The following is a 142,825-nucleotide window of genomic DNA, read 5'->3' on the forward strand; positions in this document are numbered from 1 at the left end:
TTATGCCTCTGACAAAGTAACCAAAAAAAAAAAAAAAAAAAAAAAAAAAAGAATCATACTGATCAAAGGACCTCCAGGGTTTAATATTTCAAAAACACAGATAAATAGCTTCCTGCAGATAAATAGCTTCACCTTTTGGGTATTTCCCCAGAAGCATCTGAAAAATTTCCAGGTCTGCAGAAGGGGATGTGTAACCAGTACATTCTGACCCCCTACCCCGCTGGAAAGAAATTCCCAGGGAACGGGCTGCAGGAGAGGGGATAAGGGCCCATCCAAATTTCCTCCCAGGGACAAATCCCTCTTAGTCCTGTGGGATGTCCCTGGCAGGTGGCTGTTGCCTAGGTGGGGGAATGGAGGGAAGGCTGGGGATCAGAAAGATGTATTGGTGGCTTTTGTTAGAAGCCATGCATAGCATATCCTAGGGGATGGAGGCTTCTAGGTGGGAACTGGAACAGTTAAATTTTTGTGGCTTATTAATTTGGCCCTCATTTCAGAAAGCAATGCTGTTTTTATAAATTGGACCTGACTTAAAAAAAAAAAACACAAAAACAAAAAGGAGTAGAAAATTTTATACTAAAAAAAATATCCCCCAATGAAACAATCAGTAGCACATTGCATCTGTGAAGTGTCCCAGCTCCTCGAATTGGTTGTGTCTCCAACGGCCATTTCTTTCCCAGGTCACCACGGTGTAGGCGCTACACCCCAATCTTCATGTCCACATTCTGCAGGTTCCGCGTCTCATCGGCTGTCATATACTGATCGCAGGTCACTGAGGACTCCTTGTTCACCAAGTGCACCATCTCCTGAGACTTGCTGGCCTCTCCGTTGAGTCCACTTGCCTTTCTCTCCTCCACCGCTCCATTACCGTTGTTGATTACCAGCTTTTTCTTCTGCCCACACCTAGTAATTTAAAAAATCACGTGAGAAGGTGCTATGACACACACCACCATCGTTGTTGTCACCACTATCACCATCACGACAATTTTCGACGGTCACAGTAGGTTTCGTCTTACTGACTCTTAACCGTCCCGTGCTTCTCAAAGCAAGTCCCCAAGCCAGCAGCAAAAGGGTCCCCTGGGAGCTTGTTAGGAATGCAAATGCTCATCCCGACCCCGGATGCACTGAATCCGAGAACTCCAGGAGTGGGTTTAACGTCTGTGGTTTAATAAGCCCGCCAGGGAGTCTGATGCACCCCTGAGTTTGAGAATCCACGGTCACAGCTCTGGGAAGCAAGTGCTTGCATTGTTCCCCTATTGCAAGTGAAGAGCTCCTTAGGCTCAGAAAACGCACTAACTTGCCCCAGTTATTCCGCCACAGAAGAATCGCGATTCTGGCCCTTCTGTGTCTGACTCCTCTAATTCTCCTTCCCCCTCCTACGCGATGGCAACATTTGCCTTTTTTTAGGCACTTCAGCAACTTCTGCAGACTTCGATGCACCACAAACATGATGACTACACATCATTCTGATTTGGGTATTCAACCAAGTCCATTACTTCCTCTCCCCGGCGACACTGCTTACCAGGGTTCTTACTGCACGGACTGAGAAAAATGCAACATTTTTCTACAAGGGGAAGGCCGTATTGATTTTCACTGGTTAACACTGGGTAACTTCCCATAACCCTGGACACAGGTTTAACTATATGAGGCAAGCTGTTCACCGTTGCTGTCAGGGTTCTCAGTCACATTACTTAAGATTCGAATGCAAGGAGGTCTTCTATGGAAGAGCATGACCTTGATCGTGTCCCCGGGTCGTGGCGTTGTAGCATTGCCTCCCCCGCCCAGCCTGATGCAATACTTCCTCTTTCCTGTAACAGGATCCCTGCCGCACATCTAGAAGTCAGATTGCTTGACAGAAGCCAAGTTGCAGAGCCTCACAACTACAAGTGGGGCCGGCAAGAGGCGAAATGGGCTAGCATTTATTGGACACCTCCTGAATGCCAGGCGGTTTACATGTAATTTCATGAAATCCTCACCACAATCCCGCAATGCAGCTGTTATTCTAGTCACACAGCAGTGGAAACTGAGGTCCGGGGACGTTTAATAACTAGCCTGAGGTCACATAGCTAGTCAGACAGAGTCAATATTCAAATCTACGCCTTTATGACCAGAAGCCTGGGCTCTGCCCAGCTCTATTCATGCTGCCAACCATCTGGAGATTTGGAAACAGTATGAAGTCGGAATTGTTCACTTTGCCGCTGGATGTTTGGAGTTGTAGAGACAAAGCGTCTATTATTCATGACCATGGGCCATTCCCTCTAGAACTGCCAAGGCCATAAACTTTAATCTCTTATTTGGGGAAATAGAAATTATACCTCCTCAACAGGAGGTAGATCCTGTCTCCTCTGGCACGATGCATGCTTGATGAGGGGCGGAGGGAGGGTTGCTTGGACTTTGGAGCAAATCTGTGGGGCTGCGCCTTGTGCGGTCCACATAGACAAGGGTAGGGACTTGATTTTGAGACCTTATTGCTGTGTGACCTGGGACAGCTCATTTAACCTCTCTGAGCCTCAGTTTTCTTAACAGTAACATCGGGCTATTAAGAGTACCAATCTCATAGGATTGTGGAAGGCCCTTGAAACAAAGCCCAGCACTGACACATGAGTCCATTATTGCTATTATTTGTTGCTCTTACTAAATGGGGTGACAAAGCCAAGGCCTCGGATAAGCACTTAGGACAGAATCTGGAACACAGGAAATTTTTGAGAAGCACTGGCTGTCGCTGTTCATATAACCAGAGCCATGTGAATTTGGGTCTTGCCTGTTTCTTCTGGCTGCCTCCACCTGGTCACTATATTTACTGTGAAGACGGCCCAGAAGGCTGAAGGTGGAACTCTGCTTGCATTATTTTAAATTCTCAAATGGTACCTCAGGTGTTCTTTGGAGGGAAGGTGTCTCATTAAACCAAATCCCATTTGCTGACCTAATGGGTGATTTCCAAGTTGAATGAAATATTGTAGGAAAGTGATTAATAATTGTAAAAAATGGTGCACAGGCAGGAGTTTGGGTTTCATATTATGTAGTCTAAACAAAGCTGATTTTATTTATTTATTTTTTATGTTTATTTGTGTGTGTGTGTGTGTGTGTGTATGAGAGAGAGAGAGAGCGAGAGAGCGAGAACGAACTGGGGAGGGGCAGAGCAGGGGACATAGACTCCAAAGCAGGCTTTCTACTGGCAGCACAGAGCCTGATGTGGGACTCAAACTCATGAACTGTGAGATCATGACTTGAGCTGAAGTTGGATGCTCACCCGACTGAGCCACCCAGGCGCCACTAAACAAAGCTGATTTTAAAAGTGGGTAACACTGGACCTGTAGGGCGCAGAAATATTGTGCTTGGGTCTGTCCTGCCCCCCATGTCCCTTTGGATTTATGTGTCTCTGTTATCTGGGTTCTTCCAGGAGGACAGGATGCTTCTCATAAATAACTAGTCCAATACCCGGGGCTCTAGGCATCAATAAGTCCTTTTTTTAAAACTTACTACATCACCAGTTTATCACAAGAGGATAGAACTCAGAAGCGGCCAATGAGAGAGGTGCACAGGACGAGGTATGGGAAAGGGCGGGAGAGTCTATGCCTCTCTGAGAGCACCACGCTCTCAAAATCTTCACGGTTCACCAACTCAGAAGCATTAATAAGTACTTTAAAAAGACAAGCTCTAATTTTTTCATTCTTCTTCGTTATTTCAGAAAGAACACTAGAGCTGAGGAGACTTCAGAGGTCACCCGGCCCAACCTCTTCATTATGTAAAACCAGAGACGAGTCCAAGAAGTCAAGGGTACCGTCCGAGGCTACACGACTAGTTACGGCAGGAAACAGAGTATCTGCAACTTAGATTTTCTGACTCCAAAGGTCAGAGATCTCTACAGAATCGCATCCCTCTTCATCTTCTTTCTCCTTAAATCTCAGGCATCGATCCGCTGAGCAAACAGTGACCACGAGATACGGAAGGAGCCATACTGGGGCCTTACCAGGAGAGGGTGGACATACTGGGGCCTTACCAGGAGAGGGTGGGGTGGGAAACCAGGTAGCACACATTTAGGGCATGGAGGAATGTATCCTGAAAGATTACAGGGGAGTAGCTTCACCCCTGCTCTTAGGTCTCTTCCACCTGAGAAACCTTAAAGATATTTAGAGATTTGTTTTGCATTGTGTTAGAGCTGTGCCATTCGGTATGGTGGCCACTAGCCACACGCGGCTATTGAAATGCAAAACCAATTAAGAGTAAACAAAGTTAAAAATTCATCTCTTCAGTCAAACTAGCCACACGTCAAGGGCGTAGGAGCCACAAGTGGTTGGTGGTCGTGAGTTAGGGCAGATGTAGAACATTTCCATCACTACTGAAGTTCTAGTGCACAGCTTTGTTACAGAGGACAGGATGAGATTGGATGGACACACACTGCAATGAGCTTGCCCGTAGCTTGAGAGAAGGAAGGCGTTTCTAAACCATGGAGCTTTCTAGAGGGGACCTACTAAGCAGAGGGCAGATGGCTGTTTACACAAAAGATGATTATTCCCCTGACGCAGACAGCTGGTGAAGGCCTTTCCTGCACAGTCAGTAGACAAACATCCTTGAATCATTTCTGTTTTGTGAGACCTTGTCTCATAAGGTCCTCTCATTTTTTTTTCTCCTCTTTATACACGACAAATCAATTCTTTAGGGGAAAGACACCTAACTTCTGTTGGGCCCCATCCGCTATCTACCAACCCAACTGACTCCTAACACAACCGTTTGCTCTTAAGGAAATGGAATGAAGTAGGATTTCCATTGGAAAGCTGAAATTCAAGGAGTCTGGTTACATGAGCAACGGCAAGGAAAGAGGACGTGGAGGTGGGAAAAGCTTGAAATAATAGGACCCCGAAATCGGCATCTTTAGCAGGCGTGACTCACAGATCGCTTCGTCGTGGAGGCCTGCGGTCAACCCTGGCAGGCCAACGTCACGAACTGCTTTTCCGCTTCCGTCTTTTAACCAAAATTCATACACCAGTGCCTGGCACACAGTATGTTCTCAATCAGCTGACTCAGATCCAATAAGTCAACACTGCCGCTAAACCTTAAGGTTCTCTGGGACGAGACGGCACCCTTTCCACTTTTAGTCTTCTCTTCTTCCTCGCCAGCACGGAGTCAGAGGAGCTACTCGAAAGATGTCTGCTAAATACACGGAAGCCTGTCACAGGTCTTTACTTTCCACCGAACTTTCTTTGATGAAAATAGGATTCTGGATCTCTCTCAAACGTAACGTTCAAAGCAGAAAGGCCCCAGCCTTTTAAGAGGATTAGGAATGGGCTTGCGGCTTTACGCAGTGCACATTAAGGGGCCCGTGCAGCCGTTAACCACCCTCTTAGCTGTATGGCAAATCTGGTTTAGATTATCTAATCAGGACATAGTAATTTACGGCGTCCAAGCAGCTACTTTCCCGGTGAGATACTCGCTGTGCCGGATCCCGCGTGTCCCTGTTTGCCTGTTGCTAGGGTGACTACTGGTCTTGGGACAGGGGGAGGGCAGCCGTGAGGCCCCTTTTTGCAGCTGACATGATGGGGAGTGACGTATGAGCTAACCAGCCCCTCTGTACGGGCTCCAGCTGCTCTCAGAGACAGCTGAGATGTTTCTCTGAAGAATTTCCCACATGGACGGCATCTGGGGCCAGCGTTTCTATGGCGACATGAGCAAAGCTGTATATGTGTATATGTGAGCAGAAGGGGTACAGTCTAGGCCCTGGAACAAAAGGACGCATTTTCAACAATGGGAAATTCATCTTTAATTGAGCAAAAGTAATCTAAGAGAAAACAAGAAGGCTGAGGGAGAGTATAAAGACTCTTTGTAAGGGCTCCCTCAAGTCACATTATTCAAATTCAGCAAACAAAATCTCTTTCCATTTAGTCAGGAGAGGCTTCTAGGAGGTCTTTCGGATTTCTTTTCCTAGTGTTTGTTTCTTATACAATTGGCTATCATGAGTAATTTTTTTATTATTCTCTCAAAGGTACAGAGAGCAACAGTTATCGACTTTAATACAGCACTTTTATGAACTTGTACCAGGGTAAAGTGACATTATTTGATTTCCTCAGAGAGAGATACTGCATGGGAATAGAATTAGCTGTTTGTTGCTTTACAAAAGCCAACAAGAAACATTCTAGCATTTTCTCCAGATCTTCTCCCCAAGCTAGGGGCATTTTCTGGCCTGTTAGATGATCTAGTGACACAATAAAGGTAGCCCTACTTGGAAATAAGATTCTTATACCGTATAAGAAGCAAACTCAAGGGACATTTACAGAAGGTTTAATGTTCCTCTACATATGCTCAGGGGAAAATAATGCATCTTTAGAGCATTTTGAGCAGGAAATTTAGACTTATACTTATAGAATACTATGTACCCTGTCAAAATTCATGTCCTCTGTTGCCAGAATGACTATTTTCATTCATTTCACTTTAGGTGGTGTTACCTCTTGAGCCTGGTCACAGCTAAATCAGGTATATGTATTATTTAAATAACTTCCAGCATGATAGGCCTTGGTTGAGGCAGGGAGACAGAGGGATCTTTGAGGCTATACAAACGGCCCAGATGCTGTTTGACAGTCTTTATTCAGACTTTTTTTAAGGAAAATTCTTCATCATTTCATAGACTGTTGGGGAGCTCTTCCTAAGCAATAACCCAAATCCTTTCAACTATAGTTCCCAGAAAAGAGAAAACGGTATCGTTACAAACAACAACGAATGAAGACAGTAAGAAACCCAAAGAAATCCGATGCCTATTTTAGGTAAGGGTTCTAGAAGGTTCTGTGGGCTTTAGACAGACTAAAGAAGATGACCAATTCCTAGATCTTTATATACCAATTTCTGCAATATGGATGCATTTACTAAATATTGTTTAATTAATCAGTGAATGAGTACATACTCCTATGCCTTCCCAGTGAGATATTTTATAACTTTCATCAGATGGAATCTCCAAGGGTTCAACCCTGAAAAATTAAGAACCTCCAAAGATTCCACACTGTTTAAAAGTGATGTTCCAAATAATCACAGTGTCTGTTTTATCTAAAGAATGTGCAAAAGCAGGGCTTCTTGAACTGCACCCAAATCCCTGGAATCTTGTCAAGACACAGATTCTGACACAAGACATCTGGGTGGGGCCCCAGCTTCTGCATTTCTAGCAAGATCCCAGAGTGTCGAGGCCACTGGTTCCAGGGGCTACACTCTGAATAGCAAGCACGCAAAGCCCACATTTAAGTGACGTCCTTTCAAAGCAAAGGCCCCAAGGTGCATCCCCTTACCTTCTTCGACTATTGACAGCAATGCAGACGGCAAGAATCAAAGCCAAGGCCAGGAGGGAGGCCAAGATGATGAGCCATTCTGGTGAGAGTGAACCAAAAGACACCTGTGAGCTTGGGAAAGACACTTTATAAAAACAAAAATGCACTTTATAAATTGACCTGGTCCAAACAAGAACTACACTCAGCACCACAGGTTGAGTCTGGCCAAACGGCCTCGCCAACTGGCAGATAATACTAGAACAATTCTGCTATAGGCGTCTGCCCAACAGGCCTCTTGTTTTAAACTCTTATCACCAGTCAGAATTTTCAAGTTCCTCCAGAAGAGGCGTGTCTCCAGAAAATCAGAGAATCACCTGCAGAAACTTGTAAAAGCTTTTGGTGCAATATTATTAAGCGGACTAAAGGACATTTATGTTTCCCTTGAAAGGAACATTCTTCTCCTATATAAGAACCTTACGTTTTATGAAGAAACACAAAAGGGGACCATGTACTTAGTGGATAGATAAAGGACACTCCTGCAGAGGTCTGAACTTATGCACATTCAACAGGGCGGGGTGGTGGTCATTAGGCAAAACTCATCCTTCCAAATGTGCATACTTTCGAGCCAACAGTTACACTTCCGGGAATTTACAGCACCTCAGAATTAGTTATGAAGATGTTCACTGCTGTGTTATTTATACTAGTGGAAGTTGAAAATGACCTAAAATAATAGTAAGGGATCAGTTACATAAATTAGGGTATACTCACTATAGTATGGGCTCTGATAACAGGAGAAGGATATTTAATGACGTTGGAAACGTAACGAGCAACCAGTTGGGAGTGGTGACTTACTACACAGCATGCATGATGTAATTACATTTTTGTATAGAAATTACATTTTTAAATGATGGGAGGGACGTCTATGAAAATGGTAACCATATTTCTGGGTGGTGAGGTAGATAAGAAATGATTTATATTTTTGTCCTTTGGTGTGAATTTTCTAAAATGTCTCCAGTAACCATGTATTACTTGTGGACCACTAACGTGTTATATACAGGTCTTAAAATCAAGCTTTAATGGGATAAAAACATGACTTGACAACTTGAATCAATTCCCTTGCCAAGTGGGTTGTGTGTCTGTGCAATGAGCTAGAGCTCAAGCACCAAGAAGAGTGCAAAGTCATAGGTCATCCATTCGTCTTTGAGAGTCTTGGTTTTCCTCCCATGTCCAGGGCAGGACTGCCTCTGCTGGACCTCCATCTGGTTAGGTGACTTTGGGGAGGGAGGTGGAGTCAGGAGGTGGGGAGGCCAACAGGAGATACCATTTCTGTTCTTTTCTCTGGTCTTTCCTCTGAGATGCCTCACATTCACCCTCGTTAGAGCAGGGAAGAATATTGCAAATTGCACGTCCGCCACCCCCACATCCCCAGCAGCCCGCCGCGTCTCTCCATTTGCTCCTCTCCCAGCTCAGAGAGAGGGCTCTGGCAAGCCGAGGCAGGGGGATGAAGTGATTCCTACATTCTCCCCTTCCCCCGAGGGAGGCTCAGCTTGGAGGCCTCTGAACAGGGGAAGGTTAAAAAGAGAATTTACAACCCTAGGAAAACCGTTCCTTCTTTGTAATCCCCCCACCCCCACCCCACCAAATGCTCGGTTTTGAGCCCAAGTCAATCAGATCGAGAATTTGCCTCAAGTGCCTTAAATCTTGATGGTCAGGAGAGCCAGGGGTCCCAGCCTCCTCACCCCGCAATGTGACTCATTTAGACACTTTCTTCTGTCTGGATCAGTAAAGGCTGTCCCTCGAGAAAAAGCAGTTTGGGGATCAGAAGAATGTTTTCACTCCACTCCACACACACGGCCTTTACATCTCCTCACCGTCTGCAGTGTGAGAGGAAAGTCGCACGCTTCACCCCAAACCCAGAAATTAAGGGGAAACTGGGCGGGGATAGGAAGGACCTGGATACGGCATAAAGTCCATAGAGTCAGTCATTTGGGAAGGAAGCATTAGTAACTAACGTGTCACTTCTTTGGGATAGGCCAGGAACAGGTCTGAATGTTAGCTCATTCAATCTACGGGTCCCAGAGAAAAGAGAGTTTCATTCTTTCCTACCAAGTGCTCTCGTTCACCCTTGCGAAGAATATGCTTTTCTTTTTTTTTTTTTTTTTAGAGAGACAGAGTGCACATGTGAGTGAGGGAAGGTCAGAGGGAGAGAGAGAAGAGAGAACCTTAGGCTTATGCTAAGCGTGGAGCCCTCGGGGCTCGATCCTACGACCCTGGGATCATGACCTAGCAGAAATCTAGAGCTGGACGCTCGGCTGACTGCGCCACCCAGGTGCCCCAAGAATGTGTTTTAGTCCTTCCCCCCCTTTTTTTTTTGGCTTCACAGATTGAAACTTACCTGGAATTTGAGGTTTCCGCGTAGGACCGGAGGTCGTGTTCGCCCCACCTTCTTGACTTCCACTTGTGTGTCCTGAGAGGAAGAAACAACACCTCTCAACCCAAGTTTGGAATGCGTGACCACGAGCTCCTTACAGAGCAGTACACAGGGCCGACCTCTCTAAGATCTGCTCACTGCGCAGCTATTTATAGATTCAAGCCATAGACATTTATAAAGTGTTACACGAAAGACATCTCCCCAGAAAAGTTGGTTTGGTTAAGGCTGAGGTCTGGAAGCGTTATTTTCATCAAGAACAGGAGAATTCTCACCAGTGGTGCGGCACAGTGTTTCAGAGCTTGGGCTCCAGGGCAGGGCAGTCCTGGGTTCGAGTCCTGCCTCCACCTCTTGCCAGCAACGTCTGCTGAGTCAAGCTACCCTCTCCAAGTCTCAGTTTTCTCATTCGGAGAATGGGGGATGAGAATAAAATCCACTTCACCGTCATTTACAGAGGTTTAAAGAAGGACGCAAAGATGGGAATTGTGTGAAGCAGCTCCGTTCTGATTCAGGACCTTGCTACTCAAAGTGGGGTCCCTGGACCAGCTGTGGAGGTGTCCCATGTGGGAGCTTGCTAGGAATACAGAATCGCAGGCCTCACCCCTACTGAACTAGAATCTTCATCTTAACAAGATCCCTAGAGGATTCATATGCTCCAGAAACTCCGAAGCATATCTAACAATTGCAGTGAGTGTCTTCCTGGACACAAGCATAAATATTAAAAAAATAAGGGTTTAGGGGGTAGTGACCCTTTCTGTCTAGAAAAAAATCACCCTAGTAGAGTCCCCGCTATTATGTTATTGGAACATGCCTTTTCAGAAGAATGAATATTTTCTACCACTACAAAACACGACAAGGAAACAAACAAAACAGCTCAAACTGGAAGGGAGTGTTGCAAGACAAAGCATCCACAAGTCCGAACGGGAGGCTCATCAAAATGAGGGAGTCATCATGTTTTAAAGGAAACTTCTAAGACATCTGTGAAGAGACTCACCTGAGTTAATGCTTTGGTTTTTTTTTTTTTTTTTTTTGCTTGTGGTTTTTATGCCTCCTCCACTGCTTCAGAACAAAATTTGCAAACATCCCACGAAAATGAACTATTTCCCCCTACCAACGGGGAACCCACTGCAAAATTCTAAAAGTCCACCGAGGGAAGACAAAAAAGTAATCAGGGCAGTCTGTTTGGCTAAGCAACGCATGAAGATGGCCAGGCTTGAAGTACATGAAGATTTCCAAGGACAGTCAAACTTTAGACTGTGCAGAGTGGACAGTGAAATCTCGATGTTGGTGGTTATTTTAGAGCAGCCGACTCCTGTTTATACAATCTCCTGTTTTTTTTAACCTTGAAATGGAACAAAACAAATTCTGACTAGACTTCTGGCCATTCAACATACCTCATGTCACTTTGAGAGTGGCCTCTTACTTTACAAACTTGAGAAGGAGTCCAAGGTGCTTTTTCCGGCCGCCTCCCAGAGTCCTTGGTCACTGGCAGGTTTTCACCTGTGCAGGTGACTGGATGTGGGCCATGCACCCTGGAGATCTTTGGGCTTGAAAACCATCTAAGTGGTGCAGATGCTCTCACTGGTCTTTCTCGGACTCACAGCAGCCTTTGATATTTGAAAAGGAGGCCACTAATGGATCTTAATCTCTTGATTTCGGTTTTCAAAAAAAGCGCTCCCAGCAAGGAAAGATCGGGGTGTGTGTGCAACAAGATGAAACCTCCTACTTGAACAATAGACACCGGTGCAGGAATCAAACAAAAGAGACCGCTCCCGCCCACCTGATTCTCACTTCAAGCAAAAGCCAAAGAAGATGGACGAGATGCAGCAGGCCTCACCTTGCACCCTAGAGGTCTGCAAACCCAGCCGGGGTAGGGCTAGCTAGGAAAGCCAGTTCTGCAAAGAGGGACACTTGACACTGTAATTTGGAGATGAGAGCTAACCTGAGACGTGTGCACACAGATCATTCAACTGGCCTCAACTGTGAGAAGAACAGTCCAGGACAGAGCTTCTCAAACTTCAGTGCACACCCAGTATGGGGGGAGGTCTGGTTAAAACGCAGACCATGACGCAGCAGGCCTGGGATGGCTGGGGATTCTGCATTTCCAGCCAGCTCCTAGGTTGATGTCCCAATGGCTGGTCCAAGGACCACACTTGGAGTAACTGGGGCCTCTTAATTTTAGAGTGCATGTGTTTTAATAATAACTCCCTATCATTTCCAAGATTTTGTCACTTTCCTGATACCTCACGTTCTTCACGAGAACTCTGGGAGGTAACTGAGGCAGGTATCCTGGTCCCCTTTTTACTAAGAAGGAAACTTAAAGGAAACGTAAAAAGGCTAATTTGCTAAATGCCCCAACCACGGAACCTAGAGACCTTGCGACTTCTGTCTTTATTTTAGAAACATTTCTAATGAACCCCTATATCCTGTGCTCTTACATAAAAGCTTATTACCAAGGCACCATGTAAATACCCACCTTCATATCTGCTTTAAGTGTGTGAACCTTTAGGCCTGGAGGCAACCGTGGCCCCGACTTAGGCGTGAAGGACAGACCGTGGTTCATATGGATTTACCTGGTTTTCATGGATCACCTGGACTGACGATACCAGGGACACACAACCTCTCAGTGGCCCCACCATTTTCGGTCACAGGTAAACCTGCCTCATGTCAGACTTCTGTTGCCTGGAGTAATGTTTCCATGGGTGGGATCTGAGTCACGGCAAATGTGTATCCACTTAATCATACACGCCTGGCCGTAATTATGGTCATTACGGAGTGCTTTCTCCAGAACGGGCTTATAGAGGCATTATGAGACCCCCAGGGCTTGAAAGCTGGCTCCACCGCTCAACTCACCAGTCATGTCAACCCAGCCATGGTACTTGCCCTCTCTGGGTCTTAGTGTCCTTGTCTGTAACACGGGATGATAACAATACTTACATAAGTCACAGGGTTTGTAGGATGATGAAATATGGTAATATTAGCTGAACCACACGAATCTGTGGCTCTTTGGCTGTTGACCTAAAAAAAGGGCAGTTTCCTATGGTCCAACCTAGCACATGTGAAGTGTTTAGAACAATGTCCCTAGCACACAGTACGTTCTCAGTAAATGCTAGGTACCCTGTTCTGGGGGTTACGCTAACTGCTTTACGCATCCTTAAGGTTCCCGATGCAGCAGGTCTGAGGTAGAGCCTGAGCATTTGTCTTTCTAGTAAGTTCCCTGGTGATGCTGATGCCGCAGGGATGGGGACTGCACTTTGAGAACTATGGCGCCGGAGGAGAGTCTTCTGTGTGGAAGGATCAGGAAGAATACAAGTAGGGTCTCAATTTAACATTGCACTACACCAGATTAATAAGAGTGTGGGTTTTGGAGGAAGAACGGTCTGGGCTTGATCCCAGCTTCTCCATATACTGAGGATGCTGCTTAAGGGATTTGAGACTCAATTTCATAACGATTAAAATTGGGATAACCACAATTGTCGCAGGGCATTGTTTTCAAGACTAAATGATGAAACCCGTGGAAAGCATTCGGCGTAACCCTCCGCACAGGGTACTGTAGCTAACACCATAATATTTTCATCAGCAGTGTGATTTAATAAGCACTCTCTGTGATAGTGATGCATAAGGAAGTCTGAGAACCGCTCTTCTTGAGACACTGACTCATACTTTATTAAGTAGGCTCAAATGATGATAATAGTAAATTACTCAAGCAGCTCAAACTCACCAGCTGATTCTGATCCATGAGTTGTATGGGACCTCCCACTGGGGTGAACTGGCGAGTCTTGGTCTTCTGTAAGGAGCAATTAGAAAAGGGTCGTTACTGGGTGTTCCCGTTACAGGGAATCTGTTCCAGTAACAGGGGATACGTTCCAGGAACCAGGGAATCTGCCCTTCCTCACTTTTGCGTTGTTGGACAGCCCCTCACCAAGTTCAGGCTTTTAAGAGTCACCAAAAAGCAATGGCAAAGGAGCCTTGAATGGCTTCATTGGTACTAATTACTGTTCATCGCTTGACCCCCTGGTGAGAAGGCTAGAGCTTTGATCAACAGTAAAGAAACTGGGACAGCACAGACCATCCAGGATGACCACGGGAAGTGCGGTTTTGATAGAAATCTAATAACCATAATACTCTAGCAAAAATATTATGATGTCTTCTCAGGTCTGAGGTTGGAACCTGATACTGTGTTTTTGAAATGAAGATGATACGCTTTGAATTACACAAACGTGATCACTGGGTGTGGATGTACTCTCTGGCTCAGAACATGAGCCATTTAAAGAGCTTTCTCTGAAGCAGGAAATAGACAATGGTTTTGGTGAGTAAAGGATCCTGGTGTTGAATTATGTAAAGATTCAGAGGGAAAGCTCAACTGCTTATTTAGAGAAAAAAGTCAGAAGACAAATGAAAAAGGAATAAGGAAAGGAGATAGCTAACCTGTGAAAAATATGGACCTGGTTATTAGAGTATGTTTCAAAAAAACCCAATATTTTTCAAAAATGAAATCTGTAGTTTTCAACACCAAGAGTTAATATAATTCTATCCCCTCAATCATCCATCAGCAAAAGGTTTTAGATTGAAACAAGATTTTGAGTTGCTACAATCTGGATCCACAGGTCAAATCTTGGATTCAGCATATGGGAACCCCTGCTCTTCTCCCTCTTCCCCACACATTTCCAACACTACACTGGAATCTTTAAAAAAAAAAAAAAAAAAAGCAAAGCAACAACAAAGCAAAAAGAAGACAAACAGCAATAACAAAAGGGACAATGGTTGCATAAAGTGGCTGTAGTCACCCATTATGAAGATTAAGGTAATCTGATCATCACCATGTCTTTGATTTGAGAAGGCAGAAATAGGTGACCTGTAATCTCTAGTATAATTGTACGGAGAAATCATTATTATTATTATTTCTTGGTTAGAATACCTGAAAATAGCATTCGCTGAAACGCCAATACGAGCAGCCCCAATGCCACCACCATCATCATCTCCGCCATCACCACCGCCACCACTACCACAAGTGCAAATGTTTTAGTTCTTAATATTAAGCATAAAGACTGAGAAAAATGTATGGGAAGAAATAAGCTGTATCTGAGTGGTTTGGAAGAAAACCAAGGATGACAGATCACTTACTAATCATTTAATCCATGGAGAACCATGAAAACTCTGTTTGACCACGGAATACAGAAAGACTCAGCATCTGTGAATATCCATTTTGCAGAAAGAGTTTTATTTACTCACAAATAGGCTATTTAGCCCTTCTAGGATACCATTGCCGTTAAAACTGCCATGTTAAATTTAAATGCATTCAATTGCCCAACAGGCCTTATTTTGCCGGGAGAAACCAGGCAGCGCTCTAAGATTCATTTCTCTGGAAGAAAACCGACAGTGCTGCTTGGATTGTTTTCATAACTGAGCGCAGAACCATGGTGAAAAAAAGAACCAAAGGGTGTAAGGAGCTTTGTCATACCAATATCCCCAAAGTCAGTATTTTTAAAAACTGTTGTGTTTTTTGTTTTTCCAGAACCTCTATGGTGAGCAGCCCAGAGGAAAGAATCCAAGCAGGTGGTATTCTGAGTCTTCTGTCCCCATATCAGTCAGAGCCTCACAGATACCATCTGTTTCCTATATTGGGTTCTCATAAGATTTATTCTTTTTGAGGGGAAGGAGAGAAAGATCTTGCTATAAATAAATAAATTTATATATTTATTTGTGTGTGTATATGTATATATATACATATATATATATGTTTTTTCAATCACAAATATTTAGTATAATTCAATGGTTGAGTGGGAAGGGCACAAGGAGGAACAATTCCAATTCTCGTCTGTTAACCAGAGGTGGTATTTCTAGTTCTCTTTTCTTCAGTGTAAGTTTCTTAATGCAAATGGGGGAACAAAGCGAGGGAGAAGCAGGGGAGACTGTTATTTGAGAAAAGAAGTCTCACGCTCCTTTCGGGTCTGGGTCCAACTTAATTGAATAAGTCATCTTTAGTCCTTTCTTTGCCATTACAACAAGAGAAATCGTGCCTATTCATAATTAGTAGATTAACTCATGAAGTTTGAGGTGTGAATCATAAGTAGGTTTGGCTACAAGCCCGTCACCGAAAGCAAAATTTGCCGATCCATCACCAGTAAAGATAATAATTTCAGAGCAAAGACATTAGCATATGGACATTATTCACATGTTGGGTAAACCCTTACTAAACAGGTAGCATATCTTAGTTGAATCAAATGAAATTGCTAATATTTAACGACTTGGACCTACAACAACATTGATTTTGTATGGTTCAAATTAGTATATCACGAGATTAGGAGGAAAGAAAGAAATTCTACCATAACAACCAAGTCACAAAAATAAATGGAGGTTACTCTGACAAATAAAAGCATTATTTATCTAACCTAAATCTGACTTTATTTGCATTAGAATCATGACCTGTAATAAAAGCCATTCCCATGTCACAAATCAGCCTAATCACAGCCTACACAGAAAATGTCCTCCGCAGTATTCAAGCACGCGTTGTTTCTCTCTGTAGAAAAATCAAACCAGATAACAAATGACCAAGTTACCTGAAAAGAAATGATCAACATTAGAGTCGGAATCTCCAGCAATATTAACTTCAGTAACTTCAGGGACCCCCGTCTTAGCAGGGGTCACTGGGATGAGGGTCCTGGGTTCCTTTGTGGCTGGGGACCGAGAAGTATAACCTTCCACTGAAGTAGCTGAGTCTTCAGGAAAATGTCCACTTCTTCTTCCACCTTTGCCATCAGTCCTATCTGTGTGGAGGCGGAATCAATGGTAAACCCACATTTGTGAGGCCGCCACCCAGCAGATGCCTGTCTTCAGAATGGTCAGATGCTACAAAAGCTTTCCATTCGTTATTCACGAGTACGGAGCAAAAGACCGTGTACTTCCTTATACTATCGAAGGGAAGCAATATTTTGCAGTTGGCATCACCTGGACATCTATGGAAGAGATTTCGGTGATCCCCATACCCAGAAGGGGCATTTGTTGCAACACCTGCCCGGATGATCGAAGTTAGGTTTATGCCACTACAACTAACCGTGGCCCTTCAAGTCAATTCAGGGACTAGATAATCTTGAGTTCTTACTCAATTAGACCCACCACGGGTGAAGTGGAAAAAACACATCACTGAACTGAAAAGTAAAATCATGCTGCCCACAAATGGAGTAGCAAATGCAAGGTTTCAAAGACCCGACGCTTTGATTATTCTTTCCTTTGCCATAAGGGCACTGCTCCTCAGTCGCCAGCACCATGGATTTATGTCCAGATGATGAACGGCAAAATAATGTTATCAACGAAAGGGAAATAGAAAGTGACAGCATTCAGACCTTTACACCGATTGCAAACCATATATAAGCAATATGTTATTTTAAGACCACACCACTAATTCCACAGCTTAAGAAGCCTGACCTTTAAGACTAAGAAAGAAATACGGTTTGCACTCAATGTACAGACAGTAGCTTCTAAGAGGTCTACAAAGCAGAAAAATCAAAGAGCCATCACCAGCCACACCTTCTGATCAGAAGTGACAGCATAGCAGCAGTCAACTGATGTGCCTCCACCAAAGACACTGCAAAGACATCCATAATTTATCGATTTTTATCAAGAGCTGGAGCCAACTGGGCTTTACCATCCTTGCTGCTAGATGTTGGAGTAGAAGTCACTGGATGGTCTTTATCTTCTTCCCAGTCTCCATGTGATGTAGAGAAGCTCTGAGTATTACTCTGTTCTGTTTCAAGGAGGGATGAATCCAGCATTAATTTGGAGCCGTGAAACACATCCTCTGTTATCTGCTGACAGGAGGGGTCTAACTATCGCAGTGTCCGATGGGTAGGTGCATAGGAATACTGTAGTTTGTGCACGCCACTCTCTTCTGATTGACAGGAATGTGTAACGGAATTCTGTTTTGTCTCTTAACTGGCTCCTAAGAACTTCTTTTTCAGTGTCATCAACAAAGGCAAAGTGACAAGGTGAAGCCTGAACCAAGACTTTGTCCACCCTGGAACATCCTGGCCCAAGTCACTCGGGAAAACCAGAGAACATAGAGACAGGGGAAAAGGAATGGTTGAATTCCAGTGCTCCTATAAATGATCAAGAGTACCTAGCTGCGGGTCAAGAAGCACAACTGTAGGGAGATAAATACAACAGCGGCAGGTAGTCTACCCCTAATGACAAAAAAAGGAAGAAGTTCTAGAATCTAGAATAACCTGCTCGAGTAACTCGGATCAAATTTACACAAAGAAATACTTCAGTACCTTCTCAAGAATATTAAATTAAAGTTACCATTTTTCATCTATTATTAGGTTTTTGATCTCGCCCGTGAATGAGGATTCTCATCACTGCACTAAAATGCCAGGAAACGCTTGCCTGGGCAAACACAGGACCTTCACTGACATATATCAATTTGAGGTTGAACCATTGCCCATATCTGAAATCACTTGGGACTGTTTTGAGTTGATTTCTTTTGGGTCCTTCTAGGAAAGGTACTGACCTCTGAGTTACAGGTGCAGGCATTCCATAAACTACATCCATAAGCCACGTCCACCACCAAGCACATATCACAACCAGGAGAAAGACATTCACCCAAATCCCAATCCCAGTATCGGAATACAAGACATAGGGGCCATAAAGTGGAAATACAAGACCCTCCGTTGAAGGGGCCCATTCTTAGGTTTATCTCTATCTCCTCTGATACGTAACACTGTGCTACATACGTTCTTGGTGATCAGCACACGCTTGCTGATGTTTTCCTTTGCCTAAAAGGACTCTCTCCATTATGTGTAGCAAGCAGTGAAATGAGTTTCTTAATTCTGGATTTCTTTCATATTCTGTGAAGAAACTGCGAATGATTTCAGGCTGATCTCTAAGATAGCCTTGTCCATATAGTGGAAATTAAGGCTCCTGAGGAGTTTAGCATTGCTTCTACCGGATGTTTAGCAGTAGGAAGAGGTCCTGGCAAACATTCCTCTTCTGTTCCCAGGCCCTGTCACCTTTGTTAATTGTCAACAACATGCCTTGCCCCTCTTCTGTGGGCTGTGGTGATTTCCCTACTCTCTCTGATTAGCCAGGCCCAAATGATCTTTTCGCAGCTATGAAAGCAACCCTACCCCTCTCCTGCCTTGACTGGAGGAAAGATGGGAACCAAAGGACATGGTTGAAACATAGAGAAACCACCGTCCTAGCCGTGGTCTTGGGTGTCACTGGCATAACCATTTAGAGAAAGAAAATCAACTTGAGTGGAATCCCCCAACCTTTTTATTTTCCTTAAGATAAGGCCGTTGAGTAGGGAAATCACCAAGAATGAAGGAAAAATCAGATTTAAAGAACCCACCAGGAAAATATCGGCAATGGAGACCCTTTTATCGTCTGGGCTGAGCCAAGCCACATAGCACTAACTGCATCATTGTATCACCAAGCTCTGTATCCAGGCCATTGTGGGCCAGAGCTGAAGCAGGATCACAGGCCAATAAAGGGGCTGTTATGTCCTTACGAGTCGTCACGGAAAGAGGTCCTGTCCTGTCCAACTCTTCCACCGAATGTGTGTTTGGATCTGCAGAAGGTTGAAGTGTTGTACTATGGCTGGAGTCCATATCTGAGGGAATTAAATCGGTGTTATTGCCTGATTTACTAACCCACCTCCTGAGGGTGGTTTAGGGTCTACAGACAAACTATTTTTATATTCAAACCTGGACAAGAAGGAAAAAACGTTCATACTGATTGATGCCTGCAGAACTGGGACAAACGATTGCTTCTTCAGAAGAAAATCGTAAGAAGCAGGTGGCTTTCACTTAAAGACTGAGTGTATGAAAGGTACAATTTTTGTTTGCTTTTGCTGGGTCTGGCAGGGCTCTAAATGAGAACACGATGTGCCTCCCAAGCCTCGCAAAAAGGCAGAAACATAACCCACGTGTGACTGGTCCCGTTCCCTACACATTGTCTTCCTTATAGATCCACGTGATCTGGATTGTACAGAAAAGACAAAATGCACTGGTTCCGACACCATTTTATCACATCTCCCTCACTTGGGTCAAAAGCTTGTTGTTGTTGTTTTGTTTTTTTCTTACAGCCCTCTTCCCTCTTTTGGCCCTCTTTTGCACCACAAAGTGAATAGGCATATAACACATAAAATTATCATCCAATACTACCTCCATGAAGGCCACAGGAGGTATTCAGGGGCAAGAAAAAAGAAGCACATGTCAGTGAATCATTCTCCCCATAAACACAAGTATGAGGTGTCCTTGGCACTTAACATGTACAACGTTGAGTGGTACAGAAATGTCACCGACATATTGATATATCCCGTTTCTAGTAATCGTTGCAAAGTGCTGCTGAAATGGTAAGTCCTAAGTGAAAGAGTCACCAATCGACCCACAAGCACCATCACTGTTGCTGGCTCTCCGGCTCAAAGTACCCCCACACCGCTGCATCTGGAGAGATTTGACCAGGTCCAGATGACTCCAGTGGGAAACACTGGAATACTGGGCCTTCACATTCACCCTGCGGCCTTTACTACAAGAAAAGAGAATCAAGATCTTTGTAGGACAAGACGTGGCTAACTGTACTATCCCAGGTCTCCAAAAAGAGGAAAGACAAGCTAACCCAAATTGAAATCCCAAATGGATATTTTCCCAGAAAGAGTCCTGTCTGTTGAAAGTCTCTAGACACACTTGTTCATCGTCTTCCCCTTCTACAGTGGCATTGTTCAAGATGTATCGCACCGTTCTATGGTTGAAGCCAATTGTATTGCCCTTTGCATGTCTAACTCAATGGACTTTCTTTCTATTCATCAGTGGGTAATTGATTCTGAAGCTGCTTTACTGGCTTGGTTCCCACCGTGGATAGACCAGAGCCTCCAGCTGCCACGTGCATAAATATGTGTGCTGGGTTTGCATGTAGCCTTGACCCACTCAACCCAACGGCCACAACCTAGCCATTCAAACTCATCTTCCCTTATGACAAATGGACCCAGTAACTCTGAGAAACTCATTCCTTGGTTTTCCCTTCTTTATGTTTCTCCTTACATGAGTATCCTTCCTAAAAAACAAAACAAAACAAAACAAAACAAAACAAAACAAACAACTTTCCCTGACTTCCTTTCTCTGCCTATCCATGTTTTTCCATCTTTGAAAAACTAAGTCTAATCTACCTTTCTCTGACACTCTCTAGAGGGTCCTCTGGATTTTTGTGTTTATTGTTGGCAACATTCATTTGGCATCTATTTGCTTATTGTCTAGTCTTGTTAGATATATTTTGGTGACAAATGTTTTCCTTCCCTAGCTAAATTTTAAGTTCTTTAAGAGCACGGACCCAGGCATCACTGGGTATCTATATTGCATTGCACATCAGCAGAAATGTAATATAATTATAGCTTAAGGGATATCTGAGTGTTAATATTTGGGTACAGTATAGGATGTTTTAAAGAAATGAAGCCATGGAGACTGTGGAATTCATTTTAGAGATAATTTTGTTCAACTCAATATCAAGAGACATCATCGTCATGTTCTTAGTCCCCATTTCAATAGTTTGTGTTATGTATGCCTTTGGCAGTTTGGATCCAGATAATATATTCCATGCTATGACCAAAAATTCACATTCCTTTATTGAGTCTTCCTGTCTATCTCTCTTTTCGGAATGTTACATCCCTGAGATCAAGATACCTTACTGAATAATTTTTAAAAAATTGAGTAGCTCAACTCATGGGTATGGTAAGGAACATGGAATATTCAGCTTAGTAATGACTGAGAAAAAAGGGATACCACCTGCAGCCAAGTGATTCTCTCAGGAAAGCTGTCATCTGTTCTGATAAAGAAAGAATTCTTTTTGAATATAAAAATTGGTCAAATAAAATCATAGTCTTCCATTCTTGCAGAACTGCAATTCGTATCTTTTTTACTCTCTCTCTCTCTCTCTCATTTCTGTTTTTAACCACTTATAGGTAAATAAAAAATGGTATTTTTTAATTTACCTACAGGATTCCATCCTGTCTAAAAGTTGCCTACTTATTAAATTTGTAAACATTTATTGAGAGCCAAGAGTGGTCTAAAGCCTAAGTCACTGGGTACCGTATTTCTCTCTAAATGTGGCAAGAATGAATAAGAAAGTTTTCTGAACTTTTTAGTTACTTTTTTGAAACGAGTACTCACCAATTTTTGACCTCTAAGATTTCTCTACCAAAGACAAGTTACATCTTTGGGTCTACAAGGAAAATAGTCACTGAATTCAATCACTTCACTCTTTTTAGAACACTGCACTTAAAAGGAAATGGAAAACAAATGTTGAGACTGCTCCTTCTTCAGAGAAAATAACCTCCACTCTCACCCTCTTAGGATCTTTGACCCCCTCTGTCTGAATTCTTCAGTCTCAGCCCAGGAATTCCCATTCAGATGAATGTGCATATCACTCCCACATAGAAACCTAACTTTTGAAGCAACTTCAAGTTCCTTAGGAAGTAGACTGTTTTAAAATCAAGGGCACATTTCTAGTTAAATAGCCATTTGGTGGCTTTCAAAAACATAAAATATATATAAAAAAGCTCAGAGGCTATTACCCATCCATCTTTCTGTTTGATGACCTCGTCCCATTGGATGTGAGATTGGGTCGAAGAAGTAAGTCCAGGAGCTGTCCTCTTGACTCTGCGTTGTCATTCTTTGGTCTGGATGGCTGTCAGGGGCCGGGGCTGTTGTGACCATGTAGTTCAAGCAATTGTCAAAGTGTTAGTTGACATTGGGCCAGGGATACACTGATAATTTTAAAAAGACTTTAGTCTCTAGACAAGACAATGAACTCATCTTCCTGGTATAGAGGGCAAAGAAGTTGTGTAAGCACAGAATGTTTTGGCAGGTATGGGTTTGTTCATGTTCATGTACTCAGCAGTCAGCAGGTGAACTAGACGGCGCAAAATCATTAATGACTCCTGCAGGGAATACAGGATGACTTACAGACATCAAGCAAAGACGAAGAAGTAGTTCTTGAACCACATGCCCTGTTGCCCCCATCCCCTAAAGGAGGAAGTCTAAGCACATGATGTCATTCCAAGACAACCGCATCCCGGTGAAATGCACATTAGGCTGGTAGGGATTTAGAGAAGGAATCAGGTAACAGCCACCCACAAGATAAACATGAAAGTAAATGCCATTCATCTCAAAAGCATGAATGGAACCCGTTAGAAGCGTTACCTTCTAACAATGGGATCCACAGCACAAGCGACACATAAGAATTCAGCACATGCCACTGCTTCATTCTGAGCCAGTGGAGATATATGGGTAGAGAAGAGTACAACAGTGGCCCCTTAGCAACAACCACATGCCATAGCCAGTCACTGAATCCACGGCTCAGCGAGGTATGCACTCAGAGGCTTTCACACACTGGCATTCCATGTTTCTGCCACACGAAGAATCGTGCATAGGAGCCTGTGGAGTCAAGTTATCTGGCATCACTTAGAGATGACGACACGACTCGAGCCCGCTTTCCACGATCCCACAATTCTGGACTAGAGAAGGTGCGTTTTTGGTAAAGCTCAGAAAAAAGCACTGCAAATTCAAAGAGAAAGCTCCAGATAGACATGACAAAAGTGCTAAATGACATCAGACAGGTATTTTCCTCAAACCATCTGGCTCCATTTCTTCCGACACTGGGGTTCAGACCAAGGGCTTTCTGACATGCCCAGTGTTTCAAAAAGCCACGTTGTAGATTCCTTTACAAAACAAAAGGGAGCATTTGATAAGATCAGAGTCTCTGCTCCAATCTCACTCGGGGATGCCCCAAACTGGATCTGAAAGTGATATAAAAAAGGGCATATTCTCTATGTCTCCTTTGTACGCTATATCCACTCCTTCGGTGATTTGTTATGAGCATCTAAGGATTGGCTCTGTGTTGACCACATCATAATTTACTAAAGAATCTTAACATCTTGTGACAATTCCTTCAATGTCTTTCTGTTCCGTGTCCTCAGCGCTCAGCATTTAACCCACAAGGAAACTTCCACCCAAGTTTGCTTATTAAACAAGCCATTACCAGCTGTCCCTGTTGTTGAATGAGAGTCTTCTTTTGGATGATTGGGGATATGCCCCATGCCATCCGCTCTCAACCCACTGCTTTTTCTGGGTAGCTGTTTCTTCCATTGTACGACTAGGGATTTCCTGGGCTGTGAGAAGATGTCAGTTGTGAGCCTTTATTGTTCAGTTTCCTTACCAACACACAGCTTTCTACTTTCAGGCCACATACACATGGGAGAAAAGATAGAAAAGGGAAGCAGCAAGGAGTGAGAGCGCTCATATTCTGGAAGGGGTACTGAATCAATGAGCACTGGGTGTTGTATGGAAGCCAATTTCACGATAAATTATATTAAAAAAAAAAAAGAAATCAACGGTGCAATCCTTCAATTTTTCAGATAGGAAAACTAAGACCCAAAGTAGTCTTGCTCAAAATCCTATAGCCAGATTTGCACCAGGTCAGGACTAGACCACAGTCCATGAATTCCCAGTATGATTCTTAATTTACTGTTGTCCACAGCCTCACATATCCTTGGAGAGAACCGTGTGTTCAAAGAATTAACCTCTTTGCTGCAGTGATTTTGGAGGGAGGAATATATTATATACCAGCTGATGACAAGATCAGCCTAAGGGGAGGACCTCTCAAATGGTGGTCACATAACTCACTATCACATGCCCTGGAAATGCACCAGGAGCAGATTTGCCAGCACAAAAGATGTTAACAATGACTGGGTGCTGCTGCACCGGCACGTTACGACGTTATGTCTACGTGGCATCTAAGATTGCCAAAATTGCTTTTTACCAAAAGTAAGTCAATGAAAGAAAACTATTCTAGCCAGTGTTTGGCATTATATAAACAATGTGTGACAGGGTAAAAATGCCAACCTCTCAGTGTTGTAATTGTTCAGTTTTAAAAAGAATAAAATGAATGGAATAAAACGTATCAGGGTGCCAAAGCCACTGTCATTTTCATGTATAGCAACGAATAGCAAATGTTTCATTCCTCAAGAAAATGAGAGTCTATAAACTCGCCAAGCCAAAGTATATTTGGCAACCGGCAAGACTGGTTGTATTTCATAATTTTAGAAAATGATATGTATGATTTGATAATAAGAAAAACCTTTAAAAAACTAAAGCTTGTGTCCTCATTTTACCTTTGCGTTGGCCAAAACATTCCTGGGGTTAACTCGTTATCCTGAGGGAGGAAAAAAGACGCCCCAAGTGTTCGGTTTTACCTCCCACTGACTAAATCACTACCTCCTGACAAATAATGAAGTTAGGAAAACCATGGAGTGTAATTACAAAAAATGGGAAGGGAACATCAACCCAAACACAAACCGCCCATTCAAAATGCTTTAGAAAAGAAAGAAAAAGCAAAATGTACGCCTGTGTGCACACATACGGACACGCACGCACGCATGCGCGCGCGCACACACACACACTACTCTAGCACTGTCTTTATAAACATAATGATCCTTTAAATACCCAGTAACCCCTGCTGTTTTCAACACACGGATTAGCAGAGCATAGGATTTCCATCATAAAATACAAAGGTTGACTCTCTTCTAGAAGTTGTAACGTTCTTTGATAAAGCCCCGAGGTCACCAACCAGAATCTCTTTATGTTTTGCAAGTACTGATAAGAGAGCTGCTAGCATGGTTACTGCTTTCCCTTTCCCTCTGTTAGGTTCTGTTCCATCTGGTTTTTCAACTACGCGCCAGTCATGATGTCCCCTCTTCCCTTGGCCCCCCATCACCACCTTTCGACAATGGTCTCATTAATTCCAAACCTCTTAAGTAGCTTTCTGCTTTTTAAGTACAAACTGCCTTCAATTCTAAGATATACTCTTCGCTTCCAAAAGGGGATTGGAATGGAATCCCATTCTGAAGAGACGTTCTGCTTCTCATTTCCTTCTTCTATCAGAAGACTCTTGTTAACTCGGCTCGTAATCCTCACACGAAAATAAAATCCGCTGGGAAAAGTAATGAGAGGCAGGCCTGTTGGGCATATTCAGTACAATGGCCAGGACTTAAGACCTATGTCCTAGTGGGTGTCTGAAATGTTTCTTGTGTTGTCTGGAGACATCCCTCAAACTATAGCTTTGCCCTTTGGGTTCTAAGCGGCTGTTTCTTACATTTTTGTGTTCAGAGTATCCAAGGCTAAGAGAATGACACTTGAACCACAGTTTTCAAGATGCTACAAGCTGTTATCCTGAATTAAAGCTTCTTTTGCTCCAAACATGATAGGCATGACTCCAAGACAGAGAGACAAAAGAAGAGGATATACTTCTTACTTTTTTTTTGTCTTATCCTCCCAGACCAGTAGTGGTACTTGAGATTGTTTTGGAAAACCTGAGACGTTTGCACATAAATACAAGTAGCAGCATCAAAGCTTCCCCCCAAGACACTCTGGGCTTAAAAACAGAAAAAGAGCAGTCACAGACATTCAAATACAGCCTGTATGAGCTACTGACCTTCCCTCCAAGGGTACAAGGGATGCCTTTCTACAGTGGAGTGAGGAACAAAATGTAAAAAAGAAAGAAAGAAAGAAAGAAACCAGATTCATCAAAGATCTTCACAGACGATAAGGATTCCAAAGACCGCTGCACTTGTCAAGCTTTCTTTACAGACCCCTCTGCTCAGCACGGAAAGATACACTGTTCATCACACATTTCCATTAACACACACAAATCACCAAACGGAACCTTTAGGAATCTCTAACACACACACACACACACACACACACACACACACACACACGCGCGCGCGCGCACACACACACACACACAACCTATCTCAGGTACGTTACGCACATTTCAAAACCATTTTTTACTTTTTCAACATTTTGGCCTTTTGGGCAACCTGACAAGTCAGCATTTTTCTTCCAGTGTCTAAAACTTGTGTATAGATTTGACGGCTTTTCATGCTCTGTGGCTAAAAGAAATTACTGCATGGAAACAGAAGATGTGGCTAATGTCTAACAAAAGAGTCTTCCCTATTCTGCGAAATGACTTCGCAAACTCATCTAAATCAGGACTGCTGACCACCATCCTCCTTACTTGGGCTCGTAGAATGCTGGGTCTCCTCTTCATCATGACGCTCATGGTGAATGAGAGGAGAGTGTGGTTCACGGGTCCAGCTTTCTCCATTAGCAATGGTGCTGCTTCTGTCCACATCTGCCGTGACGATGGTTACATACACTGTGACTTTTTATCAAGCAACCTTTGATGTTCTGTTCTTCCATTAAAATGCATATCTAATCGCGCCCTGCCTCAACAGTATCTCTGAGCATCTATGCTCAATACCGTCGAGCGGCTCCACCAATCTCTCCCAAGAGAAAATCGATGGGCATGAAATTTCTTAATGATTACCTGTTATTCTACTCTAACCACTTTGTCAAGGGCAGCGTCATAAACCATTTTAATGGGTTCATTTGTATAATAAAGCATCTCGAGCCCAGATGGTATGATTGGTAAGTGGCTCCTAGGTCGAACTGAGTATCCTCGCCAAAGTTAAGAATTTGTGATGAGATATTAACTACATTTCCCACTGTGTCCTGATGATTGACCTTTGCAGCATCACGGACTTTGAGGGAAAAAAAAGTCCTTAATTAAGTATGCATAACCCATTACCAGTCATCCTCGAAGTTGTCTGAAGTAACACTCCTGGATTCGATTCGCCTGGGCTCCATTGGGTCCGATCCTGGTTCTGTTTTGGGTGGTTAAAAAGCCGTGGTGTGGTTGAAACTGTGATAATGATGATTGAAGCAATTAGGAAAATGTTATTTCTCGAGCCTCCACCACTTGTTCTGTACATGTCTCCCTTCTTTAGTCTATGCAGTGAATCATCTATAGCAGGTTGCATAGATGGTTGAGTGGAAACGGAGGGAAAGCAGACAGTCACTTCAGCTTGATTCAGCCACCCTGTTAAGCAGCTCAGCGTCCTCTGCATTCTGTCATAGAATACGCTCGGGTCAGAACATGAGATTTTCTGGAGAAAGCAGCCAAAGAAGCTGCAGCAGAAGAAAGAACAGTTTTGCAAACACCAGCCCTCCACCGAGGAGACCCAAAAACGTCAGAGCTTTGCCCATCCATGCAGTCCGTAACGGCCCTGTGCACTTGAAAGCCCAAGGAATTGGTATCACTGGCAAGTGCATTACATGTAGAGCCTCAGGCTGAAGAGGGAGATACCTGAAAATTATACCACGATGATCACTTTATTTCATTAGTAGTTCTGGTGGGGAAAGGAACACCATAAGCAGCCACGGATTTCCTACAGACGATTCTAAGAAGGAACGTCTCCCTGTAGCAAGCATAGGATTTAGCTACCCATTTCTGAATAGTTACAAACACCTACGGTATTCTCATCACAGGCAAAGCATTTCATGAGCAAGCCATTCCCAGCCAATGAAGGAAAAACGAGATTCGCACATTCAGTACAAAAGCACCGTAAGTAACCAACCACCATCACAGCAGCTCCCCGGAAAAAGAAAAAAAAAAAGACAAACTTCCACCAGCAGCCTCATACTGTCACCCAAGACGATAGAGCTGGGATAGGGGACGGCACCTGACAGAAGGATCATGACAAAATCGGGATCGCTTGCTTTTGTGAAAATACGACTTGCAAATCCACCCGAACTCTTTCAAACTTAATTTCGATACTCCATCGAATTTTCGATACAAAATTCTTTTCAGAACTGTAATGCTATCAGCCCTTACTTCGCAAGTTAAGCACGTCAGGTTTCAAATCATTATCCACATTCCCAAGAAGCATGAAACAAGCGGCAGCTGACACACCCCTACAGTAGAAAGAAGGCAGCCTGCAGAATTGTATGCACAGGTGCCAAGTAGAAAGGGGAACTGAAATTGGAAAATACGCCACAGAGATGAAAAATACCCAGGCAAGTTTTCCCCAGGAGCTTGATCACAAAGTTTATTTTTCTGGTTGATCGGTTTGGGTTACCACCCAAGAAAGCTGAGTTTCTGAAGTATCAAGTCCATATCTTTACTGACGGCCCCACCTGGAAGATGGGCCCACTTCCTGAACCCAGAATACAGTGTAATAGTAAATAAAGTTCTTGTGGTCTTGGTTATTTGCTTTTCTTTCTGAAGTCATTAAAAAGAGTTGCCTTGTTTTATAGACCAAGCTCTGCAGAGGTGTCCGGGCTAAAGAATACACCACTTACAAGCATCTCGTTCTCTTGAGTATTCTCTATTTCTCTTGAGTATTTGTGGCTTTCAATGCCATACATATACTCAGATGCCTCAGGGCCCAAGCCATTGTTTGGGTCCCTCCCTTCCTGGGTGCTATCCACTTGGGGATAGTACTCTCAGGTTTCAATAGGACAGACAGAACTTCAGTGACCTGGGAGAGTTCATGGCAAAGGTACACCTTCTCTAAGGACAGGTTCAGAATTCTCATCTCTGTTCAGCAATATCTTAGATCATTACAGATATGTCGAGGAAACCCCGTCACCTGGTGGAATATTAGACTGATCGTTGCCTGTTTTTTTCTAAGGATGCTTTTCAGCTCAATTGCCATCTCTGGTCTCAAAAAGTTTTACAACTGTCACAAATGTGGATAGTATTATGCAGCGGTTTCACTACTGAAACACAATGGTTTTTAACAGTTGGGCGCCGCTTTGTTAAAGCTCAGCTGACACTTGTCCTTCCCTTCAATGCCTTTCTCTCCTATTGGTGCCCTATTCATTTGTTAAAACCAGATGTGCTCCCTTGATTTCAACCAAGTTTTGATTACCATTCTTGAATGCCGGTTCCCAACGTTTAAGCCTTTCTAGGGCCGTCTAAGTCTTCAATTTAGAATTGAATCAATTCTAATTCTAAATAGATAAACCAAAACAGAAAGAACCCAAGGCATGAGGAATTTTAGAAAAGCTATTTGCCCCATTGCTCTTCCAAATATGTTTGGGCTTCCATTAGAAGAAATCATTTTTCTTCCTTCATAATCTTATCAAGGTATAACTAAAGTGTGATCAGTCACGGGTTTATGCTCATTTTCCACATTAACTATTTTCCAAGATGGACCCTCTTGGGCACCACTCAGGTTAATCAGTAAGCCTCGCATAAATGGTTCTACCGTAATTGATTATCCTTACTGGTACTGGAGATAAAATCTTCATCATCATCAATGCCTGATCCAGAATAACTGGGGTGTTTGTCTCTTTCATCTTCGTTTTCTTCAGTTGGTTCCCAGCCTGCTGAGATGATATTTGAATCCGTACCTGTTGTGGTGACTTATGTTAGTGGCTGGACTGGATGCCAAACAACCCATTTGACAGAGGAAGAAAATCAGGCACAGAATGTATAATGGAATTCCCAACATTGTAAGAGCAGAGTGAGACATCTAACGTGTGTATCCCCAAATTCTTGCATCCTGGTCTCTGAAGCTAATGCATAGGTTTAAAAACAACCAGCTATGACCTTTACAACTGAATGATCTCTTTAAGGAAGTTAAAAGAACACATATGGACATAATCCCACCAAAGACACAAAAGAAAAAAAGGCCAGTAAACACTCCCCCCTCCCTGCTTTCAGATTGTTAACTTATTAATCAAGCATGTGCCATCAAAACTAGGATGTCAAGAATAGAATGGAAAGGTTTCACACATGCCTCTTTCTTCTGTCCAGCCACCTGCAGAAGAATTTTGGAATCTAAACACTTGTCAATCATTTTTACAATCCCATAGTTGTATTCACGATTTGTTAATTCATTTTTGACCTTGTAGAGCATCACATCACCCTAGCTCTGAATGCAAAGGAAAGCTGAACTACCATTCCCAACAACACTGCAGCATACATAAAAAAAGAAAAAAAAGTGAATCAATTAACAGAGAAATCATGCCTGGCAATTATTATAGTCAATCAAAAGGGTTGACTAAAATGGACTGGAGCCAAGATTTTGAGAGATTCTCATGTTTTCCCTTTGGGATGCATCACAGGAAAGAAGATGGAAACCAAACCCTCTGCCTCCCCTTACTGGTTGCTGTAGAAGATGTCTCTTTACTGAAAAAGGGCTTCGTATATTTTGAATGAGATTCATGCTATCTTTTGGAGCGAACATTTGTGTTTTCTTACAATCAGTGTCTACCCCAAGAATAGTTCCACTGATGGATATTTTCTATATTTTTCTAGTTCTAGCTACACTATTTTATTTTCCCATGGAAAATCAAGAAGTTTTAATGACTTTTGTCATTTTAGAATATCTTTCAGGGCCAACATTCAGTTCTGTCATCAAGAGAGACCTGATCCCCTTTCACCGTGCTCTTATTAGCCTCCTCCGGGGCTGTATTAATTCTATAGAGTAGAAAGAAGAAATCTGCTTATGAATGCTATAAAATCAAACACGGATCTCAGAGCTCATGATCCTTCAAAAGTCATCCAAAACATTTGTGAAGCCAGAATGGACTTTAGACTTAGTATCCCTGAGGTCAATGAACTATCAAGAGATAGTTATGAAATGAGATCTGTCTCAGAGAAAGAGATCTGTCTTTCAAGAACTGTCAAGAGATCTTATGAAATGAGATAATAACAACTCATTACCGGCCATTATCGTTGTTGTGTGAAGATGATTCTCGGACTCTGATGGCTGAAACCACCATGAAAGCCAATCCTGGGCTTCTCGCCTCTTGGTTGCTGTTTTGGAAGTTGTGCCACTAGAACTCATCAAAGCTGTTGTAACCATAATTGAATTGATGGTTGAAAGGTTAATTATCAGTTCCTAAGAAGTAGCCCTGAATACACTTTTACTCTTTCACTACTCAAGAGAGTCATCTATACGTAATATACATGGCAGCAAGAAACAGAAAAAGCACAGGATTTCCACTTATTTTAGAGGCCCATACTGCAGGTCATAGAATGTCAGAAATGGAAAGACCTTAAATATCATCCGGTTAATGATCCTCATCTTAAAGAGGAAAAAACTGTGCTGGACAGACCTTGCCTTGTGTGGTGTCAGAAAGGCCAAATGAGAGGTCTCAAAAAGAGCGTGACAGCGGTCTCTGAATTTTGAAAAACTATAACATCACAGAGGGGTTAAATTTTTGTCTGTGGTCCCAAACGGCCAAACGAGGACCTGTGGCAAGAATTGCAGGGGACGACTTTTCTTCCGAATGTTGGATTTAAAAAGGTTACAATCTGAACTATCCAACGATGAACTTCTTCATAAAGTATTGTGTTCCCCACGGTCAGAAAGATCGCTTAGCACGAAAATTGTGCAGATCAAATGATTAGAAGCGTTGATTGAGTGAAACTGTTGAAGATCCTCTCCAAATCTGAGAGTCTATGATTCCGAAACCAAGCTCTCCAGAGTCTGAGCCCATCATCTTCCACACACTCTATCTTGGCCAACCAATATCATTCTCCATGAATTTAGGGTATGATATTTCTACCAGCAATCCTAGACACGTAACCCCAGCAATCCCCAATGCACAGAAGGATACCACATGAAGGGGAAAATGCAAAAAGATGCCTTTCCATCTTTTTCCATTTAGTGCCCAGATCTGCTAGCGATTTTGCCCATGGCCACTTTTTACACCACGATCATATTTTGCGAAGCAGAACGTGACATTTTGAGTCCATTTGTGAAAGGAAGGTAATCAATCAGGAAAGACAGACACAAAGTGAACCAATGGTCTCACTAACAAAATCAGAAATAAGAGTCCTGGTTTGAAACTTCCCAAGACTGCTATTTCTGCCACCATAATGTCCACCGGAAGAATATTTCATATTCTTCAGATAAAAAGCTGAAAAACGGCTCAGGCAGAGAGGCTGAAACCATCATTAAATCCCCAAATACAAAAGCAAGGTGATTAGATATCTTTTTTTTTTCAGCTATTAAGAAAGCCCAGAAATGGCCCAAGATGAAGAACTGACAAGGAAGACCTTTTCCTTCACAATGTTTGTTCTATGAAGATAAACATTGCCAACATTTAAGAACAGCATATGCTTTATTCTGCACACCCCCTCCAGCATTACCTTAACCACTATGACATGTAATCACAACATAACATCAACACTATTTTCCTTACAGAAGTATTTGTCAAGATAAAAAATACGGCTTATTCTATGTGTTATAAGCCAAGCAAGGGTAGAGGACAATTTTTATTGCCCTCCTTCTGCAGAAAGAATGCCCAGTGATTTTGAAATACAGTCATATCATCCATCAGCAAAAGTTAATAAAGGAAGATATGCTTGTAATCTCCCATTGTTATAGACTTGGAATCTCTTCCCACACAGGCTCTCAATTCAGAATACTTTGCAAGGATTTAGACTTAGTCAAACGTCCAGGGAACTGGTTAGAGGCCTAGATTCCGACAGAAAGCAACAGGTTACTTCCTCCACTTTACAGCTGAGGATTTAGATGTGCACCCCAGTGCACAGGGGTGACAGTTTGCACCCATAAATCAGCATTTCCCTCTGTTATCACTGGCCGTGATGATTAGATCGGCAGAAGGTAGGAGTGTGCACTCTGGAATAGACTTCTTTTCAAGAGGATACATTCTGAATGAATCTCCTAACTGAAGCTTCTGAAGGAAAAATAATTCTGATTCGATGTGCATGTGGCCAAAAGGAAAACAAATAGAACATATAAGAGTGTCCACTTGTATCCCCAGATTCACAGGCCCTCTGATCTGCACCAGATCCTGTTCTCCCTAAGGAGGAGATGGAACATCGGTGGGAAATTTCTCCAGGATAATGGGTGTCCTTCTCCTCGACCTGGAAAAACTTGGCATTGAGGGCAACGGAGAAACAGAAGACATAACGGTTTACCTGTTGTCGCAGCTGCTGTGTGATCCTGAGTCTTAGGCTGTGAGTTACCCAACCAGGACCACATCCAATTAGTTTGCTCCTGAACTGCTGCGTGGCTGTTTGAGTGCACAGTTGAAGTAACTGGATCAATTATGAAAATACCATTTAGTGAGATCTTTCCACAAAACCTTTACTCCCAGTTCTACATACATAGAAAGTCGGTATCTATTACAGAGTGGAGATTACCAAAGGAAGATTAAGGCCTGCTTTTATCTCTCCAGTCTTCTAATGTCTCTTAGAATCTTAGAGCAACATCAGAAATACAAGTTCTTTTTCTAAAAAAAATTTTTTAACGTTTATTTAGTTTTGAGAGAGAGAGAGAGAGAGAGAGAGAGAGAGACAAGTGCAAGCAGGGGAGGGGCAGAGAGAGGGGGAGACACAGAATCCGAAGCAGGCTCCAGGCTCCGAGCTGTCAGCACAGAGCCCGACGCGGGGCTCGGACCCACAAACCGTGAGATCATGAGCTGAGCCGAAGTCGGACGCTTAACCGACTGAGCCACCCAGGAGCCCCCAGAAATGCAAATTCTGCATGGGTATCAATTCAGTGGTACTCATTTCTCAAATGGAACCCTCTGAACACAAGCTCAGAGCAAAACCAAGTAGGAACTTAATAACCGGTGAAGGAAAAGAGATGTTATTTTACTTGATGGGGTGACCCAGCCATGAACTGAAGATCTTCGATGCAGCATTTCATAAAGTTGCTTTCGTTCATTTATTTTTGGAGTGTCTTTAGAGATGCTTGTTTGTAATCTCTTGGGTCTATCACTTTATGCAGGTAGCTTCTGATGACAACTGCCATTTCAAAGTTCCGCCCACACTCATTAACTTCAAGTCAAGCTTTATGCTTGAGCAGAAGAAGCTTTGCAAAGGGTGTGTGTTCAAAATGTTGAAATCAGATGAAGCTTTGTTGAGTGCCCATTTATCACTTCCTGTCACTTTTAGTTCTAATTCAGAATGTGTTTCCAGAAAAGAAATGAGACTGCCCAAGTTAGAGAAATTCTGGACTCTATTCAAATTAGAGAAAGGACGATCAGTAATATTGTGCAATTTGAAATCTCCCATTTGACTCTCAAGTGGGGCTTGAGTCTAGAATGTTTCCCTGCAGGGGCACCTGGGTGGCTCAGTTGGTTGAGCATCTCTTAATTTCGGCTCAGGTCATGATCTCATGGTTTGAGTTGGAGCCCCGCGTCGGGCTCTGTGCGGACAGCTCAGAGCCTGGAGCCTGCTTCAGATGCTGTCTCCCTCTCTCTGCCTCTCCCCAGCTCACACTCTGTCTCTCTTTCAAAAATAAATACACATAAAAAAAGAGAATGTTTCCCTGTAGAAGAAGAACAGCAAAGATCATCAGGATAAACAGCTAAACCACTCGAGATCTTTAAAAGCCATTTCAAGTTATATACCCTTTTGAAAATCTGATATAAGTTATGACTCCTGTCCTCAAAAAAGTGATCCAACAGATATACATTCTCAAAATTTTGCGTATTATTTCAGGTAGCTCTTGGACACCTTATGACCCATCACTGAACCTATGGGAAGTCCATTAATTCCAGGTAAAAAACTTTGACTCTGTATTCAGAAAACGTCAACAACCTGTGCAATATGCTCTGTGCTGCAAAAGACACGTTGGCACAGAGTAGAGAGAGTAGGAGCCAATTTCACCAGATAAACCTGAGCATCCCCCTGAAAAATTCTCAGGCACCTCATTCTGCCCTCAGAAACCTTTTTAAATATGGAGACCTTCTGCCACTTTCACCGTATAGAAGACCAAGAAGAGACCAATGGGAAGCAAACATACAAGAGCAAGATAGAAATAGGAATCCTTCTAATTTCCTGAAAGGAGTCAGAAGCATCAGAGTTTCCAATTTTCCCAACCCAAGTAGGCCAAGCCAGACCAAAAAAAAAATTTTTTTTACATATATATGTATGTATGTATTTCTTTGCCACCCAGAAGACAAGGAAATCGAGTGTTCCAAGGTAAGAGGCTGCTTCCTGAGTTGGTTTAGGTTTCTGGATTCCAGAGAATGCCAGACCGCCAATAGAAAAGAGGCTGACAACATGCCTCCAGGAAGGCTCTTCCAAAAATCACATTTGTAATAAAAAGCCTGATGAAAATCAAAACCTCTCCAGATGGTTGTTCTGGTTGGCTTTCCCTACAGCCACCCACTAAGGACCCTTAAGGAAGGAATGAGCCAGACAAGCTAAAGACGTGCTTCTCTGTCCTCAAGCCCAACCTCCTCTGGACATCTGTCCTCCTGTACCCATTACAGAGGACTTGCTGTCCTCCCTCCCACCAAGCTCTACCTTTTTGGTCCAACAGTCATGAAGCTTTGGGAATCTCCTCACTGGCCTCAGATAATGGGGTCTATCCAAGAACTTACCACTGGTAACTTTTTCTAACATGGACTGCTTTCAAGTTTTTACCTGATTGTTTTCTTGGATACCCTTCTTTGCACAGATGGATTTATCTGGAGCTTCCACTGGCCTTTTTGGATGCTGTAGCACTTCAGTGACTCTAACCTGAGAGTCATTCTGTTGGATAAATGAATCTTTCTCTTACTGAACTACTAAGAAAAACTTAGCTAAGTGCTCTGAAAAGAGGGAAGAACACTTCTTTTCTCAACCCAAATCCCATGTTTTCGTTAAGTCTCAAAGCATTCCTTCTCCTTGATTTCTGAACAGTAGCTGGGCTCCAAGAAAGTCAGTCCAGCTCTGGGTTCCGAGTAACTGGAGAAGCATTTGGCACAGAGAAGACCTCAAATATTGCTTAATACTTAGTAAATATTGGTTACTAGCTTACTAATCCTTATCTCCCTTCAGTATCACTTTCTAATGGTATACACCACTGGATCCCAAGCATTAGCACAGACTTGGTACATAGTAGGTCCTCAAAATATGTTTTCTGACTAACTAACCTGAGCAGGAAATGTGCAATCCTTTAAACAGTGTGCGGGCCGCCTGGGTGGCTCTGTCGATTGAGCATCCGACCTCCGCTCAGGTCGTGATCTCCCGGTTTGTGGGTTTGAGCTCCGCATCAGGCTCCACACTGTCAGTGTAGAGCCTGCTTGGGGTCCTCTCTCTCCTTCTCTCTGCCCCTCTCCTGGTTGTGCGCTCCCTCTCTCTCTCTCTCTCAAAAATAAATAAACGGTAAAAAAATAAAAATTTAAAGATGTGCTGTGACTGTCCATAAAATGACCCCATTGCCTTTCCAAAGCACACGTGAAATACTCACTATTTTGCATAGGCTAATAATGGCTTGAGTGTGAATTTCGCCTAGTTCCTAAAAGATACATTTTGTCATGATTTTCTTCCTCGGTGGGAAATAGTACCTTAGAGTAGACTTGATTTGCCTCTTGCTGAGACCACTAATTGTTATGTTCGCCGACGTCTGATAAAATCGTGTGCCCGGATGATAGGCACCTTCAGCGGGGTTACTTTACCAAGGCAGGGCACTCAAGAAGTAGCAAGCAGCCAATAGCACTGCCTGCTTGGTTTGCCGAAGCCCCTCCCAAGAAGGGTCATCCATGGGATGATAGACAACGAGGAGACACAATCCTCAGAGAGCCAGTAATCTGGGAAAGCACGGGCAGGTTGAAAACCTCCGCTTCCTGAAAGGCTGCAAAGGATCTGCAAAGAACAAGCCGACCTCACGCCTATTTGTTACGCACCCTCAGCCAGCTGCTCACAGGAATTTAAAACACTGTTGAGCAAGTAACCTTACATGAAGTCACCGTGCTCTGAAGGTTGCCCTGGCTTCTGGGGGGACGAGGCACCGTAAAGGGCCCTATCTTGAGCATTGGCAAAGCAGTGAACTTCTGGCACACTCTTTGGAGACCGGATTTCCAGCCCTCCAGAGCCATAGACAGGAAGAAAGAAAAATCCACACCATACTGGGAAAGCTGCCCAAGAGGCAGAGACCCTGTTTCAGTTTGAGTAATCCTCCACAGAAGGAACGCGGCCAATCTGAAAACCTGTTTTAAAACAAACCATAGGGAAAAAGCAAAGAAGGAGATGAGAGGGCGATGCAAACACTTTCCAGTGAAAGTGGGCACAAAGGGCAAAAAAAAAAAAAAAAAAAAAAAAAAAAAAAACCCTCAACGAGATCGAACACAATGTTTACATATTTCCACTCTCGCAGTCCTAACGTGATGAATTACCCACATATTCAAGCAAGTATTAACAGCCTTCCTCTACAGGCTGGGATATACAACTTTTAAGCAGATTTAATTTGATCAGATAACTCCTTCAGATATGCTTCCTTAAATCCAAAACAAAGGGACTGTTTAGTAAATCACGGGTGATGAAGGTGACTGAATCTCACGCCATCAATAAAACAGCATAAATCAAGTTAAAACACAAAAATGTAAGGTTCGGTTGAGACAAGCGGATGGACTGGTATGCATGCATTACGATCCCAGCTGTATGAAAACAATCTTATCCAAAGGTGGATAAGAACAAGAAAGAAACATGTAAAAGTAAAAACAGCTTCCGTGTCATGCTTGAGTTGTCACCACGTCCCTGAGACAAGAGAACAAGAAAAACTCTTCTAAAAAGACTTCCAAAATGGCACTACTTCTCCCAAGGTAAGCAAAACAGAGAAGCAGATGGACAAAAATTATAGGCGGTAGCAGCCAATGCATACAGGGCACTGACAACCGTAATAGTCCACCTCCCCACATGAGGTCACCAACTTCTAGAGACAGGAGACAATCGACACACACGTGAGTGCCCGTCACTCAGGAAGACCAGAGACGTTTCTGCAAACAAATTGCCATTGGAAAGCACAGTGATTCATTCTCCTTACTGGTAATGGGGGGATTCTCTGGGTTGTCGGACGCCCCGGGACTGTCTTGGTCCTGGGTCGGGTAGGCAGTTGGAAGGTGGGTGTGGAAAATGCTGTAGCCTCCCGAAGTGCTTCTTTCACTGGACGATCCACTGCTCACGTCATCGTCAGTGGGGTTGCTGGGGTAGATGTCTTCAGGGTTAGTTCTGTATTCACCCGTCTGGGTATAGCGGGTGCCATCACGGTTAACAATGGCTGGGAGAAAGAGAAGGCACTCTCAGAACTTGACAGCCGACATTTTCTGTGTTTAAGCAAGACTGTGGATTATCATGTAAGACAGTGACTTCAAAGCTATTTTTCTTTGTGATGAAGCAAAACAATACTTAACTACCTAGCTAGATGGGTGGGGGGAGTAGGTGATGCACTAAGAAAGTGCACCTTCCTGTGCCTACCCCCGCCTCTTAGAAATGGGGCGGGAGAAAGAGGGTGTGTTTGGACGCGTCCATGTTTGAATCCCAGCTTTGTGTGCCTCTCGACAAAGCTGGTACCGGGCTTCATTTCACTTCTGTCATTTGTAAAATGGGAAAAGTGCTACCTTCTGTTATGAGCACTATATGATGCACTGTATGTAAAGTGCTTAGCATAGTATCCAAAATTTAGCTGGTCTCAAAAAAAATGAAAATTTCCCCACTGGTCCCTATTCTCCCTTCTCAAGGACATGTAAAATTTGTTGCTATTGATTCCAACTGTTTCTAGAAAGGATTGGAAGCAGGAGCAAAGAGGTTAGTAGTCCCAACAGGGAATATATATTTGCAAATCCATGAAGAATCAATGCCCTCTTCTTTCTAAGGGGCGAATGTTGTCAGTCTTCATGAGCCCCTACTCTGGTTAAGACATCAGCATGCCTCAACAGTGACAGAGCCCTTGCCCGTCCTCTGTGACATTCAAACTTGAATTTGAGAAGCACAGAGGCATATAAAGCTCAAAATCTTTGATTTCAACAAGGCAATGCCTAGAATAGACAGGAGGAGAAAATGCAAGAATGATTTCCTTCATTGTTCCCCTGAAAAAGACTGGCTGCCTTTGTCAAGTCTGGCCCACTCACCGCACAAGTGTGCATTTAGCTGAAATTATTTTCTGCTGTATTGCCCTGGACTAAATATTCCTTTTGTCCACCTATCTGGCTTGCCCAAGTGGAACTATCAGTAAAACATAAATTAAAAAATATTCCAAAGTCTCGAACAGCCCGATAATCTCTGCAAATGAAGATTTGATCAGAAAATATGACGCAACTCGGATAGGTCTGGACTTTGAAAGGCATTGGTGAGCACCAAGGAAGTGGGACGTTTATTGAACGTGACTATGGGCCAAGCACACATTAGACATATTACCTTTCTTCACTTTCTTTTCAAATCTCACCTGTTGTTCCATTATCCAGATGAGAAGACTGAGGCTCAGAGACAGTAAGTCCTTCCTTTAAGATCACCCAGGTGGTAAGGAACTAGACCAAGCCTGACTGAGACAGCACATCTCACCGTGCGGGCCTCCCTTTCCTTCCCTGAGGCACAGGTCAGGGACAATTTTCTATATAACAGTGCGGGGCTGGATGGGCGCGGCCAGGAAGAATTCTCAGCCCTCTGCCACTGCCACCACTGTTCCCTTGTACACTGAGGGGTCTGGTCCTTAGGAGGCAGAAACCAGGCCTCCTCAACATTATGACGCTTCCTCCAAAAAATGAGGTTCAGAGGCCAGAAGGTCAGGGTTAATAAGTTGACCGCTCTGAAAATTTTGGTTGAGATTTTCTGTTCTCATACAGTGCCAGACGCCTCCTTCTTGGGGTAATCGAGATGAGTTTAGGTGGTATGGTATAAATAATGTTGAAACCCCTACCAGGAAATCTATGCCCTTTATAATTATCTTTCATACTACCATTAAACAAAATTTAGGGGGCTGGAATGCCTCTCCCCCTGAGACTTACTAATCCTCTTCTATGAGAAAGAACACAGCTCAGACTCAGAACCTTCAGCAGCTAGAATTTAAGAACGCGACCTAATTTGTCCCACATTTTAAGTATATGTTTAAGGATACCTTCTACTTACGATCAAGAATTGGGTTTTCCATTTTCAGGTATTTTTTTTTAAATGAACATAGTTTAAGTAGAAAAGAATGGACCAATTAAACGCAAAATATCAAGGGAATGATTGTTCTGTGTACACAGAGGCGTCAAAAAGAAAGTGGTTTTTGAATGACTGCAGTTTGAGGAACAATGTGTTGGGGTCAACCAAGTTGTAGTTTCAAGCCACTGCAGGAGAAGGGGAAGGGCCAGTGAATCACAGCCAGTGACCCTGGCTGAGGGAAACAACTATTCTGCTCAAATGTGAAACACAGAAAATGCATCTGATCCCTTTCCCAAGAATGGAGAAACTCAATGAAGGTTCGAAGAGGTACGTACTTATGGTAATTGGTCCTTCAAAGGCATTGGGCAGGTGTGTGACCGATGTACAATCTTCTCCAGGCGGAGCTGTGGGGTAGCAAAGAAAAAAGGCATGAGAACAGTAAAAACTATGAGCAGAACTGATTTCTGTTGGTTAGTATGGGGTTTTATTAAACATTTTCTGAAATAATTTTCTTTTTTTATTATTGAAATGTAGATGACATACAATGTCACATTAGTTTTAGGTGTACAACATAGTGATTCAAGAAGTCTACACATTACTCAGCGCTCACCATGACATCTGTCACCTTTCAACGTTACTACAATGTTAGTTGTATTCCCTATACCATACCCTATATCATACTTTCCATCACCAGGACTTACTTATTTTAGAACCAGAAGTTTGTACCTCTTAATTCCCCTTCACCTGTTTCACCCATCCCCACCCATCCCCCACCCTTCTCCCCTCTGGCAACCATCAATTTGTTCTCTGTATTTACGAGTCCGTTTCTGTTTGCGTGTTCCTTTGGTTTTTAGATTTCGCATATAAGTGAACTAAATAATTTTCTTTTTCTGAAACTTGATTAAGTTTCCTAGGAACTTCCCTGACCTTTGTGATGCATTTTCCATTTTTATTTACCTTCATACATTTTGGGAAGCTTACTTGTTCCTCTTTCCACCCTAACGGATTCATTCATTAAACAAACACATATGTATGTTCTCCATCAAGTGTTGCGGAAGGCTGGGGATATTATGGTAGATAAGATAGACATGGTCCTTCTGGAATGAGGCATCGATTAGAAATTACTTCTTAAGTGTGTTATTATAGAAGTAATGTCGGGGGGGGGGGTTGCTGGGGTGGCTCAGTTGGTTAAGCATTGATCTCAGCTCAGGTCATGATCTCACAGTTTGTGAGATGGAGTCCCGTGTCGGGCTCTGCACTGACGCACAGAGCCTGCTTAGGATCCTCTCTCTCCCTCCCTCTCTGCCCTCCCGCACATGCACTTTCTCTCAAAATAAATAAACATATAAATAAATAAAAGTAATATGGGAACAGTGTAAAAACATTTTTTAATAAAGAAGTGTGAACTATGATGAAAAAATCATATGCGATCCCAATACTCTATAGAAATCTGGAAACACAGGACAGACCAATATAATCAAATGTTTATCAACGTGACCAGCATGAGAATATATACATTAAAATAAGCACCAAGAATTTACCTGATAGAATCTACTCCTGAAATCATTGTTGCACTATATGCTAATTTGGATGTAAATTAAAAAAAATTAAAAATAAGTTAAAAAAAAGTTTTAAAACAAAAAAAAAAAAATTCCAAAACAAACGAATCTTCAGTGGCTTCTTTATGCACAGATGTGTTGATTAACTTAGCTGGATCCTTAAGTGCCTACTCTGTCTAGACTTCTTCTCAACATATAGCTAATGAGGTAGGTTGTCCACCATTGGTCTAGGTGCCCAGACTATTTCCTGAGACCAGTGTGCTGCCATATCCCACCCGGGCACCCTGGCTTCTTTTTCTTTGTCCTCTATCTTATCTTCTACTTTCCCCTCTTCTTCAGGAATAAAGATTTCTGACTGTACCTTGGATACTCCTAACCACCTAGAGACATTACTAAGTAGCTCTCTGAGAACACTGTGTAAAGCCCACTGAAAATGCCCTGAAAATTCCACCCTGCATACCTAAGCCCTAAAAAAACAAGATCGAAGAATGCCTTAACCAGCTGTTCCATTTATGCCCAAATGCTCTATTTGGTAACTAGACTTTGTATTGAGCTCTAAAAACTCAGAGAACTTTGAACTGGCTGTGCTATTGTAGGAAGTTTGGATCCATTTGTGAATTATAGTTTTTATACTGTGTAGGTGTGTGTGTGTGTGCGTGCATGCATTTGTACCCAAAATGGCAGCTTATTTGTTAGGTTGGTTTGTCCCTAGAGTTGTTTCTTAGAAAAGACAAAGAAAGAAAGGGATGGGTGGATGGATGGATGGATGGATGGATGGAGGTAGGAAGACTGCTATCGTTAGGAAGGCTGTTATAAATATTTTAAGTGTTCTGCCATAAATTAATGGGTACTCATAACATTGGACAGAAACATAAGTTGAACAAAACAAGGTTTGGTTGCTTCTCAACCCCCAGAAGCATCTTTTCCTACAGGTAAAGGGGATGCCTTTGTATGTTCAACTGGAAAAAAAACAAAACAGGTTTTAGGAAAAGCCATTCTTGTAAAGGCTAAGTAAAAGATTTCTCAGAAGAGAGTCTCAGAGAAAGTCACCTCCTCAGTAAGGCTGTTCCTCACTGTCCAATGTCAGCCAGCCCTTTACCAATCCCCTGCATACACCACCATCACACATTTGCTTGCAGCTCTTCTGGATTCTTCTCTCTCAGATTATCTTGTTCATTTTACCTGATGGTTGTTCAGGGCACATCTCCCAACCCCTAACCCCTGCTCCATAGAAATATGTAAGTTCTACGCGATGTGTAGTGACCTTAGCTATCTTGGGCAGAACATTTATGTGTGATCGGTCAGAAAGGCACTTAATAAATATTTGTTGAATGAACGAAAGAGGAAATACCAAGGTAATTTCTCACAGGCCCATTCTTCCAGGAAACACACCTAAGATGTTAACTCTCCAAATGGACTGCCGTTATAAACAGGTCAAGAAATGTTTAGATAAACCCTGAATGGCAACGCCGTAAGAAATATTTTTTAAAAAGTTTTAGAAATATCAGTTCATTTATTCATTTTAAACATTACTCATGTGACAGGTTTTTTAAAAAGAGCAAAAAGATGAACATGTTCCTGTCTCTGCTTTTGAGGAATTCACAAGGTCATGGGGGACAATAACAATACTTCTTTAGATTTTTACAGCTTTCAAATAATCTTCCCAAGGATTTCCTCATCTGAAAATCAGGACAGATAGCCAACCTGGGAGATCTTGAAGAGTATCTACCCTGTCTGTTTTGGTAACGCCACCAGAAACTGGCTGGACCTGTGAGATGTTTCTTTTTTTTAATTTTCAAAATTTTATTTATTTATTTTATTAGAGAGAGAGAGGGAGGGAGGGAGGGACGGAAGCCAGGAGGGAAGGAGGGAGGGAGGTAGCACTCAAGTGGGGGAGGGGGCAGAAAGAGAGACAGAAAGAGAGAGAGAGAGAAGCTTACGAGGCTCGATCCCACGACTCTGGGATCATGACCAGAGCCGAAAGCAAGAGTCAGGCAGTCCACTGACGGAGCCACCCAGGTGCCCCACGGATGCTTCTGGTACTGTCACTTGCACAAATCTGGAAACAGCCTTGGATTATGACCTCTTAATGACAGGGATGGAACGACGTTCCCCAAATTCAAACACAACAGCACTGCCCTGGGAAGGGACTTCTAGGAGTTGGGTTGTAATAGACCGGGGCACGATGTAAAAAAAACACCAAGACAGTTTTATAAATCATTAGAGCATTTGTTCAAACGGAGCCTCTTCATGCTCCAGTTCACCTTAACTTTTATAAAGAATATCAAATCTGCCGAGCACGCTAGGATGAATGGTGACCCAAATGTGCAATTAATACCTTCACGCTCCCCTGTCAGACAGCAGAGCGTCACTGACAGTTTTTTATTCTGTTTAATGAGCACTGCACTGCTGGGAGAATCAGGCCTGGTGAGCCTTTCCTGAACCCAAGGGGTCGTTAGAAAGACGCTGGGGTGGGTTTCCTGGTGGGCTGCCTCGCTAAACTTTGCCTCCACTGCAGCAAAACAGCCAAGAGAAATGTTAATTATTCCATCCGGCCAATGACTCAGTGCCAGGTAGAAAGACATCTTCCTCAATGCCTGATATACTCTAGATATCCAGTAAGTACTCGTTGAATGGATGAAAGAGCGAAGAGACAGAGGAATGTAGAATCTTCTCCTAAATCCCTCCTTCAAAAAAGAATGGGGTGTTTTACTGGAGGCAAACTTAAAAAATGGACCAACTCGAGTCAGTTCTCTGGGCTGTTAACACAAAAGTCACCATGCTTGTGCTGGGCCTTCCTGAGAGAGAAGGCAATAAAAATAAGAATCATGCAGCCTTCCCAGGGTCTGCCTTATTTTCATTTGTAACCCACAGGCCATCTTTTATAAAACTGCTGCTGAAACTGTAAGCACACGGAAGCGATCTGCTAAGATTGAGCTGGATTTGGTCCCTGTAGACCAAAAGGGTCTTGTGGGGGATCACATCATTGGGTCTTGACTAGCTGCTGGCAACTCTCCAGCTAGGCTGGATTCAAGGACCTTTCCAATGAGATCCCTGCATAGAACAGAAGGTTATCAAGACCCATAGTCCCCTTAGCCCCTCTTTCATCTGACTCTAAACCAAGACATTTAGACTTTCTCCTGAGATAAACAATCTTCTCCAGCTTCTTTTTTTTGTTTTGTTTTGTTTCATCACTTCAACGACATAACCTCCCAAGACAAGAAATATGGCCACTGGTTCTTTCTCACTCGACTTGCCCAGCAGAGTACTGGGTACATATAGTGGATCGATAAATACTCTTTTTAAAATTTAAAGGAAAACTGGGCCACCTGGGTAGCTCATTCGGTGAAGTGTCCCACTCCTGATTTCAGCTCAGGTCATGATCTCGAGGTTTGTGGGATCGAGCCCCACATCGGGCTCTGTGCTGACAGCTTGGAGCTTGCTTGAGATTGTCTGTCTCCCTCTCTCTCTGCCCCTCCCCAACTCGTGCCCTCTCTCTCTCTCTCTCTCTCTCTCTCTCTCTCTCTCAAAATAAATAAACATGTAAAAACAAAACAACAACCAAAAACTTAAGGAAAAACATATAAAAGCAGCCTATCTACATTAAGTAAATTTGGATAAGAGAAGAGGAAATCTTCCCCTTAACCTTGACTACTTTGCTACAACCATCTTCGTGTGCACACACTCCCTGAACTTCTCCAACTTTTCAGCTGGAATACCGCCTCCCCCGCAAAGAAGAGGAAAGTTGATTAGTACTGTTCACTCCCTTCTCTGAGGATAGGCCCATCCTTACAGGCAAAAATAAGGGCAGGGAGAGAAGTCTCCGTAGTAACTTGTCTAGATGGCTGCAATTCCAGGCAATAAAACAGTGCGAGCTTCTAGCCTTTTGAGTTCAGGTTCTTTCCCGCAAGCGATACTAACTCGTCAAACAGGTGAGACAATGTGGATACGCAACAACATAATCTATGGCATACACTCACTTGACAAGATTCGGTGGGAGAGGAAACAGGCAGGACCCAGAGACTCTGGAGTATGCAGTCCCATGCCAGCCCTGTCCCATGTGACCAACCCCTTTGTCTAAAACACAACGTCTTCCCAAAGCCCTGGGGCAATAAAATAAGCTAGCTAGGCCACATGTGGCTTTGTGTCTATTTCTCCTTTATTTGCACGTGGGTTTTCTCACCATCGTGTCATCAGACGGACGGTGTGGGTTTGAGTGTGGGAGCGGGGTATGGGCCATGTACTGTTTAGCCTCATTTGGACTCTCCTCTTTTTGGCTGAACTTCATTCGCACCCTTCGCTCATATACCAGGGAAGAGAAAACACTCTTCGGTCTTCTCCTCTGTGTTTTGAGTGTCCCTCCCACAGGCTTAGGGACCTGCATGTATTTGACATAATTTTACTGGCTTCACACACTCCATTTCAACTATGCAACCCTGAAACTTTCTCTTTCTCCTAAAGTCTAGACTTCTCCTTCGACTTCCCACTCGGATCCCGACTGGTCACGCCACAATGGGTGGCCGGAGAGTGAAAGCTACTGACGTAATCTCACAATTATTTTGATGCTTCCACTTGCACTTAAAAATCCATGCAGATTTGATATTCTACTACCATATATGACATCTGTGTTTGTCTCATGCAAACAACGTCTTCAGTCATCGTATAATAATCTGTATTTGTCTCCGACAGATGCTGTCTTTAACCACTGTCCAGCTAATTTAACTCAGCCCTCCTTCCCATCTTTAAGGAGAACCAATATGCCAGGAAGACGTGTTTATCGGGTTTATCTTGTGGTTCCATCTTCCTTTCACACAATCTAAAACCTTTCTAAGGGACAGAACGCCCAGTCTGAGAAGTAAGTAATCGATCAATGTTTGATTGTCGGCATTCAAAATTTGACATTTACGTTTTTGACCCTTCTCAAAAGATGCTGAAAATACACGATGCATGGAATTTTTGAATTTTGCTGGAGCCTGAATTAGACTTATGAGCATGTTTCTAGGCCAGTGGTTGGAAGGAGGTCCCTTAGACAGGGAGAGGGGCCTGGCCAGCAGCCCAGCTTGCACGTCGTAGCTTGGCGCTCTTATTCTCCAGTTGTCAGGCTCTCAATTGTTAGGAAAGGAAACTCAAGAAGGTCAAAGGCTTACAGTATATCCTCCCAGCTTTCTCTACAGCCCCAACATATAATAAATACCTCTGAGCTAAGCCATTTGGCTCATACACCAACGCTCTCATTAGATTCATGTCACTTCTTTATTCAAAACCCCGCAATGACTTTCCATCACGTGAACCTAGTAAAATCCACATTCTTTATCATGGCCTACAGGGCCCTGTGTGATCTGGCCCCTGTCTACCCCCCTGACTTCATTCCTTGGCATTCTTGCTTCTGCTAGTGGGGCTTTATCCACCCTGGCCACCTTGGCGTCCTCAGAATAAGCCACCATGCTCCCCGACACCTGGCTTTGCACTGGCTGTCCCCCCCTGCCCCTGGCTTTCCTCCCTGACTCCAGCTGGGGCTCCCCCAAATGCACCTCCTCACAGGCACCTTCCCTGGCCACCTTCTCAGACCAAAGGTCCCCTAGCACTCTGAAGCTTCCCGCTCTGCTTTCCTTTTTAGAGCACTCGCCACTCTCTCCCATCACTTAAGGTATTTACTATCTCTCTGTTTCCTGTTGGCCTCCCTGCCTAGAAAGTCAGCACCCTGTAGATAGGCATCTTGTCTCTGCTGTGGAGATACTCAGTGAACATCTGTTATGTGAGGGGAAGCCACATGACCCCCCCCCCCACTTCAGCCAAGACTGAATTACTGTCAGCTACACTGCCGAAGGCCCGCATGCCCGAAGCAACCCCAAGCGCAGAGATGATCCACTCGGAACCAACCTGAAGCATTAAAGCAGTACGTGTCATACTGGGAGGTGTTGGATGTGAGGATGTACACCCCGGTGTTGTTCGCGGCACAGATGGAGTTGGGGTGAATACGGGGGATCACCACGTGACCTTCTATGAACCCGTACCTGCAAGAGACAAGCAAGAGGTCATCCACCTGCAAGGCGGCGACGGGGGTTTCAGAACACACCATCACGTGACATCTCACACGCTGCACCGCCTCGTTCAATTCACCCCTGGGGACAGCAGACGTTTCAACAACTGAGTTGTACGAAATCCAAAAACAACAGCAGAGGGAGAATGGAGGGGATCGACACGGCTGATTTTATTTAGAGCTCTATACAGAGCTTTAAAAAAGAAAGAGGCAGGAAGGAAAAACCTGTTTTCAGATAAAATCTGTGGGCAGCAGCAGCAAGTCCGTTCGGAATAGGCGGAGGGAAGCCTAAGTCGCCGAAGAGGGAAGAACGACCACTTTATATGATGTGAGTTCCACTCCGGCTCTCCATCACCTTCCCATTTTCCAGGAAACACATCAAATCACCAGCCCCCAAAGGATGGGACGAGGTGGCTCTTCGCATCAGCCCGCGAATGTCAAAACTGCCTATTTCCCCCACCCCACCCCTTCCTTCCCCGCCTCACCTTTTCCTGTGATTCCCTTGCTCCAGACTCCATTACTGCAAACACAAAGCCCTGTTTATATGCTAGGAACACAGTACATTTTGCCTCACGAGCATCCCAGGCATAATGTCATTGCCAGTGGAAGTAAATTGACTGTCATTAAAATGGGAGTAATAGTGATTAAGTAAGTAGATAGCGGTGCCTCATTTAGCTCGGGAATTTTCTAGAGGCAGCACAGTCAGAGAAGTGCATAAGGCCCCTCTGCCCCTACCAGGATGTTTCCAGGAGCAGGGGAGCAGGTCAGAGCTGGAGGCCCCTTTGGATACAACAGACAGCACCCGGGCCTCTTGGATCCGCATCGCAGAAGCTGAATACTCACTACACAATCTGTCCGGAAGGGAAAATGCCTCAAAATGAGATGTGGGCTGAGAAGAGGGTGGCGGCGGGGTGGGGGAGGTAGGACAAAGAGGGTGAAGTTAAATCCAGCAAGTTTCTGAAACTGCAATGCTGGCTAAAACGCGCAGCGTAGATCCTTTTAATCTTTCCTGCCAGAGGCAACAGCACATAGCGCATAGCCCTGCAAGACCCACGGAAATGGCCATGAATTTGAAATGTCTAAGCACATAGAGCTCATTAGGTCTATGTTGCAACTGTAGCGCATGACTAATTCCCCATCTGAAAGGACAGACTGGTTTCTCCAAAGACTCCTGAGCTTGGTGGGCAGAGGGAGAGCAATTAAATGTTAACAAGTTTCCATATATCTGGGAAAGGCTACTAATCAGGGCGGGGCACACAGAAGAGAGCGGCTGCTAAGGTTTTATGGGAGCCTATGAGACTTGCCACCTGTCCTGTGGCAGATATCTGATTCATAGCTACCGGAGCGAAATTATGGTAATGTGTTTTGCAACATTTAATACCTGCTCCGGGTGGAAGGATAGGTTTCTTAGGCCCCTTTGGTTCTTCTTTTTCTTTCTTTTTTATTTTTAATTAAAAATTTTTGGGGGGTGTTTATTTATTTTTGAGAGAGAGAGAGAGAGAAAGAGAGAGAGAGAGCACAGGGGAGGGGCAGAGAGAGAGGCAGACAGAGGATCCCAAGCAGGTTCTGTTCTGACAGTGCAGAGCCCTATGTGGGGTTCGAACTCACCAACTGTGAGATCATGACCTGAGCCGAGGTCGGATGCTTCACTGACTGAGCCACCCAGGCATCCCTCTTTCTTTCTTTCTTTCTTTCTTTCTTTCTTTCTTTCTTTCTTTCTTTCTTTCTTTTGTTCTTTCTTTCTTTTCTTTCTTTCCTCTCTCCTTCCTCCCTCCCTCCCTTCTTCCTTCCTTCCTTTCTTTTCTTTCTTTCTTTCTTTCTTTCTTTCTTTCTTTCTTTCTTTCTTTCTTGTTTTAATTTACAATATTCTTTCTTGTTTTAATTTAATTAACAATATCCTTGGTGAGCCTACTCCCCACCCCACCCCCATCACATTCAGGAGATTTGTGTAATACTGACATTCTAGAATCTGCATTCCCTTTGTAAGTTATTCCTGAGTTGTTGCCACATCATTCCAACTGCCACTTTTATGCATCCCACCGTACATGAGCTGGGATGTTAAAATTTAAATGTGTGTATACTGCCCCAGCAGGTTGCTGTTCACAGGGAGGAAAGAAATGCTCAGCAAATCCATGCACCTTGCTTCCACCCCCTTGCAGTCCGCCCTTGGGGAGGGTCATTAAATTCTGGCCCTGGGCTCAGGCGAAGAAGCAGGACTGGGATCTGGACTCCTCCCCACGCACACAATGTGGCCCTGGGGCCACTTCTTGAGCCTCGGCACTTCTTCTAGCCTCAGTGGCTTCATCCAGACACTGGAGTAATAGGATCGACCCAGGGAGCAGTCTGAGCATGGAGGGGACGTGGGCGAGTGGGGAGCAGGGCGCCCAACCCCTAAGTGCGCAACAGTTTGCCAGTGGGAGTGGGAAGAACCTCCCTCTTTTCAGCAGATGGGAACAGTTCTGTGTTTCCTAAGTATGTCTTGCCTGTATTTCACAATCAAAATTCAGCTTCGTAAGTCTTTTTTAGGCTACTGGCCTAGCCAGGGCTGTATTTAAACAATTAGCCTGGGGGAACAGAATAAATGGATCTGCTAATTGGCCTTCCTTCATTGCAGCCTACAGCTGGGGTTTGGGAGTCAGCGAAGCTTCTTCCTTCCTCCGCTTTCCCATTCTCCCAGACCTCGCTCAGAGCACACGCAGATGTCTGCGCACATCTGCCCTTTCTGTCAGAGCAGTACTGCTCCGTAGCACTGTCTGCGATAATGGAAATGTTCTATCATCTGCGTTGCCCAATAGAGCAGGTGCCAGTCATCCGTCCTAGCTGAGCACTTGAATGTCAACAGAGCCGCCGAAGCACCAGGGTTCAATGTTACTGAATTGCAGTGAGCCCCCCACACGTGGTGAGTGGCTACCTTATCGGTGCAGTTTTGGAGTCAAGACTTTCCTTTTCCTTTTCAACAGGAGAGTCTGGGCTCCCACTCCTAATGTGGGCGTTACCCTGTAGCCAAGGATGCGGACAGGCGTACTTAACTCACACCTCATGGCTTGGATAAAGGCGTCAGCAGCTTGACTTTTATTTATTTATTTTTAATTTTTTTTAAACATTTATTTATTTTTGAGACAGAGAGAGACAGAGCATGAACAGGGGAGGGGAAGAGAGAGGGAGACACAGAATCTGAAACAGGCTCCAGGCTCTGAGCGGTCAGCACAGAGCCCGACGCGGGGCTCGAAGTCACAGACTGTCAGATCATGACCTGAGCCGAAGTCGGATGCTTAACCGATCAAGCCACCCAGGCGCCCCTGCAGCTTGACTTTTAAAAAGCAGCCTGTGTTTGTACGTGTGTGTATAATGAGAAAGAGGAAGCGTGTTACCTAATGACATACATTGCAAAAACAGGGGGAAGCTGCCGGCTGGGTGGAGACTTCAGAGCGGTTGTTCGGCTTACCCAGAACTCTTCTAGTGAAAACAAACCAGACCAAACCACTTCACCGTGGTTGTCACCGCTGCTAGCTTTCAATGTGTACCACTCGCCACAGGGCCATTGGAAACTCAGAAGCAGAAGGCCACTGCCTGCTGTGACCGTCCTGCAGCAGAAGGGTCCATGGAGCACGGTGATGTCCCACACAAGGTCTCTCCGGAGGCCTTCTGGGTCCCTCTGACCACTTCCCAATCACGTGTAATAATCTATCTTAATAATTGCCATGCTCTTTCGTTTACAGTCTCAAACCAGAGCAACACAGAAGAGAAACAAACAAATGGGAGACGGAGAGACACAGAGAGAGAAAAAGAGAGAGGGAGGAAGAGAGAGACAGAGAGAGGGAGTTGTTTGGAAAAAAACTCTGCTTTGAGCCACGTCTGCAGAGCCAGGACTCCACCAGGCACGTATTTATTTTAAACACTGTTATTTGGTTTACGTTTTCTTGTGGTTCCGACAATGATATTGCACGCTTCTTCAAAGCCGGGAGAGCGCTGTGGAAGCACTTTAGGCAAGAGGATTCCAACCCTTGACCCTTAATGGCCTCCTCCGGGCAACCCCACTATGATTCACAAAGGTGTCTTTAGCCGGCTTTCAATTCCAGTTGTCCTACAGGTTCCAGGTTGAGTTGCCCAAATTAATGGGTGGGGCCGACCCTTCAGACAACCATCCATCAGCCGTCAGGGAGGAGCCTCCGGGTTCTAAGCCCCGCCCCCTCTCGCCTCTCACCTGCAGGTCTCAAACCCGATGCTCAGGGCTGCCTCCATCTCGGTCATGGTGGGCAGGGTGCTGTTGAAAGCCTTGCAGAGGTCAGCAGCCTCCGTCTTCGAGATGCTGTAGCGACCGTTTTTCTCCACGTGGAACACACCCGCGTATCGGCAGGTTATATTCAAATCTGTGGATGAAACAGAAATGTTAGATACTTCTGCATACATTACTGCGAAGGGTAAGAAGTTTGTTTTAGGGTAGATTCGTTAAAAAGACTCATTTCAGGGGCGCCTGGGTGGCTCAGTCGGTTAAGCATCCGACTCTTGGTTTTGGCTCAGGTCACGATCTCATGGTTCGTGGCTTTGAACCCCACGTCGGGCTCTGCACTGAAGGTGTGGAGCCTGCTTGGGGTTCTCTCTCTCTCTCTCTCTCTCTCTCAAAATAAATAAACTTTAAAAAAAGACTCACTTAAAAAACCTCTACTGGCCAGAGTCTTCCACATTCACATGGCCTTCCGAAGCACCACACGTTCAACTCAACGCTGAGATCGGACACAGGAAAGCAGGGTCACTCTACTTTCTCTCCATCAATTGCTTTACAAGCAAGTTTTTAAAAAGCACCGGATTTATTTCTGATTATGAAAGTCATATAACTTGTAGAAAACCGACAAAATTCAGGGAAGTAAGGAAGGAAAAGCAAGGCCACCAACTATCGCCAACACTTTAAATATTTTGCTGTATCTTCTTTCAGTTTTCTGCGTGTGTGTGTGTGTGTGTGTGTGTGTGTGTGTGTATGTGTGCACTCATGCGGGTGTGTCTACTTATGTACTTACATAGTAAAAATGGTACTAAATACACAGTTTTTGATTTGATGGTCTTTTTTTCCACTTAATCTCATACTATGAGCATTTCCCCCCAATCATGTGGTATTTATTGTTCCCATAACTTAACAACCTCGATGGCTTCTGGTCGTACCCAGAATAAATGTCCTTATCATGGCTGATAAGACCTACACGAGCTGGCTCCTGTCTCCCTCTCTAACCTTTTGTAGCTCACTCTGCTCCAGCCATAAGGCTTGCCTTCAGTTCCTTTGGAACTGAGCCCTTTGCCACCTTAGAATACTTTTATCTGCCACCCCCTCTGTCTGGAATGTTCTGTTCTTAGATCATGGCATTTTTGGTTTGGCTTCACGTCACCCCCTCACTTCCCTCAACACTGTCATCCAGCCCACGGTGTCTCCCTCACTCACCCTGCTTTTGTGCCTCCATAGCAACTTGTTTATTTATTTTTGCATTTAATTATTATCCATCCACCCTTCCTGTGATGGAGGCTCCAAAAAAAGCAAGGCCTTTTCCCTGTTTATAGTGTTTCTCTAATTCTCACAACGGTGTGCCAGAGAGTAGATGTTCAACCAATATTTACTGAATGAATAAATGACTCATTAAAATTTCCTAAGAAACACACTTTCAACATGTTGACAGATAGAGCCAAGATCAGTTGCTGGCTCCCAAGAGTCAGTGGCATTCAAAATAGAGGCCCAATGGCTACCAGCTGCTTAAAGAATTATTTAACCCAAGAGCTTCTGTGCATTTGGCAGACGTGAACCTAAAATCTCAAGAAGGAGTTGAAAAATTACCTGATTCTACCCGATCCTGTGTAACTATCTCAGAAGGCTTCTATCCCCTTAGGAGAAAACTCATTATTTTTCTAGGACTGTTATTATCCCCGGTCTGCACTTCAGTAAACTCCAACGCGGAAAGGTTAAGTCATTGTAGCTGTCCTGGTGAAGCGTACTTCCTTGAGCCTCGAGGGCTGTCCTTTCCTGAGGAAGCTTACCTTCCTCTGGGCCTACTGCATGGTGGCCCCCGTGCCAGGCCAGGCACCACATCGTTAGTCAGGGGCCGGGTGTGGCTTCAGACAACACTGACTTTAACTCAGATGCCATCTCCCACTTGGCCTGCTCCAGAGGTGGTCAGAAGATTCTGCGCGTTCATTCATGAGAAAGTTGAGGCTCAGAGACGTAAGTGGCCCCAGGAAGCAGGCATTTCTGTCTGGAGCCTGTAGCTGACTTCCTGAATCTCAGTTGCTTTGGTCTGCAGTTCTGAGCCAGTAGCCCGGGATCGGGGTGTGGGGGTGGGGGGGAGGCCTGTTCCTGCAGAGTCCCCCCGCACCCCCAGCACCTTTGGGGTTCCGTGTTACATTATCTTCCGCAGACCCTGAGAGGTGAATTGTATGCATGTCTGTAGTGTTTATAGGCGAGGAAACCGAAGCTCAGGAAATGGAAACACCTTCCCAAAGTCGCCCAGCTATTACACGGTAGGGCTGGAGTCCCAGCTCAGGTCTGTGTCACCCAAACCCACCCTCCAAACTGCTTCGCTGTGTGCCCTGGGATTCCTTCGTGTCACTAGAGCGAATCTGCGCTCTAAGGGGGAGAGGCACGCCTAAACGACGACTACGTAAGGACTAAGATAGGATCAGTGTTACAGAGCTGGATGGACAGGAAGCGCTTTCTCCTTTCTGAGCAGGAAGCAGGTGCTAACCACCGGCGAACAGTGTCTGGAACCATAACATTTCTGTATGAGCTCTCCTGAGCCTGAAAATACTAAAAGAAGAAACAAGAAATGGAGCTTTGAAAAGACATCCGCCGATATCAATTGCTTCTCTCTCTCTCTCTCTCCGTATCATTAGCACGTAGGTGCTGCTTAATAGCATCAGAACTAAGTGGACTGGAGAAATGTGTTTTTGCGTGATTAATTCCTTCCTGGGTCGACTGGTGTCCTTCTGGAGCCACTCGCACAACACTTGGCTGATGAGGCAAGACAGAGGAGGGAAATGCACAAGGCCCTTTTGAAATATTGTTTGTTCTCACTGACATTTTCAGCTTTGGCCTTTGTCAGCCAACATTCGCACTGGGGAAGCTGGGGTGACAGCCCTTCCGGCAGCCTACAAAAGTAAAACACAGCCTCCCAACCAACTCCTTGGAGGTGAGGCTCCTGGGGGAGGCTTCAGCAGACGGCAGGAGGGGCGACTGCCTGGCAGCACTTGGCCAGGTGGCCCGTGTCACTCCCGGGTTAAAAATAAACCACCAAGGACGGTGGTTTGGAGCTGAATGGCAGTTTCTGTTGTATTAAAATTAATTCTAGTTTGCCACCTGGCATCCAGAACATGCAAATGCAAAAGGAACTGAGACTTTTGAATAAAATGCCTTGAGTTCCGCGTGCGGCTGCCGACCCAACTTTCCAGACAACACACGCATGCGCTGTGTGTGTCCGCACGGCGGAGCGCAGGGGGTGCAGGTGGTTTTGTGCGTCTGTCCTTCCAGCCAAGACAGGAAGAAACAGGTAAACTCAGCCTTCAGTGGTCCTCGACTGGGAGGCGTCCACGGGCCTGCCACATAGCAGTGATCAGCAAAGGGCTGCCGAGAGAAGAAATTCTGTGCAGACTGGAAGTTCCACGGCTTCCATTTACCTTAATCTAACAGACAAGGTCCAGCTGCTAATCCTGATGGATTTTAGCCACCTAGGGATTGCAGAGACGGTGCCCGAAACTTCACTTCAAGCCAACTATCCCCGTGAGGGCTTATAGTTCTTCCCCTCTGGGTCCCTCTTGCCTTAAAGGGACTAAGCTGTCGGGGCTGTGTATCCTTTAATGATTGATGAAGACTTTCCAACAGGCTTCCTTCACACTTATGCAAACCCAAATTATGACTCCAAAGGATACTGATAATACCGACAGCAAGGACAGTAGCAAACATGCATTGTGCACTTAGACATATGCCAGACGCTCCTCTAAACACTTTACGAGCACGAACTCATTTTGTCCTTAAAACAGCCCTACAAGGGGCGCCTGGGTGGCTCCGTCTGTCGAGCGTCCGACTTCGGCTCAGGTCACGATCTCGTGGTTTGTGGGTTCGAGCCCCCGCGTCGGGCTCTGTGCTGACCGCTTGCTCGGAGCCTGGAGCCCGCTTCAGATTCTGTTGTCTCCCTCTCCCTCTGCCCCTCCCCTGCTCACGCTCTCTCAATAATAAATGAATGTTAAAAATGACTAAAAAAACAAACAAAAAAAAACCCCCCAACCCTACGAGGTAGGTGATATTATTATCCCCACTTTCCAGATACAGAAGCTGAGGTACAGAGAAGGGAGGAAACATGGCCAGGTTCACAGAGCTAGTGATGATGCAGCTGGGATTCAAATCCAACTAGTCTGGTACCGCACACCTATGGACTTAATCACCAGGCTACTACTCCCTACCCTGATTTAGGTAACTTGTTATGACCTCCCAACTATGACTCCCAGTGCATAGCTGAGAATATTTCCAAGGTTTAAGTGAAGTTAAGAGCAAGGCTGAGGTGTGAGTAGCCATGGACCACAGGTCACCCGATGGGGCTCCAGCATCGGCGGCAGTGGCATTTAACCCACACCAGAAACACGAACCCCTGCAGAGAAGCAGGCCTTCCCAGATGTGTGTGCATCTCTCCCGAAAAACAGAGACTTCTGTGATTAGGGATCTGTTGTGACTCAAAAGGCTAACGCTGAGTGGCCAATTTTATCTCTCAAACGTTTCCAACTGAAAATAAGTCAAGAATGTTTTCCGTTGAGGCCTCTGGTCTCCAATAAATTTCCTGTGTCATGTAATAAGTAAACTGTCCCAAGTCCCTCCCTCTGAGAGACCCAACGGGCAACGGTTACTGTTCAAGGCCACTTCCAGATTCAGGGAGGAGTCTCTCTGGAGGGAGAAATGCCACCCGGGCCGTCAGAACCCTCGTTACTATAGGAGGGTCAGAGAGGTCATGGAGTCATGGAGAGGGATCTCGTTGCTACAGGGGAAGAAGTAGGAGTGCCCTTCTTGTCTAATGTACTCCCTGGCACCAGACTCACATGCGGGTTGGTAGTTCAGCTTATTGAGGACCCTCCCACAGCTGGGTTCAAATCCTGACATGGTCACTCATTCCAGGTTATAAGGCTAGGTAGTTCCTTCTCCTCTCTGACATTCAGTCTCCTCCTCGATGGGTTGAAGATCCCAACCCTTCAGGGTTAGATACGGTGTTTGGACTTCATTAGAATCAATGGTATGGCATGCCTATTAAGGGCTTGTCTACTTCAGCCAATTTAATTCTCGCAAAAATGCTACGAAGGAGGCACTATTGCTAACCCCGTTTTAGAGACAAGGAAACTGAGGCACAAATAGGTTCAATAACTTGCCTCGGTCATCCAGGTGAGAAAGGCAGGGATCCGACCTCTGTGCTATACTGCCAATGAGGCAGGGTTCTGGGATACATCCATTCTTGGCATAAATCCTAGCTGACCCCTAACACTATTAACCTTACCTATATTTTCCACTAAGCCACAGATCAAGGAAAATAGGTCTGTCTAGTAAAATCGGCCCAACACATGTCAAAACCTTGCCAAATGAAACGGCAAGGCTGGAGACGAATAGCTTCTTGGTTTGCCCCAGTCTCTCCCCAAGTGGTAGAAACATCACCCCATCTGCTGAGTTGAGCATTGTGTAATGTTTCCCTAGCTTGCTGTCCTCCACACGTCCACTTCCTGAGGGGCGAATTGGGGTGGTCACACAGCTGACCAGCGATAGAGCTGAGTGACAAGAGATTTTCCATCCAGATCCACCAGCTGGTCTTTGGGGGCAGAGGGGAGTGTCTATAAACCTGCAAAATCATGTGCAAGCCTATGTGTGTATATGTATCTGTGTGTGCAAGTATGTGCACGTGCGTGTGTATGTGTGTGTGTGTGTGTGTGTGTATGGTGGGTTTGGGGTGGGACAGCATCCCTAGGTTCCATTAGTTTCTCAGAGAAGTCTATATGACATCAACAGGTAAAGAATAACAAGAAACTATTATCTTCAGGGTCTCTTCAGTAATGAGAGATTCCAAGATGCTGGAATTTTGGAACTTCTTTATGACAGTAGGGACTGTATCTCTCCCTCATCACTGTGGCCCCAGTACCCAGCACAACACTGCACAGAGTAGGCACATGTTGAACAAATGAATGAATGAATGAATGAATGAATGAGTGGATACTCTGTCCTACCCTCAACACCACTCAAGACAAGGAGACTTGTGAGGTGCAAAAACGAAGAGCTCTCAAGTCCATCCCCCACATGACATCTCAAGACTCACCAGCTGGGCCCTGTTGAGAATTCCCTGTCGGACACTTAAAATGTCTTTAACCCGAAGCATCTGCTTCTGAGAACCTTTGCTGTTTTCCCCAGAAGCAAATGTTTCAAGAGACCAACTTTCAGTTTTGGAGCTGGCTTTGTCTAAGTTTTGTCTACAATGGGCATCCTTGTCATAGGGCCAGTTCTGAGGTCAGGTCTCCCGAGAGAGGGTGACAGCCCTTCTGTGTCCCAGGTGAAGGTGACACACAGTCATCCTGTGCCCAGAGACGCTTGGTTCTACAAACCAAAGGCATAATAGGATTTTTTTTCTACTGATTTGGTCCCAGAGTTGGCTATGTGTCTGGGGAAGTTGCTTTCTCTTGAAGTCGGGAATAGGGCCAGTTGCTGGGACCCGATGCCTTGTGCAGTTCCCACGGCCATGCAGAGAATTGCCAGCAGTGGGCCGGCGTGTGAGGTTTTCAGCATTTACACCTCAGAATTCATGTAATTCTCGCCACAATCCTATGTGGTTGGCACCATCATTATCCCCATTTTAGGCAGGAGGTAACTGATTCATAGAGAAGACGCAAGTAACCGGAGCTCATAAGCAGGGGCTTGGTTTCAGACTGGGTTTACAGTGAGGTGTGACTGGCACCCTGTGCAGGAGCCAATGCTCTGACTACGGGAAGCCACCTGTCTTCTGTGTGGTTTTTAAAGTGCGGTGAGCCCTAAAAGAGAGCTCTGGAAAGAGGAATTTGAGCTTATGGAATATTATTATAAGATCAGAGGTCCCTTGATTCAGGGCCCTTGGCTCAAGAACCTGGTAAATTTCCGGGGAAGCCCTCCCTAATGGAATGCCCACACTCTCCCTGGGGAGAAGATTCGGAGGTCTCCATGTTCACTGGATTTCCCCAACAGTGGGCCGGTCACCTCTTTCTGATTCTACCCGTGCTTGCCCCATGAAACCCCTGGGAGCTGAGAATCCAACCCGAGCCATAGCCTCAGGCTTCCCTTGCCTTTTACAGCCTCTGGTCCACCAGGCGGGGCAAATGAAGAGAGGATCTTGGGACTCAGGGTTGGCCCAGGGCTGGGACACCAGACCACAGGCTGTCTTGGTAACATTTTGAGGATGTCTTCTGCCCAGCCCAGAAATCTCAACCGACCAAACGAAAATGCCAGGCCAATCAAGCAGGAGCATGGCCCTGCAGGCCGATGGCGGCCACTTCCACGGAGCTCCTGGGAGTAAGTGGCATGCAAGCCTCCAGGCAGTGGCAGCTGCATTTTCAGAGTGTTTATCGTGAAAGAGCCAGGATTCTGTTTCTGTCCTCTGATTGGCTGAGCTCGTGTCTAAAAAAAAAAGATGACACAACTCACAAACCCAACTGAACTGGCTCTGATAGAAGCAGGGCTAGAAAAGGCCAATTTTTTTGGAAAGCATTATGGCTCATTGGATCATCTATGTTTAAAGCCAGGTGGGGCAACAGACAGCTTCTCACCAAATTCTCTTGAGACACAAGAGCGAACAAAATCCAGAATGGCTGAGCAGGGTCTCCTGCCAGCTGTGAGAAAAGCGGGCCCCCGGGGTCCATAGTTGCTAGATTCCTGACTCCTAGTCCAGTGCTCTTACCCCTGAATTGGTTTTATAAGAGGCCTGAACAAGCTGTTCCCAATGAAGCCACAACCCACTGTCTTAATGGGACACGAAGAAACCATTCTGTTCTTCATTTCTTTGACGGTTTGATGTCTTCAAAGCCCACGAGTTTCCATCCAGGACTCTCGTAGCTGTGAGAGCCCCTGCTGCCACTCAGGCCCGCCAGGCCAGAAAGCTGGCAGGCTTCCTGTTGCCCCCACGTCACTCTCCCCCATCCCCTGACGCCCATGTGATGGGCGCCTGGTGAAAGGATCTATTGTTCAGGATCCATTTCTGAATGAGGCCAAAATCACACTCAGTGGCCGAATCGCCTTTGGCCGCCCAGGGCAGACCATGAGTCTTGGGTGACTCAGTCTCTCCCGGAATTGCCCCGGAGGTGGGTGAGGGTTTAATGAGCAGAGAAAATAGTCATACACCATCATACCCAGAGAATTTCCTCCAGAATGTGTCCTGGGTTGCTTTCAACTGAGCTGTGCACCTCTTGGCACTCAGAAAGGAAACGCACCCCAACTTCTTGGCGCCTGGCTGTACCCCCTGACCTTTCAGCCTCTTGTCCATGGAACATCGAGCTCATCATGGCAGCCAACACTGAACCGACGGGGATCCATTACATCCGCTCTGTCCGAGGAGAGTCCAAAAGGATCTCTCAGCCACCACCCTGACTGACCCAATGGAGCTCTTGGGTTGTTGCCCCAGTCTGAAGAAAGACCCCACCCCTGCCTCCTCGTGGGGTGATGGGAACAGGGGAAGCAGGGGGGTGAGGGTGGGGGGGTGGAGGAAGCCTGTTTAGGTTCCCACCCAACCCTGGATCCAACAGAGTCTTTCCAGCAAAGGACAGTGTGTGCCCCAGAACCGTCATCTCACTATACATCTCTGGAAGGTCAAGTGGTTTTTGGTGAGCGAGTCTCCGGGAAGAGAAAAAGAAAGAAACCACAATGTGTACACCTGCGCGTTGCCATGGCGATCAGGAAACACTCAGGTCTGGCCTTGAAACCTGTGTTTTCTTCTTTTTTGATCGTATCGGTTTAGCAGATTTGACTAGCACAAACCCAGGATGTGGTAAATGAAATGAAAAAGCATCTCAGGGGCCCACATGGGGCTTTTCCTGTTGCCAGTAGGAAAAAAAGGGGGGTCCCGCTTTGGTAACTAGATCGGTTTTTCCTGGTGCAGTGACAATTCCGGCGACATCACCTCATTCTTGTACAGCTTTTGCTCAGGTCTGTCGCCTGTACTTTGAAGAACAGGCTGACCTTATTTAGTCTGAGGGAAGTACTCCAACGAACGCCGAGACAGACGGAGGCTGTCGCTCACGGGTGGCAGCTGCATTTCAGGGTGGTTAGTCGGTCACTGACATGCTGGAGGGGCCCCCATCTGGGAGAAGGAACTGGTTCTAGCCTCAGTCCTGTTAATTATAAGCCGCGTGACCTTGAGCAATTCACTCTAGCCCCCAGCTTCACACCTTGCCTTCTTACCTCCCAGGACGAAATAAACAGTTAGGGAATACTTGGCGCTTGTGGGAGGAGAGGGGGAGGAGTGATACGCACACCTGGGAGAGTATTCAACTCTCAGATAGCTTCTCAAAAATCCGATATTAATTAAGACCACATTTGGGCTGCAAGCCCGGCAGAGCAGACAGATCAAAGCGTAAGCAAGCCCCCGTAATCTGGCCACGTGGGTGGTTTCCTTCTCCCGTTACGAAGCATTTCCACATCCCAAAGCAGCCCTGCGAGGCCCAGCGGGTAGATACCGTGGACCCATTTTACAGATGAATAAACCAAAGAGCAAGAGATCCAGAGACTCAAAGTTCTACAGAGTTTGAATAAAACCCAGACTTCAGCTCAGGTTTCCAAGGTCTCCTCGTCCCCCCCCCCCCCCCCCCCCGTTATCTGTGGAGCTGTCCTTTGCATCTTGGTTTGTCATCCAGCAAAGGGGAAAGGTGAGTACTCGGGGAGTAGAGTGATGGTTTTCAGACCGCCCCCTACCACGCTGTTTGAGGCAGAATCACAATATTTAGGACGGGTGACGGCAGAGGTGTCCCAGTGGGAGCTAGAGTGAAGAGAGGAGGGGCAGACCCTAGGCCCTCGTTCTTGCCCAGCCCCCACCCCACCCCACCAATGGCCCTGACACCCCACACCATGCTTTCTAGGAGGCTCAGTGGAACACTCTGGAAACCAGCGCAGTACAGGCCAGTCATGGCAATGATAACCACTTAGCAGGGCCTGCAACGTGCCAGGGGCTCCAAAGCATTTGGAGCCTTAAGACGGTTAGTCGCTCCTCGTGATAGCTATGGAAACAGAGTCGGGGCGTTAAGTACTTAGCACAGGGCTCACAGCTCACAGGCTGCAGCCCAAGCGAAATGCAAATGTGTAAAAATGCTTTACAAGGGATACAGGCTTAGCGTGATTATTTTTGTATTTCCTCCGTCCGTCTCAAGAACAAAATTACCTTGCAATTTAAAATTCTCCATGAAGACTGTCCCTAGTGCTCCCCTATGGTGAGGAGGCAACAAAGTCTGAATTTCTAATCCTATTCTAGAGGGGCAGGGCTGGGTAACAGTGCACTTGGCAAGATTTATAGAGTCAGACGCTGAGGTGAGACGGTTGTCCTTCAAGATGGAAGCATCTAGATGGAGGGGAACAAGGCCGCCGCTAGGCCCACGGGGTCCAACATTACCACACAAGGCCAGTGTACCTTCAACCTTGATTTTACTTCCTCTGGCCTATCTCTTTTAGCATCTTCTCCAGTGATAAAGGAAAGGCTCTGGAGTTTATAGAGCTGCTACTCTGAGTCAGACACTAGTCCAGGGGCCGTAAGAGATTGTACACACGTGATCCCCCGGAGCGCCTTTGAGAGGTCAAGTTATCACCCCCAGTTTGCAGATGAAATAGTGAGGTTCAGAGCACAAATGACCCAACATCCCACTGTGGAAGTGGCAGGGCAAGAGTCAAGCCCGGGGAATGACACCTGGTCTCTGACGTGAGTAAGTCAAGGCCATTCACCAAAGCCACACCTCTCTTCTTGGGGCACAAAGATCGCCACACCAGGGGCTTGAAATGCCAAGTGCACTTTGGGGTGTGACTGGGACACTCAAGATCCTACAGCTCCCACTGCGGAGCCTCTGGCTCGCCAACCCGGTAATATTAACACTAATTTAGCACCTACCGTGTGCTGGGATCTGTGCTAGAAGCTTCACACTGATTGTCCCATTTAACCCCCGCAATAAATATACGCAACGCATGCTATTATTAGCCTCAAACCATATTGCAGATGAGACTGCTGAGGTTCAGAGGGGTTAAGAAACCTGTCTGCGGCCGTACGGGCAGAGGACCAGGTAGCCGGGTCCCTTCTCTCTTAGCGGCCTCACAAATGCCTCTCTCGCTGCTTAACTTCAGGAAGTTCCAGGCGAGTTTCAGGATAATACCTCTTGCCAGGGGGTTTGAGCGCCCCTGGGTTAATATTTGCTAGCGCCATGCAAATAGAGCTGGTGGATGACGGCTACTGGCTCCTCCAAGAGGGTTACCAATGGACCAAATGGGACGGGGGAAATTCCACAGAAAAATCGGTCCCTCCCTGGGACTTAGGAAGCCTGTGCCCTAGACAGAGCTGACCATCTCCGGGCCACAGGCAGAGGACAAGCTTGATGGACAGATTGGATTCCTTCCCATGACGGAGGGCGTCTGGTCCAGATACCCCTTAGACTGATATGCTTTAACCTCCTTGCCCCACAGCACCCCCACGGCACCACTGCAATCCATAGGAGGGACGATGCCAATCATATTCCGATGGGCACCAGGTGCCTTGCAGTCTCCAGTGGCCTCTTTCCCTGTCACTCGAAAAATCTTACCTGAATGCGACTGAGTAAGCATGCAAGTTTTTCCAGGAATAGCCAGGCGTTTGCTGCAATTTATGAGAAAGGAAAGATATCTGTAGGCCGTGGCACTGGGTTGCCAAAAGCCCTGTTCTTATAATTCACTTACAACCAATCCTGACCGACAGTGGACTGAGACAGAACAAGAATCATGTGTCTCGATCACCCTCATTCTTCAAGCACATCAGCAGGGAAGAGATGTAGCCAGAAAAGTATTTATCTGCAAACACAAGTCTTGCGAGCGGCTAAGGACGGTTATGATTTCCACCGGTTTCGAATTCGGAGGCCTCAGAAATCATCGGTTCACATTTTCATAACTCAAACTCTCTCTTTTCTCATTCTCTCTGTCTCTGTCTCTCAGGTGCTGAAGAGAAGAGGGACATGTAGGTGACTGTGTGCATGTGCGTGCACACAAGAGGGAGACTCTCCTTCCCAGTCCAAGAAGCCTACTACTATTTATTCTTCAGATGGTTTTAAGAGTAACTCAAATGTTCCAAAGCAGAAGCCCTATGACAGGAGAGGCTGGACTGTGGGCATATTTTTTTAAAACCTGGGCCAAAAGATTTCCAGGATCGGTACCGTTGCGATTGCCCTGTGAGTTAATGGCTTGTAATTCACATCCCTTCCTGGGCTTTCAATCTGTGAAATCTCATCTGGGATAACAGATGCCAGCCTTGAATGCCAGGCTCCAGAGAACTTATTTCTGACAAGCTTTTAAATCTGACTCAAGCCAGGGGGTTTGGACCAAAATCTTTACCATTTCATGTTCAGCTGTGATGGGCCAAACACAACTTCCTGCTTTTAAGGAACATGGCCCATGCACGGATCCAGGAGGCTTGAAAGTGGAGGAAGTAACAAATGACCCTTCTGGGAAGTTGCCAAAGGTAATAAGACTTGATTTTCCTGAAAATAAATGGCGATCGGACACGGCAGGAGACCAGACCTGGTGAAGGCCTGAGTTCCTTTCACGGTGGACATTTGAGAAGTGCTCTAAAAACATCAGGGTGAGGACAACTGAGCCTCTTCCTATGAAATCCTGGCCTCCCACATCACCATTAGTATCCCCAGGCCACGGTGCAAGGTGTCCTTTCAAAACACCTTCTAGAAGAGACAAGCGTTATGTACCAGATAGGACGCCTGGAAGCTAGGGAGACATAAAAGGTTCCTCCTATTAAAGAGCTTACCTTCTAGAGTGGGGAGGCAGACACTATACAGGTAAATGATTAATATAGCCACAAGGCAATTTCAGGTACAAAGAGAGGTTCATAGGCAACGAAAAGGGGTTCTATGATAGAGAGTGACGGGGGCTGCTTTGTCAGGAAGTCTGTGCCATCTGATGCTTTTCTGTAAACTTATGGACATATTTTACTCATTTGTTATGGGGCTTTCGGTGTGACCAGATACCCAGCAAAAGGAAATTGTCCCCCCTCGTCACCCAGATGAAATTTGTCTTTGGAATTTGTCTTCGCCTCCAGGATCCCCAGGATTTGGGCTTAGTCAGGTAGACAAGGGAACCTTGGAAGGCAAAGACGTTGGCAACCGAATGGTCTGGTTTCTGGGATAAGAGCTCTGTTGGGGTACAGAGCTGCTGGAAGTGGACTGCACCTGTCCCTCCCGGGGCCTGGCCTCAACTTCATGGAGGCAAATCAAACGAAATGATGGTGCGGCCCGTCCCGGTGCAGCTGTGAGACGCCTACCCACAAGCTGTCTGACGCTGCTGAGACCTCCTGGCCGGCCGGCATCTTGGGCATCCCTCCCTGTACAGTTCCTGGGAACCTGTGCTGGGGCACCTTACCCCGCAGTCCTGTACGATGGCATGGTGGCCATGCTCAAAGCCTTTCACCTCAGAAAGGCCTCGCTCCAAGAGCCAGCGTGGGCTCTTGAGGAATGTTAGGCCCGCCATGTTTTCTTAACCTGTAAACCTCCGTTTCTTCGCTAGTAGAGTGAAGGCAATGCCTACCTCATGGGGGGGCTTTTAAAGATTAAATGAAGAAAAGTCTCTGAGACACTTAGCAAAGAAGCTGGCGCCGAGCCAAGTACCCGGTACTTGGTCAACGTGAGCCAGTCATCACAAAGATTAAAGTGTATTTAAGACAGCGCAAATATGAAGGGCCGTGTACTCTGACTGAATTCTTGATTAACTGGCCAGCCGCCCACCGTGTCCTTGGTAACAGCCACTCAAGCCCTCCACTTAATCAGGAGCCAGAAGCCTAATTATCCAGAGATGTAGCTCTTACTCTACATAATTGCGTGCTGTCTGATAGATCATCTATTTGTAAAACATCATCCGAGGAAGAAGCCTGCCTCAAGTGATACAAAGTGGGTTCCGTTGGGATGACACCTGTTCATCTTCATATCCCCAGTGTCTGACATATAGTATGGTGTCCAATAAACGTTTCTTTGGTTTAAGGGGAGAAGCATTAGTCCAAGAGTCCCGTGACCTGGGGCCTAGAGCCAGGCTTCTTCCCGACAAGCTGTCAGTCTCCTTGGAGAAGTCACTTTATCTCCCTGGGCTTCAGTTTCTGCATCAGACCAGGGAGAAGCTGGGCTTGGTGGCCTCTAGATCCCCAGCTGACCCAAACCCCTGTCTCGAGGAGGAGAAGTCTACGCTTCTTTCTAACTTGCTCCCCCAAGCACCTCCCAGGAACATCAGCGGCTCCCTCTTGCCTGCACAACCGTGGCATCATGCTCTGGAATCCAGGCAGCGGTGGTGTGACAAATACGGCAGGCAGGGTGCACGGCCAGCAGAAAGAGACAATAGACACAACAAGAGAGTGTTGCCGGCATCCCGCTCTCAGATTACGCCAAATAAACGCCTTCCAGCACACAGAGATTAGAACCTGACCCATCGAAGCTGGAGGGAAAGAATGGTTTCAATTAAGGGAAACACGGCAGAATTACTGATTTCCTTAGAGACGCTCCTCCTAAATTACTACAAACAGCCCAGTGCTCCCTACAGTGAATTTCAGCATCACGGGCCAAGTCAAACCATTCTTCAGTTGTGAGACAATCCTCAAGTAAGACACTGCTCTCGGCCGCTTCCACCTGCACTAGTAGGAAGTGAGACGCCCAGCCCGCAACCGACTCCCCCATCTTCTGTGGTCTTGGAGGTCCCCCTGCCCCTACCAAGAGGGAAGGGAGAGCAGTTCCCACCACCTCCTTTCCCGAAGATAACTCCCGGCAATTCTAAACCGTTTCCAGGCCCTTCATTTGCAAGGAGCCAGAAAAATCCAGACTCTCAGGAAAAGGAGATGCTTTGAATTTTCAAGACCTCTGCTTCTGGGGATGGAAGAACAGGATTAACGCCCTATAAAGCTGAATGGAAGCTCGCGGTGTGATGTTAAAAGGGAGAGGGGAGCCCCGAATTGAATTCCAGCCCCACCACATGAGAGCTGAGCCATCTTTTGGCAAGTTCCTTCACTTTTATGAGCCTCAGTTTCTCAGCCTGTAAAATGGCTCTGATGAAATTCAATCATTTATTCGGTGGATACCGGCTGTGTATGTACCTCAAAGAGGAGTTTATGGGAGTTAGATCATAAATATACATGAGGCGGCAGCATTGGGTTTGTTTCCTAGTAGGTGCTTAGTAAATATCAAGCTTTTTCCTTCTCCCACAGGGAGATAAATCTTGAACGACTGGCCTTAGCTCTCCCTGGTACCACGGGCATCCCCAGGTTCTCATTTCTGATGTCTTTACACCATGAAAAACCATTTGTGCTCTGACAGTCTTCTGTTTCAGCCTGGACAACAGTCCACAGCCACACTCTCGTGAAATTAAAAGCAAAAATTAGAATCCAACAAAAGTGCCAACACTCCCGTTAAAAGGTGCAAAATCCTTAGTCACTTCTGACGTGTGGCTGGGAGTGGCCAGATTTTCCCTTCTTTGGAACCTAGCAGAATTAAGCAGGTAAAGGCAATTAATGGTCTTTTTGGAGATGAGAGAATTGAACCCCCCCCAGTGACTGATGGCTGGGCCCTTTATGCACTCAGAAGCTGGCCCCTCATCCACGACCAGGAAATTCCAAGCTTGGGCTTCTGGGGAGAAAGTGGGCTCTGGGAATCTCCAAAATTTCCAGAAAGAGTAGGAAGCTACCGCATTAAACTGTCCCTCAGGGTCCTTCCGTATCGTGAGGCTGGAGAACAGCACTGTAAAGAAACACTTCTACCTGAGAGGGTGGAAAATACCATCTCCTCCGCCGGCCCCACCACCAACTCCCAGGACCAAAGGCAGGAAGAGGCTGGTCCTGCTGAGACAAGCAGCCCAGGAGACCGACCGTCATTTGGCAAGACAAGACAGGACCTGCGGTGCATTTCCCCATTCGCTTTCACCAGCCACCACGCTGGCCAAGGTTCCTGGAACATCCCAGGCTTCTCTACCTGGTTGGCAGCAATCGTTCCAGTAAGCACATGCTGGTGTCAGCACTCTGGGGCGCCCTCCTCACCAAATTCAATCTTAGTCCATTGGCTAATGTTTTGCCCAGAAATGGAATGAAAGGCAGTGGGAAGCATTTCTCAGGTGCAGCAGAAATGAAGTCAGAGCTGAATGGGGGAGAGGTCCCGGGTCTAATAATCACAATGATCACAATGATTACTGATGAATGCTTCCTCCACGCCAGTCATTCTGTCAAGGGCTTCATGCAAATGATCCCATTCGTCCTTAACACCACCGGACAAGTAGGTATTATTACTCTAATTTAGGGATGAGAAACCTGAGGCTTAGGGACGTTATGTAAATTGCTTAAGGCCACATAATTGATGAATGGTAGGATTCCAACCGAGGCCTAACTCTAGCACCCACACTGCCTTCTGAGTTTCTGGACACCAGACTCAAATTCCCCTTGTACATCCCTGACAGCCTGCGCTTGCCCTGGGCACTGAGCCGTATCAAAGCCAGCCCTTTAGAACCAGGTAGGAAACCTGGCTTTAAGAGACACCGTTCCCTACTGGCTTATTGGAAGAGAGGCCGGTTTCTGAAAGCCTTCCAGAGGGTATGGGAAGCTCCTTTGGAGAAGAAACCCAATTAATTCTCCAGTTTCTAACAAAGCAAACAATGCAGAAGTGATTGTTGACTTTTGCCTTCCAAACAACATAAAGAACAGGAAGCCCAAAGAGATAATAGGGTACATTTCCTGTTTCCTGAGAAACAGTCCTAAAGGAACACTGGGGCTTATATGGGGGCACTTGTTTGAAAGAAGAGAGAGCTGCCCCAAATATGTCCCAGAGGGAGCCATGGGAGGTCCCTCCTTGTGCCCCCAGCAAGAAGAGTGTAGAGAACCCAGGGCATGCTTCCCCCAAACCTTGCCTCATTTTTCCTCTACCGAAACAGAAAATGTTTCCTCCTTGTCTTTCACATCCATCTTGAGTGGTCAGACATTGCACCTCTTCAGCTTCCCTTTGGTGCCCTTGCAGAAAGTCATGGGAGACGCTGTTTCTTAGATGATGCCAACTAATAAGGAGGGGAGGTGGGAATTGGGTGGTGTGCACCATGAAGAAGGAGAGAATGAGAAATGTGGCTTGCTTGCTGACCCTCCTTTGCTTTTAAGCGCTTGTCTCTTATTCTGATAGAAAGATGATTCAATAGATGATAGATAGATAGATAGATAGATAGATAGATAGATAAAGTGACAGATACATAAATGGATAGATAGACACACAGATAGGTAGGTAGGTAAATATGTAGATAGATACATAGATACAAAGATAATAGGTAGGTATATAGATGATAGATAGATAGACAGACAGACACAGACAGACAGACAGATAAAGTGCTGTTGGTTGAATTTAGAGACCACAGCCTGAATCCACGATGGTAAACTACGATCCCACAGAACCACCCCAACACTGAAGTGGACACAGGCCTTCAGGAAAGAGAATTCCAGTCTCAGCTTCATTCATTCAACAGGGTTTCATTCAGCGCCTGTGTGCTGAGCCCTTGGACCCAGGCATTGAGTAAGGTAGGCCAGGTCACTGTCCCAGGGGAAGTGATGGCTCATAGAAGAAGACAGATATTAAACACGTCAACAGCACAGCACGAAAAATGTTATAACAGAAGTACAAGGTGCTGAGTAATTAGTCCAATGGGAAGCCTTTCTTCCCCAAGGCCTTTGCTGTCTGTCCCCAAGGGATGTCTCTCTAAGGAAATGCCGTTTCACCTGAGAACTGAAGGTAGGTTGGGAACTAGCCAGCCAGTCAAATGCTCGGCAAGCCTCACGGTCAGAAACTTCACCCTTGGAATAAACCACAAATCATTCTGGTTTAATAGAATCCGTTTCCTCCAACTCTTTCATCATTAGATACCCAAAACAAGCAGACCCCTCCTCGAGGTCTGCATTAAACATCTCTTGGGCTTCTCTTTCCTGGATGCAGTCATCATAAATCCTTTAATGATATTTAGGTGAAAACAGACAAACAAACAAACAAAACAAAATCCCAAAGTTTCTCCCCACATACCACTTACTAGATTCATGAGCTAGCTGCATGGAGGCAGGGTACTGTCCCAGAAAACCCTCCCGTTCATCTTTGGGCTTATTAAAATGTTAAGATGTTAGACCCTTGAACTTCAGACTCAAAGAAATTATCAGGAAGGTGCTTTCCTGCTTATGAAAGAGCGATTATTAATATAAAATTAAAAAGTCAATTCCAGATTCCTCGAAAGGAAGTCAGTCAGGTCCACTGGAAGCCAACACAGTGCGGTGACACGGACATCATCTTCGGGACTGGAAAACTAGGGTTCAAATCCCAAAGCTGCATTAATTAACCGTATGACCTTAAGAAAGTCATTACACTTGTCGTCTATCCAGGAGGGTAATAATGCTAACCATGAAGTTAATGTAAGGGCTGGATTATATAATGGAGCTGAAGACCCTTCACACACATTAAAACACTCTAGTTATAGAAACGAGAAGCTAGCTATCTCCCTTGGGGATGATCATCTCATAATTTACAGGAAGAGATATTCATTCAAGGTCATAGTAATTCTTTCTAAATGGATCACTGCAGATGCGTGGTCCTCATGCATGATGCAGCTCCAGCAGTGATGAGATAGGTTGCAGTAATGAGTTTCTAATAATAAAGGGCTCAAGCGCACAAACGATTGACTGTTTCTCGTAAGTTACGACAGATTTAAGGTTATTCCCTATACGCTTTTTGCGGGGAGAGAAAACAGGATAAAGTCCCAGCTCTTTATGATTGAGTATAAGCCACAAAGTCTCAAAATGCAGTGTGTCCCCCACGTGAACTCTATCCATTAGGCGTGTCTTCTCACGAAAAGATGGAGGGTGTGTCTTAGGAACACAAGAACTTAGCTTTCTTTTTTTTCCTTTACTGTAGATACAGTCTCTGACCACAACTCTACTAGGTGGGTGGACACCCTCCGGGGCCTTACTCATTGTTAACAGACATTGTTATTAATGCAACAAAGTTCTCCTAATCGAATCTTGGTTTTGATCAAAATCCCAAACTCGTGCTTCAGGGGGTGTGAGGCCCCAACTCCCAGCTCCAGTGGGCGAATCATGACTGGTCTAAGCGAAGCAGGGTGGTCAGAGTTCTCCTGGCCAGTGCCTGGTTCTGTCTCAGCATTCCATGGAATGTGACCCCATTCTTCCAATGAAAAGGAAAGGGAAGTGAGGACTTCTGGAAAAGCCATTCCTCCAACTTTGGGGGAGAGACATTCGTGAATAGGCATTCCTCCTCCTGCTGCTAGGTACTGTTATTTTTCTCACAGGATGCTTGGAACTTTGGCAGTCCGTTTCAGACTATGAAGAGGGCTAACTTGCAGGCAGACAATGGGCATGGCAGAGTGGGAAGTTGGAAGAAAACTGGGTCTTTGGTAACATCACCGAGCTCCTAAAATCATCCGGCCTCCATATTTCTGTTGTGCAAGATAACATTTTACGAGGGTTTCTGTTTCATTGTTCTGTTACAGGGCTATTCGGCTGGCTCGCACCGATACGGGTATACCAAGACACGTGTGACAGACAGCAGTTACACGGGGGACACATCATCTCCAAGTAGTTCCCAGCAACAAAGGAGATAAAGGAGTCCGGGGCCTTTCAGCCAGGTGTTGGACATCTGCGCCCAGGGTTTTTGCCTGTTCCCGCTGCCTGGACCCAACAGAGGCACCCGTGTGGCTGCTGGGAGCCATCCTGCAAACGACCTCCTGTGCTCACACGAACCAGACCCCGGGCCCCAGCTCCGATCAACAAGGTGCTCAAAAACAAAGCAGAACAAAACAAAAACAAACAAACAACCCCCCCTCCCCCCCCGCCGAGAAACTTGCAATAATATCAATGAGGTCTGACCCTAAACCAAGGCTTAACATTCAAGATTCCTAAGTAAATTGTGAATTTTTTTCCCGTGGCTTAAAATAACTCCGGCATCATAAGACACTTTTTGGTTCCCAGAGTTTGGGTTACTTTGCTCCCCCAACACATACTTCTAAAGGTCTCATTCACTAAGATAATCATCATCATCATCATCATCATCAAAGTCTCACTCAGCTTGGAGAGTGCCATGGTTCTCTTTTTACCACTGTCCATTTCAGGACAGACATGATAAAATCAGTCGCTTTCAGAATTTTGAAGAGTAGAACTTCCTTTCCTTGCTCTCTTACTCAGTGAGCCAAGTGTGAGACAGCCAGAGGAGGGGCTTCCTTGGCTGGGGTGGCTGAAGGGGTTTTGGACCCAGCCACCAGGCTGCTTCTTGGTCCTGAGAACGGTTGGGGTTGAGAAGCTCAACAAACAGGGCCTCCAAGGAACTGGGGACATCCTGTGAGCATAGTTACTGCTATTCATACTACTGGGCTTCAGATATCACCCTTGATGTTCCAGATCAGAGGAGGCCTCCCTGTTATATGCTCTCAGCGACCCCGTGCTTCTCTAGCACAGCATTCGCCACAACTGCCATTCAATGCGGGAAAACCCACTTGTTTGTTCTCCATCTTCCCAGACAGACTGTAAGTTCCGTGAGAGTAGAAACCGTGTCTCCCTTGTTTAAAACTGTATCCCCAGTGCCTGGTGGAGCGCTTGGCACATAGTATGGTTCAATAAACATGTGTCGAGGGAACAAATGAATCGTTTGAAAACCACTGATTATTGACTCAGCTCACAGAATTGCTCAGAGAGGCTGGGCAAAAGCCAGGCCAGGTTGCACTGGGCTTTCTGGTTTCCAAGTGCTCATTAAGTCAAAAAGGATTAAGATCAACACCAAATATGGGTATACAAGGTATGGAACAGGAAACCAAGTCCAAGAACAATAAAGGCTCCGGTGGAGTCTAAACACCTACACTATGTTCCATTGTGTTAAAAAACCCAATACCCTTTCCGCTTCCTCTCTGTGTCCTGCTAGTCTGCTTGCCCTGGTTAGCCAGTGTCCTCTTGTCTAGTGCCTTTCCTCTATCATCTCAAAGTACGAAATGAAAAGGGTACTAGGCTGAGAATCAGAAGGCCAGGGATTTGATTCTAACTAGGTACATGACCTTGGGCAAGCCACTTGCAGAATCTTTGCGACGTCTCTCCCTCATCTGTCCAGTAAATGAGTGGGCCACATAATGTCCAGCATCCTTTCCCATTTTGATACGCCATCATCCTTGGCTTTTTGTCACTAGCGCAGGATAACGTAGGGTCCTTTCTCCCTTTCTCCTCGTCTCCCTCTTTGGATCCGTATTTTGTTGCTGCTATGGGGGCCCAGGCCAGCTGGCACTTTCTAAGCCCTAGCAAAGCATCTGAAAACCCTCCTACCCCTGCCTCTGGTACTTTTACCGAGTTATCCTAGTAGGAGCATTGTGATTCAGCTTAACAGGACACCGCCCCGTCTCCTGCCAGTTTGACTGCCTCTGCAAGGCCTCAGAAAATGGCACAACCGAGAAGCCTGAGCACATACCACGTCCTCCTAGATAAGCCCTGCCCAGGAGGGGACAGCAGCTCTGAAGAGATTGGTGAACATTCCAAAGAATACAATTTCAATGATTGGGGTCAACCAGCAACGGGAGACAGAGATAGAGGCGAAAGTTACCTCCGGTAATAATAGGACCTTGTAGTTCTATATCACGTGCTCCTGCCTACCAGCACAAAACACTTTCACACCAGCAGGCAAAGGTGGAGAGGGCCAGGGGAGGCAGAGGGATTATTATCCCCCGGTGGTTCACACAGTGTAGTGAAGCATTAGACAGATAAAGCCAGTAGCCCAAGGTCACACAATTAGGCTTTGACATGGTGGGAATTAGAGCAGAGTGTCCTAATCTCACCCAGGGGCTATTTCTAGGTGACTCTTGGTGGAGCCTTTTGTTTATACCTCGGTTCTATCTCATGGTACCTGCCCAGGCAGTAAGCTTGCTTTCTCCCTTGGGCATGAGTAGTGGGAAACTTGAGTGGCCCAGGGTGGGCTTGCCTGCCCGGAGTTCAGAATCCAGCCTTCTTGACTTGGATCTTACAAGCAGGACCCAGAGGGGCCAGTCTGTGGAATGCTGTTGCTGTTTGCATTTGGGAGGCACAGAAGAGGCACAGAAGAGCCCCAAGTGGCAGCTGAGAATGCAGAGGCTCCAGGGCTGATAAAAGTTGTAATTAACGTGTGTCTACAACCCTTTGATCTTCAAAGCCTTTACTCACATTAGCTAGTTATTCCTCCTATCACCCCCATGGGTGAGGCACCATTTTTGTCTTCTCAGTTTGCAGATGGAGAAGCTGATGTGGAGAAGGGGCCTTTTGCCAAGGAGTCTGGCTCTGGTTCAAACAGAGGAGATTCCTGGCTCTCAGCATCTAACTTCACTTGGGGTGACGGGAAAGCAGTGCAAATGAATCTTTAGAGAAGGCGCAAGTCACTCAACTCTTCTGGGTAAGAGACTGCATTTATACTCTTCTGGAAGGAGGTGGAGTCTACAGAAAGACTTGCTGACTAGACTTGAGTGGGTAAAGTCCCAGTTACATGCAACCATCAGAATGGAAAACTAGAAAAGCCTGCTGCTCTACTGTAATGTTATCCCTGTGAGACAGGGGCTGAGCCTTCCATAACGTGCCTGTGGCAGACATCACTAATGGATCACAGTACCCTGTGGCAGACATCACTAATGGATCACAGCACCATCTGAGGCTGAGTCAAGCTTTAGCTCTTGAGCACAGCCCTCCAGGTAGCCTCTAATAACCAATGGGAAATGGTATGTGAGCTGAAATCTATTTGCTGTTGGTACTGTAGGGCTTGCTTAGGATTCTCTTCACTTGCCACTCCCCAACACAGCCAAAGCTGCTGAAGTTTTATCCCAAGTAGCGCTGGGACTGCCCCACTTCTGAACTCTGTCTAGTGGCCTCTGAAGAGGGCATCGTGAGAACTTCCCGGGGGTAGAATTGGATCTTGCAGATGGTGCCACTGACACTTGATCACCTGGAAGCTGTCCAGCGTCATCCCTCGGTGTTCCTCAGCTTGGCCTCTCTTATTCTGTGAGGCTGAGCCCTCTCCTGACCCCGTCAAGCCAGATGCATTTGCCCCCACTTGAAACTTTCAGCTCAAGCTTTGCACTTCAGTGGGTTGCCTATTCCCTCCTCTCTCTCTGTCCATTTGCTTTCACACACTCATCCACTTCCTCATCAAATCCCACTTCTTCCATGAAGCCTACACATTCACCACTCACAGAGAGTCATCTTCTAGCGCTTGAAGATACATCGTCTTGTAGAGTTCTTCCATCTGTTTGGCTTTTCTCCCTCAAAACTGTAATAAGCTCTGTGAGGACAGAAACTAGATCTTCCACCCCCCCCTCACTTCTTTTCATGGCGCCAATGACACCACATGTTTTAGTGGATTGATTTAGCGAGTTTATCACCATTTTACAACTGGGGACACAGGCAAACCGTAAGGCAAGTGGTGCCCACAGTCCTGTGACTAAGAGGGAGCAACGCCAAACCTCCACTGGCTGCGTGCGGTTGTCACTTCTCCTAGAATTGTGTCTATGGGATTGGCTATGGCATCTTGGCCACAGATGACCAAGCAATAATTGAGGGCACTGCATACGACAAGAGATCGGAACCCATCTGGCATTTTATTTCAGCTTCTGGTGGGCGGATTCCAGATGGATGTGAAATGGGCACACCCAGAATGGATGTGATCTCAGTAAGGACTTTAAGTGACTGACAGAAGGTCAGAGCCCTGACAGGGCATTTAGTCTCTGACCCACTTTGGCAAGCTCCTAAGTAGTGCCATCTTTAGGACTTCCTTTTTTCCTTTTCTTCACTACTTCTTCCTTCCTTCCTCCCTTCCCCCCTCCCTCTTTTCTCCTTCCTCCCTTCCTTCCTTCCTTCCTTCCTTTTTTTTCTTTTCCTAAGCAAAAAGGGCTTCTCTGGCTTTATGAAAAAGAAATAAATATCTTAGCAGGAATCTGGAAAGTTATCAGTAGAAGCAGCAACTTGCCATCTCAAAAGTCTGCCTTGCCCCGTGCCTTGTGTGTGTATGTATGTATATGTTTGTGTGGAGATATATATGTGTGTGTGTGTGTGTGTGTGTGTGTGTGTGTGTGTGTATTATGTTGTTTGCTCTTTTTTTTAAGACCCCCATTGCCACCCTAGTTAATTTCCATAGGCTACTATAGCTCACCCTCTACGCATTGCTTTGGCTGAACATTATGGTTTGTTTTGAACCAACACGTTATAGCATTCCCTTGAGGAAGGCTGAGAAATCCAAGTTACTCATGGAACTTAGAGAGTGAAGGACATAATCTTTCCTCTTCTTCATGAGTTAGATTTTCTGGTCACTTGACGCAATGGTTTGTTTTGTTTTGTTTTGTTTTGTTTTTTAACTACAGTTTAAGGTAAAGGGTATTGCATTCAGATCCTGCAGGTAATCCCAGGACTGGCTTCCTGTATCTTTAGCTGTGTGACTAAGACATGTTCCTAACTTCTCTGGCCCAAGCTTCTTCATGTGCCCATTCCCAAGTGACTGAGAGGAACCAGTGGAATCCTCTCGACAAGGCACCTTGTTCCCGAGAGCCACGCTTGCCCCCTGAGGTTCAGAGTGTCACTGGATGAATAGACTTGTTGCTGGCATGGATTAATAATTCACTTCTGACATTTAATACAAACCAGGCATCACTTTTTTTAATTTTTTTTTTTTGGCACTGCATGATAGTCGTGTTATTCTTTCCATTAAGTTTTATGAGGCTTAGGTGTTCGTGGCCCACGGAGAGGTGGATTTATAGATCATGAGGCCTGCAAAGGACTTTATAGATCAACTCGAATCCAGCCCTCTCATTTTAGGCATGGAAAATTAAAGGTAAACAGGGGTGAAATGATTTGTTCAGCAAACTGGAATGTAATAATATAATAGCCATTTTTATCTTCGAGGCACCTCTATGCACCAGACACTTAGCTCTAGAAACCACATGCTAAACATTGTTCTAGACACTTAACACGTGCACTGCCTGAGCTCACGCCACCCTAAAGTGGCAAAGGGGGGAATCAACCTGAGGTCTGTCTCTTTTCACAGCTCTTACTCCTTCTACACGGGACTCCTCCAAAGCCAAACTCCATTTCCATTGCACCACAGTAAACCTCTGGTCTGGCCCAAGTGGTCTTTGGAATGGAAGGCTTTTCAACCACTGAAAGAAACAACTCCCTCTTTTTTCTTTTAACAGAGTGGCCAAAAGCCAACATCTTTTCCCTAAGTGTCACCGAGAACACGATTTTGAGGCTTGGGGTTTTTCATACTTGAGACCAGATTTGGAAGGGAGGGCTGGAGCATAGCAGCAAACAGATGTATAGGAAGTCAAGATCCCTGTCCTACTGTACAAAACCTAATGAGCTGGGAACCTCCCCTGCCTGGCCTGACATATCGGACTTCAAGAAAGATACACTCAAATGAGGGAGAATGCAGAGAAAAACAATTTCAAGGAGGTTTGAGGATCACTACAAGGGACACTAGAAAAAGTCAAACGAAAAGTTTTCTATAGACCAGAAAGAAAAAAAAAAAGGATGAAAAAGAATTAGTTGCAACTTATACAAATCACTGAAGGTAAATGAGAAAGATTACTTTGCCAAATCTAGAAATTTCATTCATTCAGTCAGTCATCGAATATATATATATATATATATATTTTTTTTTTTTTTTTTTGAGAGAGAGAGAGAGAAAGCGTGAGCAGGGGAGGTACACAGTTGGCGACGGGCAGAGGATCCAAAGTGGGCTCCAAGCTGACAGCAGAGAGCTCGATGCGAGGCTCAAAGTAATGAACCACGAGATCACGACCTGAGCCAAAGTCGGACGCTCAACCGACTGAGCCACCCAGGTGCCCCAGCCATTGAACATTTATTGAGCATCTACATTAATTGCAGAACCAACAGCTGGGGACAACAGCAATACAAAAATGTATATAATGTACATAAAGCATGAGCTTTTCCGTAACGAGCTTATATGCTCAGCAGTGAAAGACAACAGATGGCCATACACAGCTCAGAGGCATCCCTCACACTTCTTTCTTTTAGATGGAGATAACGCTTGTGGGGTTTTTGTGAATTATCATGGAGGAACAAGACAACAGAGAAGAGTAAAAGTCACTCTGGGAAGTCTGGAGGGGTGTACCTGCCCTCCAAGGCTGACACTAGGAAGACAACTTGTCCTCGACAGAAGATCCACTCAAAGATGAACTTCTGGACAAAAGACTTCTATGGCAGTGCCGATTCCCTCTTCAAGTCTGGTCTACCTCTGTGCAAACAGCACTCTTGTAGGTACCCGAACCCGTGCCTTCCCTTTGCAGGAAAACGTGACCGTGCGACAAGCCGGTGGCTGTGGGCCTGACTCAGTGACATCCACCGGTCCCCTGCAGGCTGTAAGATAGTGTGCAGCTCTTCTGGACTCTGCTTCTCGAACCTCACGCTCAGCAATGCCAGCATTTGTGACTGGCAGATGGCAATTCCTCGTTTATTACTTTTGGAGTGTGTGAAGACTGGGGGCAGGGGCCTGGGCAGAAACCACCATCTAGATCGGAGGCAGGAGACCAGGTACTGGTCACATGGAAGTGTTGGTTTCTCCCGGGCATCTCAAGTTGCACAATGATGAACACTGGGGAAGACGCTTTACTGTCATCACCCCGATGGCTCGGCAGGTGCTCTCTGAGAGAGGAGGTGGAAAAAGATGCTGCCCAGATCCACGACTGGTGTCATGGAAGGCATTGCAGACCTGCTCAAGTGACATTCAAACAAGTAAGGAATCTGATGAACCTCCGAGCTCAGGCCGAACGCACAGGTCCCTTCTTACAGACCGCGTCGGATGTCCCCAGGGGGCTTTGCCTCCAGCTTTCTTTGGGTGGCTTGTTTCTCAGGTGAAGCACCCAGAGGAAACCCTGCCCCTCTCCCCCACCTCCCCATGCAAGGGTCACCTGCTGGGACACACAGAAGCCAGGCCATTTTTAGGTGTAGGCTAGGGCTGGGAGGGAGGGCTGCGTCTACTTCTAGTTCTCGCTTCTTGCCTTATGCCAGGGTGAGTGCAGCCTGATTCCTGATTCCTCTCTGAGCTGCCTCCCTCCCTCATCAATTCTAGCTGGTAGAGAGAAGGCCCCGGGCCAAGGACCCTTGCACTGAGGGCAAACACGTTCCTGTTATTTGACTGACTCCTTTTCCAGCTTTGTCCCTTCGGGAGCCAAAGTCCTAGATGGTGGAGAAGCACCAAGAAGCAACCTTTGCCTTTCATCCAGGGGACACGTAATGAAGTGATAATGAACAAATAACTCAACCCACCATCCCTGTCAATCCTATCCCCTCCTTAAGTCCCCACCATATAGAGGAGAGAAGAACTTCTATGCAGGAATTGGAATGAACGAGTCGCTCAGAGTATGAATGGGGAGAACTTTCCATGGCCACTTCTTCATATTTGCAATTGCAGCCCCTTCTTCTGATATCATGTATACAAAGGGGAGGGCAAAGCTAGCTGTGTGGACGCTGTGGCCCAACCCACACCTGACGCCCGAATGGAGTTTATGAAAAAAACCAGAGCACTACCAGTTATCGCCATCCGGGTTTCTGGGGGCCCTGACATTTTCATGACTAAGAGAAGTGCAGTAGCACAGTGACTGAGAGCTTGGGCCCAGTAGCCAGACCCCCTACGTTCGAATCTGAGCTCCATCACTTACCAGCTCTGTAGCCTTGGACAAGTTACTCAAATTCCCTATGGCTTAAAAGAGGGATAATACCAGCATTACTTCATAAGGTTGGCGGATGGATTAAACAAGGTGAGTATACAGGAAACAGAAGGTCCTGGTGCGGGCACAACCTAGCGCTCAGTTCGTATTTACTATTGTTACTAATTGTGGTGATCGTTATCTCAGAACTATACAACGCACTGCAAAGTAACCAGTGCAGAAGGTACAAGAGCTCTCTCTAACTGTCAAGAAAGGTTGTGGGGAAGAAAGACGAACTTAGAGGCACCTCCAAAGGACCCTGGCAATGACACCAGAGCAAATGGGAATAGTCTCTCCCGGCTGGAGTTTTGCAGTTAACCTATACTCTCAAAAGCTGCAGATTCGAGGAAGAGTTTTGGGGCCCGAGTTTTGCAAATCGCCTCCTCAGTGACTCAGCCCTCCCCACCCACCTAGGACCTGTCTGCCCACACTTGCACTTAGGAGGGCCACTTGCCTCGGGTGGACACACCCAGGCAGCCAGTGCACAGCACTCGGGAAAGTCTGGCTTCGGGATGTTCTTTTCCCCCACGACACCCTCCCCTCGTTCCTCGCTTGCCTGCCCCGTGTCTGAGTCTCACTGGGCAGACGATCCCTGGGTAGGCAGGAGCTGTCCCAGGTGTGGGCAACTCCAGACTTGGCGAGCTCTATGGCGAGGAGGCACGGTTTGCTATTTCCAGTGTGGCTTTCCCATCAGACATCGGGCTTCCCCATCAGAAGGCTTGCCCCTTCAGGGGCTGCAGGAGACCCACAGAGAAGGCAAGAATCTTCTGTGAAGCTCTTCAGCTTCTCTCCCAGCCGCCACCACCTTCACCTTCCAGAAGCAGGGGGGTCAGGAGGGTGCTCAAGGAATCCAACCTCGGAGCAGCATCTCCAAAATAACCGGACCTCCAAGTGGGCTGCTGCTGGGGAGTGTTTTATTTTGAGGCTTAAATTTAGGGGTTGGAGTCATCATCTGCCTGGCTCCCACTCCCTTCTTGGCCCAAGAAGCTAGTAACCCTGTCCTCAGACAGACGTACCCAGCCACAGCAAGCAGCCACCAAAACCACAAACAGACGGGTGATCTCCCTGTTTGGGGCAGACCAAATAAGAACCCCGTGGTGGGCAGCTGACTGGCCAAGCGCCCTTCTCCGCCCTGCCCTGAGCAAAACAGCCATCTCCACTGTTACCATAAACACACAGATGTATTTGCATCCTATGCATGCTGTCCAGCATGCTTCTGTACACAAGACAAAGTTATTTCTATATCTGGATATTCATTTCAGTTCAACAGTTACCAGTAGCTAGGACCACCCCTCGGATCTGGGACCACCAAAAAAAAAAAGAAAGAAAAGAAAAAGAAAGAAAGAAAGAAAGAAAGAAAGAAAGAAAGAAAGAAAGAGAAAGAAAGAAAGAAAGAAAGAAAGGAAGGAAGGAAGGAAGGAAGGAAGGAAGGAAGGAAGGAAGGAAGGAAGGAAGAAAGAAAGAAAGAAAGAAAGAAAGAAAGAAAGAAAGAAAGAAAGAAAGAAAAAGAATGTTATACAATCCCTAATGTCAGAGGGCTCCCACAGTGCTGAAGAGGACGGATAATAGAAGATATGATGGTTTTGGGTTTTCCCCTTTTCTAGAAGTGTGGCCCCAAAAGATAAAAAGGCCTCCCTGCATGGTTTTACGGTGGGGTTTTAAGGCTAATTAACTGGGGCCCTATGAGGACCAGATACCACATAGTCAGAGGTGAGGTTACTGGAATGGCCGCCATCTCATGATACCAGATTCTCAATGTGGGGTGGCTTTACCCACCACCACCACCAATTTGGCAAAGCCTGGAGGCATTTTTGGTTGTCACAACTCTGGGAGGGCAGGTGCACTACCAGAATCCAGTATGTGGAAGCCAGAGATACATGGTCGCCCGTTAGCTAGGAAACCATATAATACTACATACACCATGAGCTAGCTAGTCAGGGGTGAGGAACTGTGGCCTTCTGACATGGGCCCCCCCAGTGCCCAAACTACCTGGTGCACCAAGGAGGCACGGGGTAAACGTTTGTTGAATACACTGTCTATTTGACTAACATATTAGAGAGCGGGTAAATTAACAGCAGGGTAACAGAAATACACACACCTTTTTCATTCTGTTTTTTTTTCACGTATTCAAATCCTATCTTGTCCCTATTGCCACTTCCTCTCCTCCATGGATTCCTCCAGTCTCCTTTGCTCAGCTCAGCATTTCTGTCTCAGCTCAGAAATGCTGTTAGCCTCACAGTCTAAAATGGCCCGGCTATCGATCAGTGCTACATGCTTTTTCTGCAGCACCCCAAGGTTCTTGGCTCTAAGTACCAACCTCAGACACGCAATTCCTCTGTAGTACCCAGCACAGTGTGGGACCCGCAGAAGACACCTGATAAATTCTTAAGGACTGACCAGCAATATTCACATTACATGTAGACACATGGGCTCCGACACATACATACTTAGAAGCACACCCACAATGGATGCATGCCCACATCTAGCAAGCAAGGGTCAAATACATAGCTCGTCTTGGTACTTCACATATTGGAGAGATCAAGAAGTGGAGAGCAGAGGAATATTAAATATTTCTCTCCAAAGCACACATTTTCGGAAACAGACATCAATGTAATCAGGCACTCGATTAAGGAGTTGTAAGGATGTGAATTCATTTATGTAAGATGCTTGTGAAGTTTTTGACTTCTAATCACACGAAGCTATACATTTATTGGTAGAAAAGTATATAGACACTTCGTCAAAATATATACCATGCGTCAACTGGTAGAACATTTGCACACTGGAAATCCTGACTGTCCTAGAAAATTTGGCATGCACCATCACTTTATCCACGCCAAGCCAGATTCCACAACCACAGACTAGGAAACACCCCTTCCTAACTCTGCCGGATTGGTCTGGCTTCCCAAACCCTTGATGGCCAGCTTTTGGGGAGTACACTTAAAAAAATTTTTTTAACGTTTATTTATTATTGAAAGACAGAGTCAGAGCATGAGCAGGGGAGGGGCAGAGAGAGAGGGAGACACAGAATCCAAAGCAGGCTCCAGGCTCCGAGGTGTCAGCACAGAGCCCGAGGCAGGGCTTGAACCCACAAACCGCGAGATCGTGACCTGAGCCGAAGTCAGACGCTTAACCGATTGAGCCACCCAGGTGCCCCTGGGGGAGCACATTTTTTAAAGAAAATATCTCAACTTGCTCAGCGTGTGAAAAGTGGGGTTTGAATTTAAGGTAGGAGGCACTAGTCTACCCTGATGATTCTAAAGAACACTAGTGTGCTTCCCATTCAAGCAGGGACACAAAGGAAATTGACTCATCTGCTTCTCACTGTGCAATCCCCCAGAATTTCTTTCTGAAGCAAAAAAGATCCCCTTTGAGAAACATGCTTTGTCTGTCAGCATCTGCCACCTGCTTCATCTCTTCTTTCACAAGAGTCACTTCCTTTTTAGACTCTGGGTGGAGTTGGCTGAACAGAGGTGCTGGGGAAACACAGCTCAGACCTAGCTGAGCCCCAGCCCCAGCCCAGCCTCAGCCCCAGCCCAGCCTCAGCCCCAGCCCAGCCCTCAGCCTCAGCACAGCCCCAACCCCAGCCCAGACCCAGCCCAGCCCCAGACTCAGCCCCAGCACAGCCCAGACCCAGCCCTAGCCCCAGCCCCAGCCCAGCCTCAGCCCCAGCCCCAGCCCCAGCCCTCAGCCTCAGCACAGCTCCAACCCCAGCCCAGACCCAGCACAGCCCCAGACTCAGCCCCAGCACAGCCCAGCCCCAGCCCCAGCCCTGCCCCAGCCCCAGACCAGCCTCAGCCCCAGTCCTAGCCCCAGCCTCAGCCCCAGCCCCAGCCCAGCCTCAGCCCCAGCCCAGCCCTCAGCCTCAGCACAGCCCCAACCCCAGCCCAGACCCAGCCCAGCCCCAGCCACAGCCCCAGCCCAGCCCCAGCCACAGCCCCAGCCCAGCCCCAGCCACAGCCCCAGCCCAGCCCAGCCACAGCCCCAGCCCAGCCCCAGCCCCAGCCCAGCCCCAGCCAGGACCTAGTGATGGGGAGATACAGCACCAGCCCACCTCCACTCTGTCAGGGAACCCCAGCTTGGAACTAACAGCCTGGACACTAAGACTGATCTCAAATCCCACCTGGGAGACTGCTCCACTCTGCCTTTCAGTTCAAGATCCTTGACTTTTGTAGAAACCCATGTCAGCCTGCCACCCGGGTCCTCAAGACTTTCCCTCTCTGGGGCACATACAGTCTGCTAAACAAACACTGAAGGTTTCCAGTGAGCATGTGAGGAGGGGCTTTCTGGGTCAACGCATCCAAAATGCTGGCAGAATTGGGGTGAGGGCTTCCGCAGGCAGGCCCTCTTTCTTCATTTTCAGGCAGAGGACATTGCCCTAACTTGTCTCTTAGACAAGGAACAGCCTCTCCCTTTTTTCCAAGCCTGCAAATGAGAGCATGTCTAGAAGGGCAGCTGGACGCTGATAAGGGAATTGACTTATTTTAGTAACAAATAACTAGGTTGGCATCTCTTGACAGCTGTGGCCAAGCCTAGGGAGAGAGAGTCCAGGGTAGGGCAGGGTAGAGCAGCCGGGAGTCCACAGCCTGCCAGGCGGAGCGAGAAAGCCATTCACACCAGGCTTCACGTTAGCTGGTCACAAGGGATGGGGAGGATATGGGAACGACATACGCATGCAATTTCCAAAGCAGTGAATCAAAGGGGCGTTAACATTGGAGTTCAACACGGGGTGGGGGGGTGTTAGACAATGGGGAATCCCAGCTCCACCATTTACTAGCTGTGTGTCCTTGGGCAAGTCATAACACCTCCCTGAGTCTCAGTTTCTTGATCTAGAAAATGGGGTTAACTAAACATATTTAGCACGTCATGAGGCTTCCATAGAATAACCTATTCAAACCCCCTGGCGGAATGCCTAGCACAAAGCCAGTGCTCAGTAAATGCATTTCCTGGGACTTAGAACCCTACTTTGCAATAGGAGCGTCAGGCTTTTACAACAGGGGTGCTCTTACCTCTGAGGGATTTAGCCATCCTCCAAGGAGGCCCTAGAGGCCCTAGGACAGTACAGAGCCTCTTCCTCGAGAAGCACTTTTGTTTTGTGGTAAGAAATATATACCATTATTCTTTATCTTAAGCTCAAACCGTGTATATTATAGAGGAAAATAAAAAATTGTAGTGAATGTGGAAGGTAGCATTTAGGGTGTGAAACCAGTGTTACGCTCACCCCGGGGACAGAGGTGGAGTCCTTGGTGATGGGGGTATTTCAGAGCCCCGTGGATGGAAGATGTCCAGCCCTAAGTCTGCTGCGAGAGAGAAAGTCACTCCTCCCTCCTATTCAGGGTCTGCTTCCTCCATGGGAAAAAGAAGGGTTTTTCTAAATGGTCCTTGGAGTCCCCATTGGTGAGTCTATGACAATGAGTCAAGAAATACTTGTTGAATGAATGGAAGGGGATCTGTCATAACTTAAGAATTTCGTGCTGCCCATGCTGCTTCTGCGTGGGGCAATTTGGAAGAAAATGGAACCATTTCTTACTGGCCGCCAGCCTCACACACACCTACTTGGCACGGCGCCTTGGCAGGAAATGAGATGTCCAATGTGTATCTGGGGAATAACTGAATTAATTGACGCTAACCTCAGTAGTGATGGATTTCTTGCTTCTCCACCTGGGAAAACACAGCCAAAGCCCTAACTCCCAGGAAGAGGGGTCTCTAATACTCCCAGGGAGCAGAAGGGCACTTGTCACCCCCAAGAGCTCTCTGATGTACCCCTCTTTCTCAACACCAGGGGCGCAATTCCCCAGCAGTGACCTCTGGCCCACAGGAGAAAAGAGACACGAGACGTGGGAGGGCTCATCCCACTTGTCCTCCACCCAGGGCCACTTTCTACTTCCTGCATATGACACCTAATTCATAGTGTCCTCCAACTTAATTTTTTGTCCAGTGTTGCTTAACTACATCTGGCCATTTCTCTACTTTTTGCTTCCGGATATGAAGGATGGACCCTTTCTTCCTCCCCAAAGCCTTGCTCCTTTCCAAAGTTTCCTCATTGTCTTCTGGAGGTCCCCCACCCCCAACTGGGATCCTGGGGCAAAAGTACTGCCTCTCCTCCCCCTCCTCTGCCTCCTTCCCCTCTCTGCCTGCCCCGCCAAGCTGCTGTGAAGTCGCATCTCCCTTCCAAGTCTCAGTTCCTTCCAAACAATGTTACAAGCACATGAAAGCCAAGGCCCAGGCACTTACTGCCACTGGCACTTTTTTGTGCTTCCTCCAAAGGACACTTCCCAAAAGGAGCATGAAAACGTGGGGCAGGAGTGAACCCTCTGGTCTCTGGGTCAGGATGGTGTCAAATATTTGGGGATGCGACCCTTAAGAAGAATCAGGGAGGCAGGTTGGAAGGAGTCAAGAGTCAGAATCCTCAGAAACAAAGCAGAAGACATCACCAGAAGGTAATGTACAAATAAAGTTCCCTGGAGGTCTCAGAGAAGGCCAGGGCTCTTCCTGCACTCCAGGTTTTCTCTTCTCTGGCGTCCCAAGTGTTTTTGCCTTTCAGTGACTTGTTGGAGCTCAGGTCGCCTTGGAAGCCTCCGATGGCCTTGGGTCCACCTCAACCCTCCATCCCCAGACTCTTTCCAAGTATGCCCATGCCATACATACAGTCTAACGTACTCCCACTAAACACAGACTAATGGACCTGGGTTCACATGCGCACCAATCCTTCTGGCTGTGTGAGAACTGGCAAGTTACTTAACCTCTCTGAGTCTCGGTTTGTTTCCCTCCTGAAGCCGGGCTAGTAACAGGATGCTTCTCGCTGGGCCACCGTAAGGGCAAAATAAGGCAACACTTGTAAACATTGAGCACAGTGCCCGGCACAGTGAAAGCGTGCGGTAAAATGCTGGCTGGTGCTGTCATTTCTTCTATTATTATCATTATTATCATTATTATTCTTTGTGTTTCAGGAATCTGAATCTTTGATCCCCACTTATTCCCAGTCTGCAGGATCCAGGTAAGACTGTATCTTTACTTTCTTGGTACCCCCCAGAGCTGGGTTTAATAAATACTTGCCGAGCAGAATTAACCATAGGCTGAGCTGTCTTAATGACCCAGCTGGCACTTCTTAAAAGAAGAATTAATTTTGCTAGCAATAAGCAAATCAGCCATGTAATTATCTGTACATATATAGACAAAGGGAAGGAACGCCTGGAGTTCGGTCTCACCAGACTACCTCACATGCCGACACCCACTCCACAGTCACTGAAAGATACAGCCCCTGTTTGGATGGGGGTATGGCAGCCCCAGGTCCAGGGTCCCTAACACGACCCTGATGCCCAGGCTTCCCCCCACCCCCCCACCCCCCTCCCTGCTCTGAGACTGCCAGGCTGGGAATGTGAGCCACCTTACTGTCTGGATTTCCCCTAACTGATTGGCAGGAGCAGGAGGTTTGAGTAGCTGGTTCAGTCATTGCTTTTCCACCTCACACTCCCTGCCCCAGGCTGGCACCTCGTGGAAACCCAGAACCTCACAGAGCTGGTTCAAGTTCCCACAAGCGCTAGTCAGTGACTGGAGCCAACTGTAAGAGCCCAGGCGGGGTGGGGAGCCCAGGCGGGGTGGGGAGCCGCAGGGCGCCGGCACCCCTTTCTGGAAGGCTCATCACCACCAGCTCTCACACCAACACCTCTGTGGCCACCTGGTCAGTAGCCCCGGCCCCTGCCCCGCCTAGCCCTGCCCTGCCCGGGGACAGCCCAGCCAGGCTTCCAGCGCCCTTGGGCACAGGAGCCCGTTGGTCCAGACACCGGCGGCGCGCACCCTGGAGTACAGTTACTTTCTGCCTTGTGCTCCGGCACCCGCGACCTCACCCAAAACTGCGCGCAGGCAGCCGGCCCGGCCAACTTTCTTCGCTCTTTCTCTTTTTCTTTCAACAAAACGGTGCTTCGCACCAACCCACACTCCGAGAGCTTAGCGCAAATCCTCGCCCCGCTCTCCTTCACCAAGTCCACGCCGCTGGCCGCCCGCTGGCCTCCCGTCCCCGGGGGCCCACTCAGCCAGGTGGCTGCAGGGTCCGTCCCGGCGCCCGGGCCACTCCCTCCCACTGCCCCCGAGGCACTCACCGATCTGCGCCAGGCTCAACTGCGAGAGGCACAGTCCCCAGGCTAGGCGCCACCAAAACTTGTCCATGGTGAGAGCGAACTGAGGGGGCGAGCGCGGGGCGCCGGGGGTGGGGTCCGGTGCGCTGGGCGGGGGCCGGCGGAGCACGGGGCGAGCTGGGCGGCCCGAGCCTATCGGGGGCTGGGGTCCGGCTGGGCAATGAGGGCGCCTGGGAAGTTGGGTGCAGTTTTTATTCAAGGGCTGAAAGAGTGACCTAAGAGGGAGGGAGGGAGCGAGGGCAGGACACACCCAAGCGAGGGGGCTGTGACTAAGCAGCCCGCAGAGGTTTAAAGACGCAGCAGCCCTCCCCTGCGCTGGCCCTTCCGCCCCCGCCCCCGCCCCGCGCCCGGAGCCGCGCAGAGACCGTAAACGCGGGCGGCCTTAACGGGCACCGCGGGGGCCCCGGGGGTGCCCGTGAGCCCCGGGACGCACCGGTTTCCTCTCCCGGCCCGCTGGAAGGGCGGCCTCTGGACGGGCCAGGGGATGGCCCGTCCTGAAACCTTAGCCCGGTTGGGTTTGAGCCTCCGACCCCTCCTCTCCGCTAGGTTTCTCTGTGAATGGGGCTGGAGAGTGATCTCGGCGGCTGGATATTCTGGGACAGGAGATGGGATGGGGGCGAGGTCCGGCAGAGTGGCGCTCCCCAGCTCACGGTGGCAAGGAGGGGTGGGGAGCTTGTGATTCTTCCCAGGGGAAAAGGACGAGCGCACTCTTGTTCCCCTGAAAGAGAAGCGAAGTGGAGTTTTCCTTCTTACCAGGGCGGCTCAGAGAAAGCTAAGGATGGCCAGCCAGGGGGCTGCTCTTTCCCTCCTCCAACCCATGTGTCATCTTCCAGTCCCAGGCTGGCACCTGGACCCATCCACTCATTCATCCATCCAGTCACCTGTATTCATTCATCCTCCCAAACATCGTTCCACCTGCCCATTCATCTTCTACCCGTCTTTGCTCACGTCCTACAGGGCTGTTGCATCTTTCCCACCCCCTTCCATCCACTTGTCCAGCGGCACATCCTTTCTTCTAGCCATCCATCTCCCACTTCTTCTTCCAACGACCCTCCCATACAACTTCTCCTCCACCTTCCCATACACTTTTCCACACCTCTTCATAACCCTACATCCATCCATCTGTATACTGTCCTCCTCTCCAGCCAGCCAGCCACATTTGTTCCTCAGTGTATCTATCCAGTGCCCATCATCCACATCTCCATTCGCCATTTTATCCACCCTCTCACCCACCAAATATCCACCCACTCTCTCTTGCTCCTATTTATACTCCTAGCTAAGCAAACATTAATCCACTTGCCCCTATCTGTCCTCCCCAATACATCTCAGAAAGGGGAGGAAGATGGTCCCTGGAGGGATTTCGAGTTAGAAAAATCATACTTTGAGGGGTGCCTGGGTGGCTCAGTTGGTTGAGCGTCCGACTTTGGCTCAGGTCATGATCTCACAGTTCGTGGGTTCGAGCCCCGCGTTGGGCTCTGTGCTGACAGCTCCGAGCCTGGAGCCTGCTTCGGATTCTGTGTCTCCCTCTCTTTCTCTGCCCCTCCCCCACTCATGCGCGCTCTCTCTCTCTCTCTCTCTCTCTCTCTCTCTCTCTCTCTCGGTGTCAAAAATAAATAAAACATTTAAAAAATTTAAAAAAAAGAAAAATCATACTTTGCATTATAATCTCATATCTACCTGTAACATCCAGTGATTTGACATTTGAAAAGCAAAAGCAGTGTTTATTGTTAATGTGGACCACTGAAAGTGTATCTGAATGGGCTTCTCGCCTGGTGGGGTACATAGAAAATGGTAACGTGGGGGACTGTGGGACTGAATTCTCACCAGGCTAGCATTCCCGAGCCAAAGGAATTCCCTTTTGATTTTGTTACTTATTGAAAGAAATTGAAAAATTGAGAGAAAGTGCATGCAGCTTTCCTTATTCATCAAGCATGTAGTGAGTGCTCGCTCAAGAGCATCAAGATGGAAAGGATCTGCCCTATCTATCTTCAGGGGCCTCACACTCTGGCGGGGAATCAGACTCACAAGCCGGCTGTCACCACACAATAAGAAATGTGCTGTGAAATATGTGTGACAATATCCACGGCAGAAGATCACTATGGATAGCCGTCTTACATTGCGTTGTGCAACCTTAAGCAAGTAAATTAGCCTCTAGGCCTCGGTTTTTCTCACATCTAACATGGGGTTAATATCAGTGTCCTTTCTGTAGGATTGGTGAGCAGTAAATGACTCAAAAGTCCTGCATATATTAAGCACTATATGTATATATATATATGCATATAGTAAGCTCCGTAAATGTGTCTGCTATCATGACTAAAAGCAAAATTGTGACTAAGCAGGGAAAAGTGAAAGCACATGACTTGCTCAGGCAATGTCATAGAGCGGCTTGCATGTTCGATTAGATGAAGATATCGAGGGAGGACAGCAAGAAGGGAGGCCAGAGAGGTAAACAGGACCCTCCTCCACCCCCCCCACCCCCCCCCCCCCGCCAGCTCAGGTCATAGACTACGCCAGGAAGTTTGAACTTGACCCCTAGGAAATAGTGAGCCATAGAACTTTCATTATTATTATTGTTCTTGCTGCTGTTATTGTTGTTGTTATTATTATTGTGCTAAAATACACATATCCTAACATTTACCATTGCAGCCATACAGTGGCCCTCAGCACGTTCACAGAATTGTGTGGCTATCACCACCGTCTTGGTCAGCTTGGGCTGCCAGAACTGAGCATCACAGGCTGGATGGCTTACGCAGCAGAGATTTATTTGTCACAGTTCAGGAGGCTGGGAAGTCCCACATCAGGGCGCCAGCATGGCTGGGTTCTGCTGAGAACAGTCTTCTGGGTTTGCAGAGGGCTGGCTGTCTTCTATCCTTACATGAAGGGGGGGAGAGAGACAGAGACAGAGAAGGAGGCAGACAGATAGGGAGGGAGAGAGACAGAGAGAGAGGAAAGGAGAGAGAGGGAGGAAAGGAGAGGGAGAGGGAGGGAGGAGAAGAGAGGGAGAGAGGCAGGGAGAGGGAGAGAGGGAAACAGAGAGGGAGACTGAGATGGGGTGGGGGAGGGGCCAAGCTTGCTGGTGGGTCCTTCTTATAAAGGCACTAATCCCTTTCATAAGGGCTCCACCCTCCTGACCTAATTACCTCCCAAAGTCCCCACCCCCAAATACCATCACACTGGGGGTTAAGAGTCCAAAATATGAATTTGGGGGAGACAAACACGCAGCCAATAACAAAGGCTTTCCAGTTCAGTGTAAGGGTTCAAGTTGGGGAGAGCCTGCTTGAGTGTAGGCTGCTCCTCCTGCATTCTCAGGGACCTGCTCCCCAGCCACCAGTGGCCAGTTTCAAGATTCAGGGGGGAGGGGGGTGGGGGAGGGCGGGGGGGGTGCCAGCTGGAAAGAGAACGGTGCCTCTGACCCCTATCGGAAAAGCAGGCGCTTTGAAAAATGCTGCCCGTAGTGGCAGAGTTGTCTGTCCCCAAGAGGCACCGTCTTCCTGAAACACATGGGGGCAGGCTGCCCCCCCCCCCCCCAAGAAGATCTTCAGACTTTAATCACCTGAGAAGCCAGGCCTAGTGAGTTCCCTGGAAAGGGCACTGGCCCAGGAGTGACCTCGCAGATCTCCCATTACTTCCAGGGCCTTGTTGCAAGAGGGGAGTGAAATGGGATGGTATTCACTGCAACGATGTGTTTACATTGTCTTACCCCGTTTCATAGAACTTGCAGGTTCCTGGAGACCCTCAGAGACAGACACAGAGATCAAAGCAAAGGCTTAAGCGGGGGCTGCGCCTCCCCCCACCCTGACCCCATTCCAAGCGCAAAAGTTCCAAGCTTATCAGTTTGATAACCTTAGAGGACTGTGGGAGGCTTCATTTCCACAAAGGATTTTACTTTGAAAAAGTTATATAAAAACCGCTCAACGAGGCCATCTCCGACGAAGCCTGGTTCCCTGCTGCATATGTGCAAGTTGTAACAATCGGCAGATGAAGCACCGAGTGGGAAGGTGCCTCACAAAGGTTAGGGGGCCATGCAAATTCTTCCAGGAGGAAATATTTTGCCTGCCTGCTTCCCGACAGTTTAGTGAGGGACTGACTGAGGTTGTTTGCCCCATGCCACAAGTGAGTCATTTCAAACTGACCTGACAATTCACTGAGTCAGGACCAACCTTTGGGAATTCCTGGATCACCTCTGTGCGCTAACCCTCTCACCGTCTTTCCACCCCACACTCCACCCCCCCCCCGCCCCCTCCCCCCTACACTGGCCCTACCACGGTCTCACAAAGACATTCCCATGCTCTTTTTTGAGACTGTATAACGCTTAGGTCCTTAAAGTTACTGATTTTGGGTGTTCAGTATCTGTTGTGTGTTGCACCAATTGCCTTTCTAAGTGAAACCAGGGGATGTGGGAAACCAGGGGATGTGGGAAACTGGAAGAGAGAGCTTGAATTGATCTGACTTAACATGAAGTTACACTACTAGGTCAGGGTCCAGGACACGACTGGCAGCCTTGGACCGAGGAAGCCCAGGTCTGAGCAGTGGCTCACCCCCTTATCAGCCCGGTGAGTTCACTTGGGTCACTTAACCTCTGGGAGTTTGGGTTATTTCATCTACCACATGAGGTTCATAAGATCTTTCTCACAGTCTGTTGTGAATAGTAAGTGAAAGAAGGCGTCAGGACTCTACTGGGGGGCCGGCCTCCTGGTAGGGCTCAGCTATCCACCAACCGCTAAGCTGCCTGAGGACAGGGCCATGTCTGTCTTAGACGCTGTCATTACGAGACTCTCAGTTCCTGACTATTCCCTGTCTCTGACATATATACCTTTCCCAATAAAGAATGGCTTGTTCTTTTTCCTCCCGAGACACTTTACAGGGTGACTTTGGGAATTACACGAGCCAATAGATAGCAGCATTTGGACGAGCTGACGCTTTCTAGACAAATGCAAGCCGCGGCGTCCGATCTGGGTGACCGTTTTCAGACCTGGTGGAATTTGAGCGTGGCTCACTCTAGCAGACTAGGATTCGTATGTTTATTTTTCCTGAATTTGGGGGCCTGCTGGCTTCTGACTAGTAAAAAATCTTGTTCTTCCTAAGCAAAGAAAAAGTCAAATCTAAACCAAATGTGAGCAGGAGTGTGTGGAGCAAGGCGGGGAGGTGGGACTGAATCATGGGATTTGAGGATTATAAACACAGCAGGCCACCAGACGCTTTTAAAGGGACAACATTGAATTCCTACATGGGGCTGCTTACCACAGAAGGAGCGATCTGGCAGAGTAAATCGAACACCATTCCAGTTCAACTTTAACTAAAAAAAAAAAAAAACAAACCCATCTTTAGTTCATTCTCAATGAGTAAATTCTACACATGCAAATGAACAGTGGTGAAAAAGCCCTTGTGAAATAATTATTAGTGAAGGCTAAATAAACTGGTAATTTGGAAAGCAATCTTCATGACAAATAAATGGCATCGAATGACTAATTAGTCTGGAGCTAACCAAGTATGATTACAGTGCTGAGCTTTTAGCATTACTAAGGCTTTCAAAGGACGGTAAATAAAATAGCTGATGTGGCCACCGCGCCCTAGAAATGCCAAGGGGACCGGATGCCTCTTGATTCCGGATACATCCATGTCAGTTGCAGCTGTGACGCAGACCTTTGGAAGTTAAAGCAGTATGCCGATAGGTCAAAGCCCACAGTTCAATGGTAGTTAATTTAGAAATGTGAATTTCTGAAGGTGAAATTTGAATTAATGGTGTGTGGCTTTATGCAGAAGGCTAGCTGGGGGGAAGTGAGAGACTGAAGTGAGAGAAGTAAGAGAGTCTCTACTGTATGCGCTATTATTATTTAAGAGAAATGCAGTTGTATTCCTTTTAAGTTCATAGGGTAACTAAAATCTTTATTCATTTTCTTTCCGTTTCATACGAATTGGTAGCTAAACGTCTACTGGAAGGCTGGAAGGGAATGGCATTGATGAACATCTAAGCATGATTCGTGCTGGCCGTATTCATAGTTGGCATATAAACGGTGACTAATGTCCCTGGGTTGCCTGAAAATTGTTCCCTTTATTCCTTCACTATGTGACTACTGTGTGCTGAGCACAATTTAAACATTCTTCGTTCTGTCATAACTCATTCTCATCACTCCTCTGCTGCTGCTATCGCCACCAATGCCATTGTCGCCGCCCCCAATGCCATTGTCACTGCCACCATCACCACCACCGCCAGAACCCTCGCCATCATCACCACAATTACCACCATGGTCACTACCACCAGCACTTAGTACGTATGCCAATGTTATTTAATTACCGCAACAACCCTACGAAAAGTTCACTCCTCCTTTACCGATGAGGTAACTGAGGCTTGGAAAGGTTGGGTGACTTGTCCCAAGCCTCTTTATTTTACTTGAGGGAGATCTTTCTTGCCATTACAAGATGCAGGGACAGAAAATCTCGACCCCTTTCTGATTCTGGATCTAGCAACAATGCTAAGCCAACTGGAGTTTGAACTCGTTTTCACTGAGTTTTATTCCAAGAAATGTCTTTTTAGACGGAAGATGCCTTTAGAAACTGTTGTTAGAGTAGGGGTGGTGGAGGGAAGGTTGCTAAGGTAGAGGGTAGAGACTACTCATTCTTGCTCAGGACTTCTGGATCTAATCTCGGGTCCTGTGATTCTGCATTCCATGTTCTTTTTCACTACCTCAGCTCACCTACAAACCCTCCCCCTTAGCATCCAATTATACCCAAAGAATGCAATGATTTCTCCTGCACTGTTACTGAAGCCAGACATCCCTGATGGTTTGCCCACAGTTGTGTGGCACTCCAAATGAGTGGCAGGCCTTCCCAGGCCTTCTCCAGAACGCTCCTTTCTGCCTGAACATGCCTCATAGACTATTTCAAAAGCAAAACCCTTCAGCCGGCAAATGGTAACAGCTGCTTCTCTTCAAAACACCCAGCGGGTAAAACTTCTGGGCTCCAGTGCACAGGCCTAACACTCTAGCCAAGTCTGGCTGGGTCTCGGTGTTAACTCCTGCAGAAAAGGTTATAGGTAGTGAACTTGGATGTGAGGCCAGGCCAAAACCCGTTTTATTGCTGGGTGCTGTTTCTCAGCCACAGTAGACTGTGACTGTGGAAGACGTTGTGTGGGTGAGAAAGAAACTTGTACTTAATTGGGGGAGGTTGTGGTGAGGGAAGGGGAAGGAGAGTGTGTGAGTGGTAGAGGGAGGACAAAAGGGCACAGACATGAGCCCACCATGATAGGAAGGGAAATGAAAGGCTTCTAACCATCAGCCAGGAATTTAATGGACATGTCCAGTACGTATGACATGGATTCAGCACCAAGGAAAAACCAAAGGGGAACTAGACCCACCCTCTCTCCCCAAAATGATTATGGTCTAGATCAGGGTTGGCCAATCACTTATTTGCATAAAGTACTACTTTAGTTACTGGGAATACAGCAGAAAAACAGAGAGAGACAGACAGAGAGAGAGAGAGAGAGAGAGAGAGAGAGGGACCAGTGTTTTGTTATTACTGAGGACGTTGGGGGAGGGTGCAGGGTAAATTTAGTAAGGTAGAAGGGAAAGTCTGTCTGAAGAGGCAACATTTGAGCCGTATAAAACATTAGAGAAGCACTTCCGAAAAAGAAGGCAGAGCAAACGTAAAGGTTTGAGATGAGAATATTCTTGGTATGTTTGAAGAACAGAAAAGGCCAGTGGGGCTGGAGCTGAGTGAGCGAGCGAGAAAGTGAAGGAGGGTCAGCTTTAGCTCTTAGGTGGCCTTGCAGGCCACAGTAGGAAGTCAGGATTTTGTGCTGATTTCAGAAGGATTTCGGTGGGTTTTCCTTGACTCTCCAGCTCTGGTGAACTAGTAGTGACTGCTTAGGTCACTGTGATGAGAGATTCAGAAGCCTTACAGCTCAGTGGGGAAGAGTTCAGTGATGGCTTAAGAATATATAGAATAGATGAGGCAATGGTAACAGTCGTGATCAATATTTACCATCTCTGAGAAGGATGGAATATTAAGTTGCATTAGTCAGGTTACATCCCAGGTTATGCTGCAGTGGCCACATCACTAAAATCTCAGTGGATTAAGGCGATGGTCCAAGTGACTTCTTGTCATGCTGAGTCTACTGTAGGTCCAGGCAATTCTTCAAAGCGGCTGTCTTCCATGCGGTAGCTCAGTGATTCTGCGTGGTTTGATTTTATGGCACCTGCATTTTAACAGAATGGCTGCATCAGGGAAACAGAACAGTAAAGGATCTCTTACCAGTGACTAAATGCTTTGGCTCAGAAATAATTCATGCCGTTTCTGCTTACACCCCATTGGCTAAAACTAGTCACGTGACCCCATCTAATTGTAAGCGAGCTGAGAGAGGGTGATTCTCCCATGTGCCTAAATGTGGAGGAGAATCTAAGTAAGCAGTAAAAATCTAACATGTAAGTCCACTTTAAAGAAAGTCTAGTCACCCTCCGATGCATTTTTGTAATGAACTGGCTGAGGAGTAGTAAATAAAAAAGGACTTCAGAAAGGAGTGACATTGACCAGGTATATTCCCAAAAAGCTCTATAGATAAGGGTACCTGAGTGATCTTGATAGATGATCTTGTTAGAAAGTCACCCTCCAGCTCCATTGTACCCTCTCCAAACCCGCTAAATCCTTTTCTTTTCCTGGTCCAACCCCATCCACCAGTTTGCAATAGGGTCTTTGCACTTGTCTGGCTCGTTTAACTTATTACTTTGGATGCAATATCATATTTGCTATGTAACCTTGGACAATTTACTCAACCTCTTAGAGCTTAAGTTACTCATTTAATGCTGTATATTATTATTGTGAAAATTAAAGTACACAGTGTACACAATGCATCTATTTAGCTTAACATAGGTTTTGGAATAGAGCAGGTCCAAAAAATTGAAGTTACCGTTATTTTTTTTAAAAGAAAGCCTTTATTATTTTTTTATTAACAAAAAGTACAGAAAAAAGTAGTTCCAGAGTTCGTTCGGTGGCTCAATGATAGTGTGATAGACATAAAATCTGTTCATCTTTCTGTACCACCGTTAACATGCCAGCTTCCATTCTCAATGCGGTTTGCCTCATGTCACAAAATAGTTACCGAAGATCCCGGCATTAAATCCTCATTTGACGGTGTCCAAAGATGAAGAAAGGAGGTAGGCAAGAAGAAAAGGATCTTTCATCATATGGTTCTCTCCTTTCATCAAAGAGAAAAATTATCCTCAAAAGCTCATCATCCCCCAGCCAACCTCCTCATGTCTCAAGTTCTACCAGATGTAGTTACGATTATACCTTTCCTTTAAATTCTGTCCTTTCTTGGCTTTATAGGTACTGCCCTAGCCCATTTTTCATTCTACCTTTCAGATGGCTTTCTCTTTCCGTATTTTGTGGCCTAATTTTAGCTAGTGACAAATTAACTCAGCAACATATATATATATAATGGCTCAAATACATAGAGGTTTATTTTTGAGTCATCTAACACTTACGAGGGTTTTTGGATAGGTAAGATGTTGGGGACGATGGAAGATTCATGTTAACGGAGGCTCTGCACTTCTCAACGCTGCTGGGGCCATTCCCATTCAATCAGTGGAAGGAAAAGGAGCATGTAGGAGCACTGTCTGGTGGTGGTAGTGGTGGGGTGGTTATGAGCCAGGCCTGGTATGGGACCATCACTTCCATCCATGTCTCATTGAATGGGTTCTAGCCATCCCTGGGCAATGGAGTCCAACCGTGAGTCCAGTGGAAAGGGGGTGAAAGTGGAGGTGAATCCATCCCTGGCTCTTCTGCTGAATCCCTTCCTGCATTCCTTCTCCTGATTTAGACCTCCTCAAGGAGATGTCCAGGTTTTTATCTGTTTCTTCACTTTTCCCCTAGGCTTACTTCGCCTACGATACCACAACCACGAGAAAGGAGACTGGCTTCACTCATTGAGCATTCCTACACCTTCCAAGTGTCCTGTTCACTTTTCTTCTTGTTTCCCACTTGAATACTGGGTTCGTCCAATTGAAGACATCGGGAGAAGGTTTGGGGCAAAAAGAAAGAGAATGGACTGCTAGCATGGGTTTGATTCCAAGGCCAGCCATCTGGGAACTTGAACACAGTTTATAGGCGGGAAATGGCCCATGTAGTCCTGGATTATAAACCGGTGGCTTTCTTTGTCAACTCACTGGAACCTTGGGAGCCCAGTTTTAATACTATTTATAACCTGCTCTGAGATCATGTCCCCAAATACTAATTGCAAAGGATTTTAATATAAAGGTGCTCTTCAATCACAGACTTTTCATAAACAAATACATTTGGGAAACACTAGGTTAAAAGAGGTGAACAGGTGTCCCTACTCTAAGCACCCTTCCTTGGTTTGTTTTCACGCATCAACCATTTCTTAAGTGTTTGGTAGCATCAGGCACCATGCGAGGCTCTGTGGGTGGGTTCTCAACACACTCATATGGCCCCTATTCTCCAGCGATATAAAATATGGCACCAAGATGCACTGTAAGTTTCCGAGAGGGGGCCATAGTACGCGGTTTTCCCCAATACTATTTGACCACAGACACCTCCCTATTTTAAAAAAAAGGAGTATGATAAATTCCCACATACCCATCACCCGGTTTCAACAATTACCAGCTCATGGCCCATTCTACCTATCTGCACCTCCTACTTCCTTCCTCACCACCTGATTATTTTGAAACAAATACCAGACATCGTATCTTTTTATCGGTAGATTGCTCATTATGTGTCTCTAAAAGATAAGGGCTCTTTGAAATAACATAAACCGCAATACTGTCATTACATTATTGGTGATTTTGAATTTTCTCCACTAGTGGTCTATATATATTAAAATATATGTCTATATTTTATAATATATTGTATATTATAAAATTTTAATATATATAAACCACTAATGGAGAAAATTCAAAATCAGCAATAATGATATATGTATATAAAACACATACATATATAATATATATATTCACACTTTTGAATCAAATAATCTTATTTTATTTAAAAAAATTTTTTTTTAACGTTTTATTTATTTTTGAGACAGGGAGAGACAGAGCATGTACAGGGGAGGGTCAGAGAGGGGGAGACACAGAATCTGAAACAGGCTCCAGGCTCTGAGCTGTCAGCACAGAGCCCGAGGCGGGGCTCGAACTCACGGACCACGAGATCATGACCTGAGCTGAAGTCAGCCGCTTGACCGACTGAGCCACCCAGGCGCCCCCAAATAATCTTATTTTAAAAATATATTAAGATGCAATAAACATAAATGGGTATTCAGGTGCATGTGCACACACGTGCACGCACACACACACACATGCTGAGTAGCTGTGACATCATCTCCAAGGAAACACCCTGGTCCTGAGGGCAGTCTCCACCACACACTGGGTGGACCCGTTCTGCCTGCAGTAAAATTGGAAAGGAAATCCCGCCCACCCTCACGTACCCCAGTCCTGTGGGAAATGGGACTGAGGGGGATCTGGCCTGGTCTTACAGGTGCTGTAAGTGGCTCTGTCAGGTGGCCTCTGAAAAGTGATGTGGGGGAGGATGACAAAATCTGGGCAGCAGGAGGCAGGGCCACCATACGACATCATCCAGAGAAGTTTCGATCAGTCCCCCCTTCTGCCACGCAGCTGAGGCTCCATGTCTAGCCTCGGAACTGTTGAAGTCTTCTTGGTCACTTTAGCCCCTGGGTCAATATCTAGAAGACCGTTCCTCACCAACGAGTTTGGCCCAGTGACCAAAGATGTAAGCAAAGGCATGGAAACTCTGAGCACTCCGGAAAAGCCAGAGGGAAACCCCAGAACGAGAAGATGTACCTAAGACATATTTGGCTTTCATCCGAATTGTACCTAAGCTGGCCTTCTCAGAAGCAGTCCCCTTTCCCAGCCCAGATGGGGCTACACCAACGATGGCATGTTCAAGCCATGGCTTGCCTTGTTCAAGGATGGAGAACTGTATTTATTCTGGCCCAGGCTTGTGGGGCAGAGGGACCCCCCAAGACGGAGGTCATGTTTCTCCAGAGATAAGTCAACCAACAATGGCACTTCTGTTGCCTCGTCTTGCGGAGAAATAGCCCCATGTCCAGTGGCTGATGGCTGCTCCCCTTAAGGTTGTGTTCAGAGTTACCAGTGCTGTGAGGGGGTGCGGGGGGTGATGTGGGCGGGATGCAGAGGGGTGATGGGAATTCTATCAGTTTCTCAGATGCTTTTGGTCTCTCTCAGCTCCTATTCTCTCTACTTTCCTTTTTTTTTTTTTTTTTTTTTTGAGTTTCTTTATTTTGAGAGTGAGAGAGGGCGCAAGTAAGGGAAGGGCAGAGAGAGCTCTGTTAGCGCAAAGCCGGATGTGGGACTAGATCCCACAAACTGCAAGATCATGACCTGAGCTGAAACCAAGAGTCAGTCGCTCCACCGACTGATCCAGCCAGGCACCCCCTCTACCTTCTTTATGTTTTCCTCCTGATGTGTCTCCTTTCTCTTCCCCCCTGCCCTCCTCACAAGGCTCAGCCCTCATCCCTGTCTCTCGACTGGCTTCCCCTCCCGCCAGCCACAAATATTCTCTTCCTTACAACTTTGCGCTCTCTCCCCTCACGTTGGTCTGCCCATCTGCCACCCCTTCTAGCCGGGGTTTGTCCCTCTTTCGTCCCCACCCACGGAGTGTCAGTCCCTAGTGGCCTGACTTAGACCTCTCATGTTTCCATTCTCATCACACGCAATCTGGAAACTCACCCTCAGAGCAGAAGGAGGGCTCTGGGGTGCAGCCCCCAGGACATCTTTGTTTCACACCCCTTTCTCTTCCTCTAACGAAGCAGTGACAGGCTTCTCTGGTCCCTTATTTGAGAGAAAGACAGAATGACAAGAAGCTATTGCATGGGATGGGCGTGGAGGGCACAGGGAATGTTTTGCTGTCTCAGTGGTTACAGAGCCCCATATCTACAGAGAACGAGGGAAGTACCAGTTATGTTATCAGGAGAAGGGCTTATTCAGGACCTCTCACAGAACTCTGTGTTTTTGGAATGGCTACAGTCACTTACAGATAGAAAATCTGAGGATCAGAGAGGTTAAGTGGGTTGCCCACAGTCACACAGCAGTGGAGCCAGCGATGGAGCCTGGCCTCATGTCAAAGCCCTTGTTCATTCTATTGTACAGAGGGTTGCCATGGACTGCTTTTTCCTGTCTTAACCATCTGAGACGGTCTCTCCCCATCATCTAGCACCTCAGCATTTGTTTCTCTCTCTACTAATTTGCATCTCATTTCCTCTAGAAAAGTTTATGGTGTACTCCTCTTCTCTTCCCTGCCTGTCCCGGCCCGCACACTTCTCTGCCCACGTCTTGGTGACGTCACCAGCACCGCGGGAAAATTCCAGAGAACCTCCCCACTCTGTGGAGCTTCGGGATTCAAGCTGTCTGGAGTCAGGGCCAAAGTTTCCTACCCTTGTGAGATGCTTGTAGAAACCTGCACTCGTGACCTCAGGGTCTGCTTCAAGGTAAAGGGGACCTAGGGCAGGAGAGGAGGAGAATCCAGATACAGTCTTCTCAAGGTCAGAGAGAAATCTGCAGGTTGATGGAGGCCGAGCCACACATTAAGCTCCCGCCAGTATGCCCAGTAACCCCTCTCCCCACCAGCGAGCTAGCTGGTATGCAAACACATGCTTCTACCTACAGTGTCCCATGCAGATCTGTTCTGTGTTTCTTGACATGGTAGGGCCTCTACAGTGTTGAAAATACTAAAAAGAAGAAGAAGAAGAAGGAAGTAGGAAGAAGGAAGAAAGAAGAAAGAAGAAAGAAGAGGGAGAAATCAACCTAGACTCCACTCACTATTAAAAGTTATTTGGCTCTTGCTTATTTTCCTTTCAGTTTTGGATCATGGATGGCCAGGTTGAGTTTTTTTCTAACTATTGCCATGGTGGTGGGTGCAACGTTTTCCCTCCTGCTTTTCCCTCCTGCTTTGCTCCCTTACCGTTTATTCTGTCATGCTCATTTTTCAACGTAAATTCCAGAATTACTATTTTAAAATTATGTCCAGGGACGCCTGGGTGGCTCCGTCGGTTAAGCGTCTGGCTCTTGATTTCGGCTCAGGTCGCAATCTCCCAGTTCATGAGTTTGAGCTCCATGTCGGAGCCTGCTTGGGATTCTCTCTCTCTCCCTCTCTCTCTGCCCCTCTCCTGGTCTCTCTTTCAAAAATAAATAAACTTTAAAAAAAAAAAAAGGCAAATAAAATGATGCCCAGCATTTCATTGACTGGATACAGCGTAATATATTAAAATATTTCCTTGCTGATATGCATTTCAGTTGCTTCCTCTGGTCACAATTGTATAGAACATTTTAGTGGAAATGTTTATGCACGTCATGTTTTGCTTTCCTTGAATTATTGCCTCAAAAAGTCATCAGAAATGAAAATGGTTGGGATAGTTTGATCGCAATATGGAGTTAGTATGAAGCCTGGAGTCCCCGTAGGGTTAAAAACACAGGTTTGGCACTTGCTAGCTGTGTAACCTTGAACCAACTGTCTTTCTAAGTTTCAATTTCCTCCGAAGTAAAAGAAGGCAAATAGAGTCCCTAATCCGTGTGGTCGCAGTGAGGACTGAATTAAATAAAATACCGTAGATTCCGTACATTTGGGCTGTTACTAGGACGCATCCCATGGCTGCTGTTACTATCCTCGCACTCACGCTGTTTCTCTGTTCCTTTAGACTAAGCTGACTCAACCCCATGTGGCTGAAAGTGAAAATGTTTCTTGAGGCAAACTCAAACCGGTTTGCCCCATAACCCGACGGGTCAAATTACTTCAGATCTTCTTGCTTTACTGATACCTCTCAATGTGCCCCTTGCTCCCTTCACAAATGTGTCCATCCTGAGTCTGAGACTTTGGTCAAATCTCAGCCCTAACTTGATCTCTTTCAAGGCTCTTCCAAAGCCTTTTTCGGACCCTGGTCCCAGATGACCGCAGGTATGTTAAAACGACCCCTTCCCCATCTGCAGGACATATAATTATATGGGAGCAGGAGACTAGTAGAGGTGATGTGAGCTTTTGTATTGAGTTAACTACTTGTTAATTTTGTGTTTGGGGTCAGGGTGTAGGGGTCCAATGAATGGTGCCTTTCGCCTTCCTTCCTCAGTTCAGAATCAAAGAGGAAGTACACTCAGGAGTCAGGTAGATGGAGGTGAGGATAACGGCTTTATTCACAGGAGCAGCTGAAGAAAAGAATAAGGTCTCAATAGGCAGCCACATAAATGAACGTGAAGCATTCCCCCCCCTCAAAATAGCCTTCAGGCTTCTGGCACTTGCCAGGGAGCTGATGGGCCTAGAAGGGACCCCCCCGCTGCAGGCAGGTGCATCTGAAAGTGACGGAGGGGGAGGAGTCCCATGGAGAACATTTGGTCTTTTTCCAAACTCACTGTCAGAAAAGAGAGTGTAAAGGATGGTCAGAGAGGCCAGGGGTGTTTTTAGCTGCAGTTTCTCAGCATGGAAATGTCAGGCCAGGGAACAGTAGGTTTCTTTTTGGACCCAATATGTGATCCCATACTGGCTTGCGGCACATGATGATGACAGGTCCAGTCTTACCATTTGGACCTCTCACAGCTACAGTTACACCCACTCTTTCCCTTCTCCTCTCTTCGCCTTCCCCATGACCCCCCAGAATAGTCTTTATCCCTAGGACAGTGTTGACCCACAGCTGGCACCCCCGAGATAGGGGTGGAGCTCTGACCTTGACAGCTCTTTAAATTTTTTTTTAATGTTTATTTATTTGTTTTGAGAGACAGAGAGTGCAAGCAGGGGAGGGGCAGACAGAGAGAGAGACTCCCAAGCAGGCTCCACGCCATTGACACAGAGCCCGACCTGGGGCTCAAACCCACGAACTGTGAGTCTATGACCTGAGCCTATACCAAGAGTCAGACACTTAACCGACTGAGCCATCCACGTGCCCCTGGCATTGACGGCTCTTGGATCATGTTGTCACATTGCTTTTCTGTCAATTTATAATTCCATCCATCACGTAATAGGATTACGTCAGTAACAACAACAGCCGCAACAAAAACTCCCAAACAAAAAGCAAAAATCCCAGTTCAAATTGGCTCAGGCAATAGAGATTTATTATTTCCCATCACAAGGAGGTGGTGTTAGCAATATTACTCAGTGATATCGAATTCAGGTTCTTTCTCTTTTTCTGCTCTGCCTGCTGCCCCTTGACTTCCTCCTAAGACTGGTCCTGCTCGTGGTCCTCTGGTACACGCTGTACCTAGGCATCCCATCCAGGAATTACCTCATCCAGAAAAAGAAAAGGGACCATGCTGTCTTTGTTTTACGTTTTAAATGAGGAGCTCTTCCCTAAAATACTCCTCACCCTGCACCGGCCCTCACTAAACCAATCTCTACGCGAGAGGATGAAGCCCCCATTATTGTCTTAGCCCTGTTCATAGCTAGAGAGGGTGGACACACTGAGAAACCCGGGGCTCTGACACAAGGGAAAGGGGACAACAGATGTCAGGCGGGCAGCCAGCTATGTCTACTGCGCATCACTAGGCATCTGTTTCAGCGGTTGGGATTTTAAAGAACCAGTCTCCTTCTATTTCTGCGTTCTCATGTCTGAACCTCAATTTCCTCCTCTGCCTTCTGCACCTTGCAAGGCTGCTGTGATGATTGAAACGGCGTGTGTGACTTTAGAGAGTGCTGTGTAAACCTGGCATGCGACGAGCATGGTGAGTGGAACATGAGTCTCTCTTACCACCCCTGGGGTGCAACTCCTTCCCGACTTCAACTGTTGTTTGCAAAGCTGGGATCTCGTCCTTGCGAGCCTGGAGAGTGGAAACATCTCATCATGGTGGTAAGAGTTCCTCTTTGACCTCCAAAAATAATGAAAAAAAAAATGTAAATAACAAACTGAAGCGGATTGAACCAACAAACATGAAAAGATGCTCAATGCCACTCATCATCAGGGAAACGCAAATTAAAAACTCCAGTGAAATGTCACCTCACACCCATTAGGATGGTTACTATCTCAAACGCCGGCAAGGGTGTGGAGACGCTCTAATCCTTGTGTCCTGGGGGTGGGAAGGTGAAACGGTGCAGCCATTATGGAAAACAGTATGGTGGTTCCTCCAGAAATTCAAAATGGAATTGCCACCTGAGCTAGCAATCCCACTTGTGCGTGTCTAAGACCTGTCAAAGAACTGAAAGCAGAATTTTGAAGAGAGATTTGCGCACCCGCGTTCATAGCGGCATCATTTACAAGAGCTAAAAGGCGGAAGCAACACACATTTTCATGGACAAATAAATGAAGGCGCACAATGTAGCATCATTCTGTCCTCAAAAGAAAGGAAAGCTGACACATGCTACAACATGAATGAACCTGGAGGACATCATGCTAAGCGAAATAAGCTAGTCACAGGAAGACAAGCACTGTAATATTCCACCTAGGTGAGGTATCTAGACTCATCAAATTCATAGAAACAGAAAATACAATGGTGGTTGGTAGGGTAGGAGAGAAATGGGGGGTTGTTCAGTGGGTAAGAATTTAAGTTTTGCAAGAAAGAAAACTTCTAGAGATCGGTTGCATGCCAACGTGTACGCGTTTAATGCCCCCGTACCACATATACTTGGAAATGGTTGAGTTGGCAAAATTTGTGTTATGCATTTTTTTTACCACAATAAAATTTTTCTATTTAAAAACATTTTTTAAATGTTTATTTATTTTTGAGAGAGAGAGAGAGAGAGAGAGAGATAGAGAAAGAGAGCATGAGCAGGGGAGGGACAGAGACAGGGAGACACAGAATGTGAAGCGGGTTCCAGGCTCCGAGCTGTCAGCACAGAGCTCAATGCGGGGCTCAAACCCATGAACCACAAGAATATGACCTGAACCAAAGTCAGACGCTTAACTGACTGAGCCACCCAGGCGCCCCAATAAAAAATGAAAAAAAATTGTTTTAAATATAATTTATTGTCAAATTGGTTTCCATACAACACCCAGTGCTCATGCCGACAAGTGCCCTCCTCTGGGTTGATAATATGCAGGGCTGGACAGTACATAGAGATATAAGCACTTACCCCCACCTTTTAAACAGTTGATGGGACGTCAAATGGCCTTATTTTTTGTGGATGGCGGTTTGGTAATATCTACCGCAGTTAAAGGCAGAAGAGGGAGGAGAGTGGGAGGGATATTATCAAGGAGGGGGTGCAGGGGCCTGAATGAAGGATCATCATGTAACTGGACCCCAAGAGTAGGAGCTGAGTCTGCCTCCAGAGACTGCCCAGCCTCTGCCCAGCAAGGACCATCTGCAGCCAACCTTAGGAAGCTGGACAAACCACCCCTTGCCAGTTGAGTGAACACTGAACCTTTCTGGTAGTGAGGGCCTCTATTAGCTGTCTTCCTCCTGGCCTCCTTCCGGTTCCTTTCTGGTCATCTTGGTGGAGCTGCCATCTGCCTATGCCCAGAGATTTCACTAAGGCCTCTCTCCGCCATCCGTGTTAGGCAAGGTTGGCGAACCAGCAAAAAAAAAAAAAAACCCAATATTTTAGTGGCTTAACACAGTAGAGCTTTCTTTCTTTCTTTTTTTTTTTATATACAAGGTTCAATGAGGATGTTTTTGGCTGATCAGCAACCCCGTGCAGTCCTCCTCCAAGCTGTGACCCAGGGATCCGGGTTTCTTCCATCTGGTGGCTTTGCCGTGCCCTAAGCCCTCGTCAGAGTCTTCTCCTGCAGCGGGAGCTCTGCGTTCGGCCAGATGGCAAGCTAAGAGAGAGCGGGGAAATTGCATGGGCTGTTTTAGGATCCAGGCTTGGAAGTGGCATCCATCAGTGCCACCCGCGTCCTACTGGCAAGACACGGTCACACTGCAGCACTTGGATGCAACAAGTCCGCAGATGGTCTCTACGGTCTTGTGTGGCCGAAAAGAAAACAAGCTGGTTGGCGCATACATACCAATGTGTCTGTCATAGTACCTTATGAAGACAACCCCTCTTATAACAACCTAGAACACTGAAGCCCACTGAAACAGAGGGAGAGCCTGCACACCCGAAGGAAGGCTGGTGATAGATGAAACATCCCTTCGCTGTTCCCAGCACCCCCCGTACTGGGTTGGGCTAATAAAGAGCCATTTCAAGATACTCGCAGCCCATTCCCAACTGACACTTTTAATCATAAAAAAGTGAAGATGTCATTTCTACTCGAACAAAACCTATTTTCCTCTTCTTCCACCTACAGGAATTTCATTACTGAGACCGCATTTCCCAACAGGTACAGAGAGCCCGTCAAATCATGAGAGACTCTTAAGGACTGAGAACAGACTGAGGGTTGATGGGGGGCATGGGGGAGAGGAGAGAGTGGGTGATGGGCATGGAGGAGGGCACTTGTTGGGATGAGCACTGGGTGTTGTATGGAAACCAATTTGACAGTAAATTATATTAAAAAAAACAACAACAACATACTGCAGTGACTGGAGGAACTGAAAAACAGATCATTTGCACCTGCTTGGCCCTTTCCAAGGAGGAATTCCTGCCAGCCCTGGCTGTTCAAATTCTACCCGTCCGCTGGGGGCACACATATCTCAGGACCTAAGATTCCTTTCCTTACTACTCAGCCCATAGAGATCCTATCCCTTTCTGCCTTACAAAACACTGATTATTTTTGTTACTATCATTTGAGATTTGGTTGTCATTTGTATTGAACTCCACATCTTCGTGCAACAATTATCAACTAAGCATACTGGGTTCCGGACTAAAGGATTCAGAGATAATAAAAGGAAAACAGCCTTCCTGGAATCTGCAGCCCAGTGAAGAAGGCAAATGAACTTTCTGTAAATCTGAGTGTTCTGGAGCTTGCAGGCAAATACAAAACGTCTTGGAGATTCAGATGGAAGAGCCGTCTTCCTGAATGTGAGTGAGGATGAACTGGTGCATTTGAATTCGGACTTTGAAGGGTGCAAAAGACCCTAACAAGTAGAGTCTGGGGAGTGCGTTCCAGGGGAAGGCAAGAATGGGCAAAGTCACCAAGGTGTTGGAAAACTTCACAACAGGCAGGTTATTCTGGATGGCTGGAGATAAAGCTGCAAAGGTGAGAATCAGTTAGGATTCTTTGAGCTGCAAGTAATAAAAGTATGTCTCAAACAGGCGTAGGTAGTAAGAAACTATATTTCATAGCTGGAGGTCCAGAGAGGCAGGGGAACTCCAAGAGCCGTTTGATCAGGGCTCCGTGTCTGTTTCTCTGTTCTCCTCTTGGGTCTGCTTTGCTCTGTGTTCATGCTGCCCTCATGGTGGCCATCCTCATGGTTGCAAGATGGCTGCCAGCAACATCCAGGGCATAGGTTGTTCATGTTGAAAGACAGAAAGAAAAAAAAATTGTTTGACCTGAGCAAACCTCTTCTCAGATCTCATTGATGTAAAATGGCTTAGGACTGCCCATTCCTGAACCAGTCAGTGACAAGAGAACTACCATGAATGGAATAAAAATAATTGCTTGAGCCAAGTGCAAGGTAGGAGGAAGTCAGCCACGATGGTTCCCCTAGTAGGCTTGGGCCAGACTGAAAAGTTGTGAATCTTGGCCTCAAAAATCTGCGTGCCTAATAAAAGGCATGGGAGCTATTGAATGTTTTTCTGCAGGGGAGTAAACAGAACTGAGTTCAAGGTGAAATTATTTAGATGTTTCTATCAGAAATAATAAAACAGAGGAGAGCAGATGTGGAAGAGTAGGTGCTCACTGCCATCATATCTTTTCCTTCTCTACACATCAAAAATGACTCCCAAGAATGAAGCTGCCACAATCATTCACATCAGGTATAAATAACTGATCAGGTATGATGCCAGTGGGAACAGAAAAGAGAATTTTAATGGAAGACACATTCCAGACAAGACAGGATGATTGTAGATGGGGAAAGAAAAATTAAAAATGATTCTGACGTTGTGAATTAATGACTTAAACATGTAGTGCCATGAATAGAAATATGATCATCTAGGAGAGGCAGTGAGATAATTTTGAATCCATAAATCAGATGCATGACTAATAGCAATGATAATAGTAAGAAAATGATGCTCATAGTGACAAAATGATGATAGTTAATAGTAAATTTAGTATATATCGGACAATTAATATATATCAGGCACATAGTAGAGACTTAGTATTTGTTGCTCTGATACATGTGTGTATTCACTTATTCCTTACAATGATCCCCAAATTATCCCCATTTTGCAGAGGAGGAAACTGAGGCTCGGAACGGTAAAACTAAACAACCCAAGGTCACATACATAACTGAGAAGGAGATAAGGTGGGATCAGACCCAGACCATCTAACTCGGGACCGTATGCTTTCAGTCATCAAATCGGTAGCTAACATTTATTAAGCATCATACTTTGTGACAGTACTTTACAAACATTCCCTTTTAATCCTTAAGAGTCAACGTATAAAAGGGATAGTATTATCCCTGTTGTACAGATGAGCAACCCGAAGCACAGAAAGGGTAGGAGACTTGCCCAGAGTCACACAGCTGGTAAATGGCAGAGGCAGCATTCAAACTGCAGTGGGCACATAGCTCAAAAGCATGCACTCTTTCCAGGACTCCATGGGAAAGACACATGCACCCTAGGAGCACAGGATCTATATCCCTTGTCTCATCGAGGAAACGGTACACTTCCGGCCTGGGGACCAAGCCTTACATGTTTGGGGCACACGCCTGGTGGGGACCTGGCATGCGATGCGAGGACCAATAGAATTTGAGGTCTCTGGGAACGTCTGCATGTTGAAGAAGCTGAAATTGCTACGGGAGGGTCCCGACCAACGGGGGCAGGAAATTGGAGGAGGTGGAAGGGTGGAGTATTAACGGAACAAGTTCAAGTGCAGAGCGTCCTGAGCCTGGTTGCAGTCCTGTAACTCATTAGGCCCCTGGGGCGGGGCGGGGCGCGCCTTGGGCAAAGTGCTTAACCTCTGAGCTTCACTGTCCTCATCTGTAAAATGGGGACAATAATAGCTGGACCTCACCCCGGGAGCTGTCTCGTGGGGACTGAAGATGACCCAAGCTCGTGAAACATGGGGCTCAGTGCCTAGCGTATAGCAATACTTATTACCCCGTAGCGGCGTTGCTATGATTGTTGTTAGGATGATGATTTCTGCAGGAGAATGTGGAAGGAAACAAGTCCACGCCTCCGGGAGGAGGGTTCTGCCGCTTATATTTCATAACGTTCTTGCCCCTTTGAAGCCTCCACATAGCAGCTGCCTTGACTTCCAACTTTCACGGCAGGCTCTCTCCAAACCAGATGGACCAAAGCCAGTGGCTGCTCCAGGAGCAGAGGAGGGCCAGAAGAAGGGCCAGTGGGGCGGGGGTGGGTGATAGGACGAGGGGGTGGAGACGGGCTGCCCACCCCAGGAGGCTTCCCCTAGGCTCTTCCCAGATCCCACCAGCTCCAAGGGTGGCTCCAGCTCTGGCCGTGCTTTTTGCCCAGCCACATCGTTTGTGTTTCCAAATGTAACAGACAGCTGGCGGCCACTGGTTCTGGCTTTTCCCACCATGACCTCGGAGCAGTGGGGCTGTGGGGTCAGTGCCGGCCCTGGAGCAGCCGCTGCCCTCTCCACACTGGGGAGGGGGAGGCAGGACGGTGGACAGAGCCCAGCAGCCCCCGGAGACCCTGGCACCCGTAGTCCCTGGCTACTCCACAGGGGGTTTTCAGATCTTCCGGGCCATGACCCTCCACTTGGCTAGCCGAGGGCTAGGGGAGAAGCAACTTCCTCTCAGCAGCTAACCTTTTTCAGAGGCTTCTGGAATCCTGTGAGTCTACAAGTGCTTAGTCATGGAGCATTAGAGCTGGCCAAGCCCTTAATCCAACCGTCCCGTTTTATGGGTAAAGAAACTGAGGCCCAGAGGGGTGAAGTGACTAGTCGAAGACAGTTCTATGAGTCAGGGTGGGGCTGGGGCAGGAGCTCTTGCTGCGAATCGTGAGCCTGGGGCTTTTCCATTACTCAAAACCACAGAGCCCAGCCCCAGCATTCTTCCCTAAAAAGGGCTGGATCTTGTGATCCGGTTGGGACCTGCGACCCCAATCCATGGGCTTATCCACCTTCGAAAGGGGAGTTGCCAAAAACAGACGTCGGGCAAAAATGACGGCAACGAAAAATGTATTTGCTGTGGAAACGTGCTCACCCTACAGTATGAGACGAAGAAGAAACAGAGTCTCCAAGCAGAATTTCTCCTACGACCCCATCTGGATAAGGAGCTCGCACACACATGTGTACGCAGAAAAGACCAGAAGGAGAAGTAAAACAAACTTACTTCTGGGAGGGCATGGTTATGGGTGGTTTGCATTTGTCCCTTCTTTGGTCTTACTCGTATTTTCTAAACTTTCCACTTTGAGAGGGTTTATTTCCGTAACAGCAATTTTAAAAAGACACAAAATAAACAGACAGGCACCGGGGTCCCCGGTCGCCCTCCCTCGGCCGGGCTTAGCAGAGGCTCCCAAACAGCCTGCACCCATCGCACAAGGTGTGGCATTTTCCTTTCCGGTGAATCCTCGACAAGCTCAGACCTGAGGACAGGCGGCCCCAGCTGCGGTTTTGCTGGAGTCTGGGAGCAGCAGTGTGGGTTCGGGGCACTCCTGGGTCTCCGGTGTGCCCCGAGGGGAGGGGGTGACGCCTGACCCCAGCCTCACAGCTGGCTCAGCCGAGCGTGTCTGGAGGTATGAGGCAGAGGCCAGCCTGGGGTCTGCCATGTGGAGAATGGGGAAGAGCAAGACAAAGGCCAGGTGGCCCTCTGGGGACTCTCCCCGTCCCGGGCCACACCCTCCAGGAAACCTCCTGGTTCAGTTTTCACCTTTTAGACACGCACATCTCACTCATGTTCTCTGCCACTTGCCCACTCTGATGTCCCGAAGCCCTAACCACTTTTCTGGATTATTCCATAATGTCTACCCACCGTGTGGACCTCCCGTCTTTCTTGTACAGTGAGAACAGTGAGCCCTGAAACGGTGAGCCTCATCACCAGGGCCACAGAGCTCAGAGAGGGTTTGTTTAAAAAAATTTTTTTAATGTTTATTTATTTTTGAGAGAGGGAGAGAGAGCTCAAGTGGAGGAGGGGCAGAGAGAGAGAGGGGAAGACACAGAATCCGAAGCAGGCTCCAAGCTCTGAGCTGTCAGCACAGAGCCCGACACGGGGCTTGAACTCATGGACCGAGAGATCACGACCTGAGCTGAAGCTGGACACTTAACCGACTGAGCCACCCAAGCACCCAGAGAGAGTTTATTTAGACAGAAGCATTGTCCCATGCCGCATACAAAGTCAGGACTATGGCACCTGCCTGGTGCCCTGGCTAGCACCTGTCTAAACATTGGCTGGTAGATGCTGCTTCTCCAAAGGGCCATCACATTGGCACCTCCATTAGGACAGCTTCTCATGTCCCAGAAGGGTGGGTCTTACAATGTCTTCATACGGTGGTGACAAAATGCAGAGGGAACCCAAGCCACCAGCTCCGAGGGCATCATGGAGCAGAGGGACAGAGCAGAGGACCTGAATCCCAGCTCTGCTCTCCACTCCCCTGTCACCTGGGCCAGTGACCCCCTGCACCCCATCCCCCTCCAGGCTTCAGTTTCCTCGTGTGTAACATGAATCTCGAAGCTGTGGTCAGGGTTGATTGACTCTAACCTCTAGATCTGGGGTCAACAGGCTACTGCCCTCAGGCACCTGGCCTGCCGCTTTTCTTTATACAGCCCTTCAGCTACAAAGGATTTTTAAAAAATATTTCTAAATGGCTGTAAAAAATAAAAGGAGTACTGTTTCACATTACACGGAAATTACACGAAATTCACATTTCAGAGTCCAGAAATAAAGTTTATTGGAACACAGCCATGCCCTTTTATTTATCTATTCCCTGTGGCTGCCCCTGTGGAGGTGAGTAGTCGCGACAGAGACCAGAGGGCCCCCAAGGACTCCACTGTTGCTAGCTGGCTCTTTACAGAAATAAGTTTTCCGAGTCCCAGTCTGACGGTCTGGTGCATGGCAGAGTGTTAACAAGCCTTGATCTCTTTTCGCATCATCTTCTTTTTTCTCCTCTCTTCCATGTACCTGTTTGTCCTGTCCCAAGGGCAAGGAGCATCACTGTTTGGGGAAGATGGGGAAGGAGGAGGGTCCCTCCTCGCTGAGGCTCATCAGGCTCCTCAAAGCTGGAGGATCATGTCACAGAGATCAGATCTTCAATTCTGCCACCAACTGGCTGTGGGGCCTGGGGAAGAGCGCTTCTTCTCTCCAAGCCTCAGTTTCCCTCACCTGTAACACGGGGTCAGCATAACACTTACAGGCCAGGCATGGTTCTAATCACGTTAGTTACTTCTTCAATTGTAATAGTCCTACGAGATGAGTGCTGTCATCACCCCACTTATAAGCAAATAAAGCTGAGGCAACTGGAGGTTGAGTTGCCTAGGGTTTCACAGCTGGTCAGAGGTGGGATTCCAACAGCCTCATCACTCAGGCACTTGAACAACGACTTACAGGGTCCCTCATGCTTCCCAGGCGGACCGGGAGCTCTGACTTGCGATGAGGGACCTCACACGCTTTTAGCCACCTGTCAAGCTCTATGGCTGTGTCAACTCTTTTAATCTTGAAGAAGAGGAAGGGATAACATTTCCAGATCTCTCCCTGATGGTGTCAGAGCACGTGGCAGTGCCGGAATGGAGGGGTGACATTTGTGGGTGACGGCAAGCCCTATGCAGACGGTTCCTGTTTCCTAGCTCTCTTGGAGTAGGAGACAAACGACCGCCCTGCTCCAAAAGGCAAAGCAGTGTCTTATTAAGATCTGATCTCCGTCGACCCTTGATTGATGAACAGGAATCACCTTGCTCCTCCAGGGGTTGGAAGTTGGAGGCCACTCTCCCCCCTTGGCTTTCGGTCTCCACCAGCCGCTGCTCCTTGCCACGTCTTGGAAAGATGGCTCAGGGACCGCCCATGTGCGTCAGCTGGGAGTGCTGGGCCTGCCCTTCTGGGCCCTCCCAGGTTGGAGGAGGACACACCTTTTCTGCGGAAGGCTTTCCAGGCCCTTCCCCTGCTCCACTTCTCAGTGCTTCTTCCCGCCTCTCACCCCCACGTTAGCACTTGGACACGGATTGAGTGTTAAGGGCTGGGGCAGGCTGTGTCTTGCCTTTTTGTCGGATTGATTCACACGAGGATATCTTGCCCATGCTACATCCAGGCTCTTGTGCGGCAGGGAGGGCGCGAGCAGGCGCCTAAAGATGCAGCGTGCGTGGTAAAGGGTCAGTGGCTCGAGCTCCACCGCCAGAAGCCCTCCACCGCCTCCTGGCTGTGGGGCCGTGGGCATGTCGCTTTTCTGCGCCTCTGTTACCTAATGAGCAAACCGGGGCGAGCGCCTATCTCCTAGGGTTATTGTGAACACCCCCTGGGGTAACGCACGCAGAGAAGCCTGGAATAGTGCCTGGCGTATGTTAAGTGCTCAACACACGTGACCTACCCATGGGCCATTTCTCTCCCACCCGGCAGCTACTTTAGCATAAGTGACCTCAAGAGTGTGGCAAAGGCTTTTCCACATGCTTCTATAACCTCTGCCCCATAATGTGTCCTTGATTCACCCAATACCTATTGAGGGCCTGCTGAGTGCCAGGTGCCGTCTGAGACCTGGAGAGCGTAAGGATCTCATGGTCAAGGGGAGAGAGGAAAAAGACATAAAGACAGTTTCTGGCAGCAGAAACACTGGTGGAAAGACACAGCCCAGAACACCCAGTCCACACAGCCACCTTCATGAGCCTCCTTGAGGACCCAGCATGGTACCAAGCCTAGGACCCAGGCGTAGGTCGATGGGGGAAGCATAAAATTTCCTTGTGGCATCTGACATTGAAGCCATGGCTGCCAGGACTGGGCAGGAAGAAGGAAACCTTCTTCCTGGGAGGGAATGAAGGGAAAGCGGAAGTGGGGGTGTGGGGGGTGGGGGGCAAGGCCAGGCCTCGCTTCTCAAAGGGCTCTTCAGAGCGACTCCACCCTAAACCCAGTGGACAGGCTACTGATGGCCAAGGAGGCCCCAGGAGAGCCAGAAGGGACAGTGATAAGGCCAACCAACCTTCCCAGCCATTCACAGAGGGAAAGTAGTAACCAGCAGGGCTTGCCTAAGAAAAAAGAGAACTAGTCCAGGGAGGTGCCACCCCCGCAGGTCTTGCCCTGGGAATTCCTTCCTGAAGCCTCTGATCATGGGGAAAAACACCACTGTTGGCTCTTGTGAGAACGGGAGAGAGTAGGCAGTGAGGCCTAATCGGCTCGCAGGTAGATGACACGTGTTACTGCTCTGACGCCTGCCACCCAGCGTGTCTTCCTCTCTGTTCCTCCCCGCCACCTGAGGGATATGCTTCAGCTCACTGCTGCTCGACCCCTGCGGCTGTGAGGTCGCCACACCCCGGGCAGGGCATGACTCTGGAGGGGACAGAGCGCTCTTCCGGGAAGTGGTCGCCCTGGACCCTAGTCCAATCTTCCTCCTTAACCAGCAGTCTGGCCCTGAGCAAATTTCTACCCTCTCCGGCCTTCTGTTTTCTGTATCCATGTGATGCGACCACACACCTGCTTTACCTTCGAGTTTGCTGGGAGGAATTAACACGATGTGAAAGACCAGTGAAACGTTTTAACTAAGAAGGGTTGTGTTTTCTGACTCCTTCACTAAGTGTGATGTCCCTGCGGGGGAGGGATTTTTCTGGCTCACCATTGCATCCTGACATTGAGCACACCCGGCATGTTTCGAGGTGGTTCTGCCTGAAACGGCAGGACTGAGGGGGATTTCAGGCTTTCCCCCCCACCGTGCTCCAGCCTGTGATCACTATAACCGCAAAAGCTAACACAGGCATCAACCCAGTGCCGAGGAACGTGATGCTCCCTTCGTCCATCTACGCTGCCCCTGGGACAAACGGTTGTAATTGATGCCCCATCGTCATTTTGCCTTCTGCTTGACTGACAGAAGTCCAGGTTAGTCTGAACTGACAAAGCCCAAAGCTACATCTCTTATCACCCCTGTATCTGGAATAGCCGTGGGACACAGCTGTGGCCAAAAAGATACGAAGGTGTTGGATTGAGATTCTGGAAAACACCCAACAGGTTCTTCCGGCATTTTGCCATCTGCCCTCTTCTTAACTGCCTGGCACGTCGAATTGATGCTGGAACTTTAAGAGCCATTTTGGAACAATGAGGACAAGATCCATGTGCTAAGAATGACTGAGCAAAGCCCTGGTGGTATCTTGGAGCTGCCATATAACCCTGGACCACCTACTTCGAGAAATACAACCTTCCCAGTTGTCAAAGCCACTGTTTTTCTTCCCACTGAAGACAGGTTCCGATGGGGGGAGTGGAGTCTCTTATTTGTAGACAAGCACAATTATAACCAATACACCCTTTCTTCCAAAGCCTAGGTCAGTGCCAACTTGGGCATCCTGTAAGACGCCACAAAGGACTTATCATGCTGCTCTGTGAGACCTGGTTACTCATACACTCCCCACCAGACTGCAAGCTCAGGGAAGGCAGGGTCCGCCACTCTTTGTTAATCACTAGCGCATCCCCCAGAGCATGCCAATTTCTGGCAAACATTATCTTCTTTATACGCTTTCCTTGAATCAATGAATGAAAGAACACCGTAATTCTGATTCTAGAAGATGTAGCTAACTTGCCTTAGACCTAGGAACCATTCTCTCTGGCCAATTTTGAAACCTGTGTCGAAACATCTTTGAAAAGTCAGCTCTTAATGTGGTTTGCCTAAAATACTGAAAGCTCTGTAAATAGCGATAGAACCATTGCCTTTCCCTCACCACCCACAGCTCACCACCCACACACAGCCCATCATGGCTGCCCTCAACTTGCCATTACATGACCCAGAAGGCAGTTCATGTAAATGCTCTGGCAGATTCTGATGCCAAGTGATTAGCACAGCTGAGAAACGGCACATCCCACAACATATAGAGAGTTTGACTGAGTGTACGTAAGGGTGTATATGGAAACATTCACAGGCATATTTGTCAGGTTATTTTCCTATCTTAAACATTTCAGTTATTTCTAGACTTGCTCAGTTACTTTCTCCATGACTTCTGGAGGGTTCTGACAGTCTCCTCTCCTCCTCCTCCTCTTTCCTTTATTGTGACTCTCTCCTAAAAACCTGCTATTTTCACTACATCCCAAAAAACATTTGACTTTTTCTGTATCCAAGTTATCCAGCTTAAATATCCAACTATATAACGCCTTCATGTTTCTTCTTTTTGAAAAGCACAGGAAGTCCATATACTAAAAATAAGAATGCAAAGCCCATCTATTTCCCAACTTGGAGTTCAAGGCCTCCTTGGCCGTCAGTAGCCTGTCCCCTGGGTTCGGGGTGGAGTCGCTCTGAAGTGCCCTTGGAGAAGCAAGGCCTGGCCTTGCCCCACTCAGCCCCACTTTCGCTTTTCCTTCACTCCCTCCCAGCTGGAGGAGTTCGCAGTGTTTCCCTCTTTCTGCCCAGTCCTGGCAGCCATGGCTTCATCAATTCAAGCTGTATGTTGACAGTCATTCGAAGAAAATCACAGGTGATACAACAGGCTACCTGCTAATGCCCTCTTGGTTTCTCCTTTCTGGGTTCACACCCACCCATGAAGTTTGGGGGCCACACCAACTGAGATCCTCACTCCCCTTGCTCATCGGCCAGCTGAATGGGAAGAGCTCCAAAGATTAAAAAAAAAATTTTTTTATTAGTTTTCTTTATTTTTGAGAGGCAGAGAGAGACAGAGCACGTGTGGGGGAGGGGCAGAGAGAGAGGGAGACACAGAATCCGAAGCGGGCACCAGGCTCCGAGCGGTCAGCACAGAGCCCGATGCGGGTACCCGAACTCACGAACTGTGAGATCATGACCTGAGCCAAAGTTGGACGCTCAGCCGACTGAGCCACGCAGGCGCCCCTAGCTCCAAAGATTTAGAGGATGGAGCCACAGATGGAAGGAACTTGGGCCTCTTGAGTGGCTACATGACACAGAGACCTGCAGGTCTGCTCTAGGCTGCTACAGGCAAGAAATCAATGTAATGGTACCAAACCGGGACTTTGGAAGTTTATCTGTTATGACAGCCAGCATTATTTGTAGATTACCCTTTACTTATCAGTAGCACTTTTTTGTGCATCGGTGTGCTAAAATGCTGCCATGGTTTACTTTGTATTAGAGGTACCTACAATCCATGACTCTTCTGAATGTGAGCGTTTCCATCAATGGTTCTCAACAGAAGTAACTGGGGAGCTTTTAAAATCTCCCAGTGGTTGGGCCTCACCCCCAGAGGCTGTGATTCAATTTGTTGGTCGAGGCACTCAGACTTTGCTCTTTTTGAAAGAGCAGCCCAGCTGATTCTAAAGGACAGCCAGAGTTAAGAGCCACAGTCGTAGAACAAGAGTTCTCAAACTTGAGTGTGCATCAGAAAACGTGAGATACTTGTTTAGACATGGCCTTCTGGGCTCCACACTCCCCTCCCCAAGTTTCTGATTTGGCAGAGCTGGGGTGCAACCTGGGAATTTTCATTTCTTTCTTTTTTTTTTTTTAACATTTATTTATTATTGAGAGACAGAGAGAGACAGAGCATGAACATGGAAGGGGCAGAGAGAGGGGGAGCACAGAATCTGAAGCAGGCTCCAGGCTCCAAGCTGTCCGCGCAGTGCCTGATGGGGGGCTCGAACTCACTAACCACGAGATCATGACCTGAGCCAAAGTCAGACGCTTCACCTACTGAACCACCCAGGCGCCCCTGGGAATTTTCATTTCTAATGCGTTGTCCCATGAGGCGGATGCTACTGGTTCAGGGATCACACACTCTGAGAACCACTGGTGTAGACTTGTAAATCCGCATCAGTAACAACAACCATCACTGGTATCATACCTAGCAAACATTAGTCAAACTCAAACATTAGTTGAGGGTGTGATTGAATTGAAAACAAAGACATGCAGGCCTTTATACTTGATAAGGTGGCCCTGCTTACTTTGTGTTTCAATAGGTTCAGACTGAGTTTGCTTCATTGTTCAGTCCAACCTAGGTAAGAACAAGAAAAGGAAAGAATGTTTGGACAAGGGAGGATTTAATCCTTGGGTTTGAGCTAGCATGTAGAAGCAAATATTTATTGAGCACCTTGTATAGACAAGGCCCCGTGTAGACCTCTCTTTATTTTTATCCTTTAGTTATAGGACATTTCTAGAAGAGAGAAGACTTCCAGACACCTGTGACTATGAGTAGTAGAACTCAAGAGATGGAGGAAGGAGTGTCTTGGTGGAAGAAATGACCTAAATATCAACACACACACGTATACTCATTGAATTTAGAGGGGAAGTGGGAGAATCAGATTTGGTATCTCAAGGAGGCACAAAATAAATGGTAGCTGAAGTAAAGAAGTCTGATGACACTTTGTGACTCCTCAATCACCTGGAGCTTCTCCTTCTCCCAGAAAAGGAAAACAGAACCCCTTATCAGTGATCTAAGTGGAACACTTTCCTACCATCTTCCACACAGACAGACCTCACTATCCCATAATTTCATATTTGTGGTACATACACATGCCTATATACATACACATACACCCAGGCACGCATATACTGTAAATGATTCTCGTGATAATAAAGCTTTTTAAATTGAGTAGAACGGACAACTTTGACGTAGCATTACTACCACTATTTGTTTTGTGCTTTTTTTAAAAGAAAGGTAAGTTTTGCTTTTTTTTTTTTTTTTAAATAAAGGTACATGTTATCTAGAGCCACAGATGTTTGATTTTTTTAATGGTTTCAGGACTAGAATTTAGTGATTCATATTTGTTTTACTCTCATCAGTTCCACTACTAAACCTAATAATTATTTTCATAAGGCATTACATACCTGCAAAGAGCTATCAATGAAAACTTCCCTCTTACTTCAGGGTACTTATTTGCAAAGTAAAGAAATTGGTTCTGGCCAGGACAGCAAAAAAAAGAAAGAAAGAAAAAGAAAGAGAGCAAGAGAAAGAAAGAGAGAAAAAAGGAAGGAAGGAAGGAAGGAAGGAAGGAAGGAAGGAAGGAAGGAAGGATGAAAGAAAAGCCAGAAGCCAGCCAGTCAGCCTGGAATACATGAGTCTGCTTGGAAGAGCCCAGGTCACATACAATTGCCTTTGCTGCAAAGGAGCCTGGGAAGTAGTCTCTCCCTTCCACCGAGAGTCACAAGATGGGAAATTCTCCAAATACAGCCAAGAGGTTGAGGTGCTGGGCAGTCAAATGGAGCAATAGATGTCCATTTGTCTACTTTTAGGCCGCTAAACATTGTATAATTTTCTTTTCCTTAACAATTCTACTCTTCAGATATTTCAAAGTCATACAGATTTTTTGTTTTTTAAATAATGAATTTGCATGCTAGTTCTGAAAGGAAGCATGTACTTTCTTGTTATGAAAAATCTTTTCCCAGAGTCTCTGGGTTTGGAGGGGTCAGAAAACGGGATTCAGTAGCTCTGAACATTTCAGTGAGGAATGGATATGTGCAGGGGGGGGTGGCTGCAGAAATACTAGACCTTGTCTAGACTAGTTGTCTGCATTTGAGCTCATTATATGTTCGCCTCTGGAGACTCATTCATTCTACCTGCTAGAGTTTTGGCACAAAACAGATGGCCACTCCAAAGGATGATTGAAAGAGAGTTTAAGGAAGGGCTATTTAGGAAGGTGTAGATCTCCTTGGTGGAAACAGACAAGGGATAATGAAGCACCCTAGGGCTATAAGTGCAAGAAGGTGCTAGGTTGATTAGGTCTGAAGGGGGAAAGGGAAGAAGCCAGCCCAGGTCCTATAGCTGTGAGAGCAAGAAGGCTGATGACATACTATACCCACACACACTCAGTCCACCAGGCTTTAGCACTGCATGCTGGGCAGTTCCATGCACTTTACCAGGGTCCCAGATCAAGAGCAGAGGCTATTCAAAGAAGTTTTCTTCTTTGTTGCTTTGGGCTTTCTCCAAGGTGCAAGAAGTCACTTAGCCAACACAGGTACAACACAGAAATTCAAGGAGTTTGTGTTTCCAGGAGCGATTTCAATCCGTAATGAATAGGCTTCAATGGATAAACCACCAAAGTCCTTGGCCTCTGTGGTAGTCATTCTGAGGCACATGCTAACAGTTCCTCAGAAAGTCCTCAAAGTGACTGAGCCCCAGTTGTCCATGGAAGTAACTAGATTATTAATAAAAACTTTATTGGCTTTTCTCCCTCCCTTCTACTGTCTGGGACCAACTCCCAAGTAAACCACTGACACTCCAGTTCTTTTCTCAGGGGCTGCTTTCAAGGGAACTCAAACTAAAACACAGAAAGCCAATCTTGTGTGGAGAACCACAACCACCACCAGTCCGCAACTTGGCATGAAGGGAACTTGGGGAATAAATTACAACATTTGCTTCTTTCCATCCTGCCATGTCCTTCCAGGGCCTCTTGGAAGCCAGAGGTGAGAAAACCCAGTTGATGTGGTCTGTAGCGATCAGTCTTACAGGGCACAGAGACAGATGGAGGATGGTAGAGTGAATTTGGAGAAGCAAATAGAAACTATTCATCTCAGCCCACCCCTGTTGTCCCTCAGCATCTTCAAAGTCCCTCAATGATTGTATTGTTTCAGGGTGATGAATTCTATCACATTGTCACCTGAGATCTAAGACTTTAGCCCCCCACCAGAGCTTTTCTTATGAGGTCATGGAGGAAAGCAGAGGCAAAGAAATAATTGATACAAAATAGGCTTCTACAGATCCCAATTCTATACCCAGCCACTAGGTCTAAGGTAATAACTATAGTTTCCTTCGACCACCCATTCTATGCTTTCTATGCCCTCTGCCAGCACCATGTTTGGATGAAATCCTTTACCTTTTATGACCCAAACCTTCATTGCCACAAGATCTGAGTCCTGAGGGCAGCTCTCTTCATTTGCATGCCACAGTTATCCCATGATCAGGACCAAAAGGCAAAGGGTACCAGGAGATGCCCCTGGTGCCCTATGTTTGGAATCCCCCCAAATTCTAACCATAGTCATTCTTGGCCCCATTGTGTAGCAGCATGCCCATTTTTCCTTACTAATACAGTGATTCTCTTCTCTTTCGGTTCAGGTATATGAGGTTCCCATGATGGCCAGCAGCAAGCTCAGCTGATAATTCTTTAGAACCATAGCTGTGGTCCCTGGGGGAAGCATTCTACCTTCGGGCACTAGGACCTCCAATCTTATTAAGCTCACAGACACAGGGAAAGGAAGCAACATTTTTTTCTAGGAAGGTTATTTCTTGTAACAATGAGAGGGGGCACTTTTACCACCACCCCTGGGGTTCCAAATCTGTGCATTCTCCAGGTGGGGCAATGTTGACCATATGTTGACTATTTGTCATATGCTGCAGATTGTGGGACAGCACCCTAACTTCACGGGGTAGCACCTGACAGATAGATCTGTAACTGAGGCTTCTGCAGGCTGTCTTACTATTACTCCCAGGGTGATAGGCAGTCTCTAAAATGCCTCCCAATGATCCCTGCTTCCAGGTATTCATGTCCCTGTGTATTCTCTTCCCCTTGAATGTATGCTGGACCTGGTGACCTGCTTCCAATGAGTAGAATATAGAAGAAGGGACGGGATGTCACTTCTAAGATTGAGTTACAAAAAGACTCTGGTTTCTGTCTTCCTCACTTCCTCCTGCTTTCTTGTTGGCTTGTTCTGATGGAATCCGGCTGTTCTGTTGTGAGCGGCTCTCTGGGGGAGGTTCACATGGCAAGAAGCTGATTTCTGCAGCCAAGAGCCAGCCAGGACCTGCAGCCTGCCAACAGCCATGTGGGTGAGTGACTCCAACCCCAGTCAAGTCTTGAGATGATTACAGTCTTGGCCAATATCTGGCTTCTAACTTTGTGAGGGGCTCTAAGTACCCAGAGAAACCATGCCCATAGTCCTGACATCTGGAAACTGGGAGTTAATACTTGCTGCTTTAGGATGTGAAGTTGTGAGGTAATTTGTTAAGTAGCAATAGATAACCAATACATCCAGCCAACTTCTTCTGGTTGTTGGGGTATATGGAAACATCAGTAAATTCTGTAGTCATGAACCCCATGCTGTACTATTGTTACAAAATGATTCCCTTACTTGGAGTCAACGTCATATGGAACACCACTCTAGCAAATAAAGCTCTCTATACAACCCCAAAAGATAATGCTACACAGCACTGAGGGTAAGGAAAGAAAATTCTGTAAATGAAATGGGTGTCTTTTCCTATGAGGACAAAAGCCTGCCTTCTCCATAATAAAAGGGACTCATCTTGCTAATCATCTTGCTACCAGGCTGGTCCCCGGGGAATGGAAACACATTACAGGCTTATAGTTGTTTCTTTTTGGGGCAGAGTGGTCTTGGCAATGGTGATACCTATATGAGGCTTGGTAAGGGAACATTTATGTTGTTGGGCCCACATTGCCACCCACTCCTGCTGCCATGACTGTTTCTCACAAGGAGCAAGCACAGGGTCATCTAGAAGAGACTGATATCCTTCAGACAGATCACCTTGTCCATTTGATTAGAGGGAGCCCCGTCCACAGTAAATGCCCTTGGTGAGTATGTATAGAGGACACAGATATCCTCCCACTGTGTGCCTCTTCCCAGAGAGCCATCCCCATACCTCTCCCCAACCTCCTTGTCACTAGTCTTTCAGTTCTTCTCTTTCCAAGTCCCCAGCCCATCAGAAGTTCTACTCAGAGTATTCCCCATCACCGCTGTCTCTTAGGGACACCCCTGAGTGTGTCTGTAATAGTGGCCATCCACTTCTGTTGGTGCCAGGATCCCATGCAGACCCATCCATAAACTTGATCTGTTATTGTCTCTTCTTCTTTAACTAACCATGACAAATTTCCATGAAGGCATCCATATGGCTGCAAAGAGAAGGACTAAATGCCATTGGGGTCTGAGACACTTGCTTATGCAGAGTACTTGTGCCTTTCAGACCACACAACTGGCTGATTTTCTTTCTTTCTTTTTTTAAATTTATTTTTGAGAGACAAAGCATGAGCAGGGGAGGGACAGAGAGAGGGAGCACAGAGGATCCGAAGCGGGCTTTGCGCTGACAACAGCAAGCCCAATGCAGGGCTCAAACTCACAAATCATGAGATCATGACCTGAGCCGAAGTTGGACATTCAACTGACTGAGCCACCCAGGTGCCCCTGCTTGCTGATTTTCTACCTGCATTCTCAGTTGAATATTCAAAGCTTCTAACTTGTCCTTTTCATCATGTAATCTCTTTTAGGGTCTCCAGAGATAGCCTGCCTGCACCATAATCTTTATAATCATCATTGTCACCTAAGGGACTAAAACCACAGCCATTGATCTCAAAACAATACCCATTGCATCACCTGCCATAGCAGAAACGATCAAGTACTCCTAAGACCACAGCAAACCACAATAAACAGTGCCCCTCCACCCACAAGATAGTTGCATGTGTGCTTAATAAATGTCTTAGCAACCCAATCCCAGATTCCTGTTTTGAAGGGCTGTTTTCTTGGGCCACTTCTGGTACCATTTACTATCAATGTCCTGGCACAAAACAGACAGCACTCTGACTAAGGGGACTGAAGAGAATTCAAGAGGGTACTGTTCACAAACGTGTGGCTGGGATACTAAAGCACTCTGGGCGTGACTAACGAGAAAGCCACCACCACTCCCACATCGGAGGAGGAGAGGAATGGAGTGGTTCCCAGAACCTAGTGGGGCCTCAAGCCGTAAGGGAGAGCTGGTTTCCGTAGAGGAGCACAGCTGTTGTGGAGGTCTGGTTGGCAGGGGGCTGGGGAGTAAACACTCTGAGCACGCTCTCATCCCGCTCTCCTCCCCCCTGCCCTCGTCTGCCATGAGCCATCGACCAGATGTCAGAGGGCAAGAGAGGCTGCTGATGTGCACACATGTCAGCCTCCAGAACTACAGAGCATGTGGACCAGGGTGGCAGGTGGATATGAAGGGGCAGATGGGGACCTTTCAGCACATGCCATCCTCTCAAGAAGGTAAGAACGGAGTTGGCCTAAATGTCAGGAGACTCCACTTTTATCACCACCTCTGTCAATCCTTCTCATCTATAAAGGAGTTTTAGTTTCCATGCTTGCCCAACTGTCTTAGTACCAGTGGGGTTGGGGACACAGGCAGGAGAGCGCTAGCGTTGGCTCCAACTATGGTGGGATGTGGGTCTTGAGTTTTGCTTCAAGGTTTGAGAAACAAATCATTATTTCTTTAACATGCATTATGAAATCGAGCACAACGTTTCTAATTGTGTTGTTGAGATACTGTGCATTTAGGGAGGTGAAGTTTAAGTGCCACCCCCTGCCCCATTCTGTGCTGGGGACATGATCATTCTCACATGTCACCACGTGGGCTTTGGTGGAGGAATTCAGCAAGCACTGAATGATTCTCAAGAGTGTCTCCACATCTGACCTCCAGAGCTCCTAAGATCCAGACTTCTCCTGGCATTTGAGTTCCACTCCCTTAGATCCTGGATTCATTTTTCAAATAGCCCCAAATAGAAAAGCTCAACTTGGGAAGGTATGAAGCCCTCTCAAACATGTGTTGAGTTTGCGAGCCCATCACATCTCAGCCCCACCTTGAAATATCTGACCGGGATGCAGTGCTGCCCATTGGTTGACCTCCTAGCAATGAGCTGTTCCCTGGAGGGCTGCTGGCTTCCCAAGGGCAAGAGCTGGGCTCAAAACATAAGAAGAGTGAAAGGTAAGCAGACACTGGCAGCCAGAAGTGTCAGAGCAGAATAAGACAGGGATAATGGTGGCAAGAGGTGGAAGCAGAGAGGAGCTTAGCAGTTGGTAATGGGGGCACGGAAGTGACCATGGAGGTGGTGGGACTTACTGTAGGTCTCGTGCTAAACTTCGCTGTTGCTGCAATAAAGCAAAAGGAAATAGACCTACATCCAGCTGAGCTACCATTATTTATTGGCTCGGTGGCAGGCTCTGTGTTAAGAACTGAGGACAGCACCCAGGGAGTCAACTACGGTCCTCTGCTCCGAGCTACTGAAGGGATGAGAACAGTACCCAGATAAGACAGATGAGTCTATCGGCTTGCATGGCACTTACATCTGTCTAATGGAGGCAGAAGAACAGAAAAATGAGGAAGGAGACTGACTCATCCATTCAGATACTGCTAGGTGCTATGAAGAAAAGAGTCTATGGGCTAGACAGGGGCTGGTGAACTTCCCCTTCAAGGGTCAGACGATAGTTTCAGCTTTGTGGGCCATCTGGTCTCTGCTGCTACCTGTCATAAATAGTACTCAGCTCTGCTCTTGTAGCACAAAGGCAGCCACAAGCAGCATGTAAATAAATGGGTCTGAGCAGATCTGAGCCTCTGACCATAATTTGCCAAGCCCTGGAATAGGACAAGCTGGGAGGAGGGGGAAGGATGTTAAACACCCCGGGGACCTGAATAACAACAATAATAATAATAATAATAATAATAATAATAATGGCCAATCATGGGTGGTCTTGGAGAAAAGCAGTCCAGATAGGACAGTGAGCACTTGCAAAAGCCAGGGGGTGAAGGATGCGGCATGTTCCAGGGAGAGAATGAAGGCTGGTGCATATGGAATATATTAAACCAGAGCGAAAGAAGTATGGGGTGATGTCACCAAGGTAGGATGCCACCGAGTCTGGAGTTTTTCTAAGTATGACGGGAAGCCATTGGAGGGTTTTAAGGACAGTGACAATCAGAGAGGTCTGTTTCTTGTCAGACAGAAGAAAGAAAATACTAATTCCTTATTTACAGGGCATCTGGACAGTGTTTCGCACATGGTGGTATGTAATACCTTCTTGTGTATTGGTTGATAAGGCACTGTGCCTCCAAAAGTCATCAAACGCAGGAGAAGTTGGGACTATAGAAACCAGCTGGTGCATCTCCTATATTTTGGAGCAGAGTGGATGGAAACACAGAGAGGTTAAACACTTTGCCCAAGATCAGTCAGCAAGTTAGCAGCAGAGCTCGGCCAGGAACCCTAGGGAGAGAGAATGTCAGCAGAGAAGCTTGGCCTGATAACAAAGCATTCATTGTGGGAAGGGCGGGATGATTCTGGACCCAGTAATGGTGAGGTCACTTGGCTATATTAGTGAGCCCGACTCCATATGGACTTAATGTAAGAGATCTGGGGACAGACAAGCTACGAGCAAAACTTGAGCAGCAAAGATTTGTAGGTACTATGAGTTGAGCGGTGGCCTTGAGTGCACGGAGAAGGTCCTGGGCATGTATATGTCCTTCCAGTGCCTGTTAGCTGAAGAATCATGGACACAGGACTCCAGTGGGAGAGGTCAGATGTGGACAAGAGGTCACGAGCAGCCCCCGAATGGAAGTGACAAGGGCTCGTTTATGAGAGCGTTTAATAAAACACTAAGAGAGCTCAGAAATACTTTAGTGACACTTTGAGAAGAGCTGAAGGATATAGTAGCCGGCGAGACCAGTGAAAGGTGACTTCTTGCTGTCACCTGCATTCCATTTTTGCCACCCTGTCTGGTGTGCTCTCGGGAAGCACGAGTCACGTTTCAAATCCAGGTGAAAATATACGCACCCATATCCTTGTCCATTCAGCAAATACACGGGCACCACCTTAAGTACCTATCTACTGGCTCTTCCAAAACATCGGTTTTTCTTGGAGCTCGTACACATAGCACTAATGACCCCAGACCTGTGCCAAAAGCAAGCTTTGCCAACCAACCTTGCATGCTGGTCCGGGCAGGATTATGATAGACAGAAAGGGTCATACCTTTCGTGTGGAATACAGCAGGGCTGGGCACCAGGAGGGCCATGCTCAGGGTCTTGATGTCACCTCTCAGGAGATCGGACTCCCCCACAAACGGGGGAAGCAAGTTCTCACCGAGTTAAGACCCTGATGGCCTGCCAGCCAGGTAGCTTTCCTGTCATTCCGGGCTAGAGCCCCAAGTCCTGCCTCTTGCACGACAAAGCTAACTTTCTATTTTTAGGGGGAAAACTTCAATGAAATGTACTTTCCAATTTTAGGGCTCTTGCCTGGGTTCTATTTCTAGTGACCAACTGGAAAAATATCTCTCATTCTGCATGTACGTATTTGAAATCTGGCCAGTGACTTCAGAGTCCACTCCCTGGAGAGAGTTTGCAAGAGAGAATCAGTTCCAAACAATGACAGGACCGTGCTTTAAGGAGAATGTTAGCCTGTATTTTGCAGAAAAGATGTTAACCTTCCCGGTGCCGACCCTATCACCTTCAGCCACAGGGAAATTTGATTTATGTTTTGTTTCCCTCTGGGATTCAACTATGGCCTTGGGGCTTTCTGTTAAAGAAGATGATGAAACTTTAGAACACATAAGGAAGAAAAGTCAGAGCTCCCAGAAGAATGCCAGCCCTTTCGTGACTTTCTCCCAATGGGTTCCAATTCTAGGAGGACTCATGGACAGAAGAGAAATGCCTTACTGTAAACAAAACTGAGCATAAGATGTGCTGCATGGGCCTGTATTATCTTCACTAGAGAGCATGTAAGCCTGCCCAGGAAAAGGTGGTTGGAAGGAAGCCACAAAAACCAACATCAATTGAAACATTAGATGATCCACGCAGTGGCATTGAGACAGTTAAGGCAAGTCAGATCCGTTGGCCCAACAGGACAGTTACGTAGCTGGCATTATTCAAAATGTCTCAAATGTGCTTCCACTTTTAGGAGATGGAAACCGTGCTCTCTTTTGGGGGATGATGATTCATCTTTAACCCCAGATACACTTGATGAGGCTGGGCAATGTGTCTGGAGGGCCCAGGCCTGGCTTCTCAATCTGGAGTAACTGTCCCCTGGAATTCCATGCACCATGACAGGTTCACGAAGTTTAGGAAAACAGAGCATATGTTTCTGGAACATTCTTTTCATTTGCAGGTTGGTAGTTTAAAAAATAACGGTAAAGTATATAATGTATCGGGGCGCCTGGGTGGCTCAGTCGGTTAAGCGTCCAACTTCGGCTCAGGTCACGATCTCGCAGTCCATGGGTTCGAGCCCCGCGTCGGGCTCTGTGCTGATGGCTCAGAGCCTGGAGCCTGCTTCAGATTCTGTGTCTCCGTCTCTCTGCTCCTCCCCTGCTCACTCTCTCTCTCTCTCTCTCTCAAAGATAAATAAAAAGTTATTAAAAAAGTAAAAAAAAAAAAGTATATAATGTATCAATGAGGCCTATTGGTGACCATATCGTATGTTCTGAAAGTCTTTCTCTATTGGGAAAATGTCTTCTATTGTGAGTCCTGCTGGGATTCACTCTTCCACTTTCCCTTGTAGCTAGGCTAGGGGCTGTGTCTTAGGTGATGCCAGGCAGATACATTCAGCTTGGCAGAAAGCCCTCCAAGAGAGGGGCCCTGGAGGATTCCACATTTTGGCACCATGGTGGCAGAAGCGTCGTTTTCCACATGCAGTAGTGCTGGGTCTCCGGTGTCATCTCCAGTGGGATCAGAGTGAGGAGACCCACCTGGAATGAGCTGTGGCATTTGTGTTCAAGCCTGATGCCCCAGGGGATTCGCCGGGGCAGCCCCTGCCGGATGATTTGGGCGTGGTTCCTGTGTGTGGAGAGCACGACTTTCTGGTTCTCCTTTAAAATCCACAGTTGCCCCTAAATGTCCTGTTCTGCCTGAGCTTGCAGGAATGGCCTCTGCTGTTTTCAAGCAAGAACCCTAACTGCTACCCATGAATGGCTCATGGAGCCAAAACAAAGGCTCGCCAGCCAACGTCCATGAAATTTCACACTTGTGTGGAGCACTGTAGGCTTAACTTTTTTATTCTTTTTGGTTGCTGAGGGCATGTTGACCGAAACGTCTTGAAAATCCCTAGCTGAAGGTAAAGTATGGGGAACAAAGGAAATAAATGAGAGGTGGGAAGGAGGCAGGACAGAGGACAAAGAAGGCGCAGCGAGTAAGACAAAAAAGCAAAAGAAGCGTTGGTGGGGCCCCGCGTCGGGCTCTGTGCTGATGGCTCGGAGCCTGGAGCCCGCTTCGGATTCTGTGTCTCCCTCTCTCTCTGCCCCTATCCCACTCGCGTTCTGTCTCTGTCTCTCTCAAAGAGAGATGACCATTAAAAAAAAAAATTTTTTTTTAAAAGAAGTATTTGTGTACATAATCGCCTCCTTAAAAAGGCCGAGGCATGCATTATCCCATGTGTTCCTCCCATCAACCTCATGACTGTGCCCATTTTACAGATACGGAAGTTGAGGCCTACTCATAGAGACTGTGGGACTTGTCCAAGACTATGTAGGTAGAAGGCAGCGGAGGCAAGTGTTGGAGCAGACACTTCTCTATTGATGGGCCGGACGCTCTGTTTCTTCATCTTGCTTTCCTCAACAGCAAAGGAAACTGAAGCCCAGAGGGGAAGAACCAGAAGCCATCTTTCCGACCTCCCTCTCCCAGGATCCTTCTCTCTAAAACTTGTTCCCCACGCCCAACACCCTGTCCGTGCCAGGTGACCAGATCACCGTGGCCCAGCTGTCCGGCAGGTGTGGGTCTGCTTGGGTCCTGTGGTTTCAGGTGTTGGAATGCCCCTCTGAGCAGCAGGTGCTGTCCTCAGCGAGTGTAAACAGTCCCTGGCCAGAGGCACTGTGGCTTCCAAGGTGCCAGCTGGCTTTGGCGGGAGCAGGAACTCTGTCTCTTCCTTCCCTGCCCGTCCCTCTCATTATGCAGTGTCACAGTGGCCTGAGCCTCGCATACACACGGCTTTGTCTGGAGCGACACGTGCCAAAAGGGACCTGGAAGTGAGAACTGGGCCGCTGACAGACAGCATCTCCTTTTGGAAACTCACACACCGCCACATGGCCTGTGTTGGCAAGACAGCCTAGGGCAAGCCTGGGGAGAAGAAGAGGGGAGACCCGGGGCCCCCAGGCGGGCCCGGAGCTTCTGGCTACGTGGAGTTGGAACGCGATACCACTTGTGGGTAGAAAGGAAAAGACATAAAAGGGGTGCGGGAGATACACCCAAGAGTCTGGAACTTAATCGCTGATGATTCTGGCTCTCATTTATTGAGTATTTACCATATGCCAGCCATTCTGTTGAGCACCTCCCATATTCGTTCTATTTGAATAAAAACCCTAAGATAGGTACTATTATTATCCTTATTTTTCAGACAAAAAAGGGTTAAGATATTTACCCAGAGTGACACCATTAGAGAACGGCAGAACAAAGATTTGAGAACAGGCCGTGCCGTTTGCAGAAACCATATTTGATTACGCTCTTATTACGTACTCAGCCTTTTGAGTTCTAGATGGCTCATAAAGCCATCTAGGAACAGTGAATTTGGTACAGTGAATTTGAGCCTTTTCTCTCCCCTGCAGTCGCCCAAGGATTATGCACCCAAATCCAGGCCGAGCTCCTCGGTTGAGCGACTGAGGACCCCTCCACGGTGTTCGTTAAATGCCCGCTGGGAGCTCTGCCTGGCACCCTACCGGTCCTGCAGGCTCCCCAAGGCTGTCAGCAGATCATCCACATTTATGCCCAGTAAATACAAGAAACCTGACTGGTGGGATTTTCTTTATTTTGTTGCTCATACGACGCCAAGTCAGTACGGGCTGATAATATTTTAGTGCTTATTTTTGAGGCCGGGTTATTGTCCCCGACATCTTCAAACTCTTCATCCTCTGCTGGAGGAAGGTGGGACAATTTTTGTCACCATGGAGCATAGGTTTGGGCTCCACACCCCACTCCACCCCATCCCCACTTTGAGGACTACGTCTCTGACTTACAGGGGAGGAATACAAACAGATGAGAGAAGTTATCATGCCCTTTTGTCATTAAAAAAAAAAATGCTGACTCAGAACCACCTTCCTCAGTATATGTCCAGCCCCTTGTCACCCAGCCAAGGTGGAAACAGGTGGTGGGAGATGGCTTTTACATCTAATACATGCAAGAGGCCTAGTTCATGGGTCTATAACTAAATGCTACTATGGAGCCAGGATGTAAAACTAGACCAACCTCCGGGATGACAAATATGTGGCCAAAGCAGACATTGCTAGTCAATCACAGCACTCCTTGGAATCAGGATGTGACCCCTCAAATGCTCAAGAGAGTGCTCTCAGCAGTCGATACAAATCAATCAGAGCACACGAGATAAGATCTGGTTTTAAATGTAAATCAGTCTCTGTGTTCCTTACCGGGAGAGACCCTAACTTTTGAATGCATTTGTCTCCCCTCAATGTAACTTAATTGATATAGTCTGAATAGCCCCCCATGTTGGTTGAATGCATAAATGGATGAAGCAGTGAATTAAGGTAGCTATTTAGACAGAGGTAGCTCAGTCTTCTTCTGGATGCCCTATCTTTGATGGAGGTGCTGGATTCTTCTGGTTACCAAAGCTGGAGTCTTCTGGGTACCAAACCTGTGTTTCGTTCACATAGATCCCCTCTTGCTGCTTTAGCTCTACAGTTTTCCACACCGATCCCAAAGCTGGGGAACTTGTACTCCAGTGTCCTACAGGGCTGTTAGGGAGATACCTTTTGCCCATACTCTTCCTGTACCCTCCACCATAAAAGTCAGACAAGACTTCATTGAGTTTAAGCCAAAAGACCCATTAGAATAATAGACACTAGGGTGGATTTTCTCAGCCTCTGATGACTAAGTCTTTGTTCCCAGCCCAAGCTTCTCTGCTTGACTTGTTCTTCCCTTGGGATGAGTTCTCTCCTGGGAGGCACCTCATGCAAATAACCTTCTACTAGACCTGCCCTGTCAGCTCCTCAGAGTTTCCTAGTCACGACTGAATTTTAGCGGTGGACACCACAGCTTATACATAATCTTTTATTCTCCCTCTTTAGCCCTACATGTGGGAGATCCTATGTAGCAGTTAGTTATTGCTACATAACAAACCACTCCCAAATTTAGTGGCTTAAAGTAACAACCATTCCTTATTTCTCACAAGTCTACAGGTCAGCTGGGTGGTTCTCCTGGTCTGGGTTCAGTCTGACGGATGCCAGCTGGGCTCACCTATGTGGCTGTGGTCAGTTTGTTAGGTGACTGGGGATACCCGGTCTAAGACGACAGGACGACTTGGCTCTCTTCCATGTGTTCCTGACTTACTTCTAGCAGACTAGCCTGAGAATGTTCTCATGAGGAGGGCCAGGGTCACAGAGGGTAGGCAGAAATGGACTAGTGTTTTTCAAGCCTCTGTTGGGGTCAAAGTTGATTACATGACCAAACCAAGAATTAGTGTGAGAGGATACTACTAAAGGGGTAGATGCAGGGAGGCATGAAAATGGGCCATGAATGCAATCTACCATACCATGGAAGAGGATGTGGCTTTCACCAGTGGGAAACATTTGAAACAGTGCCTGGATGTGAGCCTGATTCCCTTTCATGATGGGAAAAGTTTCAAATCAATGGTAGTCATAATTCGGTTGAATGTCTTAGGATCAAAAGCCTCAGTTGAAATGCTCTCTGTGTTGAATGGGCTTTGGCTTTGGTCAGTCTGCTAGATTTTCCTCAAGGACCTTACAAGATGAAGCAAAAACAAAGGACTTCCTTGGATGGTCAAAGCTGGCTTTAGGGTCCCCAGCCACTTCCCCTCTGTGTCCTGAAAGTACTTCCTTTGTGTCCACAATGACACAGACAACCAACTTCCTGTCACTCCCCATCACTTGGCTCTTGTACCAAGCTGGGCATCACTCCACTTGCTTAGATTTCTATAGCAGCTGTCATCATCTGGTGGTTTGGATGTGGTAGGTGTCAAGAGTGGGAGTGAGGATTCGTTTTTGGTGCCTCCAGAAGCTATCTGGTTCCAGCAACAACTCTTTAGCCAAAGCAAATTCTCAGTTTCAGCAGGGAAGACATTCAGGAAGTACAGACTGATTACGCCTTTCTGAAGGTTTAACTCCCTTCACGCCTATCGTGGACTAGCTGAGTCCTACTGAAGATCTGATCATTCTCCCGGGCTAGCCTGAACAGCCCTACAAGGATTATTGAATGCATCAAGACTGTAAATGGGCAACCACCTTTTGGGGATCATCTCAATTGGAGAGATCTAAAAAAAAAGCAGTTATTTGCAGTTTTTTCACTCTTTGGGGAGATCCCTCCTTTAGGAATGAGCAGCAGGATTTTAAAGCCTTCTGCTCATTGGGTGAGCAGATACACGACAAACCCCCCTATTCCTTATGTCCGGTAGCCATTGAAAAATCCAAACCAATTCCAATCACCTTTCCCATTAATCTTGGATGTTAATTCACAACCCTCTTCTGTGCAACTTTCCAGGTAATCACTCCAACTGACTAGAGCTGGCAACTGAAATGAATAAGATTTATCATATTGAATAGGGATGGACCGAGGATACCAAGAAGCTGGTATACGTTTAAAAAAAAAAAAAAAGAAATTTGCACATAGATTCACCAGGGGAAACACCATATGAACATGAACACAGAGCTGTATAAACCAGGGGATATCAAACATTGCCAGCAAACCATCAGAAACTAGGGCAGAAGCATGGAACAGATGCTATCACAGCCCTCAGAAGGAACCAACCTACCGACATCTTGATCTCAGGCTTCCAGCCTCTAGAACTCTGCGACAATAAATTTCTGTTGTTTAGACCCCTCAGTCTGTGGTACTTTGTCACGGCAGCCCCAGAAAACTGATAACACAGGTCAAGGAGAATCTTGCCTATGGAGCGCAGATTATTTCTAGGAGGTTCAAAGAGACGGGCAATTGGAATAAAGAAAGGCAGCTTGGAAACCAGATAGATGAGCTCTCTCCCCTCAGCCACAAACCCACTTACAAATACACCAGAGCCCAGAGAAGTTACAGGGCTTCACTATAGTCAGTGAGCCAGCTAGTCAGAGATGCGATTTAAGGTTAGGTAACTTTTGACCATCACTTTCCCATGCCCAGTTTCAATGCATACCTTATTTTGTCATTTGCTTACACACACATCTCCTCTAATTTACCGTGACACCTTGAAAACAGGGATTATATTCCTGGACTGTGGCTTGGTACCTCCCATGTAGCAAGCCCTCAATAATATTGGTTACTTATGGCTAATTTTTCCAGGGTCTTCCACAGGGTCGTCTCCACGTTGACCCAAGACAGTGCCTTTCCAAGAGAAATGTCTGCTGACAATATGGCGTTCCGGGTGAAGGGAGCCACTACGAAAAGACTGCCAGCCACCTGTAAGGTTTTGGCCAGCTCCCTTCTACAAATTGATGTCTCTTCCTCAGCTGATACACTTCTTAGAGGCAGGGACCCTTTTATTTATCTCTACCCCCCGCCCCCCACGTTGCCCACAGCCCAGGGTCGGGCTCAAATCATGGCCGACTCCCAGTGAACATGTGTCAGCTTGGACAGACCTTCTATGCAGCCGCCTCGCTGTTGAGCACAAGAGGAAAATTTACAAGGTGTTATTTCACTAAAAATATACCTCTGAGGGGAATCTGATGCACTGCCTTGTTATTTGTAACTCTTCCTTTCCAAAGGAAGCGCTGAAAGAAATCATCATCAAAGTGACACTTTTCAACACTTAAAATGTCTGCCCAAGTTGAGAGAACAAAGCTTCAGTCAGTCCAGTCTTTGCAAGAAGGTCTCCCACGAGGCACGCGCATGGTGTAAATTTTACACCGTGCTTGATTTTCCATAATAAACAAATGCTTGTAAGAGCTTAGGACGTGGAACTCGTTTTATGCATAAACATACAGTAAGATCATGATTGTACTGATATATTACATAGATCAAATAAATGTCTTAAATGTACTTAGGAGGTGACCTCATAGTACTCATGTCTTGCTTTCATAATTAGTTTTGGTATGTTTATGGTTTCAATGGGTTCTGGGGAACAGAATGTTATTTGCTGTAATTGAACTGGTAGGAAGTCGGGATTGGCTTTATTCATGACAGCTATTCAAGACCTGCTTCGACTGTATACGGAGAGTCGCTGGTGGTGTTCAAGAGCAAGGTGAACATACGGCAGGCAAGTGGAGAATCCCCCCTTCCCCTTTCCTGCCGCCTCAACCCACCCCCCGCCCCCCAGAGGATTTCAGCCTCCAGCATACACAGATTGGGGTAGATGAGAAGACCCCGCCATGTCAAATGCACCATGGCACTGTCAGCCCAGGGCAGGGACAGCACTGCCATGCTCTCCCCCAAGATGTCGTGGGGTGCATGCCCCAATGCATCCCCCGCTGAATCTGCTCCTAGGTCTCCTACCGGGAGCAGATGGGAGCATGGGGCATCCTGCCCGCAGACGAGACCCGGCAAGCCACCCTGGGGGAAGGTGGCAGCACTCATGGAATGGTGGGGACAAGGCACTCGGGTGAGGTCTGGGGCACTAGGAGGTGGGGGCAGGGGGCAGGATCGCCAGTGATCTGAGCTTCACTGTCCCATCAAACTTCACTTACAAAACACAGATTCAAAGATGAATTAAGAAACGCAAGACTATAGCAATGCCTTGTGTTAGACTCAAGCAAGGTCTCCTGAGCACAAGTCTCAGATGACAGCACCAGCTCCTTGCCCTTGAATCCAGCCTCCCCTGGGACATTTGCAGAGGGGCTTTCTTTCTCCTATGGGCTTTGATAGACGTGCCGGTCCCACGTGGAGGGTGTAATGCTTTGTTCAATGCTGTGTACGAGCCTAGCTAAACTAGCTTGTAAGGTTTTGGGGAGTCATCTTTATCCTTGTTTTCCCCAAAGCACGCAGAATGGTGTTTTCGACACGCAAGGCACTGACAAACGCCACAGAAGTCGTACGAGTCACAAACCGGTGTGCTGAGAGTTATTCTGTCGCACGTGATGTGGAGCTGAATTACAGTTTCAGTCGTGGCCACGCAGACCTCATTCCCATCCACAGATTTCCATGCAGCGTTTGTGGCAGAAAGGGTGGAGGGGGCAATTTCAAGGCACGATGCGGGACAGAGGTCCGAGGAGGGAGGTTTCTGAGAAAGAGGTTGCCTGTTGGCTCGGAGCCTCAGTGCACATCAGCGATATACATGCATCGTAAAGCCATGTCGACTCTTCCGGGAGAATTAGATAATGGTATGCCCTGGAAACCATAAGAAAAATGGAGACACACCTTAAGTGTTGTGGTTGAAAACTGGAAACCACAAACTCTCAGCTCCTCACCATTGAGACTTCTTAATAACTAAATCCCTTCCTGACTCTGTGCATAATTGCCTGGAAGAGGGAGCGGGAGATGAGGTCCTTCCATCCTGTAAGGTCCACACGCCTATTGGCCCCATTCACTGGCTCCCTGCCGTTGGAGATCTTCATGCCAAGTGGCTGCTGGGAGAGTCACGAAGCCGGTGGATGGAAATAGCCCCGCTCGCTGGGGGAAAGAGGACTTTGGAGCACCCTTGTCTTGTCTTCTTACAAATAGCAACCAAGCATTTCTGTACCTCTGCCGGTTGCCATAGAGACCGTGGGGGGAACACATGTAAATATTCGGCATGTATGAGACATGCTAATGTCCTCCAGGGCAGTGTGGTTCCTCTTCCACTTGGCTTTTCTCTCTCTGGCCGAGCAGAGCAGCAGTTTGCAGCCACATCAGTAAGCCCTGTGGTTTTAGGCGTCAGACTCGTGCAGCTCGTTTTTAAGGAACTCATCTACCGGGAGGGACTGGGAAACACCCCACATTTAGATCATGAGACCTGGGCTTGCAATGCTTGTCTTTCTACTTTGTGGTTGCAGAAGCTTGTTCCACCTCCATCTTCTCGTCCTCAAAGCAGGGAAAATAAAGCCCTCTTCCCGTGCAGAGGATTACGAGAATGGACACAAGCTCTGGAAAGATGCGAGCACTAGGTGCGCTTAGTGACATTATTATGTCATTACGGTGCGCTCCCAAAGGCTCGTCAAACTGGATCCGCGACTCAGGGGTTGGCATGTAGAAACCGGGCAGCTCGTCATGAGAGTCAGCGGCTGGATGGCAGTGGTCCTTCTCGGAGTTTGGTGTGGATGTCTCCACGCAGTGCACCTTGCTCTATTGAAGGCCGGTGAACTCACAGGAGGAATCCCAGGCCCTGGGGCTTTGCCCTGGCCTCTCTCCTTCCATTTTCCCAGGGCCTCCGTGGTGATCAAGGGCCCTAGCACAGCCTTACATCCATACGAGAGCAGAACAGCTCAGCCACTAATCTCCCTGAACCTTGAAGAAACCCAGGTGTCTTCTTAAAACGCAAATCCACCCCCGAGGCTTGGAGAAGTCCACAAATCCAGCAGCAGGAACCTCCTGCTCAAGGGGGCACCGAGAACCGAGGGGTATGTGTGGGCCCAGCTCCGGGTTTGAATTCCAAAGTCAGCCCCTCGAATTCCAGCCCCTTGTGTGGCTCCTTCTGGGGGTTGGTAGGAGGGGCGGAGCTAAGGATCAGGGTGTTGTCCTCCATGACTGCCTGTCTGCTGCCACCCACGCTCTGAAGAGTTTCTTTCCCATCGGAATGTTCCTGCGTATCTCCTTGACAACCTGGACACGGTGCTGTGGTGAGGAGAAACAATGCGAGTCAGCCAGCTGGGCGGAGCCGGGCCTGTGGTGGCTTCCCAGGACGCACTCTCCCTTCCAGGGTTCTAGGTTCATGTTTGTGCTTCAGTCTAGCACAACAGCGACGCTGAGGCGCGGCCCCAGAAGAACCAGCCTGGCACATGTTTCTTGGGCCGCACAGCCAGGCTGTGTGGGGAAGTCGGGACACCCAACCCCGGGGCTCCAGCCTTCCCTGACCAGATTTGCAGTCTGCTGAAGCAAAGAGCTCACCACATGGATCGCTGATCAGGAGAAAGGCAGGGGGCAGCCAGGAGGGAGAGAAGAGGTATGGGAGCCGGGGGGCTAAGAGAGACCGGCGAGGCCAAGAATGTTCCACATTCTCTTCCCTTGACGTTCTACAAGCCAAATCTCGCGTCTAGAAGGAAAATGGACAGACAGTCCTGATTTATGATGCTTTGACTCAGTGGTGTCCAACTTTACAATGTGCCCAAATGATGCACACTGAGTAGAAACCGTACTTGGACTTCTGAATTTGGATCTTTCCCCAGGCTAATGATAGGCAGTATGATCCTCTCTGGTGATGCTGGGCAGAAGTAACAAGCCTCAGCTCCCTGCCGGCCGCACGATCGCGGGGGTCAAGCTCACAACCAGCCTGCACCCACACAGCCCTTCTGTGTGTCACTTTCAGTACAGTACTCATAAGTTACACGAGGGAGCCAGCCGACACTTTAGTATCAAGTGGGCCTTGCCTTAGATGATTTTGCCCAACTGTAGGCTAAGGTATGTATTCTGAGCACGTTTAAGGTAGGGTGGGCTAAGCTACGATGTTCAGTAGGTTAGGGGTGTTACATGCATTTTTGACTTATGATATTTTCAATTTACGATCCGTTTATTAGGACGGAATCTCACTGTAAGTTTAGGAAGATCTATAACATAAATATATATGTAAATATGTATCAGAATTTCCATGAATGATAGCATCTAGTGGGCTTTTGTTGTTGTCGTTGCTGTTGTTTTGTTTGCATTTGCTTTGCCAGGAAAGGAAAGAGAATTAAAAAGCAAGGCACTGAGAAAGGGAAGACATGATATTGACAATAACTAGTAGGAGCAAGCTGAGAACTCATGTATTCAATTAGCATGTATGAGAATTCGCTATATACCAGGCTCTGTTTTAGGCCTGGGGATACAGCAGTAAACACAATAGACAGAAATTCTGCCCGTGTGGAGCTCACATTCAGGCGACAAAGGCAGGAAATAAGAATGACAAATTTATTACCAAATGACAAAATTACCCAAAAACATTCCAGTAAGTGAAATAATATCGTGCGTGCGCATGCAAAGAGCAGAAAAGGATGGGCGAGGAGGAGAGATTTGCCATCTAGGATAATAATAATCAGGGGGCATCTGAGTCAAGTCCTGACAGATAGAGATGTGAACTGTGCTGGTATATGGGGAAAGAATACTCGAGACCAACAGGAAGCCACTGCAAGGAAGGGAAGGAAGTGAGTGGAAGAAAGAGGATGGGGCTGTAGCGTAAAGTGTCAGTTCAAGTCGGGCCTCAGCACCACTGAAGGGATTTGGACTTTCCCTGTGAGTTAAACGAGGAGGTATTGGTGGGTCTTAAGCAGAGAAGGGGCACTGTTTGACTTCTGTTGAAGGGTCCTGGTGGCTGTCTCATGCAGAATGGACTGGGAATGGAAGGCCGCCAATACTCTGAGTCTGACCCCTGCTCTCACTTTGTTAAAGACGGGAACTGGAAAGTGCTCATGAGGTCAGAGACAAGGCTACCGCCAAAACTTGCTCTCATGTGATTAGAAGGGCCGAGACATTGGAGAAGTTGAAAATGGGATACTTGGGTGTGATTCAGTGCTAATTGATGGTGTTTACACACAACCTAAAATCACCCTGACTATCACCAGTGGTTTATCTCCCATCCTTTGAAAAATGCGGTCCAGAGAGCAGCCCAACCGTCACCATACACAAATCTGTAATTTATCCAACCCATGGAGGTTTCTCTGCAGGAAGTTGCTGTTCAGCTATGACTTAGGAGATGCTAAGCCTGACCTCTCCTTAACTCCATTGCTTGGGCTAACATTCAAAACGTAAAATGTTTTTATTCAAGGGCAATGGGTCACCAACTGATTCCGACACACTCAGACATGGAAAAACATGCAGCTCCTTTGTTTTTTTACCACTGATCAAACCTTTGCACCCTCCCAACCACATAGAACTTGGAGGAAAAGCCTGGACTTACACACTCTGTCAGTATATCTTGGCCTCTTCCACTATCCCCTGGTCTTCCGACATAGCACCTGCACCTCTGGTTGATGGAGGCATCCTTACTATGTGTCTGTGGGTATGGGAATAAGCATGGCAAACTCTGGTCTTGGTGGCCTCACCTGCTGGGTTTCTGGACCCAGCTAGATCCTCAGTCTCCCCTGGTCTAGTTTGTTTATTGGCATGGTATGGCATCTGTAGTCACGGGACATTGATGCTGCCCTTCCTCCCAGAAATCAAACTGCTTGATCTCACTGGCCTCCATTTCCAAACCTCAGGCTTCTGCATTGCCAACCATCCCTGACCTTCAGCAGGGCACGTGGTAACGCAAGGATGTATCACATCGCTGACTACCAAGTTCCCTCCATCTTCCAACGCTGCCGTGTCCTACTCAAGCCGCGAAAAATGTGGGGCTTCCGGTAGACGCTTCCAGCCTCCTCCAGGTTATATGGGGGACATAGTTCACTTGCCCCAATGGTATTAGTCTCCCCATACCTTTCTGAATGCATCCATGGTTCCCTCCCCAACAAGGCTTGGCCCCAAGGAGGAGGTGAGGCACCCAAGTATGTGAAGGTCTTACCCTGCCCCCAACCTCTCTTCTCATTTCTGTACCGTCCTGGGCAGGAAAGAGTAGGCCTTTCCCCGTGCCTTCCTTTCTGGTAAGAATGTTGCCCTCAAAATATCTTTTCCTTTGCTAGATTGGCACCTGGCCTGCCCACTTCCTTGGGGCCCTGATGGCTGTGTCAAGTGCGCCCCGAGAAGCAGACACTTAGGACAAAATTAAGAATGTAAGAGATTTATCGGGGAGTGACACTTGGGAAGATAGAAGATGCAGAGAGCAAGATTGGACAGGGACAGCCTCAGACCACTCTAAGTTTTGGCCAATGCAGTGGGGGATTCCAGAACACAGATCATTCAGTAGAGGAATCTCATATTGAAAAGAAACGGCCAGGCCTATCACTGGCTGTGGCTCAGCCATTAGCCGGGGGCTGCCCCAGCTCAAAAGACGAAGCAGAGGCTAAGGTGCTAATATCTGGAGGCTGTAAGCTGACTGCACACCTTACAGCTGAACGGCCAGTGCTTTCTTGAAGGGAGGCCCAAATGGGCACCTCCAACACCACTACCGTGTGAAAGTGTTGCTAGAGAGATGATCGATGGGGGGGATGGCAAAACTACATCAGTTTAATCTTTTCGACATATCTTACAAAATACCCAAGCTCTTAAAGCCAGCACTGAGACTAATAATAATCTCAGCCCACATCCTCTTCACTGGAGGTGAGGCTTCTCCACTGACTGCAGCATGGGACAAGTCACACAGACGTGACTTCTCCTGAATCTCTCCTAAGAACATCTTCACCGAACACAACGCTGGCGTAATGCTTTAAAACCACGAGCCTGAGCGTGGCCCTCCTGGAGCCTTCTGCTTTTTACCTGAGGCTTTCTGTAAATACCCCGAATGCCCACTTTAATCCAATGTTTGGAACCGTCGAGTGCCCAACAGTTAATCTAAACCCAGGTGTTTCTGTTTTGTTTTGTTTTGTTTTGTTTTTTTAAACCAAGGCTCTGTGTGCTGCTAGGGAAATGTTAGTGGTTTGTCAATGGCAAACTAACGGTGATAGATGTCTACAAATCTTTAGCAAAGAAATTTTCTGTGAGTCAGAAGCCTATCACCCAACTGTCTGCTCACCAGGTTTCCTTCCTGTGAGTCACATTAAGAAGATTGACTTCTTCTTTCTCAGTTTTCAGCCCTGTTTTTGGTTTAATCAATGGCAGTTGAAGCCATATTATAATTCTTGGAAGTGTGGGTAGATGTCATTGGTCCTTTCTGCCAGACAGCCCTTGAAAGGAAGTCATAGAGAGGAACTGGAAAGAGGTGAGAAAGAAGAAGTCTGTATGTGGAGAGAGGGAGAAGGGTAAAAAAAAAAAAAAAAAAAAAAAAAAAAAAAGACTAGAAGAGAAACCAAAGGACTAGAAATTTCTTGCTGCCCCAGAAGTCAAAACATTGTTTGTTTAGTCACGATTTATAACAAAGGTGGCCAGTGTCCTAGGAATGAGGTTACCAGACAAAATGCAGGATTCCAGTTAAATTTAAATTCCAAATAAATTTTATCA

At 46.7% G+C, this 142,825-nt stretch overlaps 1 protein-coding gene and 2 long non-coding RNA genes across 21 annotated transcripts; 2 read left to right on the forward strand and 1 right to left on the reverse strand.

Moving 5' to 3' along the window:
- Positions 1-551: 551 nt before the first annotated feature.
- CD44 (CD44 molecule (Indian blood group)) lies at positions 552-88,314 on the reverse strand. 19 transcript variants are annotated; one of them, XM_027072889.2, is made up of 18 exons: positions 88,057-88,314; positions 52,205-52,370; positions 47,841-47,974; positions 40,737-40,805; positions 38,306-38,539; positions 33,466-33,585; positions 31,237-31,365; positions 29,793-29,918; positions 27,310-27,423; positions 26,737-26,853; positions 22,235-22,363; positions 19,178-19,279; positions 17,327-17,416; positions 16,233-16,439; positions 13,394-13,459; positions 9,640-9,711; positions 7,266-7,344; positions 552-900 (listed from the first exon to the last, which is right to left on the reverse strand). In XM_027072889.2, exons 1-18 carry the CDS (start codon positions 88,121-88,123, stop codon positions 696-698), a joined length of 2,226 nt encoding a protein of 741 aa, XP_026928690.2. In that variant the 5' UTR covers positions 88,124-88,314; the 3' UTR covers positions 552-695. The 19 variants fall into 19 exon arrangements, with proteins under 19 accessions (XP_026928690.2, XP_026928689.2, XP_026928694.2 ...); XM_027072888.2 differs by having other exon boundaries at positions 17,318-17,416; XM_027072893.2 differs by lacking the exon at positions 31,237-31,365 and having other exon boundaries at positions 17,318-17,416.
- On the forward strand, positions 51,167-52,369 carry LOC128311795 (uncharacterized). The gene is made up of 2 exons (XR_008290399.1): positions 51,167-51,628; positions 51,720-52,369. It is a non-coding gene; the product is annotated as an uncharacterized LOC128311795 (long non-coding RNA).
- On the forward strand, positions 85,575-107,824 carry LOC113603405 (uncharacterized). The gene is made up of 4 exons (XR_008290397.1): positions 85,575-86,397; positions 86,908-86,954; positions 101,347-104,908; positions 106,651-107,824. It is a non-coding gene; the product is annotated as an uncharacterized LOC113603405 (long non-coding RNA).
- Positions 107,825-142,825: the final 35,001 nt, after the last annotated feature.

Source organism: Acinonyx jubatus, chromosome D1, assembly GCF_027475565.1.
Source record: "Acinonyx jubatus isolate Ajub_Pintada_27869175 chromosome D1, VMU_Ajub_asm_v1.0, whole genome shotgun sequence".
Classification (NCBI taxonomy): domain Eukaryota; kingdom Metazoa; phylum Chordata; class Mammalia; order Carnivora; family Felidae; genus Acinonyx; species Acinonyx jubatus.

Excerpts from the sequence above, each read along its gene's own strand:
- CD44 (XM_027072888.2), bottom strand. The coding sequence starts at position 88,123 with ATGGACAAGTTTTGGTGGCGCCTAGCCTGGGGACTGTGCCTCTCGCAG. Across the intron at positions 31,366-33,465 it reads CACAGCAGCTGCGACAACAG|CTTTGATGAGTTCTAGTGGC; the intron begins GTAAACCGTTAT and ends TGGTTACAACAG. Across the intron at positions 16,440-17,317 it reads AACATCTAGCAGCAAGGATG|ATAGGACTGATGGCAAAGGT; the intron begins GTAAAGCCCAGT and ends GCCTCCACACAG.